Source organism: Amblyraja radiata, chromosome 24 (genome assembly GCF_010909765.2).
Source record: "Amblyraja radiata isolate CabotCenter1 chromosome 24, sAmbRad1.1.pri, whole genome shotgun sequence".
NCBI classification, from domain to species: domain Eukaryota; kingdom Metazoa; phylum Chordata; class Chondrichthyes; order Rajiformes; family Rajidae; genus Amblyraja; species Amblyraja radiata.
In genome coordinates, this window is record NC_045979.1 from 35,432,581 (window position 1) to 35,564,229 (window position 131,649).

The 131,649-nt window shown below is 48.3% G+C and overlaps 1 protein-coding gene across 2 annotated transcripts; it reads right to left on the reverse strand.

Moving 5' to 3' along the window:
* Nucleotides 1-20,529: 20,529 nt before the first annotated feature.
* Nucleotides 20,530-121,365, reverse strand: slc26a9 (solute carrier family 26 member 9). Of its 2 annotated transcripts, none has more exons than XM_033042918.1 (21): nt 121,256-121,365; nt 71,135-71,275; nt 70,118-70,257; nt 68,574-68,684; nt 64,728-64,903; nt 62,331-62,495; nt 61,447-61,599; nt 60,002-60,084; nt 56,927-57,074; nt 56,008-56,121; nt 53,839-53,916; nt 52,951-53,046; nt 50,486-50,592; nt 45,519-45,588; nt 38,791-38,883; nt 36,016-36,126; nt 34,706-34,978; nt 33,622-33,676; nt 27,576-27,709; nt 22,679-22,756; nt 20,530-20,717 (listed from the first exon to the last, which is right to left on the reverse strand). In XM_033042918.1, exons 2-21 carry the CDS (start codon nt 71,254-71,256, stop codon nt 20,664-20,666), a joined length of 2,361 nt encoding a protein of 786 aa, XP_032898809.1. In that variant the 5' UTR covers nt 71,257-71,275; nt 121,256-121,365; the 3' UTR covers nt 20,530-20,663. The 2 variants fall into 2 exon arrangements, with proteins under 2 accessions (XP_032898809.1, XP_032898808.1); XM_033042917.1 differs by lacking the exon at nt 121,256-121,365 and adding an exon at nt 95,590-95,993.
* Nucleotides 121,366-131,649: the final 10,284 nt, after the last annotated feature.

A 131,649-nucleotide genomic window follows, 5' to 3' on the forward strand; every position in this document is an offset into this window, starting at 1 on the left:
CGATGTTCATCGATCCGAGCGCTAAGAGTGGGTGTGAGCACTAGGTGGCGATGTTGGCCATACACAAGGAGGCCAGGTCCAGACTACCCCTGGTTCACCAGCCCTCTCTCGCACCCTCATCCTTCCTCATGGACGAGGCAGGAGGTTGGGTACAACACCATAGAGTAGAGAGGGCAAGCTTCATAGGTCACAGAAGCAGAATGAGGCCATTCGGCCCATTGATGGGCCGAATGGCCTCATTCTGCTCCTGTGACCTATGAAGGTTGCCGCCATTCAATCATGGCTGAACTATCCCTTCCCTCTCTCCACCCCATTCCCCTGCCTTCTCCCCACAACCCCCGACACCCGTGCTAATCAGGAACCTGTCAATCTCCGCTTTAAAAATAGCAAATGACTTGGCCTCCACAGTCGTCTGAGTTCCACAGATTCACCACCCTCTGACTAAAGAAATCTCCCCTCATCTCAATAGACAATAGACCATAGACAATAGGTGCAGGAGTAGGCCATTCGGCCCTTCGAGCCAGCACCGCCATTCAATGTGATCATGGCTGATCATCCCCAATCAGTACCCCCCGTTCCTGCCTTCTCCCCATATCCCCTGACTCCGCTATCTTTAAGAGCCCTATCGAGCTCTCTCTTGAAAGCATCCAGAGAACCTGCCTCCACCGTCCTCTGAGGCAGAGAATTCCACTTAGAACATTTAGAACGGAGAGGAGGAAACACTTTTTCTCACAGAGAGTGGTGAGTCTGTGGAATTCTCTGCCTCAGAGGGCGGTGGAGGCAGGTTCTAGAGAGAGCTAGATAGGGCTCTTAAAAATAGTGGAGTCAGGGGATATGGGGAGAAGGCAGGAATGGGGTACTGATTGGGAATGATCAGCCATGATCACATTGAATGGCGGTGCTGGCTCGAAGGGCCAAATGGCCTACTCCTGCACCTATTGTCTATTGTCTATTGTCTATCAGCCATGATTGAATGGCGGAGTTGACTTGATGGGCCGAATGGCCTAACTCTGCTCCTATCATTGATGAAGATCGCCCCCGGGCTTCCTGTGCTCCAAGGAATGTAGTTCGTGACTGATGGATCCTTGTGGATTGAGATCTGGTGCCAGCTAAAACCATCCTGTTATACCCATCCAGTGAAAGCCCGTCACAAACAGCCCCACACAGCTAAGTACATCTGGGCCAGAGCCAAGTACATCTGGGCCAGTATGTCTTGGCTTCCAGGGGAATTCCTTCATTTGCCAAACATGGACACGGCTGGTATGTGTTCTCCGCCCCCAACCATCTTGTGGATCGTTGCACTTTCAGCCTTGTTATCATCACATCTGTCCAACCGTGTATTGTAAGTCGAAGTTTTATCTATTCCCAGAAACTAAGCACAGGATTCCAGCAGCAGCCGCCAGCGATCTGATCCGCCCCTGATGCATCTCCCGAACAACTTCCCTCTGTTCCCCATCTTTCTGGGAATCGCGGATTCCTCATCTACGGTTAACCCCCAAGAATCATCAGAGTGGGGGTTGCGGGGGCCATCGTGAGGGAGGGGGAAGAAGAATGGTCAATGGAGGACCTGGCGTGTGGGGGGGGGGGGGGGGGCACCGTGAGGAGGGGGGGGGGGGTACACAGCGGGACCTGGCGGGGGGTACTTTTTAACTCTGTAAGTGCCCTTTCTTTCTTTCTTTCTTTTTAAATCTTTTTATTCGTTTTTTTTCAAAAACAAACACAAAACAACAACAAAAAGAAGAATGATAAACATAATAGTGATATTGATAACTAGGGATCAGGATTACATTTATATGGTATAACCTAAATATGTCTCCAGTGTCAAAATACACATTGAATATAGACCAATATATGTAAATATAGTTAAGATTAAATTAATATAGACTTAAGATATTTGTCTTCCATCACAGTGAGGAAGGAGGTGTCTGGTGAGCTCACTGTGGTGGAAGTTAAATTTGTGTTTATTGTGTTTGTTATTTTATTATGTGTATGACTGCAAGGCAACGAAATTTTGTTCAGACCGAAAGGTGCGAATGACAATAAAGTTTCCAAGATTCCAAGATATTTAAAAGAAAACTTATATATAAAAAAAAACAAAAAGATAAAAAGAAAAAAAAGAAAAAAAAGAGAAAAAAGGAAAAAACAAAACCCCTCTAAACTAGAAAAGTGCCCTTAATGAGCGAGTATTTGCATACCGTAGGTATACAAGCAAAGAATTTCACTGTGAATTGTCGTATGTGACCATAAAGTCTTCATTCATTCACTCACTCATTCATTCATTCACTCATTCATTCATTCATTCATTCACTCATTCACTCATTCATTCATTCATTCATTCATTCATTCATTCATTCATTCATTCATTCATTCATTCACTCATTCACTCACTCATTCATTCACTCACTCATTCATTCATTCACTCATTCATTCACTCATTCATTCACTCACTCATTCATTCACTCACTCATTCATTCACTCATTCATTCATTCATTATTCATTCACTCACTCACTTACTCATTCATTCATTCATTCACTCACTCATTCATTCACTCACTCATTCACTCACTCACTCACTCATTCATTCATTCATTAATTCATTCATTCATTCATTCATTCATTCACTCACTCACTCACTCACTCATTCATTCATTCATTCATTCACTCATTCATTCATTCACTCACTCACTCACTCACTCACTCACTCACTCACTCACTCACTCACTCACTCACTCACTCACTCACTCACTCACTCACTCACTCATTCACTCACTCACTCTGTGTATCGGCCTCTCAAAATTATATCTGTTGATTAATGCCACTAATTCACACTTGTATAATTTGATCATAATTCATATGTGATCCCATTATGCGTATGAAAGAACTGCCGATGCTGGAAAAATCGAAGGTGGACAAAAAATGCTGGAGAAACTCAGCGGGTGAGGCAGCATCTACGGAGAGAAGGAATAGGCGACGTTTCGGGTCGAGACCCTTCTTTAGTCCGAAGAATGGCCGAAACATCGCCCATTCCTTCTCTCCACAGGTGCTGCCTCACCCCGTGATGTCACTCCAGCGTTTTGAGTCTACCTATGATTTAAACCAGCATCTGCTGTTCTTTCGTACACATTTAGAACCAATGAAATGAAACTAAGGAAAAGATAGATCCACCATGATTGAAGGTTCATACGTTCATATGTTCTAGGAGCAGAATTAGGCCATTCGGCCCATCAAGTCTACTCTGCCATTCAATGAGGTCCCCCCCCCTCATTCTTCTAAACTCCTTTTAATCTGAGGCTAGGGCCTCTGGTCCTAGACTCTCACAAGGGGTCACAGTTTAAGGATAAGGGGGAAATCTTTTAGGACCGAGATGAGAAAATCATTTTTTACACAGAGAGTGGTGAATCTGTGGAATTCTCTGCCACAGAAGGTAGTTGAGGCCACAGTTCATTGGCTATATTTAAGAGGAAGTTAGATGTGTCCCTTGTGGCTAAAGGGATCAGGGGGTATGGAGAGAAGGCAGGTACAGGATACTGAGTTGGATGAACAGCCATGATCATATTGAATGGCGGTGCAGGCTCGAAGGGCCGAATGGCCTACTCCTGCATCTATTTTCTATGTTTCTATGTTTCTATGAGAGGAAACAAAACTAGTGGCCTGGTGGGTGGCATCTACTCAATGGGCCAAATGGCCTCATTCTGCTCCAATGTCTTGTGAACATGAACGTATGAACTTTGTGTTGAACAAAGTGTGTCGACAAGTTCTCAGTTGGTGGCGGATGTAAATGTTTGTGAGTGTTTCAGCATGTGTTAACAACGTGATACGCTTCATATGTTGATCTCGTTGAATGAAGTCTCACCGCGTCCAACAAAAACATTGTGAAAATGATCAATAAAAATCTACTAGCCGTTAACTTCTTCAGTCTTTTGGGGACAACAGCTCCAAGGTTAAAGCTGCACTTCAGCTTATTTCTTAATATAGATTTAGGGTGAGAGGGGAAAGATTTAACAGGTAAAATTATAATGTAAAATTATAATTGTAATGTAAGACTGTAGAAAATGCAATTTCATAGAAACATAGAAAATAGAGAATAGGTGCAGGCCATTCGGCCCTTCGAGCCTGCACCGCCATTCAATATGATCATGGCTGATCATCCAACTCAGTATCCTGTACCTGCCTTCTCTCCATACCCCCTGATCCCTTTAGCCACAAGGGCCACATCTAACTCCCTCTTAAATATAGCCAATGAACTGTGGCCTCAACTACCATCTGTGGCAGGGAATTCCAGAGATTCACTGTGTGAAAAAATGTTTTCTCATCTCGGTCCTAAAAGACTTCCCCCTTATCCTTAAACTGTGACCCCGTGTTCTGGACTTCCCCAACATCGGGAATAATCTTCCTGCATCTAGCCTGTCCAACCCCTTAAGAATTTTGTAAGTTTGTTCAAACCAAGCTGTTTGAATGACAATAAAAGACATTCTATTCTATTCTAATGCTATGTCACGATTGTAGATTATTGTCACGTGTACCGAGCTACAGTGAGAATCTTTTGTTGCATGCTAACCAGTCAGCGGAAAGACTATGTGTTTAAGAAGGAACTGCAGGAAGGGTTTCGGCCTGAAACGTTGCCTATTTCCTTCACTCCACAGATGCTGCTGCACCCGCTGAGTTTCTCCAGCATTTTTGTGTACCAGCAGATTACAATCGGGCCAGTGTACAGATACATGAAAAAGGGGATAATAACATATAGTGCAAGATAAAGCCATTAATGTCCGATCAATGATAGTCCGAGGGTCTCCAATGAGGTAGTTAGTTGTTTCGGGGCTGCTCTCTGGTTGTGGTGGGATGGTTCCTAATTCTATAAGACGTCAGTAAGACCACATTGGGAATATTGTGTTCAGTTTGGGTCACTCTGCTGTAGGAAGGCTGACATTCATCAGGATCAGTGCAGAGGAGGTTTACAAGGATGTTGCCAGGACTCGAGGGGCTGAACTATAGGGAGAGGTTGGGCAGGTTAGGACTTTATTCCTCCGAACACAGGAGGCTGAGGGGTGATGTTACTTGTGTATAAAATCATGAGAGGAATAGTCGTAGAGTGATACAGTGTGGAAACAGGCCCTTCGGCCCAACTTGCCCACACCGGCCAACATGTCCCAGCTACACATGTCCCACCTGCCTGCTTTTGGTCCTTATCCCTCCAAACCTGTCCCACCCATTAAACGTTGGGATAGTCCCAGCCTCAACCACCTCCTCTGGCACCTGACGGAAGAAGGGGAAGGGGCCGACCAAAACTCACATGGAAGCGAACATTCCAGAAGGATTCGGAAGCCCAGGACACAAGCCTATCGTGGGTGGAAGACGTTGCACATAACTGAACAGAATGGCCAACGCTTGCTGCCCAAAGCAGTCAACAGTGTGGGATGAAACATAGAAAATAGGTGCAGGAGTAGGCCATTCGGCCCTTCGAGCCTGCACCACCATTCAATATGATCATGGCTGATCATCCAACTCAGTATCCTGTACCTACCTTCTCTCCATACCCCCTGATCCCTTTAGCCACAAGGGCCACATCTAACTCCCTCTAAAATATAGCCAATGAACTGGCCTCAACTACCTTCTGTGGCAGAGAATTCCAGAGATTCACCACTCTTTGTGTGAAAATTTTTTTCCTCATCTCGGTCCTAAAAGACTTCCCCCTTATCCTTAAACTGTGACCCCTTGTTCTGGACTTCCCCAACATCGGGAACAATCTTCCTGCATCTAGCCTGTCCAACCCCTTAATAATGTTGTAAGTTTCTATAAGATCCCCCCCTCAATCTTCTAAATTTTAGCGAGTGCAAGCCGAGTCTATCCAGCCTTTCTTCATATGAAAGTCCTGCCATCCCAGGAATCAGTCTGGCAGTCTCGTGGATTCAATGCCACAACTTGACCAGGCTGTGTTGAGGCATTGGGCAACCGCAATGCGAGATAGTCGATGGAGATCAAGCAGAAGAATTTGGGCAAGACTTCAACTGGCTCCAGTCGGGTGAAGGGGTCTTTCCGTTGGATTCAGTGCCCGATTGAGTGTGCGGAGGTATGTGGGAATGGGATTGAGTTTATAGAAGGCGTGCCAACAGCTCAGCTTTCTCAGAAGTCTAGAGACTCGACATGCCACTGATGATGGTCGGGGCAAGTTCTTTACACTGAAGGTGGTTCCGTTTCGTTATTACATTCACACCAAGCCATTTGACCATTGACCTGCAAACCTGCACGTCTTTGGAGCGTGGGAGGAAACCGAAGGTTTAGAACGGAGACGAGGAAACACTTTTTCACACAGAGAGTGGTGAGTCTGTGGAATTCTCTGCCTCAGAGGGCGGTGGAGGCCCGGTTCTCTGGATGCTTTCAAGAGAGAGCTAGATAGGGCTCTTAAAGATAGCGGAGTCAGGGGATATGGGGAGAAGGCAGGAACGGGGTACTGATTGGGGATGATCAGCCATGATCACATTGAATGGCGGTGCTGGCTCGAAGGGCCGAATGGCCTACTCCTGCACCGATTGTCTATTGTCTATTGTCTCTGAGAAAACCCACGCAGGTCACGGGGAGAGCGTACAAACTCCGTACAGACAGCACCCGTGGTCGGGATCGAACCTGGGTCTCCGGTGCTGCGAGTGCTGTGAGGCAGCGACTCTATGCGCTGCGCCACTGTAGAAAGTATCTGGAGGAGGGAATTTCGGTTGCTGGTTTACACTGCGGATAGACAGGCAGCACCTCTGGATAGAAGGGACGGATGATGTTTCGGGTCAAGACCCTTCTTCACAATACTGACCGGTTGCCTGGCACGGCTGGCACAGGAGCGAAAAAGACTACAAAAAGTTGTGTCCACTGCCCAGTCCATCACCGGCTTTGACCTCCCCACCGTCGAAGGGATCTATCGTAGTCGCTGCCTCAAAAAGGCAGCCAGCATCATCAACGACCCACACCATCCTGGCCACACACTTATCTCACCACTGCCGTCAGGAAGAAGGTACAGGAGCCTGAAGACTAACGTCCAGGTTCAGGAACAGCCTCTTCCCCACAGCCATCAGGCTATTAAACATGACAACAAATAAGCTATGAGCTCTGAACTATTTCCCTCCTCCTTCTCTCTGTGGAGAGAACGTCCCTCATGCACCCCCCCCCCCCCCCCCCCCCCCCCCCTCCCCCCCCTCCAGTCATCGCCCTGTTGACTCCAACTGCGATTGACTGCGCAAAATTCTCCACATTCACTCTCTCAGCCTGAATGGAAACATTTATGCTGCTGGAGTAACACACGGGATAAATATCACCCTCCCACGCAATGAGGTGAATTTTTTGATTCGGGCCCGATTCCGAATTTGCTAAGGAATTTTTATTTTAAACTAAAAACACAGTTAAAGGCACCATGTACTCACAATGTAGACTATTGTGCCAAGACGCACTTCAATTGAGAACGGTCAGAGATGCAAATTAAATGTGCTATTTAGGTGGACACATTTAATTTATTTCCGGAAATTGACTTCCAGAACTATTCTGAATGACTCTTTGCATCATTAACTCGTGTTTTATCGGTTTCAGGATGTGGGAGTCGTTGCCAAGGGGCAGTTTTAATTGCACAGTCCTTCGTGCGGCTGCAGTGAATGGTCATTTTAAACTGTTGTGGCAGAATCATAGAGTCACACAAAGTGGAAGGAGGCCCTTCGGCCCACCTTGCCCGCACCGGCCAACATGTCCAATCTACTCTGAAGGTGGACACAAAATGCTGGAGTAACTCAGTGGGTCAGGCAGCATCTCCGGAGAAAAGGAATCGGTGACGTTTCGGATCGAGACAATTCTTCAGACCGCTCGCCTTCTTCAGACTACGAGGACCGGCAGGCTTAAGGGCCTGTCCCACTTGGGCGGAATTTGCGCGTCATTTACGTGACATCATTTACGCGTCATGACGCGCACGTGATGTGAGCAGGACTTTGTGATTCACGAAATCTTCGCGCGCCACTTACGTGACACTTTTGTGAATCCCAAAATCATGGGGCGCCGTGCGCAACCGCGCATCACTGCCTACGTCACCACGCGCCATGCACGCGTAATGCACGCCGTGTCCGCATCACGTGCGAGTCATGACGCTTAAATTGATGTTGCGTTAATGGCGCGCAAATGACGCCCAAGTGGGACAAATGACGCCCAAGGAGAGACCGGACAGGCTGGGACGTATTTCCCCCCAAGTTTAGGAAGCTGAGAGTTCACCTTGTGGAGGCATATACAGTAAAACTCAGTGGGCCAGGCAACATCTCTGGAGGAAAACGATTCGGTGACGATTCGGGTCGAGAACCTTCTTCAGTCCCAACTACACTCATCCCACCTGCCTGCTTTTGGCCCATGTCCATCTAAACCTGTCCTATCCACGCACCTGTCTAAATGATTCTTAAACGTTGCGATAGTCCCTGCCTCAACCACCTCCCCCGGCAGCTTGTTCCATATGGTCCTCATATAGTGGGTCTATTTATCTCTCTGGAGGGCAGCACGGTGTTACAGCAGTATAGTTGCTGCCTTACAGCGCCAGAGACCCGGGTTCGATCCTGACCACGGGCGCTGTCCGCACGAAGTCTACACTTCCCCTCCGTGACCGTGTGGGTTGTCCATGGGTGCTCCGGTTTCCCACCACACCCCAAAGACGTGCAGGTTTGTAAATTAATTGATTTCAATGTTTCAAAAATTAAATAAATTGTCCCTAAGATAGTGTTAGTGTATGGGGATCGCTGGTCGGCACGGACTCAGTGGGCTGAAGGGCCTGTTTATACATTGTATCTCTAAACTCAACTAAACTCAACTAAACGTCAATTGCAATTATTATTTTTTCCTAGAATCTTGCCCAGATTCCTTATGTCTTAACCTCTGTCAGTGAATATTTTCCATATGCATCAACAACTGAAAAACATGTGTGTTGCATTTCTGGAATGAGTTTGCTTGGAGCCATGGAACGTCAGACTGACCTTAACACAGTTACATCCTTGAGCCATCTTGTTTACCATCTTCTGTTACTTCCTATATAATTGGTAGCAGATTGCGACGTGTTTCGTCAGAGCAAGTAGAAATCAGGCACAAAGGACATGACAATAAGTGGTGGACACTGCCCAGTCCATAGAAACATAGAAAATAGGTGCAAGAGGAGGCCATTCGGCCCTTCGAGCCAGCACCGCCATTCATTGTGATCATGGCTGATCGTCCCCAATCAATAACCCGTGCCTGCCTTCTCCCCATATCCCTTGACTCCACTAGCCCCTAGAGCTCTATCTAACTCTCTCTTAAATCCATCCAGTGATTTGGCCTCCACTGCCCTCTGTGGCAGGGAATTCCACAAATTCACAACTCTCTGGGAGAAAAAGATTTTTCTCACCTCAGTCTTAAATGACCTCCCCTTTATTCTAAGACTGTTGCCCCTGGTTCTGGACTCGCCCAACATTGGGAACATTTTTCCTGCATCTAGCTTCTCCAGTCCTTTTATAATTTTATATGTTTCTATAAGATGCCCCCTCATCCTTCTAAACGCCAGTGAATACATGTCTAGTCTTTTCAATCTTTCCTCATATTACAGTCCCGCCATCCCAGGGATCCATCTCGTGAACCTCAATCCATCGCGGGTACTGACCTAATTTGAGGAAGGACATTCTTGCTATTGAGGGAGTGCAGCGTAGGTTTACAAGGTTAATTCCCGGGATGGCGGGACTGTCATATGCTGAGAGAATGGAGCAGCTGAGCTTGTACTCTCTGGAGTTTAGAAGGATGAGAGGGTCTCTCATTGAAACATATAAGATTATTAAGGGTTTGGACACGCTAGAGGCAGGAAACATGTTCCCGATGTTATGGGAGTACAGAACCAGGGGCCACAGTTTAAGAATAAGGAGTAAGCCATTTAGAACGGAGACGAGGAAACACTTTTTCTCACTGAGAGTGGTGAGTCTGTGGAATTCTCTGCCTCAGAGGGCGGTGGAGGCCAGTTCTCTGGATACTTTCAAGAGGGAGCTAGATAGGGCTCTTAAGGATAGCGGAGTCAGGGGATATGGGGAGAAGGCAGGAACAGGGTACTGATGGGGGATGATCAGCCATGATCACATTGAATGGCGGTGCTGGCTCGAAGGGCCAAATGGCCTACTCCTGCACCTATTGTCTATTGTTTATTGACTTCCTCAATGTCGAAGGGAACTACAGCAGTCGCTGCCTCAGAAAGGCAGCCAGCATCATCAGAGACCCTCACCACCCTGGCCACGCTCTCATTTCACCCCTGCCATCTGGAAGAAGGTACAGGAGCCTGGAGACTGTAACGTCCAGGTTCAGGAATTGCCACTGATGGCTGTGGAGGCCAAGTCAATGGGTATATTTATGGCAGAGATTGTCAGATTCTTGATTAGTACGGGTGTCAGGGGTTATGGGGAGGAGGCAGCAGAATGGGGTTGAGATGGAAAGATAGATCAGCCATGATTGAACAGCGGAATGGATTTGATGGCCCGAATGGCCTAATTCAGTTCCAATGACATTTGAACCCATCAGACTATTGGACATTATGAACTCCAAGCTGCCAATTGTTTGGGCTCCACGAGGGACTCTGGGCTTTGTTTTGATCTTGCACTACATTGGGCTTATTTTATTTATTGAATTTATTTCTGTTTGTTTATTTAATTAACTATTGAACACTGTGTATCCAAACCTGTTATGCTGCTGCTGCTGCTGCTGCAAGTAAGAATATCATTGCCCTGTTTTGGGACATATGACAATAAAACACTCTTGTTTCTTCGTTGGCGACACAAGCAGGGGCGTAAATCCCGGGGGGGACAGGTGGGACTCCATAGATGCTGCCTCACCCGCTGAGTCCCCCCCCCTCTCCCCACGGGTGGCCAGAGACGTCGGGTGTCAGACGGGCGCGGTGCCCCCAGGCTCACAGCCAGTGCAGAGAAGCAGTGCTAAACCCAGCTCAACTCTGCCTGTCCCGCCAGGTTAACCTACAGCCCTGCCTGGACTTGCGGGAAATATGGCCCAGGTTTACAGCCTGCGCGGAGAAGCAGCGCTGGTGTCCCGACAGTCCAGGCAGGGCTGTAGGTTAACCCGGCGGGACAGGCAGAGTTGAGCTGCATTTAGCGCTGGATTGAGCCTCCGAAGCCTCGCGCGTGGCCGCCAAGAAATTATGTCCCCCTGTCCCCCGGTCCCTTCCATATTTTGATAGCGATTTCCGTGCCTGGACACAAGGAACTGCAGATGCTGGAACCTTGAGTAAAACCAGAAAAAGTGCTGGAGGAACTCAGCGGGCCAGGCAGCGTCTGTGGAGGGAATTCAAGTCGTGATCCTCCTTCAGTTTTGCTCCTTTCAAAGGACTGGGATCATGGATTCAAGCTAAAGCCGTAAAATGCTGGAAATACTCAGTAGGTCAGTCAGCATCTGCGGGAAAATCCCCCCATGGGATTTTAGACCTCTGCAAATTGCCACTGGTATGTAGGGAGTGGATGGTGGAAGGTGGAACTGGTGAGAACGGGTGATCGATGGTCAGCATGGACTCGGTGGGCCGAAGGGCCCATTTTTAACTTTCAATCGATTAAAAATGACAATGATTTGTGTTTAAGGGTGATAAAAATGCTGGAGAAACTCAGCGGGTGAGGCAGCATCTATGGAGCGAAGGAAAAGGTGACGTTTCGGGTACCGAAACGTCACCTTTTCCTTTGCTCCATAGATGCTGCCTCACCCGCTGAGTTTCTCCAGCATTTTTAACTACCTTCGATTTTTCCAGCATCTGCAGTTCCTTCTTAAATGATTTGAGTTGAGTTTAGTTTAGAGACAGAGGGTGGAAAGAGGCCCTTCGGCCCACAGAGTCCGTGCCGACCAGCAGCGATCTCTGCACACTGACACTATCCTACACACGCTAAGGACAATTTGCAATTATACTGAGCCTATTAACCTACAGACCTGCACGTCTTTAGAGTGTGGGAGGAAACCGAAGATCTCGGAGAAAACCCACACAGGTCACGGGGAGAACGTGCAGACTCCGTACAGACAGCACCCGTAGTCAGGATCGAACTCGGGTCTCTGGCGCTGTGAGGCAGCAACTCTACCGCTGCGCCATAGTGTGGAGGGTCATATACAGTATACCTTCTAAACAAATATATAGATTTTACCCATTGGGAACTAGGACCTGAGGACATAACCCCCGAATAAAAGGATGTACCATTAGAAAGCAGAATTTCTTTAGTCAGAGGGTGGTGAATCTGTGGAATTCATTGCTACAGATGGCAGTGGAGGCCAAGTCAATGGGTACATTTAAGGCAGAGATAGATAGATTCTTGTTTAGTACGGGTGTCAGGGGTTATGGGGAGAAGGCAGGAGAATGGGGTTGAGAGGGAGAGATAGACCAGCCAAGATTGAATGGCGGAGTAGACTCGATGGGCCGAATGGCCTAATTCTGCTCCTAGAACTTAAGTTTCCAACCACTTTCATGAGGAAATCTCGCCCTCCATGGATCTCCCACCTTGACGCGTTCCTCCCTGGTTAACCACGTGGCCCTTGTAGGTAGCCACAGCAATAAACCCACGACATACCCAAGTCACCGCAGCCGAACTGCAGCCAAGTAGCTCGATAAATATTATGGCTACCAACTGTGAAGTAGGCGGGTTGGTCAGAGACTTGTGGAAACTGTGGGTTCTTTTTAGCATCTAGGTACAATGAAGGTCCTACCAAACTTGGAAAATGCATAGGAAGGAACTGCAGATGCTGGTTTAAACCGAAGATAGACACAAAATGCTGGAGTAACTCAGCGGGACAGGCAGTATCTGTGGAGAGAAGGAATGGGTGACGTTTCGGGTTTGAGTCCGAAGAAGGGTCTCGACCTGAAACGTCACCCATTCCTTCTCTCCAGACATGCTGCCTGTGTTACTCCAGCTTTTTGTGTCTATCTTTGGAAAGTGTATACTGTATATATCTCTGTAAATTCATAGCCTAATTCCTCTTTTTCCATTGACAAAAAACTTGGTAGCAGCTTGACATTTTCTCCCTCGATCAGGGTGAAACTGTCAGTAGTTTCAGCAAAAGAAGAGACAAAAGTGCTGGTGTAACTCAGCAGGCCACGCAGCATCTCTGGAGAAATGTCTAGGAAGGAACTGCAGATGCTGTTTTAAACCGAAGATAGTCACAAAAAGCCGGAGTAACTCAGCGTGGGTTTCGAAGAAGGGTCTCGACCAGAAATGTCACCCATTCCTTCTCTCCAGAGATGCTGCCTGTCCCGCTGAGTTACTCTTAAGGGGTTGGACAGGCTAGATGCAGGAAGATTGTTCCCGATGTTGGGGAAGTCCAGTTTAAGGATAAGGGGGAAGTCTTTTAGGACCGAGATGAGAAAAACTTTTTTCACACAGAGAGTGGTGAATCTGTGGAATTCTCTGCCACAGAAGGTAGTTGAGGCCAGTTCATTGGCTATATTTAAGAGGGAGTTAGATGTGGCCCTTGTGGCTAAAGGGATCAGGGGGTATGGAGAGAAGGCAGGTACAGGATACTGAGTTGGATGATCAGCCATGATCATATTGAATGGCGGTGCAGGGTCGAGGGGCCGAATGGCCTACTCCTGCACCTATTGTCTATGTTTCTATGCTTAGTAAAAATTGTAAATTGTCCCTAGTGTGTGTAGGATAGTGTGTAGGGTAGTATGGGGATTGCTAGTCTTGGTGGGCTGAAGGGCCTGGTTCTGCCCTGTAACTCTAAACTAAACTAAACTAATATGGATAGTAGACAAAAATACTGGAGAAACTCAGCAGGTGCGGCAGCATCTATGGAGCGAAGGAAATAGGCAACGTTTCGGGCCGAAACCCTTCTTCAGACTAATCCACTAATCCACTAATATGGATAGTACCAGGTTGCTCCTTATCTAATCCTACTATTCAGTTCTACACAAATAAATCACTGGAGAATAACACTGGCAAACATGCCTAACCTTCCGTGAAAGATATCAAGGCGGAAATGTGTATTTGATGAAGTTGTAAAACAAATTGTCACCGCGCCTGATTCCAGGAAGGTTCAGAAATATTTCTTGGCCAAAGTTACAGAGGGATTTTATATTTTGTTTTGTTTAGGTCGAGTTCCAGCTGTTATCAGTCTCGGTGAATGCTTGCACCTAAACCTGTGCCTGTATTTTAGATTTGACCGTGGGGTTTGTCCGTGCTGGGTGCGGTTGTGCGATCTCCACTGGCTGTGAAGGGAACGTGCGTGGTTTCAATCGCGTAGACTTGTTTGCAGATAACCAGCGGCTCCTCCAGTAAACCCTTCACTCAATCGCACTCGGACCAAAGGGAGCGCTCGGGAGGCACAACACCAAGAAGAAGCTGCTGATGGCCTTCTACCGGGTGACCATTGAGAGTCTACTGACTTGGGGCGACAGATGGCACAATGGGCTAAGTGTTCGGCTGGCGACCGGAAGGTAGCCGGTTCGAATCCCGCTTGGAGTGCATACTGTCGTTGTGTCCTTGGGCAAGACACTTCACCCACCTTTGCCTGTGTGTGAATGTGTGTGAGTGATTGGTGGTGGTCGGAGGGGCCGTAGGCGCAGATTGGCAGCCACGCTTCCGTCAGTCTGCCCCAGGGCAGCTGTGGCTACAGAAGTAGCTTACCACCACCGAGTGTGACTGAGGAGTGAATGAATAATGCGATGTAAAGCGCCTTGAGTATTAGAAAGGCGCTATATAAATCCCATCCATTATTATTATTATTAAATTGGATGTCAGTGTGGTATGCAGACTGCTCTGCTGCAGATAAGAAAGCGCTCCAGGCAGTGGTGAGAGAATCACTGGCTGCCCACTGCCCTCTCTGGAGGATATTGCCACCTCACGCTACCTCAGCAGAGCCACTAATATCATCAAAGGCTCCACACACCCTGGTCACCACCTTTTTGAACTGTTGCCCCCTGGCAGGTGTTACAGGTCAGCCTAAAGGTCACGCACCTCCAGACTCAGAGACAGTTTCTTCCCCAAAGCAATCTTCATACTCAACATGGAAAAACACTGAGTATTATTCATGCTGCACTCTTCCATGCTGCTAACTTTTACTATCACCATGTACACTTACTTATTTTAATACCTAGTTTTTAACATAGAAACATAGAAACATAGAAAATAGGTGCAGGAGTAGAGGCCATTCGGCCCTTCGAGCCTGCACCGCCATTCAATATGATCATGGCTGATCATCAAACTCAGTATCCTGTACCTGCCTTCTCTCCATACCCCCTGATCCCTTTAGCCACAAGGGCCACATCTAACTCCCTCTTAAATCTAGCCAATGAACTGGCCTCAACTACCTGTTCAAGAAGGAACTGCAGATGCTGGAAGATCGAAGGTACACAAAATTGCTGGAGAAACTCAGCGGGTGCAGCAGCATCTATGGAGCGAAGGAAATAGGCGACGTTTCGGGTCTGAAGAAGGGTTTCGGCCCAAAACGTCGCCTATTTCCTTCGCTCGATAGATGCTGCTGCACCCGCTGAGTTTCTCCAGCAATTTTGTGTACCTTTGGCCTCAACTACCTTCTGTGGCAGAGAATTCCACAGATTCACCACTCTCTGTGTGAAAAATATTTTTCTCATCTCAATCCTAAAAGATTTCCCCTTATCCTTAAACTGTGACCCCTTGTCCTGGACTTCCCCAACATCGGGAACAATCGTCCTGCATCTAGCCTGTCCAACCCCTTAAGAATTTTGTAAGTTTCAATAAGCTCCCCCCTCAATCTTCTAAATTCTAGCAAAAACATTGTTTTTAAATTGTGTCCTGTGTTTTTATGTTTATATATTATGCACCAATGGAGTGGCAACAACAATTTTGTTGTATGCAGTGCTTACAATGACAAATAAAGGCATTTAAGAAGGAACTGCAGATGCTGGAAAATCGAAGGTAGACAAAAAAGCTGGAGAAACTCAGCGGGTGCAGCAGCATCTATGGAGCGAAGGAAAAAGGCAACGTTTCGGGCCGAAACCCTTCTTCAGACAAATAAAGGCATTTCATTTCATTTCATTTCATTTCAAACCAAGGCGGAAATGGGGAGCAATGATCATGGTTTTCATTTTCATACTCTCATATTGCCTTGAGATGGAGAGGAAGGGTCGGGGTGCAATTTGGGTTGTCAAGTCTATTTGTGCGGACGGAAGTATTCGCAGTCATCTAAGTTCATATGCTCATAGTTTAGTTTAGAGATACAGCGTGGAAACAGGCCCTTCGGCCCACCGAGTCTGCACATTAACACTACAGATTTTATAATACTAGGCTGTATGGGGATGCTTTGCATTTTTAATAGTTAATTATTGGGTCTTTTTAAGTGTTTATTGCTTTCAGATGTTGTCCATATTGTATTTTATGTTGCGGCCCATTCGGCCCATCGAGCCAGCACCGCCATTCAATGTGATCATGGCTGATCATCCACAATCAGTATCCCATTCCTGCCTTCTCCCCATGTCCCTTGTCTCTGCTATCTTTAAGAGCTCTATCTAAATCTCTCTTGAAAGCAACCAGAGAATTGGCCTCCACTGCCTTCTGAGGCAGAGAATTCCACAGATTCACAACTCTCTGGGTTAAAAAGCTTTTTCTCATCTCCGTTCCAAATGGCCGACCCCTTATTCTTAAACTGTGACCCCTGGTTCTGGACTCCCCCAACATCGGGAACATGTTTCCTGCCTCCAGCGTGCCCAATCCCTTAATAATATTATATGTTTCAATACGATCCCCTCTCATCTTTCTAAATTCCAGCGTATACAAGCCCATTCGATCCATTCTTTCAACATACGTCTGTCCCGCAATCCTGGGGAATTAACCCTCAATGGCAAGAATGTCCTTCCTCAGATTTGGAGACCAAGACTGCACACAACACGCCAGGTGTGGTCTCACTAGGGCCCTGTACAACTGCAGAAGATATTGAGTTTATGAAGGAACTGCAGATGCTGGAAAATCGAAGGTAGACAAAAGTGCTGGAGAAACTCAGCGGGTGCAGCAGCATCTATGGAGCGAAGGAAATAGGCAACGTTTTTCGTTTAGAAAAACGTTGCCTATTTCCTTCACTCTATAGATGCTGCTGCACCCGCTGAGTTTCTCCAGCACTTTTGTCTACCTGCAGAAGATACTGATTCAGAAATGTGTAGTATAGACATCCCATATGGTAAAGTCTTAGAAACATGGAAAATAGGTGCAGGAGTAGGCCATTTGGACCTTCGAGCCTGCACCGCCATTCAATATGATCATGGCTGATCATCCAACTCAGTATCCCATCCCTGCCTTCTCTCCATACCCCCTGATCCCTTTAGCCACAAGGGCCACATCTAACTCCCTCTTAAATATAGCCAATGAACTACCTTCTGTGGCAGAGAATTCCACAGATTCACCACAAATGCCCCTTGTGAAAGATCGGGCATGTGCCACCTTCCAAATGCCACCTTACAGAATAATGACGCACGGGATCTTGGTAATATATTATATTTATTAATATTTCATGAGCATATAATAGTATTTATCAGTTAAATAACAGTCGCAAGTATTTTTTACATTGGAATGCAGCAAAACATTGATTTATTACTTTAAGTAATGATGTCCTTCATAATTATGGATATGAAATAGCCCTATTCATTTCATGCTTTGTCCGTTCAGCTAACTTTGAGACCGGATGGACGACAACAAACGAGAGAATGACTTTTCGAGGTTTGTCTCCAAAGTTAGCCCACGACAATGGTGCTTAATTGAGGATCTTCTGCATATCAGCCACATAAAAAGTTTAAGGAAGGCGCCCAATGCAATTACTTCACCACAACCAACCCCGGCCACACTGGATGGCCTTAGTCCCGAGTCACTTATAGGAGCAGAGGTGGGGGGGGGGGGGGGGGGGGGGGGGGGGGCGGGTTGGTATGAATAGGACACAGACACACAAAAAGCTGGGAGTAACTCAGCGGGACGGGCAGCGTCTCTGGAGAGAAGGAACGGGTGACGTTTCGGGTCGAGACCCTTCTTCAGACTGAATGCAGGAGACAGCTGGCAAAGACACGAGTTTTGTTTTGGATTCATTGTAAGATCTAACTTGGTAAAACAGGCCCTTCGGCCCACCGAGTCCATGCCGACCAGCGATCAGCTCTTCACACTACTCCTACGTTGACCAGCTTTTTCCATCTACTGAGCCAGTTAACCCACAAGCCCGCAGGGTCACGGTCACGGTCACGGAGGGGGCGCGCAAACTCCACACACAGACCCCACTCGAGGTTCAGGATCGCTTCTTGGTCTCTGGCGCTGTGAAGCAGCAGCACTACCCGCCGAGCCACTATTGGTGATTCCCCAACCATTCCCTGTTTTTTTTCCAAACAGCGGGAATGCCGTTATAGAGCCATGGAGGGTGGAAACAGGCCCTTCGGCTCAACCTGCCCCTGTCGACCAACATGCCCAATCTCCACTGAAGAAGGGTCTCAACCCGAAATGTCACCCATTCCTTCTCTCCAGAGATGCTGCCCGTCCCGCTGAGTTACTCCAGCACTTTGTGTCTGTCTTTGGTGTAAACCAGCATCTGCAGTTCCTTCCCGGAAATCATTTAAACTCCAGCATCTTTTAAATGCTCTTCCAAGTAACGTGGAGGATGCGTGCCCCTTATCTATGACCCATGAGGAAACCCAGACTACCCTGAGTTTAGTTTAGTTTAGAGATACAGCGCGGAAACAGGCCCTTCAGCCCAGTTCAGCTAGTCCTTGCCAACCAGCGATCCCCACACACACACTAGGGGACAATTTACAATTTTGCCAAGCCAATTAACCTACAAACATGTGAGTCTGTGGAGTGTGGGGGGGAAACCGGAGCACCCGGAGAAAACCCACGCAGTTCACGGGGAGAACGTACAAACTCCGTACAGACAGCACCCGTGGTCGGGATCGAACCCGGGTCCCTGGCGCTGTGAGGCGGCAACTCTACCGCTGCCTCCACCGTAGGTAACTAACTGATCTCCATTGGGATATTGTGTGTGAGCTGGCCTTCTAGGCTAAGCAAGGACGTACTTACACGGGTCCACCACTGATTTCCCTTGCTTTCCAGAGCCTTCCCGGATTGTCCGCGTTGGCGGACCAACGGAGGTCGCGGCCACCGATGGGGGTCCCAACGGTACCGGGACGTCCCGCCTCGGCAGCGGCGATCCCGGCCCGCAGAGTCGGCTCTGGCCGGGCAGGAGTTCCAGAGCACCCGCCGATCGGCCGCGGAAGTCCCGATGGGGTCGAGGTCGACCACCTCACCCGGCCTAGGGGACACATTTTGGGGGTGAGGGGGAGGTGGGTGGGGGGGGGGGTGGATTTCAAGTGCGCTCTCGTGACTTTTGTCCAGATGAAAGAAGGTGCCGGAAAATCGGTGGTGGGACCCGCACTTATTGGTATCCCAGTGGGAAGAACAACCCCCGAGGGCGTCGTAAGTCCGACCATTTGGACGTCCTGGCCAACGTTGGGGCCGACAGAATAGGAGCCTTGTTGGAATTGTGGCTGTGTGTGTGTGTGTGTGTGTGTGTGTGTGGTGACCAGGTACACAGCCTTAACTAACTAACTAACCCATTCACTCGATTCTTTTGTATAGGCTCAAGAAGGAACTGCAGATGCTGGAAAATCGAAGGTAGACAAAAGTGCTGGAGAAACTCAGCGGGTGCAGGCGGCAGCATCTATGGAGCGAAGGAAATATTCTTCGCTCCATAGATGCTGCTGCCTGCACCCGCTGAGTTTCTCCAGCACTTTTGTCCACCTTGTAAATGCTCCATGTCGCAAGTTCACCACCTCGGGCTGAAATAGTTCCCGAGTTTTGTCCGGGGACTCACCCTGCCGAAGCGTTAAGCATTTTCAAGAGGGAGCCTGTTCTACCCGTCTCCCAACCCCGGCCGAGACCCTTGAAGGTCCCTGGTCCTTGGAGGGAGGGGGGGTTTGTCATGGGGAAAGAGGGGGGGGTTGGTTGGTGGTCCACCTCGCAAACGATGCACTTGTCCTTCCCAATTAAGCACCGACCCCAGCGGCAGAGGCTTGCGGGTCCCTCGACGGAACCCAGAGGGGGTTGGAAGATCGCAACCTCCACTTGGTGTTTCCGCCCTGCTTCAACTAATGCAATCAACTCGACGCGCACAAACGGAAGATCAAATAGAACAAGTTGTCCAACAACTTTAGGCTGTGCACGCCACAGGCCACACGAAAGAAGAAGAAGAAGAAGTAGAAGAAGAATAACCCAGACAGTGGGAGCAAATCAAACTCCAGCCTGGGGGAAACAAACAACCGAGGAAAAAAAGAAGTGACACTTCCAGCGCCAGCATCTCTTGGGCGGAGATTTCGCTGATACCAGTCACTCAGCAGGGATATCTCTACCAAGTACAACAATATTATTTTTTTCACATGCGCCAAATTTAAAACGATTTGAAGACTCGCCGGCACCACTGTGCTTTTTTTTTTTTTTTTTTTGAAACATAAGAAATAGTTTACTACAACCAAAAAAGAGAGAGTCTTCAACTAACAACTGGTGCCCGCACATCACACCCTTTTTTTTTTTTTCCCATATCACTCAGTGTACCACGACTCAGTGCAACGCACTTGACAATACACATCCGAACAAGTTCTTTGATCCGAGAGCTCTCTGGCTTCGAGGGCAAATCACTTGCGTTTGTTCGCCACGCTCGCTGAGTTTGTTCACAGAATCGTGTGGTCCCCAGCGCTATTGTCAAACATTGTTCCAAACATGACCTGTGGGTGGGGGTGGGGGGGTTGGGGGGAAGCACAAATTATCTTAACAGCAAAAATACTCCTTCGTGACTGACTCCCCCTCTCTATTCAACCGCGACGCCAAGAATAATAGACAATAGACGCAGGAATAGTTTAAGAAGGAACCGCAGATGCTGGAACATTGAAGGTAGACAAAAGTGCTGGAGAAACTCAGCGGGTGCAGCAGCATCTATGGAGCGAAGGAAATTGGCAACGTTTCGGGCCGAAACCCGGAAGGGTTTCGGTCCGAAACGTTACCTATTTCCTATTCCCTTCGCCCTTGGTTTCGGCCCGAAACATCGCCCATTTCCTTCGCTCCATAGATGCTGCTGCACCCGCTGAGTTTCTCCAGCACTTTTGTCTAGGTGCAGGAGTAGGCCATTCGGCCCTTCTGATCATCCCCAATCAGTACCCCGTTCCTGCCTTCTCCCGATATACCCCTGACTCCGCTATTTTTAAGAGCCCTATCTAGCTCTCTCTTGAAAGTATCCAGAGAACCAGCCTCCACAGAATTCCACAGACTCATCACTCTCTGTGAGAAAAAGTGTTTCCTCCTCTCCGTTCTAAATGGCTTACTCCTTATTTTTAAACTGTGTGGCCCCTGGTTCTGGACTCCCCCCAACATCGGGAACATGTTTCCTGCCTCTAGCGTGTCCAAACCCTTAACAATCTAAACGCTGTGTTTCTATGGACAGGTAAAGACGCATGAAAAAGGGTCTCCAGCCGAAACGCCCCCCCATTCCTTCTCCCCAGAGATGCTGCCTGTCCCCACTGTGTTGCTTCAGCACTTTGTGTCTGCCGTCAGTTTAAACCAGCATCTGCAGTTCCTAACCTACACCTTGGTTTGCTCAATAGATGAACTGAGGTCCAGGCCGATTTCAATTTCAGAGCCCCCCCAAACCAAGATCAAACAGAAGCCCCTCAAGTTTAGTGGCCCCCAAGCAGACTGGCATGAGGTAGATGCCAAACGACATTTGTTGCCCCCCCCCCCACGTCTGATAGGGCCTGCACAAACCCCTTGATTTAGCCTTTGGAGTTATTTTGTACATGGTGCCAAAATATGGCCGTGACTCAGTGCAAATGTGGTCAATGCAAAAATAATGTCACCCTGCAGTGCACTCGTGGCAATGAAGCTCAATTGAACCTTTAGTTTAGTTTAGTTTAGAGGTACAACACAGTAACAGGCCCTGCGGCCCACTGGGTCCGCGCCGACCATCGATCCCCGCACACTAACACAACCCACCCTGGGGCAATTTTACATTTTTACACCAAGCCAATTAACCTACAAACCCGCACGTACGTCTTTGGGAGTGTGGGAGGAAACCGAAGATCTCGGAGGAAAATCCACGCCGGTCACGGGGGAGATCGTACAAACTCTGTACAGACAGCACCCGTAGTCGGGATCGAACCCGGGTCTCTGGCGCCTTGAAGCAGCTATTTTACCGCTGCCCCACCGTGCCGCTGCTAAGTGTAGATGGATGTAAAGGATAGCATGTACCTGGTGGGATGAAGGGTCTAGTGTAGATGGATGTAAAGGGTAGCATGTACCTGGTGGGATGAAGGGTCTAGTGTAGATGGATGTAAAGGATAGCATGTGCCTGGTGGTATGAAGGGTCTAGTGTAGATGGATGTAAAGGGTAGCATGTACCTGGTGGGATGAAGGGTCTAGTGTAGATGGATGTAAAGGATAGCATGTGCCTGGTGGGATGAAGGGTTTATTTCTGTGCTGGACAACTCTTTGCCTTTCCTTCAACTTTCCCATTATTTTCAGTCCATAACATTCACCAACATCAGGTCACCCCCTCAGGCTCCAGAGAAACCAATCCAAGTTTGTCTAACCTCTCCCGGCAGCCAAATACCCACTAATCCAGGCAGCATTCTCTAGCGGAGAAGGGAGGCTGGTGTCCAATGAATATTGAGGGGAAAGTGTCACCGTTTCGTACCTGTTCCAAATCCTGATTCACGTCGTTTTCATCGCTTGACACGTCATCATTCATGTAGATCGCTGATGCATCTGGGACCTGCAATGGTACACGTTTTTTACAGATTAAATTTACTGAAAGGTGAAATGAATGCACGGGCGGCAGAGTGGCGCAGGGGGTAGGCGCGCCTCCTCGCAGCGCCAGGGCCACCAGCTCAATGCGGACTCAGTTGCTGTCTGCGTGTGTGTGTGTGTGTGGAGTTTGCACGTTCTCCCTGCGACTGCGTGGGTTTTCCTCCGGGTGCGCCGGTTTCCTCCCACATCCCAAAGACGTGCGGATTCGTGCGTCGACCGGCCCTCTGCAAACTGCCCCTCGTGTGTGGGGAGCGGATGAGAAATTGTGGGACAACATAGAACGAGTGTGAACGGGCGATCGATGGTCGGCGTGGATTTGGTCGCCCCGCGCCGAACACTATTTGCCCAAACTTTTAACTTTTAGTTTAATTCAGAGATACAGCGCGGAAACAGGCCCTTCGGCCCACCGAGTCCATGCCGACCAGCGATCCCCGCACACTAATGCTGTCCCTCTCCACGCCTCATTAGTGCTGTATGCCTATGAGAGAGAAGCGAGTGTCACCAAACTTCTGAATTCTCTGGGGTGGAACCCTCTCCAAGACAGACAGACGTGAAGCTCACCGTTTGACCTGTTTTTACAAAATGTTAAATGGTCAGCTCGACATAGATTACAAGACCTACACCAAACCCAAACCAATTAGGAGCAGACGAGGGCATTCGATCCAATTTGTGATCCCAGCTACAAAGACAGATGTATACAGCAATTCGTTCTTCCCCCGCACAATTAAAGCATGGAATAATCTCCACCCAACTATAGTTACCCGACCAGATGCAACTACATTTAAAGTAGCTCTTTCTTCCCAATAACCTTTCTGTCTTAAGTCTCTCCCTCCACCACCTCCAGTTTAAATTCCATTTGGAATATTTTGGAGGACCAAGAAACCAAGAACCAAGAATGCCGGCCTTTATGCCAAGGCGTAGTTCTACGGAAAGTCCCGACGAAGTCCTGAAAAAGTTCTACGGAATTTGCCGACAATTCGGGGAAATATTGAGCAAAACTGCTGAAGCCGGCATCTAACTTACAAACGCCCTTGCGTCGGACTGTTAGGTCTATATTTGTTCTTGATTTCACCTTGACACAAAGGCTGGCAAACAGCACTGATAAGGGGCTGGAAATATCCTGAGCAGCAGCCCATAAGGACCGCGAAACCGAACACAAAGTAAACAACAAAGCACTTTGAAATCAGTCCACTGGAATTTAGAAGGATGAGAGGAGATCTTATAGAAACATATAAAATTCTTAAAGTGTTTAAGAAGGAACTGCAGATGCTGGAAAATCGAAGGTAGACAAAAATGCTGGAGAAACTCAGCGGGTGAGGCAGCATCTATGGAGCGAAAGAAATAGGCAACGTTTCGTCCCGAAACGCTGCCTATTTCCTTCGCTCCATAGATGCTGCCTCGCCCGCTGAGTTTCTCCAGCATTTTTGTCTACCTAAAATTCTTAAAGGATTGGACAGGCTAGATGCAGGAAAAATGTTCCTGACGTTGGAGGGAGTCCAGAACCAGGGGTCACACACAGTTTAAGAATAAGAAGTATAAGGTCATTTAGGACTGAGACGAGGAAAAACTTTTTCACCCAGAGAGTTGTGAATCTGTGGAATTCTCTGCCACAGAAGGCAGTGGAGGCCAATTCACTGGATGTTTTCAAGAGAGAGTTAGATTTAGCTCTTAGGGCTAACGGAATCAGGGGATATGGGGAGAAAGTGGGAACGGGAACTGATTCTGGATGATCAGCCAATAGACAATAGACAATAGACAATAGGTGCAGGAGTAGGCCATTCGGCCATTCAATGTGATCATGGCTGATCATCCCCAATCAGTACCCCGTTCCTGCCTTCTCCCCACATCCCCTGACTCCGCTATCTTTAAGAGCCCTATCTAGCTCTCTCTTGAAAGCATCCAGAGAACCTGCCTCCACCGTCCTCTGAGGCAGAGAATTCCACAGACTCACCGCTCTCTGTGAGAAAAAGTGTTTCCTCGTCTCCGTTCTAAATGGCTTACTCCTTATTCTTAAACTGTGGCCCCTGGTTCTGGACTCCCCCAACATCGGGAACATGTTTCCTGCCTCTAGCGTGTCCAAGCCCTTAACAATCTTATATGTTTCAACATATATGATCATATTGAAAGGCGGTGCTGGCTCGAAGGGCTGAATGGCCTAGTCCTGCTCCTATTGTCAATGTTTCTACGTTTCAAACACTGGGTGACATGGTGGCACAGCTGGTGGAGCCGTTACCTCGCAGCGCCAGAGCCAGGTTCGATCCTGACAGCCCCCAGCATATAAGGACGTACCTTTGGAAAGGAGATGAGAGGGAATTTCTTAAGAGGCCTCCACAGGCCTCCTCTGTGGCAATGAGTTAGGGAACATTTTTCCTGCATCTAGTCTGTTCAATCCCATAAGAATTTTACATGTTTCCATAAGATACCCTCTCATCCTTCTAAATTCCAGTGAATACAAGCCCAGTCGACCCATTGGCCATGTTTATTCTGCGCTGTTGTCCATGTATCTACACAACTGTACATTGCACACCTGTATCTACACACCTGTACATTGCACACCTGTATCTACACACCTGTACATTGCACACCTGTATCTACACACATGTACATTGCACACCTGTATCTACACACCTGTACATTGCACACCTGTATCTACACACCTGTACATTGCACACCTGTATCTACACACCTGTACATTGCACACCTGTATTTACACACCTGTACATTGCACACCTGTATCTACACACCTGTACATTGCACACCTGTATCTACACACATGTACATTGCACACCTGTATTTACACACCTGTACATTGCACACCTGTATCTACACACCTGTACATTGCACACCTGTATCTACACACCTGTACATTGCACACCTGTATTTACACACCTGTACATTGCACACCTGTATCTACACACCTGTACATTGCACACCTGTATCTACACACCTGTTCATTGCACACCTGTATCTACACACCTGTACATTGTTCACTTAATTTTAATTAATCATATAACTCCACTGATACAACAGACCTCCGTGTTCCTGTGTCGTGCTCCTGTGAGCCAAACTCTAAGCCCAGCAGCAGGAAAAATGTTCCCAATGTTGGGCGAGTCCAGAACCAGGGGCCACAGTCTTAGAATGAAGGGGAGGCTATTTAAGACTGAGGTGAGAAAAAACTTTTTCACCCAGAGAGTTGTGAATTTGTGGAATTCCCTGCCACAGAGGGCAGTGGAGGCCAAATCACTGGATGGATTTAAGAGAGAGTTAGATAGAGCTCTAGGGGCGAGTGGAGTCAAGGGATATGGGGAGAAGGCAGGCATGGGTTATTGATAGGGGACGATCAGCCGTGATCACAATGAATGGCGGTGCTGGCTCGAAGGGCCGAATGGCCTCCTCCTGCAACCTATTTTCTATGTTTCTGTGTTTCTAATTACTTACTTGCTTCTCATGTTCATAAGTGATAGGAGCAGAATTAGGCCGTTCGGCCCATCGAGTCTACTCCGCCATTCAATCATGGCCGATCTATCTTTCCCTCTCAACCCCATCATAACTGTTCTGCTTCAAATGTCAAGTTTAAAAAAAAAGTACTCAAAGTATTGCTTAAACAGTGAGAGAAACTATTGAGATTATCTATGTACAGATAAGCATTCACTAATGACTGGTGAGATTTAAGGCTGTAATCTAAAGAGGAACAGATCCTGAATTATGTTCTTGCTGTTTACAGTGGGCGGTGCGGTGGCGCAGCGGGTGGAGCTGCTGTCTCATCGCGCCAGAGACCCGGGTTCGACCCTGACCCTGGGAGCTGACTGTGTGTGTGGAGTTTGCACGTCCTCTCTGTGACCGCGTGGGTTTCCTCCGGGTGCTCCGGTTTCCTCCCACATCCCAAAGACGTGCGGGTTTGTAGGTTAATCGGCCCCTCTGCAAATTGCCCCCTGGTGCGTAGGGAGTGGATGAGAAAGCGGGGATAGCATGGAACTAGTGTGAAGGGGTGATCAATGGCAAGCGTGGACTCGACGGGCCGAAGGGCCTGTTTCCATGCTGTATCTCTAACCTAAACTAAAAAAAACAAAAGCTCCAGATGATTTGGATTATATTAGCTGTCACTCTATTCTGAATGAACATTGGGTTTGTTTGTCCTGGGACAATGACAAAGGTTTCTTTCATATTTTAAACAGCACATTATCAGGCAACTGAACCACCCCACCAACAACTAGCGAGCAGTCCTGAGCTACTATCGACCTCATTGGAGACCCTCAGACTATCTTCAATCGGACTTTGCTGGCTTTATCTTGCACCAGACGCTGTTCACATTATTGCCCTGTATCCTGTATAAGAGGGGTGGCACGGTGGCTCAGCGGGTAGAGTCGCTGCCCCACAGCACCAGAGACCCAGGTTCGATACTGACCACGGGTGCTGTCTGTACGGAGTTTGTACGTTCTCCCCGTGACCTGCATGGGGTTTACCCCGGATGCTCCAGTTTCCTCCCACATTCCAAAAACGTACATGTTTGTAGGCTAATTGCCTTTAGTGAATTTGTAAATTGTCCCTAGTGTGTGTAGGATAGTGTTAGTGTGCGGGGGTTCGATGGTCAGCGTGGGCCGAATGGCCTGTTTCCGCGCTGTATCTCTGAGCTAAACTAAACTGCACACTCTGTACAGCTCGATTGTAATCATGTATTGCCTTTCCGCTGACTGGAAAGTTTTTCACTGGGGACACTCGGGACACGTGGCAATACACTGAAGTCAAACTCGAACTCAAATAAAATGATTTAAAAAGTCGGTTACTTTTTCCTTGGGCGTATCCTGGCGGCTGGCCAACGCGTAGAGTACAGCATCATGCACGGACAAGAAGAGACAACTGCGTTCCAGGCCACTGTCGTCAAACATGCCGCCAGTCTCGATGTCCTCAAACACTTGATCTGTGAAACAAATATTTAGCGGCAGGATTAGAAGCAGCCTCTTCTCCCCTCTCTCATCGGGCAAGAGGTACAGAAGTGTGAAAACGCACACCTCCAGATTCAGGGACAGTTTCTTCCCGGCTGTTATCAGGCAACTGAACCATCTAGAGAACGGCCCTGAGCTACTATCTACCTCATAGGAGACTCTCGGACTATCTTTGATCGGACATTACTGGAGACCAGTTTTGAGTGAATTTTGAATCAGTCTGACGAAGGGTTTCGGCCTGAAACGTTACCTATTTCCTTCGCTCCATAGTTGCTGCTGCACCCGCTGAGTTTCTCCAGCATTTTTGTGTACCTTTGATTGAATTAAACTTGCAGTACGGAAACATGCCCTTAAACCCACTGTGTCGCAAGGAACTGCAGATGCTGGTATGTACTGGAGATAGGCACCAAGTGCTGGAGTAACTCAGCGGCTCAGGTAGCATCTCTGGAGAACATGGACAGGTGACGTTTCAGGGTCGGGTCCCTTCAGGCTGTTCTTCAGACCTGCAACATCACCCATCCTTTAATCTCCAGAGATGCTGCCTGTCCGACTGAGTTGCCGCAGGACTTTGTGCCTGATGCGCGAATCAGAGTTCAACCCTGACTACAGGTGCTGTCCATGTGGAGTTTGCACGTTCTCCCTGTGACCGCGTGGGTTTCCCCCGGGTGCTCCGGTTTCCTCCCACATCCCGGGGTTTGTAGGTTAATCGGCCCGTTGTAAATTGCCCCCTAATGTGCGGGGAGTGGGTGAGAAAGTGGGCTAACATAGAACTAGTGTGAACGGGTGATCGCTGGTCAGTGGTCAGTGGGCCGAAGGGCCTGTTTCCATGACGTATATCTAAACTAATCTACATAAAGGAAGGAGCAACGTCATGCATCATCAAAATCATCAGCAAACATTTGATATTTAAAAAAATGCTCCAATGTGCCAGAATAAACTGGAGCCCTTTAGATATCAATCAAAAAGGGGCAGCGGTAGAGTTGCTGCCTCACAGCGCCATAGATTGGCGTTCAATCCTGACTACGGGTGCTGTCTGTACGGAGTTTGCACGTTCTCCCCGTGACCTGCATGGGTTTTCTTCGACATCTTCGACTTCCTCCCACACTCCAAAGACGTGCATGTTCGTGGGTTAATTGCCTTGGTATAAGTGTAAAAAATGTCCCGAGTGTGCGCAGGATAGTACTAGTGTGCGGGGATCGCTGGTCGGCACGGACTCGATGGGCTGAAGGGCCTGTTTCCTCGCTGTATCTCTAAACTAAACTGAATTAAAATATTCTGCCCGGAATGTTTTCCTCTCTGTGTTGAGTTCAATAACAGTTTGGCAACATGTGAGTTTGCAACTTGCTGAGATGGACTTTGCCAACAGGCAAGTACGTAATGTTCCCGGCGTTCCTGAAGTGGTTCACTGTCAGGAATTTATTTTTGTCCAAACAATTAAAACCGTAATAGCATTACCAGAGTAGACACAAGGAACTGGAATCTTGTTGGAATCTGAACGCACAGTGCTGGAGTAACTCAGTGGCTCAGTGGTTCAGTTTAGTTTATTTGAGTTTAGAGACACAGCGTGTAAAACAGGCCCTTCGGCCCAACGAGTCTGCACAGACCAGCGATCCCCGCTGACTAACATTACGCTAAACACACTAGGGACAATTTTTTTTACATTTATGCCAAGCCAATTAACCTACAAACCTTTACGTGTGGGAGGAAACCGAAGATCTCAGAGAAAAACCCACGCGGGTCACGGAGAGAATGTACACCCGTAGTCAGGATCGAACCCTGGTCACTGGCGCCGTAATAGCCCTGTCCCACGGTACGAGTTCATTCCAAGAGCTCTCCCAAATAAAAAAAAAATCAAACTCGTGGTATGTACGGAGAATGAACTTAGCGGGTACGTCGGAGCTCGGGGACGTCTCTTAGCGCTAACGGCAGGTACTCGGGAAGACTCGCTAACGGCAGGTAAGCGCGGGAAGACTGGTGAAGATTTTTCAACATGTTGAAAAATGTCCACGAGAGCCCCGAGTACCGACGAGTGGCCATTACCGTAAATCTCCGAGTTCGAATCAGGGCAAACTCGGGAGAGCTCTTGGAATGAACTCGTACCGTGGGACAGGGGTTTAAGGCTGCAACTCTACCGCTGTGCCACCGTGCCGCACACAGTTGATTGACACTGCGAGCGTCAACTAAACTCCAGTCTATGAACTGTCTAGTTGGTACAAGGGACTTTGTGCTTGGTTTTGTTTTCGCACTACATTGAGCTTTTTAAAAAAACATTTTTTATATTAACTATTGAGTACCAGGTTTACAAACCCTACAACTGCTGTTCTGTAACTCAGCAGGTCAGGCAAGCATCTCTGGAGAGAAATGATGGGTCGGGACGTCTGAAGAAGGTCTTGACCTGAAAAGTCACATTCCTTTTTCCTTGGCTGATCATCAGTGCCCCGTTCCTGCCTCCTCCCCATATCCCTTGACTCCGCTATCTTTAAGAGCCCTATCTAACTCTCTCTTGAAAGCATCCAGAAAATTGGCCTCCACCGCCTTCTGAGGCCGAGAATTCCACAGTCACAAATCTCTGGGTGAAAAGGTTTTTCTTCATCTCCGTTCTAAATGGCCTGCCCCTTATTCATAAACTGTGGCCCCTGGTTTTGGACTCCCCCAACATCGGGAACATGTTTCCTGCCTCTAGCGTGTCCAAGCCCTTAACAATCTTATAGAAACATAGAAACATAGAAATTAGGTGCAGGAGTAGGCCATTCGGCCCTTCGAGCCTGCACCGCCATTCAATATGATCATGGCTGATCATCCAACTCAGTATCCCGTACCTGCCTTCTCTCCATACCCTCTGATCCCCTTAGCCACAAGGGCCACATCTAACTCCCTCTTAAATATAGCCAATGAACTGGCCTCGACTACCCTCTGTGGCAGGGAGTTCCAGAGATTCACCACTCTCTGTGTGAAAAAAGTTCTTCTCATCTCGGTTTTAAAGGATTTCCCCCTTATCCTTAAGCTGTGACCCCTTGTCCTGGACTTCCCCAACATCGGGAGCAATCTTCCTGCATCTAGCCTGTCCAACCCCTTAAGAATTTTAAGAACCCCTTAAGATTATATGTATCTTATAATCTTATAGGCAAGGCACAGATAATTCTGTTTACAAGCACGCAATCAATATCCTATTATCAGTATTTATTAACATTTATTAAGTTATATGAGATATAAACATGACAATAAAATCCTCCCATGCTTAAGCAACGGTCAAAGGTGCTCAATCAAAGTGCAGTTGCTATTTATTAGTGATATGCCTCTCATAAATAGTGGTGAGTGGTATTGTGTTATTTTTAGCACTTAAAACTGCACATTCATAGTGTCAAAGCATTAACCTTGATGAAGACTAATGTGCCATTACTCATTGGGCGTCAAAGGAACAAATGATGCCTGACACCCTTTTCTTTATTTATTTATGCCTGTTATGTTCTGTTGTGCTGAAGCAAAGCAGGAATTTCATCGTCCTATCTGGGACACATGACAATAAATTCTCTTGAATCTTGAATCACGCAAAGGGCAGTGGGTGGGTGTATGGGACGAGCTGCCAGAGGAGGTAGTTGAGGCTGGGACTATCGCAACGTTTAAGAAGCAACTAGACAGATACATGGACAAGACAGGTTTGGAGGGATATTTGCCAAACGTGGGCAGGTGGGACTAGTGTAGATGGGGCATGTTGGTCGGCATGGACAAGTTGGGCCGAAGCTTTAAGGTTTAAGGAAAAATGTATAGACAATAGACAATAGGTGCAGGAGTAGGCCATTCGGCCCTTCGAGCCAGCACCGTCATTCAATGTGATCACGGCTGATCATCCCCAATCAGTACCCCGTTCCTGCCTTCTCCCCATATCCCCTGACTCCGCTATTTTTAAGCGCCCTATCAAGCTCTCTCTTGAAAGCATCCAGAGAACCCACCTCCACCACCCTCTGAGGCAGAGAATTCCACAGACTCACCACTCTCTGTGAGAAAAAGTGTTTCCTCGTCTCTGTTCTAAATGGCTTACTCCTTATTCTTAAACTGTGGCCCCTGGTTCTGGACTCCCCCAACACCGGGAACATGTTTCCTGCCTCTAATGTGTCCAAGCCCTTAACAATCTTATATGTTTCAATGAGATAACCTCTCATCCTTCTAAACTCCAGAGTGTACAAGCCCAGCTGCTCCATTCTCTCAGCATAAGACAGATTTAATAGGAATCTGAGTGGTAACCTTTCTACCCAAAGGGTGGTGGGTGTATGGAACAAGCTGTCGGTGGAGGTAGTTGAGGCAGGTACTGTTGCTACCTTTAAGAGTCATTTGGACAGGTACATGGATAGGACAGGTTTGGAGGGATATGGGCCAAATGCAGGCAAATGGAACTAGTGTAGATGGGGCATGTTGGTCGATGTGGGCAAGTTGGACTGAAGGGCCTGTTTCCATCACTCTATGACTCTATGTCTGAATATTCTAATATCCATATGATTCTCTCTTCCTTCACTGAGGAATGGATTTATCAGAGGTGTTTAAGAATAAGGGGTAGGCCATTTAGAACGGAGATGAGTAAACACTTTTTCACACAGAGAATCGTGAGTCTGTGGAATTCTCTGCCTCAGAGGGCAGTGGAAGCCAGTTTTCTGGATATTTTCAAGAGCGAGCTAGATAGGGCTCTTAAAGATAGTGGTGTCAGGAGATATGGGGAGAAGGCAGGAACGGGGTACTGATTGGGGATGTTTAAGAAGGAACTGCAGATGCTGGAAAATCGAAGGTAGACAAAAATGCTGGAGAAACTCGGCTGGTGCAGCAGCATCTTTGGAGCGAAGGAAATAGGCGACGTTTCGGGCCGAAACCAAGGGCGAAGGAAATAGGAAATAGGTAACGTTTCGGGCCGAAACCCTTCCGGGTTTCGGCCCGAAACGTTGCCTATTTCCTTCGCTCCGTAGATGCTGCTGCACCCGCTGAGTTTCTCCAACATTTTTGTCTACCTACTGAATGGGGATGATCAGTCATGATCACATTGAATGGCGGTGCTGGCTCGAAGGGCCTCCTACACCTATTGTCTATTGTCTTTTGTTGCCTCATTTTGAGGGGTGTTACCTGAAATGTATCAGTGACGTTTTTGGGCCAGGGGCATCTCAAAGTGATAGGAGCAGAATGAGGCCATTCGGCCCATTCAAGTCTACTCCGCCATTCAATCATGGCTGATCTATCTCTCCCTCTCAACCCCATTCTCCTGCCTTCTCCCCATAGCCCCTGACACCCGTACTAGAATCTGTCTATCTCTGCCTTAAAAAAATTCATTGACTATATACATATAATCTAGAATTTAGAAGATTGAGGGGGGAATCTTATAGAAACGTACAAAATTCTTGGGGGGTTGGACAGGCTAGATGCAGGAAGATTGTTCCCGATGTTGGGGAAGTCCAGAACAAGGGGTCACAGTTTAAGGATAAAGTGGAAATCTTTTAGGACCGAGATGAGGAAAACATTTTTCACACAGAGAGAGGTGAATCTGTGGAATTATCTGCCGCAGAAGGTAGTTGAGGCCAGTTCATTGGCTATATTTAAGAGGGAGTTAGATATGGCCCTTGTGGCTAAAGGGATCAGGGGGTATGGAGAGAAGGCAGGTACAGGATACTGAGTTGGATGATCAGCCATGATCATATTGAATGGCGGTGCAGGCTCGAAGGGCCGAATGGCCTACTCCTGCACCTATTTTCTATGTTTCTATGTTTCTAATATATATATATATTATACCATACATATATTGTCTTTTCACTGGCTGGATAGCAAGCAACAAAAAAGCTTTTCACAGTGACAATAAACTAAACTAAACCAAACCAAATTTGAGCAGAGTGGATACATTAAAGATTCTCACCTCTTATACCAGCTAGGAAAATGGTCACGCCAATCTTCTTGTAGTTTGAACATATCTGTGCAAACAAAGACAGCAATCAGAAGAACAAATAATAAGATGAAAAGCAAATGAATACAATAACTTTAAATCCACCTAATCCAGGTAGAAGTCCACTGCACCTTTTTCCCCCCCTCCCACAAATATGTAATATGTGAATATGTGATTCTGTTTGTAATTTTTTGGCACAATCCGCAAGCATTTGCACGTCTCGTATGCGTTTGTGACGAATAAACTTGACTTGACTTGACTCGTGCACCCACTCCAAAGCCTTCATGTCCTTCCTGTAATGGAGAGACCAGAACTACACCCTCTCCCATCGGGCAAGAGGTACAGAAGTGGCGAAAACGCTCACCTCCAGATTCAGGGACAGTTTCGCCCCAGCTGTTATCAGGCAACTGAAGGGGATGAGGAAACGGAGATGAGGAAACACTTTTTTCTCACAGAGAGTTGTGAGTCTGTGGAGTTCTCTGCCTCAGAGGGCGATGGAGGCCGGTTCTCTGGATACTTTCAAGAGAGAGCTTGATAGGGCTCTTAAAGATAGCGGAGTCAGGGGATATGGGGAGAAGGCAGGAACGGGGTACTGATTGTGGATGATCAGCCATGATCACATTGAATGGCGGTGCTGGCTCGAATGGCTGAATGGCCTACTCCTGCACCTATTGTCTATTGTCATCCTATCATAACTAGAGAGCGGACTATTATCTACCTCATTGGAGGCCCTAAGGCTATCTTTGAGCGGACTTTACTAGACTTTGTCTTGCACCAAACGTTCTTCACGAAGATCTCGTTGAAAACCCACGCAGGTCACGGGGGGAAGCGTGCAAACTCCTTACAGACAGGCACCCGCGGTCGGGATCGAACCCGGGTATCGGGCGCCGTGAGGTGGCAACTCCACCCGCTGCGGCACACAATGACCAACGGAGTCGAGCAAACCACACGGTGATCTAAACCCCAGGGGTGAATGTTGAAGGTCAACGGAGGGGTGGGGGTGGGGGTGGGGGTGGGGGGTGGTGCGTCCATTTGAAGGACGGGGGCCGCCGCTCACCTTTCCCAGAACTTTGATTCCCATGAGGTCGACGAAACAGACTCCGCTCATGTCCAGGATGAGGGTGTGAATGTCGACGATGGGGTGGGCGAGTTTGATGGGGTCTTCGGGGTTGTCCGCCTCCAGCGTGGACTTGTCCATCCTCTCATGGAGCCCGTTGGGGGTGTTGACCGTGATGTAGGATATCCGCGGGGAGTCGTCCACTGAGTTATTGTTACAGTCCATGGACGACTCGGCCTCCACCTCCTTCACCAGCTCCTGCAGAGACACTTGCTGCAACAGAAGATGGGGCGGAGAATGAAACATAGAAACATAGAAACATAGAAATATAGAAACATAGAAAATAGGTGCAGGAGTAGGCCATTTGGCCTCTCCAGAGATGCCTGCTTGACCTGTTGAGTTACTCCAGCACTTTGTGTCTTTTTTTGGTAAACCAGCTTCTGCAATTCCAAGAAGGGTTTCGGCCCGAAACGTTACCTATTTCCTTCGCTCCATAGATGCTGTTGCACCCGCTGAGTTTCTCCAGCTTTTTTTTGCGTATCTGCAATTCCTTGTGTCTGCCAGAGGAAATAGTTGAGGCAGGGGAAATAGAAACATAGAAACATAGACAATAGGTGCAGGAGTAGGCCATTCGGCCCTTCGAGCCTGCACCGCCATTCAATATGATCATGGCTGATCATCCAACTCAGTAGCCTGTACTTGCCTTCTCTCCATACCCCCTGATCCCTTTAGCCACAAGGGCCACGTCTAACTCCATCTTAAATATAGCCAATGAACTGTGGCCTCAACTACCTTCTGTGGCAGAGAATTCCACGGATTCACCACTCTCTGTGTGAAATTTTGTTTTCTTCTCATCTCGGTCCTAAAAGACTTCCCCCTTATCCTCAAACTGTGACCCCTTGTCCTGGACTTCCCCAACATCGGGAACAATGACGAAATATGTAGGAAGGAGGTTGACAAAAGTGCTGGACAATTTTTTTTAACATTTATAACAAGCCAATTAACCTACAAACCTGAGGTAGACAAAAGTGCTGGAGAAACTCAGCGGGTGCAGCAGCATCTATGGAGCGAAGGAAATAGGCAACGTTTTTCGCTTCGAAAAACGTTGCCTATTTCCTTCGCTCCATAGATGCTGCTGCACCCGCTGAGTTTCTCCAGCACTTTTGTCTACCTTCGATTTTCCAGCATCTGCGGTTCCTTCTTGAACATGTGTAGGAAGGAACTGCAGATGCCGGTTTACACCGAAGATAGACACCAAATGCTGGAGTGTCAATCTCAACCAAGAACTGCCTAAGCGTTGTCAACCATACCTTGTTAACGAGGTTACTTGGTCTTCTTGCCTCCATTTCTTGTTCTTCTCGCTTTGCAGCTTTGAGGTACTTCTTCTTGGCTATTAGAACCTTCACCGGATCGATTCCCGACTGCGGGAAATAAAAGAGCAACTTAGCTGCGATCGTCACCGCGCCTTTCGAAAGATTGAACATCAGGACTCGGAGGCTTGAGTTAGAAACATAGAAACATAGAAAGTAGGTGCAGGAGTAGGCCATTCGGCCCTTCGAGCCTGCACCGCCATTCAATATGATCATGGCCGATCATCCAACTCAGTATCCCATCCCTGCCTTCTCTCCATACCCCCTGATCCCTTTAGCCACAAGGGCCACATCTAACCCTCTTAAATATAGCCAATGAACTGTGGCCTCAACTACCTCCTGTGGCAGAGAATTCCACAGATTCACCACTCTGTGTGAAAAATGATTTTCTCATCTCATCTCAACTGTGACCCCTTGTTCTGGACTTCCCCAACATCGGGAACAATCTTCCTGCATCTAGCCTGTCCAACCCCTTAAGAATTTTATAAATTTCTAACAGGTTGCAGGGAGTAGTAGGGAAAGGTTGGATCGGCTGGGATAGGAGCAGAATTAGGCCATTCGGCCCATCGAGACTACTACCTCATTCAATCATGGCTGATCTATCTCTCCCTCCTAACCCCATTCACCTGCTTTCTCCCCATCTCCCCATATGGAATACCCTGCCACAGAGGGCAGTGGAGGCCAAGTCACTGGATGGATTTAAGAGAGAGTTAGATAGAGCTCTAGAGGCGAGTGGAGTCAAGGAATATGGGGAGAAGGCAGGCACGGGTTATTGATTGTGGACGATCAGCCATGACCACAATGAATGGCGGTGCTGGCTCGAAGGGCCGAATGGCCTCCTCCTGCACCTGTTTTCTATGTTTCTATGTTTCTATCACCCCTGACACCCATACTAATCAAGAATCTATCTCTGCCTTAAAAGTATCCATTGACTTGGCCTCCACAGCCGTCTGTGGCAAAGAATTCCACAGATTCACCACCCTCTGACTAAAGAAATTCCTCCTCATCTCTGTTAATTCTGAGGCTGTGACCTCTGATCCCAGGTTAGACTCTCCCATTAGTGGAAACACCCTCTCCACATCCACTCTATCCAGGCCTTACACTATGCGGTAAGTTTCAACGAGGTCCCCCCCTCATTCTTCTAATTCCCCCCTGGATTATAAAACGGGAGGGCATAGGGTGAGAGACTTATGTGGGACATCAGGGGCGATCTTTCCACTCAGAGGGTAGTCCATATCTGGAATGAGCTGCCAGAATTAGCTATAGAAGTGGATACAGTAATAATAATGAATAATGGATGGGATTTATATAGCGCCTTTCTAATACTCAAGGCGCTTTACATCGCATTATTCATTCACTCCTCAGTCACACTCGGTGGTGGTAAGCTACTTCTGTAGCCACAGCTGCTCTGGGGCAGACTGACGGAAGCGTGGCTGCCAATCTGCGCCTACGGCCCCTCCGACCACCACCAATCACTCACACACATTCACACACAGGCAAAGGTAGGTGAAGTGTCTTGCCCAAGGACACAACGACAGTATGCACTCCAAGCGGGATTCGAACCGGCCACCTTCCGGTTGCCAGCCGAACACTTAGCCCATTGTGCCATCTGTCGTCCTGTAACAACTTTTGAAAGTCATTTGGGGAGGCACAGTGGTGCAGCGGGTAGAGCTGCTACCTCACAGCACCAGAGACCCGGGTTCAATCCTGACTAGGTGCTCTGTCTGTACGGAGTTTGCACGTTCTCCCCGTGACCACTTGGGTTCTCGTGAGATGCTCCAGTTTCCTCCCACATTCCAAAGACGTGCAGGTTTGACGGAGTCAGGGGATATGGGGAGAAGGCAGGAACGGGGTACTGATTGGGGATGATCAGCCATTATCACATTGAATGGCGGTGCTGGCTCGAAGGGCCAAATGGCCTACTCCTGCACCTATTGTCTATTGTCTATTGTTAATTGGCAGTAGACTAGTATGTGGGATACGAAAGTGGGATACCATAGATCGAGTGTGAGGATGGTCAGCGTGGACTCGGTGGGCCGAAGGGCCTGTTTCCATGCTGTTACTCCAAACTAAGATACATGGATTTGTTGGAAATACAGGGAATTACTACTAGCCCAATATGCCAACTTATCCAAATGTCTTTTAAAAATGGAAGTTAGACTTAAAAGAGGACCAGAGGGCTAGTTTTTCTCACGGAGGGTGGTGGGTGTATGGAACGAGCTGCCAGAGGAGGTGGCAGAAATGGCTACAGTTTAGTTTTAGTTTAGAGATACAGCGTGGTAAATCAGGCCCATCGGCCCACGGGGGAGTCCACACCCGACCAGCGACCCCCGCACACCATCCTACGCACACTTGGGACAATTTTACATTTATACCAAGGCAAATGACCTGCAAACCTGCACGTCTTTGGAGTGCGGGAGGAAACCAGAGCACCCGGAGAAAACCCACGCAGGTCACGGGGAGAACGTGCAAACTCCGTACAGACAGCACCCGCAGTCGGGATCGAACCCGGGTCTCTGGCGCCGTGAGGCAGCAACTCTACCAGTGCGCCACCGTGTCACAACCAATTGGATTAGGGCTTAGAGGAGTTCATAGGGTTTATTTATAGTGGGTGTATGGAACGAGCTGCCAGAGCAGGAAGCTGAGGCAGGGACTATCCCAACGTTGTGGTTTTAGTGCAAATTAATCTATGAGTTTGAATCGGAGATATTTTACCTTTTTGATCACTTTCGTTCGGAAAAACTCCACATTTGCAAAATACAGCGGGGAGCAGTAGGTGATGATTTTTATTCCACTGATTTCTTTCGCCTGGAAGAGAAGCACAATGATTTTTTTGTGTTCAGTTACTGATTAAGGATTTTGTTTCATGTTAAGCAGTCAAACAGTCCAGAGATCTGGTATTAGATGTCATTAATAGAACCTACACGGCAGCATAAAGGCATCTCTGGGCTAGAAACCCACTACTGAAAAGTTACCCGCCAGGAAGTGAGCGGGCAAGATCATCTCTGACCCCTCTCACCCCAGCCACAAACTCTTTGAACCACTTCCCTCTGGAAGGCGACTCCGGACTGTCAAAGCTGCCACAGCCAGACATAAAAACAGCTTTTTCCCCCACGACCAGTAGCTCTACTCAATAACCAAAAATCTGTAGCCTCCCTTTGCTCTGGTATTTTATTTAATTCACGTTTAATCAAGAATGTTTTATTATTAATGTTTAATGTTTTATGTGTCATTCCGACTGCCCCTGTCCCACTTAGGAAACCTGAACGGAAACCTCTGGAGACTTTGCGCCCCACCCAAGGTTTCTGTGCGGTTCCTGGAGGTTCCCGGAGGTTTTTGTCAGTCTCCCTACCTGCTTCCACTACCTGCAACCTCCGGCAACCACCTGCAACCTCCGGGAACCGCACGGAAACCTTGGGTGAGGCGCAAAGTCTCCAGAGGTTTCCGTTCAGGTTTCCTAAGTGGGACAGGGGCACAACTGTCACTGTATGTGGTTGTCACTTGCGGGCGGAGCACCAAGGCAAATTCCTTGTATGTGAATACTTGGCCAATAAACTTATTGATTCATTCATTCAAGTCACCACACTCTAAGTCTGACCTGGAACAGCTTCTTCCCCACAACCATCCGGCTATTAAACACTATAACCTTATAGAGGTGTATAAAATCATGAGAGGAATAGATTGGGTAGAGCCTCTTGCCCTGAGTAGGTGAATCGAGGACCAGAGGACATAGGTTTACGGTGAAGGGGAAAAGATTTAAAGGGAATCTGAGGGGTAACTTTTTCCACATAAAGGGTGGTGGGTGTATGGAACGAGCTGCCAGAGCAGGAAGCTGAGGCAGGGGCTATCCCAACGTTTAGAGGGGTACATGGATAGGACAGGTTTGGAGGGATATGGGCCAAACTCAGGGAGGTGGGACTAGTATAGATGGGCCTGTGTGGGCAAGTTGGGCCGAAGGGCCTGTTTTCATGCTGTATCACTCTATGATTCTATGACTAACGTCCTGATAGGCTCCAAACTATATAGACCTGGGGGCACTATTTTTGACTGCACTATTACTGTTTATTTATTTATCTGTTGGTTTTTATATATATGTATGTATATTGAATTGTTTTTTGAAGGCAGACAAATATCTGGAGGTCAGGCAGAATCTCTGGAGAAAAGGAATAGGTGATTTTTCGGGTTGAGACCCTCCTTGTTGTTTAGAGGTACAGTGCGGAAACAGGCCCTTCGGCTCACTCAGTCCGTGCTGACCAGCGATCCCCGCACACGAGCATCGTCCCACACATTAGGGACAATTTTAGCAATTAACCCACAAGAACCTGTACGCCTTTGGAGTGTGGGAGGAAACCGGAGCGCCCGGAGAAAACCCACGCGGGCCACAGGGTGAACGTACAGTCAGCACCCGCGGTCAGGATCAAACCCGGGGTCTCTGGCGGTGTGAGGCAGCAACTCTACCGCTGCGCCACTGAGCCGCGCCACTGAGCCGCGCCACTGAGCCGCGCCACTGAGCCGCGCCACTGAGCCGCGCCCAGCGTCTGGTTTGTTTTCCAGTCTTGCAGCTGAGGGCCAGGGGAAATTTCCATCGCCAGGCCACAGTGTCGGTGTGAACTTGCACCGAGTGTTCCACCCTGCACCGGCGTGATGGAAAATGCCGGAATGTGCAGAGGCGATCCTGTCAGGCTGAGATTTAGGGTGGAGAGACTTCACCCAGCTGGTGAACCTTCACCTTCTCTCCATAATTGCCGAAGGACCTGTTGTCCTGCATTTCCTAAATACCCTCGCCCCAGAGTTGGACAATTTGTGATTGTTACTAATCTTTTCTACGCCGGAATCTTTAAGGAGGGGGGAGGGGGGGAGGGAGGGGGGGGAAGATTTAATAGGAAGCTGAGGGGTCACTTTTTTACACAAAAAGGGTGGTGGGTGTGAGGGGCGCCACAGTGGCGCAGAGGTAGAGTCGCTGCCTCACAGCGCCAGAGACCCGGGTTCGATCCCGGCTACGGGCACTGTCTGTGCGGAGTTTGCATGTTCTCCCCGTGACTGCGCGTGTTTTCTCCGGGGTGCTCCGGTTTCCTCCCACACTCCAAAGTTTAAGAATAAGGAGTACCCCATTTAGAATGGAGACGAGGAAAAACTTTTTCACACCGAGAGTTGTGAGTCTGTGGAATTCTCTGCCTCAGAGGGCAGTGGAGGCCGGTTCTCTGGGTGCATTCAAGAGAGAGCTAGATAGGGCTCTTAAAAATAGCGGAGTCAGGGGATATGGGGAGAAGGCAGGAACGGGGTACTGATTGGGGATGATCAGCCATGATCACATTGAATGGCGGTGCTGGCTCGAGGGGCCGAATGGCCTACTCCTGCACCTATGGGCTATTGTCTATTGTATATTGTCTAAAGGTGTGCGGTTTTGTAGATTAATTGGCTTCTGTAAATTATAAATTGTCCCTAGTGTGTGTAGGATAGTGTTAGTGAATGAGGTGATCGCTGGTCGGTGCGGACTAGGTCGGCCCAAGGTCCTGTTTTTTCGCTGAGTCTCCAAAGTCTAAATTAAAGTCTAAAGCGTATGGAACGAGCTGCTGGAGGAGATAGTTGAGGAAGGTACGATCGTAATGTTTAAAGAACATTACAAGGATAGGATAGGTTTTGAGGGATTGTGTAGGAAGGAACTGCAGATGCTGCTTTATACTGGAGATAGACACAAAATACTGGATCAATCAACGAGCCAGGCAGCTTCAGAGATCTGAACCCTTTCTCAGACTCAATCCAAAACGTTACCTATACCTTTTCTCCAGTCATTCTGCCTGACTCACTGAGTTAGTCAAGCATTTTGTGTGTATCTTAGGTTTAGAGGGACATGGGCCAAGCAAAGGTAGGTGGGACTAGTATAGATGGGGCATGTTGGTCAGCATGGGCAAGTTGGGCCGAAGGGCCTGTTTCCCTGCTGTAGGACTCTATGACTCTATGAATTGTCTGCTGCTGATGTTCGTGAGCAAGTTCACGGTTCTGAACGGAGATGAGGAAAAACTTTTTCACACCGAGAGTTGTGAGTCTGTGGAATTCTCTGCCTCAGAGGGCGGTGGAAGCCGGTTCTCTGGATGCTTTCAATTCGAGAGCTAGATAGGGCTCTTAAAGGTAGCAGAGTCAGGGGATATGGGGAGAAGTTAGGAACGGGGTACTGATTGTGGATGATCAGCCATGATCACAGTGAATGGCGGTGCTGGCTGGAAGGGCCGAATGGCCTACTCCTGCACCTATTGTCTATTGTCTATTTACTCGGCCAAATGTGTGGGCATTCATATTTCATTTAAACAGTTAAAGCTGCAGCAGCAAGCAGGAGGTTGCCATGGATATTAGTTCCACCCATTAATATTTACAAGAGCTATTTTCGTGGTTGGGAACTCCGAGCCATCCAAGTGGGAGACATTACAATAAGACAAAACTAATGCCAGTAACAACTTAACACGGGCTAAAATCTTTGTTGAGTCATAGTTTTGGTGAAAGCTCCAACCAATGCATTCAAAACAAATAACATCTGTCCAGTCCAAAGAACTAGAGGACACGGGTTTAAACTGCGAGAGTAATGTTCTCCTGAAGTTTGAGCGCTGGGCTATAGTTTACTTTAAGAAGGAACTGCAGATGCTGGAAAATCGAAGGTAGACAAAAGTGCTGGAGAAACTCAGCGGGTGCAGCAGCATCTATGGAGCGAAGGAAATAGGCGACGTTTCGGGCCGAAAGCTAGGGCGAAGGAAATAGGAAATAGGTAACGTTTCGGGCCGAACCCCTTCGGGATTCGGCCAGAAACGTTGCCTATTTCCTTCGCTCCATAGATGCTGCTGCACCCGCGGAGTTTCTCCAGCACTTTTGTCTACCTATAGTTTAGTTTAGTTTAGTTTAGAGATACAGCACGGAAACAGGCCCTTCGGCCCACCGAGTCCGCACCGACCAGCGATCCCCGCACACTAACACTATCCTACACACACTAGGGGACAATTTACAATTTTACCAAGCCAATGAATTGTTTTTGGTAAAATTGTAAATTGTCTCTAGCGTGCATGCGTAGGATAGTACTAGTACACAGGGTAATCACTGGTACAAACCTGCACGTCTTTGGAGTGTGGGAGGAAACCGGAACACCCGGAGAAAACCCACGCAGGTCACGGGGAGAACGTGCAAACTCTGCACAGAGTAGTCAGGATCGAACCCAGGTCTCTGGCGCTGTGAGGCAGCAACTCTACCGCTGCGCCACCGTGCCACCTTACTAGGCACCTTACTAGAACCATAGAAACATAGAAAACACGGAATCAGGCCCTTCGGCCCACCGAGTCCATGCCGACCATCGATCGCCCGTTCACACTAGTTCCATGTAATAGAAACATAGAAACATAGAAAATAGGTGCAGGAGTAGGCCATTCGGCCCTTCGAGCCTGCACCGCCATTCAATATGATCATGGCTGATCATCCAACTCAGTATCCCATACCTGCCTTCTCTCCATACCCCCTGATCCCTTTAGCCACAAGGGCCACATCTAACTCCCTCTTAAATATAGCCAATGAACTGGCCTCAACTACCATCTATGGCAGGGAATTCCACAGGTTCACCACTCTCTGTGTAAAAAATGATTTTCTCATCTCGGTCCTAAAAGACTTCCCTCTTATCCTTCAACTGTGACCCCTTGTTCTGGACTTCCCCAACATCGGGAATAATCTTCCAGCATGTAGCCTGTCCAACCCTTTAAGAATTTTGTAAGTTTCGATAAGATCCCCCCTCAATCTTCTAAATTCTAGCGTGTACAAGCCGAGTCTATAGGGCAACTTATTTCACACAGAGGGTGGTGGGCGTATGGAACGAGCTGCCAGAGGTGGTAGTTGAGGCAGGAATCACCGCAACAACATTCAAAAGACAGAATGTAATAAAAAGGAACTGCAGGTGCTGGTTTATACCAAAGATAGACACAAAGTGCTGGAGTAACTCAACGGGTCAGGAAGCATCTCTGGAGGAAATGGCTAGATGATGTTTTCGATCGGGACCCTGCCTCAGTTTGAAGAAGGGTCCCGGCCCGAAAGGTCACCTATCCTTTTTATCCATGGAGGCTGCCTGACCCGCTGAGTTAATGCAACAATTTGTGTCTATCTTTAAAAGTCAGGATGTTAAAACAAGGAAATGCAGATGCTGGTTTACAAAAATAGAGACAGGCAGAAGGCCTGAAACGTCACCGATCCATGTTCTCCAGGGATGCTGCCTGACCAGCGCTCCAAGCCTGCCCAACCTCTCCCTGTAGCTCAGCCCCCTCGAGTCCTGGCAACATCCTCGTGAATCTTCCCTGCTACACTTCTCACTTTAAAGACATCCTTCCTGCAGCAGGGTGACCAAACCCCTCTCTGTCCTGGTCACGTGTTGGGGTCTCCATCTACATAAGGTCAACAACTGATGTAGAATCCGAATAATGAAAGGCCCCGGATAGAGTTGATGTGGAGAGGATGTTTCTGCTTGTGGGAGAGTCCAGGACCAGAGGGCACAGCCTCAGAATAAAAGGACCTACCATACGTTTAGAAAGGAGATGAGGAGAAATGCATTTAGTCAGAGGGTGGTGAATCTGTGGAATTCATTGACATGGGTGGTGGAGGCCAAGTCAATGGATATTTTTTTCAAAGTAGCTTTGTTGAACATCGTACTAGTTTCAAACATGTCTTGTTGAGTCTCATTGTCTGTGACTTGTTTTCTCCTAGCCCACAGCCAACAATGTCCTGTCTCCTTTATCGTCGTAACTTTTTCGCATTTCTTTCATTCATTTGTTCCATATCTCTCCACATCACCGTCTATATCTCTCGTCTCCCTCTCCCCCGACTCTCAGTCTGAAGAAGGGTCTCGACCCGAAACGCCACCTATTCCTTCTCTCCAGAGATGCTGCCTGACCCGCTGAGTTACTGTAACGTTTTGTGACTATCTTCAGTTTAAACCAGCATCTGCAGTTCCTTCGCACACACTCAGAGATGTGTTCAAGGTGGAGATTGACAGTATTTTGATTAGTACGGTTGTCAGGGGTTACGGGGAGAAGGCAGGAGAAAGGGGTTGAGAGGGAAAGATAGATCACCCATGATTGAATGGCGGAGTAGACTTGATGGGCCGAATGGCCTAATTCTGCTCCTTGAACTCATGAACTATGAACCTATAAACCATCTAGCCTCAATAACATAGAGATTACTAAAGGGCCTGTCTCACTTTCACGACCTAATTCACTACCTCTGCCGAGTTTGCCCTTGACTCATGCTCGCAGCATGGTCGTCACGAGGTCGTAGGTAGGTCGTAGGTAGGTCGGGATGCTAGTCATTGGTACTTGTGGCATCAAGTAGGTCGGGGCGTTTTTCTAGCCCGATGAAAAATGTCCACGAGTAAAAATGGTCGTGAATTAGGTAGTGAGAGTGGGACAGGCCCTTAACACACTCACCTTTTCGTAGATTTTGGGATTTCTATAAATGTCACTGGCTGCCACCTGTCCCACGAGATGACCATTCCGACTGCGGAGAACAAACACACAGGGAAACCGTTTAAGGAGAAGCACAATTCCGCCTAAATTCAGTTGTGTTCAGTTCTGGGCACCGTGTTATAGGAAAGATACTGTCAAGCTTGAACGGGTTCAGAAAAGATTTACGAGGATGTTGCCAGGACTAGAGGGTGCGAGCTATACGGAGAGGTTGAGTCGGCTGGGTCTCTATTCCATGGAACGCAGGAGGATGAGGGGAGGTGTACAAAATCACGAGAGGAATAGATCAGAAAGATGCACGGAGTCACTTGCCCAGAGAGGATTCCTCCCACACTCCAAAGACGTAGAGATTTGTAGGTTAATTGGCTTGGTGTAAAATGTAAAAACTGTCCCTAGTGTGTGCAGAGGATAGTGTCAATGTGTGGGGATCGCTGGTCGGCACGGACCCGGTGGGCCGAAGGGCCTGTTTCCGCGCTGTATCTCTAAACTAAAGACTGGAACAAGACTGCTGTGATTTGGCATTCTTGCCCTCCCTGTCACTGGATGCATCAGTATACACTCGTTGGAGGGAGTTTTGGTATCTTTGATAGAATTGGAGACAAGCCCAGATTCCATTCGGTTTGTATTCGTGTCTTCGTTAATGCTGGATTTAATTAGTGCTTGTAGACTGGGGAATTCTGTCGGGTGAAAGGGCATTGGAATCTCCCACAAGCTGGACATGTTTACACTCAACCCTGACTGACTTATTATAAAATCACATAGGATCATAAAAATGCTGGAATCAGACGCAGAAGTAAGCCGCTTGGTGCCTCGTTCGTGTCGACATTAGACTTTGGAGATATGTTGCAGAAACAGGCAGTTCGACACGCCAGGCCCATGCCAATCACTTTGTATACTAGCACCATCCTACACACACACCAGGGACATTTTTACAAATTACCAAAGCCAATTGACCTACAAACCCGCACGTCTTTGGAGCGTGGGAGGAAACAGGAGCACCCGGGGAAAACCCACGCAGGTCACGGGGAGAATGTACAAGATTCAAGATTCAAGATTCAAGAGAGTTTATTGTCATGTGTCCCTGATCGGACAATGAAATTCTTGCTTTGCTTCAGCACAACAGAACATAGTAGGCATTGACTACAGAACAGATCAGTGTGTCCATGTACCATTATATAAATATATACACACATGAATAAATAAACTGATAAAGTGCAAATAACAGATAATGGGCTATAATGGGCAAACCCCGTACAGACAGCACCCGAGGTCAGGATCGAACCCGGGTCTCGGGCACTGTGAGGCAGCAACTCTACCGCTGTGCCCCTGTGCCACCCATTCCATCTTTCATCATTTAGTGCAAATACAAATCATTTTATATTTATCTGCGCCACATTCCTGTGTCAATCCCATATATCTTATGGAACACAGAACATAGGAAAATACAGAGGAGATGCAAGGAACTGCAGATGCTGCAACCTCGAGGAGAACACAAAGTGCTGGAGGAACTCAGAGGGACAGGAAGCCTCGTTGGAGTGCATGGATACTGTAGGTGACGTCTCGGGTCGGGTCCCTTCTTCAAACTGATTGTTATCTCCTCCATACTGCAATCAGTCTGAAGAAGGGTCCTGACCTGAAACGTCACCTATCCATGTCCTCCACGGATGCTGCCTGGCCTGCTGAGTTACTCCAGCGCTTTGCGTTCTATAGAAAAAAGCAGCATAGGTACAGGTTCATTCGGCCCACAATGTCTGAGCCCAACATGATGCCAAACTGTGTAGGAAGGAACTGCAGATGCTGGTTTACACCAAAGATATCATTAAATTGAATTAAACCAAGTTACACTACTGTACTCTCATCTGCCTGCACACGATAACTATCCCTATAGTCCCTGCATATCCATGAGCCTTGATTCCATTAATATTAATATAGCTTCTTTACACAAGGGGAGGTGGGTGTACGGAATGAGCTGCCGGAGGAGGTAGTTGAGGCAGGTACAGTACAATCGCAACATTTATACAGGTACATGGATAGGACAGGTTTGGAGGGATATGGGCTAAACGCAGGCAGGTGGGACTAGTGTAGGTGGGACATGTTGGTCGGTGTGGGCAAGTTGGGCCGAAGGGCCTGTTTCCACATTGTATGACTCTAGCGCAGCGGTAGAGTTGCTGCCTCACAGCGCCAGAGACCCGGGGTCGATCCTGACTACGGGCGCTGTCTGCACGGAGTTTGCACGTTCTCCCCGCGACTGCGTGGGTTTTCTCCGTGATCTTCGTTTTCCTCCCACACTCCAAAGACGTGCAGGTTTGCAGGTTAATTGGCTCCGGTATAAATGTAAATTGTCCCTAGTGTGTGTAGGATAGTGTTAGTGTGCGGGGATCGCTGGTCAGTGGGCCGAAGGGTCTATTTTCACACTGTATCACTACACAAAACTAAACTAATATCCTCATCTTGAATATACACAGAATCTGACCTTCCATAACAGTCTTAAGTAGAGAATTCCACAGAATCACTGCCCTTTGGAGAATAAATAAGTTTAAATAACGATATTTTAATAATATTTTTTTATTTCTGTATTTTTCTAGATCATCAAAGATGTTATCCTCAGGAAGATTAAATAAATAAACACATGGGAGTTGTACTTTGGAACAAACTCACTTTTAAAACTATTTCCAAACAAATTGAATCTCTTTCGCACTTATTTTTAATGCTTTGATGTGGAGGGGAATAATGATACAAAAACAGCCCGCATATTTAATAGGAAAGGGGATTTTTTTCCTCGTGGGCTAAAATAGTTTTTACTGGATTAGTTTGTGAGGGGAAATTTATAGAAAATTTGCGAGAAATCTCTTTGGTCTTTTTGGCTTCTATTCCGCCTTGTTTGAAGTTAGATTGGCTTCGATTGCTTCAGCCACGGTTCACTCAGAGGGGACTGTTGTTGATTTTAGCCTTTTAAGGGACTTGACAGAGTACAAGATGGTGAGAGGCTCAGAATTAAAGAACGTTCCTTCAGGAAGGAGATGAGGAGGAATTTCTTTAGTCAGAGGGTGGTGAATCTGTGGAATTCATTGCCACAGACGGCTGTGGAGGCCAAGTCAGTGGATGTTTTTAAGGCAGAGATAGATAGATTCTTGATAAGTACAGGTGTCAGAGGTTATGGGGAGAAGGCAGGAGAATGGGGTTAGGAGGGAGAGATAGATCAACCATGATTGAATGGCGGAGCAGACTCGATGGGCTGAATGGCCTAATTCTGCCCCTCTGTCTCATCTGAAGTTCCCCGTGCCCGCGACAAACAAAATAATAGTGGAGATCGACAGATTCTTGATTAGTACGGGTGTCGGGGGTTATGGGGAGAAGGCATGAGAATGGGGTTGAAGGGGAGAGATGGATCAACCATGATTGAATGGCGGGATAGACTCGATGGGCCGAATGGCCTAATTCTGCTCCTCTGACTTGGGGGACTCATGAATTTATGAGACTATTACCCTGAGCTGCACTATCTTTGGTCACTAGGGCAATGAAGATAGGAGGCAAATGCATGCCGTTGGATGAAGGTATATTCCTTGATCATATTCTATAGGAACAGGTTTGAAGGGCCGAATGGCCTATTTCTTCCCCCTATTTCAAGAACTTTGAGCTAATTGGAGCTGATATGTACCTCCAGATTCAGGGACAGTTTCTTCCCAGCTGTTATCAAGCAACTGAACCATCCTATCACCAACTAGAGAGCGGTCCTGACCTCCCATCTACCTCACTGGAGACCCTCGGACTATCTTTAACTAGACTTTACCTTGCACTAAACGTTATTCCCTTTATTGTGTATCTGTACACTGTGGACGGCTCGATTGTAATCATGTACCGTCTTATCGCTGACTGGATAGCACGCGGCAAAAAAGATTTCCGCTGTACCTCGGTACACGTGACAAAAAAACAAACTAAACATGAAGACAGGCACAAAAGGCTGGAGTAACTCAGCGGGACAGGCAGCATTTCTGGAGAAAAGGAATAGGTGGCGTAGGAAGTAGGATCTCGACACGAAACGTCACCCTATTCTTTTTCTCCAGAGAAGCTGCCTGTCCCGCTGAGTTACTCCAGCACTTTGTGCCTGTCTTCGGTTTAAACCAGCATCTGCAGTTCCTCCCCACACATTTTGTAAACTAAAAGAAGGTAGACAAAAATGCTGTAGAAACTCAGCAGGTGAGGCATGAGGCAGCATCTATGGAGCGAAGGAATAGGTGACGTTTCGGGTCGAGACCCTTAAGATGAGGCGCAGGAACTGGTCAGGCAGGTGTTGGAAGGAACTGCAGAAGATAGACACAAAACCGAAGATAGACACAAAAAGCTGGAGGTTTTAGAAACATAGAAAATAGGTGCAGGAGTAGGCCATTCGGCCCCTCAAGCCTGCACCGCCATTCAATATGATCATGGCTGATCATCCAACTCAGTATCCCGTACCTACCTTCTCTCCATACCCCCTGATCCCTTTAGCCACAAAGGCCACATCTAACTCCCTCTTAAATATAGCCAATGAATTCTCCTCAACTACCTTCTGTGGCAGAGAATTCCAGAGATTCACCACTCTCTGTGTGAAAAATGTTTTTCTCAACTCGGTCCTAAAAGATTTCCCCCTTATCCTTAAACTGTGACCCCGTGTTCTGGACTGCCCCAACATCGGGAACAACTTTGGGGCAAGCTGGTAAAGGCCAGTGATTTTTTCACACAAAGGGTGGTGGGTGTACGGAACAAGCTGCCTGAGGAGGTGGTTGAGGCTGGGACGATCCCGTCGTTTAAGAAACAGGTACATGGCTAGGACAGGTTTGGAGGGATATGGATCAAGCGCAGGCAGGTGGGACTAGTGTAGCTGGGACACGTTGGCCAGTGTGGGCATGTTGGGCCGAAGGGCCCGTTTCCAGACTCTATCATGTACTCACAATTGTGTTTGAAAGACCACCACCAATGCAGAGAATCCCACTCCGACTGCCACTCCGTACGGCAATCCCAGCAGGAACGCTGACAGGAAGCTCACCACCCACACGCACTGTGGAGGGAAAATAAGCGATGTCAAAACTGCCGGCAACCAGGCAAACACTCACAACCCGATATCTGTCCAGCGCAAGATGTTTCTTGACACCAGTTACAAAATTACTGTATGAAATTATGAATCTGAACATCGGCAACCCATCAGATCCCTGCCGGCTGGAATTTAGTTTAGTTTAGAGATACAGCGTGGAAACAGGCCCTTTATAATGGAATGGAATGCTATTTATTGTCATTTAAACCCAGGTTTGAACGAAATTACATTTCCTACGGTTTTTTACATTACAAAAAAACCCAAGACACACACTTAACACAGTTTACATAAACATCCATCACACTGATGCCCCTGTCCCACTTAGGAAACCCGAACGGAAACCTCTGGAGACTTTGTGCCCCACCCAAGGTTTCCGTGCGGTTCCCGGAGGTTGCAGGTGGTTGCCGGAGGTTGCAGGTAGTGGAAGCAGGTAGGGAGACTGACAAAAACCTCCGGGAACCGCCCGGAAACCTTGGGTGGGGCGCAAAGTCTCCAGAGGTTTCCGTTCAGGTTTCCTAAGTGGGACAGGGGCATCATGAGTCTCCAACACCTCCTCACTGTGATGGAAGACAAAGTCTTTTATCTCTTCACTTTATTCTTCACCCACGGTCCAACTGCAGCTTCTAGGCGAACTGGGGCTCCGATGTTAGAGCCCCCGACGGACGATGGTAAGTCCCGTGGCCACTAACCCGCACGTAACCGTATAATACGCTATATGCTAGGTGTGGTCTCACTAGGGCCCTGTACAACAGCAGAAGATATTGATTTTAAGAAGGAACTGCAGATGCTGGAAAATCGAAGGAAGACAAAAGTGCTGGAGAAACTCAGCGGGTGCGGCAGCATCTATGGAGCGAAGGAAATAGGCAACGTTTTTCGTTCCGAAAAACGTTGCCTATTTCCTTCGCTCCATAGATGCTGCCGCACCCGCTGAGTTTCTCCAGCACTTTTGTCTACCACCCATGCACTAGTTCTGTCCGGCAGACTCGGGACAATTTACAATTTTTTTTTAACCGTGTTTACTATTAACCTACGACCCTGACGAAGGGTCTCGACCCGAAAAAGTCGCCCATTCCTTCTCTCCGGAGATGCCGCCTCACCCGCTGAGTTGCTCCAGCATTTTGTGTCTACCTTCGATTTAAACCAGCATGTGCAGTTCCTTCTTTGACACAACCTACAACCCCTTCATGGATAGAGATGTTGGAGGAAACCGGAGCACCCGGAGAAAACTCACGCCGGTCGCGGGGAGAACGTGCAAACTCCGTACAGACAGCACCCGTAGTCAGGATCGGACCTGGGTCTCTGGTGCTGTAAGTCCCACCTACACTAGTCCCGCCCGGCTTTAAGTTCTCCTGGTAATTCCACACTACAGTCCATAGATCAGGAGATAAATTCCAGAATTAAGAATTAATTGACAATGGATTAAGGCAACTGAATCATCCTACCACAACCAGAGAGCGGTCCTGAACTACTATCTACCTCATTGGTGACCCTCGGACTATCCTTAATCAGACGTTGCTGCCTTAACCTGTCCCACCCCTGTCCCACTTAGGAAACCTGAACGGAAACCTCTGAAGACTTTGCGCCCCACCCAAGGTTTCCGTGAGGTTCCCGGAGGTTTTTGTTAGTCTCCCTACCTGCTTCCACTACCTGCAACCTCCGGCAACCACCTGCAACCTCCGGGAACCGCACGGAAACCTTGGGCGGGGCGCAAAGTCTCCAGAAGTCTCCGTTCAGGTTTCCTAAGTGGGACAGGGGTCTGAAGAAGGGTCTCGACCCGAAACGTCGCCTATTTCCTTCTCTCCATAGATGTTGCCTCACCTGCTGAGTCTCTCCAGCATTTTTGTCTACCTTCGATTTTCCAGATTTTCCTTCTCAAACATTATTTTAATTTAGTTTAGTTTAAAGATCCAGCGCGGACACAGGCCCCTCCGGCCCACCGAGTCCGCACCGACCAGCGATCACCCCGCACGCTAACGCCATCCTACACACATTTACACATACACCGAAGCCAATTAACCTGCAAACCTGCACGTCTTTGGAGTGTGGGAGGTAACCGAAGATCTCGGAGAAAACCAAACGCGGTCACGGGGGGGGTGGGGGGGGGGGGGGGGGGGGGGGGGGAACGTGCGAACTCCACACAGGGAGGGCGGGGAATTGAGATATACAGTTCAGATTAGTTTAGAGGTTCCATGCGGAAACAGGCCCTTCGGCCCACCGATCCAGCAGCGTATGTGGACCCTGAGCCTTGGTGCTCTCATCTTCGTTCACTCCAGCGAGACCAGGAGACAACGCTGTTGCAACAATGAGGAAGGGAGCCACACTCACGCAGTCCAATTTGCTTTTTTTCCACAGGTAGAAGGGGTCTGTGACTTGCATCAGGGTGTTCTTCAGGTTGACTGCGATCAGTGCACCCAGCACGGACTAGACACCGACACAAAGTGAGAGTTAAACCACGTGCATCACCCCCCCCCCCCCTTCCCCCCCTCCCTCCCCCCCCCCCGCTGTGTACCCCCTAGACCTGCACCCATTCCTCCCCTTCCCCCTCCCCTTCCATCTACCCCCTCCCCCTATCTCATCTCATCACTATTTTATTTGTATGACTGTAAGGGAAAAATAATTTTGTTGACTCTTCATTGAGGACAATGACAATAAATTAAATCAAATCAAATCAAATCACTAACTAGAGAGCGGGCCTGACTAGGATTGCCAAGGGCGGTCCCGTACGTTAAGATTATTAAGGGTTTGGACACGCTAGAGGCAGGAAACATGTTCCCGATGTTGGGGGAGTCCAGAACCAGGGGCCACAGTTTAAGAATAAGGAGTAAGCCATTTGGAACGGAGACGAGGAAACACTCTTTCCCACAGAGAGTGGTGAGCCTGTGGAATTCTCTGCCTCGGAAGAAACTTAGGAAGGAACTGCAGATGCTGGATTACACCAAAGATAGACACAAGATGCTGGTGTTACTCAGCAGGTCAGGCAACATCTCCGGAGAGAAGGAATGGGTGACGTTTCCGGTAGAGGCCCTGAAGAATGACCCCGACATGAAACGTCACTCCGGAGATGCTGCCTGTCCCGCTGAGTTACTCCAGCATTTAGTGTTTATCTTCGGTGTAATCCAGCATTTGCAGCTCCTTCCTACACAGATGTGGAAGGCATGTTGGGTATGCAGGGTCATTCATCCCATAGTAAGGACTGATCCAAGATGTTCTTACCTTAGGAAGGGGTTCCAGGTACACGCCCAGCACCATAAACACCAGAAGCACCACGATCACCACAAAGAAACTCGCAAACTGGAAATGAGAAAGGAGAAAGAGTTGTCAGTCTGTGGAATCCTCTGCCTCAGAGGGCGGTGGAGGCCGGTTCTCTGGATACTTTCAAGAAAGAGCTAGATTGGGCTCTTCAAGATAGCGGAGTCAGGGGATATGGGGAGAATGGTCAAGAAGGAACTGCAGATGCTGGAAAATCGAAGGCAGATAAAATTGCTGGAGAAACTCAGCGGGTGCAGCAGCATCTATGGAGCGAAGGAAATAGGCAACGTTTCGGGCCGAAACCCTTCTTCAGACTGGTGGGGAGAAGGCAAGATTGGGGATGATCAGCCATAATCACATTGAATGGCGGTGCTGGCTCGAAGGGCCGAATGGCCTACTCCTGCACCTATTGTCTATTGTCACACATATATAAGTGAAGATTGGGCGGAGTGGTAGAGTCACTGCCTCACAGCGCCAGAGACCTTGGTTCAATCCTGACTACGGGTGCTGTCTGCATGGAGTTTGCACGTTCTCCCCGTGACCTGCGTGGGTTTCCTCCGGGTGCTCTGGTTTCAACCCACATTCCAAAGACGTGCAGGTTTGTAGGTTAATTGGCTTCTGTAAATTGCCCCCTAGTGTATAGGATAGTGTGGGGTGATGGCTGGTCGGTGTGGACTCGGTGGGCTGAAGGGCCTGTTTCAACTCTGTACCTCTAAACTAAACTAAAACAACGCTTGATTTTGTATACTCAATAAAAGTGACCGCCACACTGAAGTGATGCCGACCTAGTAAGGAACTGTTGAACCTGGAGAAACCTCCTTGTCGTTTTGGAAAGGATTTGTACCCAGAAAATTCAAAAAGTCCCTTGACTTTTGACTTTAGATTTTTTACGATCCAGCGCAGAAACAGGCCCTTCGGCCCACCGCCAATCACCAACCATTCCGTACTATCCCACACGCTGGGGAAAATTTATAGTTAGTTATAGAAGCCACCAACCTACAAACCAGTACGTTTGATAAAATTGGAGCATGGCTGGAAACCGGAGCACCCAGGTCACAGGGAGAACGTGCAAACTCCGTACAGACAGCACCCGTGGTCAGGGTCTGACAGCATCTTTGGAGAAATATGATGGAGAACATTTCGGGTCGGGACCTTTCTTGTTTTCCACAGATGCTGCCTGACCCACTGAGCTTCTCCAGCACTTTGTGTCTATCTTCAGATGGTTTGCACGGGTTCGGTGGGCCGAAGGGCCTGATTCCTGTACCCATGACTCCGTGACACAGCATTACTGGTTGTGTTGGGGTACTGTTGCTTCTGTGACCTTTTAGTCCACTTTAGTTTAGTTTAGTTTAGTTTAGTTTAGTTTAGTGATACAGCCTGGAAACAGGCCCTTCGGCCCATCGAGTCCATGCCAACCAGCGATCCCCGTACACTAACATGCCAGGGACAATTTGCAATTTTTAACGAAGCCAATTAGTCTCCAAGCCTGTCCGTATTTTGGGATGTGGGAGGAAACCGGAGCACCAGGAGAAAACCCACGCGGTCTGCTCATACAACCTCTGTACGTACAGCACCCGTAGCCGGGATTGAACCTGGGTCTCTGGCGCTGTAACGCAGCAACTCTACCGCTGTGCCATTGGGCCGCCCCCATATTGTCGATGGTTGGCATGGGTTTGGTGGGCCGAATGGCCTGATCCCGGCACCCGTGACTATGGCACAGCACTGCTGGCTATTTTGGGTTCAGTTGCTTCTGTGACACTAGTTTAGTTCAGTCTAGTTTAGTTTAGAGATACAGCGCGGAAACAGGCCCTTCGGCCCACCGAGTCTCCACCGACCAGCGATCCCCGCACACTAACTCTATTCTACACACATTTGGGACAATTTTTACATTTACCAAACCAATTTACCTACAAACCTGCACGTCTTTGGAGTGTGGGAGGAAACCGAAGATCTCGGAGTAAAACCCACGCAGGTCACGGGGAGAACGTACAAACTCCGTACAGACAGCGCCCGTAGCCGGGATCGAACCCGGGCCTCTGGCGCTGCAAGCGCTGTAAGGCAGCAACTCTACCGCTGCGCCACCGTGCTGCCCCTAGTGCCAACACGTGTTGGCAGAGGGAGTTGCCGATTTACCTGCGAGCTTCCACCGCCGCCCTCCACAGCCAGGGTAACCGACAGTGCACAGCAGATGACGTGGATGTTGAAAAAGGATCCAAAGAAGTTTCCGCAGCCCAGCGCCAGCATTTCCTGGAACAGAAAGGAAATGGGGAATCGTCACAGTCCTGGGCAAGAAGTGTGTGTGTGGGGGGGGGTCAAAATCCCAGAGGGTTCGGCAACTTATTGGGATAAGGGGTTCCTTTGGGAAAAGCGACGACTGTAGGCCATGCAGCAGCCTGGACCTCGCCTGAATCGGGCCCCCTACAGGAGGTGCATCGCCCTGGACCAGATGTTGCCTACAGTGGCATGGAACGATAGGGCAGCTGTTGAGAACGCCTACAACTGTGTTTGGTTCTAAATTAGATATAGTCCTGAGGGCAAACGGAATGAAGGGATGTGGGGAGAAAGCAGGATCGGGGGTACTGATTTAGGATTGTCAGCCATGAACATATTGAATGGTGGTGTTGGCTCGAAGGGACGAATGGCCTACTTACTCCGGCACCTATTTTCTATGTTTCTAACGTATCTACCATCTACCTCTCTGGAGACCCTCGGACTATCTTTAATCGGACTATACTGGACGTTATGCCTGTGTGCGTCTGTGTTTTTCTCCGGGTGCTCCGGTTGCCTCCCACACTCCAAAGACGTGCAGGTTTGCAGGTTAATTGGCTTGGTATGAATGTAAAATGTCACTAGTGTGTGTAGGGTAGTGCTAGTGTGCGGGGATCGCTGGTCGGCGCGGACTCGGTGGGCCGAAGGGCCTGTTTCCACTCCGTATCCCTCAGCTAAACTAAATGAAACGAAAGGAATTGAGACCTGTATTATCATAAGATAACAGGAGATAGCTAAACATAACTGATGAGGGCACTCCGCACACTGAGGGCAGGGCGTTTACCTGGCTGGCGTTTACATCATAGCCGTGTCGGGAGGCGATTGTTCTGCCAATCGCTAAGTTAATGACGTATCCTACAATGGCCAGCGAGATGGCGGGTCCGATCATTTCGCTCCAAAGGCCAACGTCTGGGGCTTGTGGAGAAGGCATCCTGCGGGAGAAACCAAACACGTTGGGTCGACAACTTCCTCACTCCCAAATAAGGGACAAAAGGTCAAATATACGGGACAAATTCCCGACGGCGGTTCGTTGACCGACTGGGCCGTGGCTGGGTGAATGATGAGTTGGCCCCGGGTGCTGGACTGCACACAAAGCCCAGCCGGCGGGGCCAGCTGAGGAGTTTTGGCCCGGGGGCCGCGCAATGTCGCGCGCAAAGTCCGGCGCCCCGTCCAACTCACGAACCGATGATCGGCCGTGAGAAGGAGGGGTGGTGGTGGTGGTGTCGGCGGTCAGCGAAGGTCCGAAGGTCGGACAGCTGGCCGGACTGCCGACCGACCGACGGGGCCACGGGCGAGGAGCTGCTGCTGCTGCTGCACTCCATGGGCTGCACTACGTCGGGACGGGTGAGGCGGGGTCTGGACGCGGCGCTCCGACCCGACAGTCCCCTCGACCCGAGTAGTAGCTGTCAAACACGGGACAAGGGCGGTCCTGTACGGGACAAACCAATTTAGCCCAATATACGGACAGTTGGCAACACTAACTCATGGTGCTGGAAGGATCATTCTTGCAAACCTCATCTGGACCCTCTCCAGAGCCAACACATCCATCCTCAGATATGGTGCCCAAAATTGCTCACAATATTCCAAATGCAGCCTGACCAGCGCCTTATAGAGCCTCAGCGTTACATGTGTTGGAAGGAACTGCAGATGCTGGGTTGTACCAAAGATAGGCACAAAACAATGGAGTTACTCAGTGGGTCGGGCAGCATCTCTGGAGAAAAAGGAATAGGTGACGTTTTGGATCGGAACCCTTCTTCAGACTGAAAGGTAGAGGTGGGGTGGAGGGATAGAGGGGGAGGGAACAAAGGTCAGAACAAATCAGAGTCGACAACTAGGAAGGGTGGAGCCCACAATGGCCCATTGTTGACCGGGGAAGATGTGCTAACGAGAGGGGTACAGGGATCCGAACTGGGGAGCTACTTGGACGGGTTGGGGGGGGAGAGGGGGGGAGGGAGGGAATACAGGAGTTACTTTAAATTGGAGAAATCTAATTCATGCAGTACCGCTGGGTTGTAAGCTGCCCAAGCGGAATGTGAGGTGATGCTCCTCCAATTGTCGTTGGGTCTCCGTACAGACAGCGCCTGCGGTCAGGATCGAACCCGGACCTCTGGCGCCGTGAGGCAGCAACTCTACCGCTGTGCCACCGTGCTACTATTCCCCCTGCCTCAACTATTTCCTCTGGCAGACACAAGGAATTGCAGAGGCTGGTTGACCAAAAAAAAGACACAAAGTGCTGGAGTAACTCAACAGGTCAAGCAGGTATCTCTGGAGATGATGGATGGGAGCCACCCTTGCACGGTGGAGGTCATGGACAGTCTTGAATAGCACGCGGGCTGTAAATTCTTTCGCAACCATGTGACAATAATAAGCTCCACTCGACTAAACCGCAGAAATTCTTCATTCTGAGAAAACGTTTAACGCCTCCGTGTTGTATCCAGATGTTAATGTGTCCGAGATTCTCCGAACAGGGTGGGATTGCGTTGTGAAGTTTTCCAAGTGCTGAACAACAGGTTTGTTTTTTTCCGACAAACTTCCCCGATGTTTTCTGCGAGCGTCTCCGTCGTGCAGACAAAGTCGCTCGGAGGTTTTGTATTTGTTCCAGGCTTTGATTGAAATCTGCTTCCAGCCAAGATGATCTTGTGAGAGAGATAATCCTACCCAGCCACGCAAGTGTTGCCACATCCAGTCTCACATTCCTGCATGTTTTTCCAACCTTCTTCCCCTCAGGGGGTCTCCAGAGCAGAGGACGTCTGGGTTTCCACTCCGCCAGACAAAACGGGGGGGACCACCGTGTTCGAGAACAGCTTCTCTCCTGCAACCATCACGCTCATGAACACCGCACAAGTAGAGCTGCCGCCTCGTGGCGCCAGAGACCCGGGTTCGATCCCGGCCCACGGATGCTGTCTGCAGAGCTGCCAAGTTTTGTCAGAGCATTTCAGTATTCTAGCAGCAGAAAATCAGTATTTTGCTGCGGAAATCGGTACCGTTACACGGTGCAACTTTTTCGGTGACCTGATACGTCAGTCAGTGATGCCGACAGTCGCCGAAAAAAAATCAGCCAAGTGGGACAGGCCGTTTAGGAAGTTCAGCACGACCCCAACAACTCTCACCAACTCCTACAGATGCGCCGTCGAAAACACTTTATCAGGATGCATCACGGCACGGTTTGGGAACAGCGCAACGCAGGTTATGGATGTAGCCCAGACCGTCACACAAACCAACCTCCCTTACATTGGCTCCACCCACACCTCACGCTGCCTCAGCAAGGCCAGCAGCATAAACCAAAGACCAGTCTCACCCCCGTCACTCCCATTTGTAGGTTAATTGGCTTGTGTAAATTGTAAATTGTACCCAGTGAGTAGGGTAATCGCTGGTCGGCAGGGACTCGGTGGGCCGAAGGGCCTGTTTTCACGCTAAACAAAATCTCTACACAAAACTAAACTAAACTAAAGTGAAACTTAGGGTAAAGTAAAGTCAACTATACTGAACTAAACTAAAATAAATGAAATTAAACTTAGAGGGGGAAGGGGTAAGGTACAGCGTGGATAGGGCGGGTTCGATGGGCTGAATGGCCTGCCACTGCTCCTATTTCTCTTGCTTATGCCCCTGTCCCACTTAGGAAACCTGAACGGAAACCTCTGGAGACTTTGCGCCCCACCCAAGGTTTCCGTGCGGTTCCCGGAGGTTGCAGGTGGTTGCCGGAGGTTGCAGGTAGTGGAAGCAGGCAGGGAGACTGACAAAAACCTCCGGGAACCGCACGGAAACCTTGGGTGGGGCGCAAAGTCTCCAGAGCTTTCCGTTCAGGTTTCCTAAGTGGGACAGGGGCATTAGGGTCATCAACATAAAGGCTCTCACTCACCCGAGAGGAATCACTCCAACAACATCAATACCATATTTTCTGGGCATGTGGAGGCCGCCAGATATTGCTGTGGTGACCACGACCTAAACACGAAACAAAACCATTAGCTCAAGGATCTGCAGGTGCTGGAATCTTGCGTAGAAGACAAAGCGCTGGAGTAACTCAGCGGGTCGGGCAACATCTGTGGAGGACAGGGATAGATGACGTTTTGGGTCAGGCCAACTTGAGAATTATCACCTAGCCGTGAGCTCCGTGGATGCTGCCTGAACCACTGAGTTTTAGTATTAGTCTTAGTTTGAGTTTTAGAGATACAGCGTGGAGACAGGCCCTTCGGCCCACCGTGTCCGTGCCGACCAGCGATCACCCCGCACACTAGCACTTTCCTACATTGTGGGGACAATTTGCTGAAGCCAATTAACCTGCAAGCCCGCACGTCTTTGGAATGTGGGAGGAAACGGGAGCACCCGGAGAAAACCCACACACGGTCACGGGGAGAACGTAGGAACTCCGCACAGACAGCGCCCGCAGTCAGGATCGAACCCGAGACTCTGTCGCGATAAGGCAGCAGCTCTACCGCTACCCCACCGTGCCGCCCCTAGGTTACTCCAGCTCTTCGCATCCTAAGTGGGTGGCACGTTGGCGCAGCAGTAGAGTTGCAGCACCAGAGACCCGGGTTCGATCCTGACTACGGATGTTGTCTTTATGGAGTTTGTACCTTCACCTGCGTGGGTTTTCTCCAGGTGCTCCGGTTTCTTCCCACACTCCAAAGGCGTGCCGGCTTGTATGTCAATTGGCTTGGTATAATTGTAAATTGTCCTTAATGTGTGTAGGAGATCGCTGGTCGGCGTGGACTCGATGGGCCGAAGGGCCTGTTTCCACGCTGTACCTCTAAACTAAACTAATCTAAGTGAATTTATTTAACCCTTCTCACCCAAAGCGGTGACACCTGTGAAGACTCACTGAGCCATTGAGGGGTTAACTTGCAGAAGTTTATTAAATTAGGAGTCAACAGTCAGTGTGTGGGAAGGAACTGCAGATGCTGGATTACACCGAAAATAGACACAAAAAGCTGGAGTAACTCAGCGGGACAGGCAGCATGTCTGGAGAGAAGGGACGTGTGACGTTTCAGTTCGAAACCCTTCTTCAGCCTGATGTCAGGGGGAGAGGGAGATACAGAGATAAGGAAGTGTAAGATGTGAAAATAGAACAAAGGGAATGGAGATCAGGGAAGATGTAGAATAGATCAGTGTTGGCTGGGAGAAGGTGACAACAAAGCAAACAGAGATAGAATGTAGTCGGAGACAGTAAGACTGGTGGGAGAACTGGGAAGGGGGAGGGATGGAGAGGGAGAGGGGAAAGCAAGAGATACTCGAAGTTGGAGAAGTCGATGTTCATACCGCTGGGGTGAGGTGTAGGAATGGACAGAGTCGGCAGCCGTGACTTACAATGACAATTTCCATCGGGATTGGGAAGGGCAGCTTGTGTTTGAATCTGACGTTGATTTCCTTCACGGCGAATAAGATCACACTACTGATCAGAGCGTAAATCAGTGAAGCCACATTGGTCTTGGGAAGGTTTTTGCAGATGTCAATGAAGGTCTGGATAAAACAAAAGATAGCAAGGTCAGTCGTGTTAACATCAGTTTAGTTTATTGTCACGTGTACAGTGAAAAGCTTCATTGATGCGTGCTAACCAGTCAGCAGAAAGACAGTACAGGATTACAATCGAGCCATTTACAGTGCACTGATACATGATAAGGGAATAATGTTTAGTGCAAGGTGAAGCCAGCAAAGCTCGATCAAGGATAGTCTGAGTGTCACCAATGAGGTAGATAGTAGTTCAGGACCTGCTCTCTGGTTGTGGTAGGATGGTTCAGTTGCCTGATAACAGCTGGGCAGAAACTGTCCCTGAATCTGGAGGTGTGCGTTTTGACACTTCCGAACCTTTTGCCCGATGGGAGAGGGAGTGGCCGGGGGTGAGACTGGTCCTTGATTACGCTGCTGGCCTTGCCGAGGCAGCGCGAGGTATAAATGGAGTCAATGGGAAGGTGAGGTTGGTTTGTGTGATGGTCTGGGCTGCGTCCACAATTATAGACAATAGACAATAGACAATACACAAGCCCTCTTGAAATAAATTGGTTGCAATTTCTTGCGGTCTTGGATGGAGCTGCTCTAATGCATCCCGATAAAATGCTTTTAGTGGCGCATCTGTAGAAGTTGGCGAGAGTTGTACAGGGGACATGCGGAACCTCCCTAAGCCTGGCATCCAAAATATGGCAGAGAGACAGAAACGTGTATCGTCCCGTCAGCTTCCCCCTTCACGTACTTACGTAGATTATCGCCAAGGGGCCACTGTAGGCCTGAATGGTCAGGCCAAAGATGTACTTGAGCACCGAGATGAAGATTTGCAAGCCAGCCGCTGTCATGAAGCCTCGGATGAACGACTCCGAGAGGTAAATGGAAATGAAACCAAACTGAACGAAACCCAGACATATCTGTTCATCAACGAGAAAGAAGCTGGTGGTGAGAAAGCTTGCAGCAACAGCACCTCAAATTTCACTTGGGCAGCATGCAACCCAGCGGTTTGAAGAAGGGTCTCGACCCGAAACATCACCCGTTCCTTCTCCCCAGAGATGCTGCAAGTCCCACTGAAATACTCCAGCATTTTGGTGTCTATGGATTCCTGGGATGTCAGGACTTTCATATGAAGAAAGACTGGATAGACTCGGCTTGTACTCGCTAGAATTTAGAAGATTGAGGGGGGATCTTATAGAAACTTACAAAATTCTTAAGGGGTTGGACAGGCTAGATGCAGGAAGATTGTTTCCGATGTTGGGGAAGTCCAGAACAAGGGGCCACACACAGTTTAAGGATAAGGGGGAAGTCTTTTAGAACCGAGATGAGAAAAACATTTTTGACACAGAGAGTGGTGAATCTGTGGAATTCTCTGCCACAGAAGGTAGTTGAGGCCACAGTTCATTGGCTATATTTAAGAGGGAGTTAGATGTGGCCCTTGTGGCTAAAGGGATCAGGGGGTATGGAGAGAAGGCAGGTACAGGATACTGAGTTGGATGATTAGCCATGATCATATTGAATGGCGGTGCAGGCTCGAAGGGCCGAATGGCCTCTACTCCTGCACCTATTGTCTATGTTTCTATGTTTCTATGAATATTGACTTCTCCAACTTCAGGAAACCCTTGATTACCCCTCTCTCCATCCCTCCCCCATCCCAGTTCTCCGACCAGTCCGGCTGCCATCCTGATTACATTTTATCTCCTCATACTTAATTGTCACTTTCCCCTCATCCAACAATGAGCAAAATCTACATTTTCCTTGCACTTTGTCCCCTTTGATCTCTCATTTTCACACCTCACCCTTCCACATCTCTGTGCCTCCCTCACCCCTGACTCTCAGTGTGAAGAAGGGTCTCGACCCAAAGCGTCACCCGTCCCTTCTCTCCAGAGATGCTGCCTCGGTGAAACAGCCAACATAACATTATATCCTTAGTTTTCATCTTTACTTTGGAGAAACAGGCCCTTCAGCCCATCGTGACCATTCCAACCAGTTCACTAGCAATATCCTACACACTAGGGACAATTTACAATTTTACTGAAGCCAATGAGCCTACAAAGCTGCACGTCGTTGGTGTGTGGGAGAAACCAGAGCACCCGGAGAAAACCCACATGGTCACGCGGAGAACGTACAAACTCCGTACAGACAGGTCCCGTAGTCAAGATCGTACCTACGCCTCTGGCACCATCTCTCCCTCCTAACCCCATTCACCTGCCTTCTCCCCATAACCACTGACACCCGTACTGATCAAGAATCTACCTTAAAAATATCCACTGACTTGGCCTCCACAGCCTTCTGTAGCAAATAATTCCACAGATTCACCACCCTCTGACAAAATAAATTCCTCCTCATCTCCTTCCTAAAAGAACGTCCTTTAATTTTGAGGCTGTGACCTCTAGTCCTAGACTCTCCCACTGGTGGAAACATCCTCTCCACATCCACTCTATCCAAGTCTTTCACTATTTGCTAAGTTTCAATGAGGTCCCCCCTCATTCTTCCAAACTCCAGCGAGTACAGGCCCAGTGCCGTCAAACGCTCATCATATGTTAATCCACTCATTCCTGGGATCATTCTTGTAAACCTCCTCTGGACCCTCTCCAGAGCCAGCACATCCTTCCTCAGATGTGGGGCCCACAATTGGTCACAATATTCCAAATGCGGCCTGACCAGCGCCTTATGGAACCTCGGCATTGCATTTGTAGGAAGGAACTGCAGATGCCGGTTTAAACTGAAGATAGACACAAAAAGCTGGAGTAACTCAGCGGGCCAGGCAGCATCTCTGGAGGGAAGGAATGGGTGAATCAGTCCGAAGAAAGGTCTCGACCCGAAACGTCGCCCATTCCTTCTCTCCAGAGATGCTGCCTGTCCCGCTGAGTTACTCCAGCATTTTGTGTCTATCATTGAGTATACAAGTTGCAAGGTCATGTTGCAGGAAGGAACCGCTGATGCTGGTTTAAACTGAAGATAGACAAAACAAGCTGGAGTAACTCAGCGGGACAGGCAGCATGTCTGGAGAGAAGGAATGGGTGACGTTTCGAGTCGAGACCCTCCTGCAGACTGGCCATCCCTGTTCTTGCATTAAATGCAGACAACAATAAATGTTGGCCCTCTTCCGTCCACCAGGGGTTGTGGGGGGGGGGGGGTGGATTCCGTACCTGTATTATCGCCGTTAAGCAAGCCAGGGTCCCTGAAACGTGCATGCGATAGGTGTGCATGGCGGGTATGTCCGTCACCGTTTCATTTAGCGTCTCGTTGAAGTGTTGGAAGTTCTCCATTGGGGCCAACGTTTGCACCACTTGCCCCACAATAATGCTCAGGACCGCAAATGTACCTGCGCGCAAAACACACCTTCAATCAATCAATCGATTAATGAATGAATGAATCAAGCAATCAGTTTCACTCATCACATACACATGCAAGTGCAGTGAAATGAATTTGCCAGCAGCGGTACAATAAAAAATAAGAACACACAATACACGATAAAATTAAACACAAACATCCTTCATCCACAGTTATTCACTGTGGTGGAAGGCACAAAGAACAGTCAAACCCCTGTCCCACGGTACGAGTTCATTCCAGGAGTTCTCCCGAGTTTGCCCTGATTCGAACTCGGAGATTTACGGTAATGGCCGCTCGTCGGTACTCGGGGCTCTCGTGGACATTTTTCATCACGTTGAAAAATCTTCACCAGTCTTCCCGTGCTTACCTGCCGTTAGCGAGTCTTCCCGAGTACCTGCCGTTAGCGCTAAGAGACGTCCCCGAGCTCCGACGTACCCGCTACGTTCATTCTCCGCGCTTACCACGAGTTTGATTTTTTTTTAAACTCGGGAGAGCTCTTGGAATCAACTCGTACCGTGGGACAGTGCTATCAGTCCTCCTCCATTGTTCACCCGTGGTCGGGGCCAGCAGCGACATGATTCCATTTTGCCGTTCATAATTGTCACAGAAGGTTTAGACAGGCACGTGGACTGTCTGAGTGTGAGTCGAAGAGTGTCGGGGAACAGATAGAACCCTGAGGGGTAACTTTCTTCGCACATGGTCATATTGAATGGCGGTGCTGTCTCGAAGGGCCGAATGGCCTACTCCTGCGCCTTATTAGATATGTTTCTATGTCAATGTTTCCAAAGGGTGGTGGAATAAGCTGCGGAGGAGGTAGTTGAGTTTGAGTTTAGTTTCTTGTCACATGTACCGAGGTACACGTTTTCATAGCAAAAGGATTTGAGTATATGAGCAGGGAGGTTCTACTGCAGTTGTACAGGGTCTTGGTGAGACCACACCTGGAGTATTGCGTACAGTTTTGGTCTCCTAATCTGAGAAAATACATTCTTGCCGTAGAGGGAGTACAGAGAAGTTTCGCCAGACTGATTCCTGGGATGTCAGGACTTTCATATGAAGAAAGACTGGATAGACTCGGCTTGTACTCGCTAGAATTTAGAAGATTGAGGGGGGATCTTATAGAAACTTACAAAATTCTTAAGGGGTTGGACAGGCTAGATGCAGGAAGATTGTTCCCGATATTGGGGAAGTCTAGAACAAGGGGTCACAGTTTAAGGATAAGGGGGAAATCTTTTAGGACCGAGGTGAGGAAAACATTTTTCACACAGAGAGTGGTGAATCTCTGGAATTCTCTGCCACAGAAGGTAGTTGAGGCCAGTTCATTGGCTATATTTAAGAGGGAGTTAGATGTGGCCCTTGTGGCTAAAGGGATCAGGGGGTATGGAGAGAAGGCAGGTACAGGATACTGAGTTGGATGATCAGCCATGATCATATTGAATGGCGGTGCAGGCTTGAAGGGCCGAATGGCCTACTCCTGCACCTATTTTCTATGTTTCTATGTTTCTATGAAAAGTGTTTGCTGCATGCTAACTAGTCAGTGGAAAGACAAGACATGATTACAATCGAGCCATATACAGTGTACTGATGCATGATAAGGGGAATAATGTGAATATCATAGCTAAAGTAAGAATTGTCGCTGTAGGAATAGAGAATCAAGAGTGTGGAGCACTTGTAATATACGATTGTAGATAGAAACATAGACAATAGGTTCAGGAGTAGGCCATTCGGCCCTTCGAGCCAGCACCGCCATTCAATGTGATCATGGCTGATCATCCCCAATCAGTACCCCGTCCCTGCCTTCTCCCCATATCCCCTGACCCCGCTATCTTTAAGAGCTCTATCTAACTCTCTCTTGAAAGCATCCAGAGAATTGGCCTCCACCGCCCTCTGAGGCAGAGAATCCCCCATATCCATTGATTCCATTATCACCCAGAGCTAAATCTAACTCTATCTGCTTGATAGATCTAAATCTATCGGCTTCTGTGGCTGGCACGCCTGGGCAGCAAGTGAGGCTGGGGCTATCGTAACGTTTAAGAAACTGTTAGGCAGGTACATGGATAGGATTGGAGGGATATGGGCCCTAGTGGGACTAGTGTAGCTGGGACATGTTGGCTGGCATGGGCAAGTTGGGCCAAAGGGCCTGTTTCCACGCTGTGTGACTATGACACTATTAAGTTTAGTTTATTGCTACATGTACTGAGGTGCAGTGTAAAGCTTTTGGTGCCTGCATTTCTTCTCATTTCATCTGAAACATTAGCTTGACGTTCCCTAAAGCTGCTGACCAGCTCTCTGTTCCGACCCGAAATGTCACCTACTCCTTTTCTCCAGAGATGCTGCCTGACCCACTGAGTTACCCCAGCATTTTGTGTCTATCTTCGAAGTCAATGGATATTTTCAAGGCAGAGATAGTTAGATCCTTGACTTGGAAGGGAGTTAGGGGATACGGGGAGAAGGCAGGAGAATGGGAAGATAGACACAAAATGTTGGAGTAACTCAGCGGGACGGGCAGCATCTCTGGCCAGAAGGAATGGGTGACGTTTCGGATCGAGACCCTTCTTCACACCCTACACCCTACACAACAGGATTGTCAGTATTTAGCGGTTGTGAGAGAAAGGTAGATCAGCTATCATTGAATGGGCCGAGTGGACTTGATGGACCGAATGACCTAAATCTGCTCCTACAACTTATGAACTTATGAACTTAAGCCAGCGTCTGCAGTTATCATAAGGAATAGGAGTAGAATTGGGCCATTCGGCCCATCAAGTTTACTCCGCCATTCGATCATGGCTGATCTATCTCCCCCTCCTAACCCCATTCTCCTGCCTTCTCCCCATAACCCCCGACACCCGTACTAATCTAATCAGTTCACTAATCAGTTCCTTCCTACACAGCTCTCTAACCTCGATATATCCTTTGTTTTCCAACACTTGGATGATTCAAGAAAGACTTCAATAGACAATAGACAATAGACAATAGACAATAGATGCAGGAGTAGGCCATTCGGCCCTTCAAGCCAGCACCGCCATTCAATGTGATCATGGCTGATCATCCCCAATCAGTACCCCGTTCCTGCCTTCTCCCCATATCCCTTGACTCCGCTATCTTTAAGAGCCCTGTCTAGCTCTCTCTTGAAAGCATCCAGAGACAGATGTGTACAGCAATTCGTTCTTCCCCCGCACAATTAAAGCATGGAATAATCTACACCCAACTATAGTTACCCAACCAGATGCAACTAAATTTAAAGTAGCTCTTTCTTCCCAATAACCCTTTCTGGCTTAAGCCCTCCCTTCACCACCTCCAGTTTAAATTCTATTTGGAATATTTTGGAGGACCAAGAACCAAGAAACCTGCCTCCACCGCCCTCTCAGGCAGAGAATTCCACGTCAAGACGTCAAGACAAGACAGGCCATCAAGGGCCCCTCTGTTTTCCTGCTCGACTGGGCGGTTGAGTAAACTGTCGGACAACGTCACAAAGAGTCCCATTGTCAACATGAAGGCAGACAGGAAGCACAAGCACAAGTTGAACAAAAAGCTCGCCTGAGTTATCACCAACACAAGCCACGGGGGATTGACGTTTTGGCTTTCGCGATCTCGCGTGGAAAACAAAAAATGTTTAAAAGCACGGCAGCGACAACAGCGGAGATAGGAAGGCGTGGCTGACCAACCTGGGACCATGTGGTGGATGCTTCCGAGGAAGAAGTAGACAATAAGGGGGAAAAAGGAGGAATACAGCCCATTGACAGGGGGAAGACTGGCTAGCAGAGCGAATGCCATACCTGTAAAACAAAGCACATTACAACAGATGAACATAGAATGGCACAGCACAAGAACCATTTATTTTAAATCAAAAAATGTATTCAATTATTAAAAAATAATATTTATACTACAATAAAACAAGCCAGAACCCACCACCATAATACAATACAAATATATATCCATAATAAACTACTAGACAACTATGCTACAATCCTAGGTACACAAAATTGCTGGGGAAACTCAGCGGGTGCAGCAGCATCTATGGAGCGAAGGAAATAGGCGACGTTTCGGGCCGAAACCCTTCTTCAGTGCTACAATCCTTATTGAGGATACATTCAACACCCTGTGTCACTGTGTCAATAGACAATAGACAATAGGTGCAGGAGTAGAGGCCATTCAGCCCTTTGAGTCAGCACCGCCATTCAATGTGATCATGGCTGATCATCCCCAATCAGTACCCCGTTCCTGCCTTCTCCCCATATCCCCTGACTCCGCTATCTTTAACAGCCCTATCTAGCTCTCTCTTGAACGCATCCAGAGAACCTGCCTCCACCGCCCTCTGAGGCAGAGAATTCCACAGACTCACAACTCTCTGTGTGAAAAAGTGTTTCCTCGTCTCCGTTCTAAATGGCCGACCCCTTATTCTTAAACTGTGGCCCCTGGTTCTGGACTCCCCCAACATCAGGAACATGTTTCCTGCCTCTAGCGTGTCCAAACCCTTAATAATCTTATATGTTTCAATAAGATCTCCTCTCATCCTTCTAAATCACTGAGTGTACAAGCCCAGCCGCTCAGCATATGACAGTCCCGCCATCCCGGGAATTATCCTTGTAAACCTACGCTGCAATCCCTCAATAGCAAGAATGTCCTTCCTCAAATTAGGGGACCAAAACTGCACACAATACTCCAGGTGTGGTCTCGCACTTGTTGTGCTGCTGCAAGAAAGAATTTAATTGTTCAGTTTTCGATACATTTGACAATTAAGCGCTCTTGACACTTGGCTAGCTTGTGTATGAAGGATGACAGACAAAAAAAGCTGGAGTAACTCAGCGGGACAGGCAGCATCTCTGGAGAGAAGGAATGGGTGATGTTTTGGGTCTTCGACTGGTTAGGGATAAGGGAAGCGAGAGAGATAGACGGTGATGTGGAGAGATAAAGAACAATGAATGAAAGATATGCAAAAACGGAGTCAAGGGAAATGGGGAGAAGGCAGGAACGGGGTACTGATTGTGGATGATCAGTCATGATCACATTGAATGGCGGTGTTGGCTCGAAGGGCCGAATGGCCGACTCCTGCACCCATTGTCTAATGTCTATTGTCTATTGTCTACTGTCTATTGGCTGGGGTGTAAGCTGCCCAAGCAACATATGTAGGTGCTGCTCCTCCAATTTGCGTTGGGCCTCACTCTGACAGTGGGGGACTGGTTTCACCTGGAGAGGGAAGGCTTCTTACCTTGAGGCACCTGTATCGTCCCTCCGCTGATACCCGCAATGACATCGAAAATAAACGCCTTCTTGAAATTGTACTTCGGAAGCCATGAGATTATTGGGAAGAGCTGGATGACGATGGATTTTAGCCGAGCGGTTGAACAGCTGGGAAAACATCAAGGAAAAGAACCACAGATTAATCTGCGTGGAAGTTCTTCCATCAAGGACATTTGCCTAGTGTTTAAGAAGGAACTGCAGATGCTGGAAAATCGAAGGTGGACAAAAGTGCTGGAGAAACTCAGCGGGTGCAGCAGCATCTATGGGGCTAAGGAAATAGGCAACGTTTCGGCCCGAAACCCTTCTGGAAATAGGCAACGTTTCGGGCCGAAACCCGGAAGGGTTTTGTCCTGAAACGTTGCCTATTTCCTTCGCTCCATAGATGTTGCTGCACCCGCTGAGTTTCTCCAGCACTTTTGCCTACCTAAACACATATGCCTATTTGTCTGCTCTTAATAGCTTTACAAAATTCAATTAACAGATGCTTGAAATATGAAACAAAAACACCAAATGTTGGAAGGTCATGTATTCCACTTATTTGTCTCGCACGTATATTTTTTCAGAATCCTGACTCCATGTGTAGAGTTGCTGCCTCACAGCGCCAGGGACCCGGGTTCGATCCCGGCTACGGGTGCTGTCTGTACGGAGTTTGTTCTTTCTCCCCGTGCCCTGCGTGGGTTTTCTCCGAGATCTGCGGTTTCCTCCCACACTCCGAAGACGTAATTGGCTTGGTATAAGTATAAAATTGCCCCTAGAGTGTGTAGGATAGTAGTGAGACAAAAATGCTGGAGAAACTCAGCGGGTGAGGCAGCATCTATGGAGCGAAGGAATAGGTGACGTTTTGGGTCGAGACCCTTCTTCAGACTGATGTGTAGGGTAGTGTTAAGGTGCGGGGATCGCTGGTCGGCGCGGACTGGCTGTTTCCGTGCTGTACCTCTGAACAAAACTAAACTAAAAAAAATACAGACATTTGTTTTTGGTTTACCTGAATAACTTCCGTGCTTTTTGTGAATGTGGATAACTCCTGATTTTTTTCTGATATTCCTCATCAAATTCGGGAATGGAGTAGGCAGTTCGGTCTACAATGTAACGTGGACGGATATGCATCTTGCTGGTATCTTATTCACTACGGAGAAATACAACATGTCAAGAGAGGAAATTCAACAACTCTTATCTCCAATGAGGCTTGACAGTCTCTGCAGTGTGGTAGTTGGCACATGTACTGCGGTACACTGAAATTCATCTTTGTATCACTGTACAGAAACACTTAGATACAACTTAGACACATCTTATGTTTAAGAAAGAACAGCAGATGCTGGAAAAATCGAAGGTGGACAAAAATGCTGGAGAAATTCAGCGGTTAAGGCAGCATCTATGGAGAGTAGGAATAGGTGACGTTTTCCGCGGAGCGAGACCCTTCTTCAGACTGATCAGATCAGTGTGAAGAAGGGTCTCGACCCGAAATGTCACCTATTCCTTCTCTCCATAGATGCTGCCTCACCCGCTGAGTTTCTCCAGCATTTTTGTCTACCTTAGATACATCTTAGATACGCATCTCAGATACAGTACAAGTACAGGTAGATGCACGGAGTCTCTTGCCCAGAGTAGGTGAATCGAGGACCAGAGGACATAGGTTCAAGGGGCAATTGCTGAGGGGCAATTTTTTCACACAATGGAACAAACTGCCAGAGGAGGTGGTTGAGGCTGGGACTATCCCAACATTTAAGAAGCAGTTAGACAGGTACATGGATAGGATATGTCTGGAGGGATATGGACCAAATGCTGGAAAGTGGGTCTAATGTAGCTGGGACATGTTAGCCAGTGTGGGCAGGTTGGGTCGAAGGGCCTGTTTCCACACTGTATCATTCTATGACTCTAATGGGGCTGTCCCACTGTACGAGCTAATTCAAGAGCTCTCCCGAGTTTAAAAAATAAATCAAACTCGTGGTAAGCATGTAGAATGTACGTAGCGGGTACATCGGAGCTCGGGGATGTCTCTTAGTGGCTCGTAACGCTAACGGCAGGTACTCAGGAAAGACGGTAAGCTCGTGAAGACTCGTGAAGATTTTTCAACATGTTGAAAAATGTCCACGAGAGCCCTGAGTACCTACGAGCGGCCATTACTGTAATTATCTGAGTTCGAATCAGGGGAAACTCAGGAGAACTCTTGAATTAGCTCGTACAGTGGGACAGCCCCATAAGTGTTTAGCAGTAGTAGACTGTGTCAGTTTGCCGATGCATCATAGAAGGCATCCCGCTAAGATGCATCTCAACTTGGTTTGTGGACAGCTCAGCCCAAGAACGCAAGAGATTTGCAGAGAGTTGTGGATGTAGCCCAGTCCATCACACGGACCACGCTCCCCACCGTCCACTCCAGCTACACTTCACACCTCGGGAAAGCAGCCGACAGAATCAAGGACCACCTTCCTCCTCTCCCCTCTCCCGCCCGGCAGAAGATACAAAGGTTTGAAAGCGTGCCATCAGATTCAACAGCAGCTTCTTTCCTGCTGTTGAACAGACCTTTCATATGCTAAGGATCTTCCAATCTACCACGTTGCTGCCATTGAACTTTTTTCAACCTGCACTTTCTCAGTAACTGTAACACTCTATTCTGCACTCTGTTTATTTTCTCTCGTGCACTGCCTGATACACCCACGTATAGGTTTGTTTGTACATTATTCACATTATACTCACATCACATATAAGATTGTTAAGGGTTTGGACACGCTAGAGGCAGGAAACATGTTCCCGATGTTGGGGGAGTCCAGAACCAGGGGCCACAGTTTAAGAATAAGGGGTAAGCCATTTAGAACGGAGACGAGGAAACATTTTTTCACACAGAGAGTGGTGAGTCTGTGGAATTCTCTGCCTCAGAGGGCGGTGGAGGCCGGTTCTCTGGATGCTTTCAAGAGAAAGCTAGATAGGGCTCTTAAAGATAGCGGGGTCAGGGGATATGGGGAGAAGGCAGGAACGTGGATGATCAGCCATGATCACATTGAATGGTGGTGCTGGCTCGAAGGGCCGAATGGCCTACTCCTGCACCTATTGTCTATTGTCTATTATTAAATGCTATTCACATTATATTCCTTTATCCTGCATCTGTACACTGTGGACGGCTCGATTGTAAAGTCTTTCCGCTGACTGGATAGCACGCAACAAAAAAGCTTTTCGCTGTACCTCGGTACACGTGACATTAAACAAAACTAAAAATGAAGACAGGCACAAAAGGCTGGAGTAACTCAGCGGGACAGGCAGCGTCTCAGGACAATAAACTAAACACAAACACAAACTCATGGACTGGAGGGCATGCAAAGCAAAAGTAGTACAAGTGACAAATTTAAACCAATACCATTTTGACAAAGTTCCTATGTTCTATTTTGTTTAGGTTTTAGAGATACAGCGCAGAAATAAGCCCATCGGCCCACCGAGTCGCGCCGACCAGCGATCTCCGCACACTCACACTACCCTACACACACCAGGGACAATTTACACATACGCCAAGCCAATTAACCTACAAACCTGCACGTCTTTGGAGTGTGGGTGGAAATCGGAGCACCCGGAGAAAACCCACGCGGGTCTTGGTTCTTGGTTTCTTGGTCCTCCAAAATATTCCCAATGGAATTTAAACTGGAGGTGGTGGAGGGAGGACTTAAGCCAGAAAGGGTTATTGGGAAGAAAGAGCTACCTTAAATGTAGTTGCATCTGGTTGGGTAACTATAGTTGGGTGGAGATTATTCCATGCTTTAATTGTGCGGGGGAAGAACGAATTGCTGTACACATCTGTCTTGGTAGCTGGGATCACAAATTGGATCGAATGCCCTCGTCTGCTCCTAATTGGTTTGGGTTTGGTGTAGGTCTTGTAATCTATGTCGAGCTGACCATTTAACATTTTGTAAAAACAGATCAAACGGTGAGCTTCACGTCTGTCTTGGAGAGGGTTCCACCCCGACCAGTGAATTCAGAAGTTTGGTAACACTCGCTTCTCTCTCATAGGTGTTAGTCACGGGGAGAACGTACAAACTCCATACAGGCAGCACCCGTGGTCGGGATCGAACCCGGGTCTCCGGCGCTGTGAGGCTGCAACTCTACCTCTGCGCCTCCATGCTGCCGTGAATGTGCTCCGTGCACTCAGGCCTCACCTCTCCTCAACCCATCTCTCCCATTCACCTGTATCCTCACCTCCAGCAGCCTCTGGGTGAAGCTGGGGGTCTCTTATACACACTGCATTGTACATGCTCAGTGCCAGCAACGTTATACTGTCTCCCTGACACATACTGTCACCATAGAGCACGGTGGCGCAGCGGTGGAGTTGCTGCCTCACCGCGCCACAGACCCGGGAAGGTGGGAGTCGGCTATGGGACCGGATCTGCCGGCTCAGGCCGGGACAGAGTTCCAGAGCCCCGGCCACAGGGGGACAGATTCCACCCGCCGATTGGCCGCTGGGTCAGTCTCCCTGCCCGCGGGTACAAGAACTGTTCCAGAGCCGCTGCCTGAAAAAAGCTCTGAGAATAGCTAAGGACAAACTGCACCCATTCCACACACACCTGGATTTCCTGCCATCAGGACAGAGATCCCGTAGCATCAAAGCCCGGACAACCAGACTGCTAAACAGCTTCCTGCCACAGGCTGTGGGGCTGCTAAACAGCTTCCTGCCACAGGCTGTGGGGCTGCTAAACACTCACTCCACCTGATTCTGCTGCTTTGCACTGACAATTAAAAACCTCTGGCACTGGCCACTCAAATCAGCTGCCCTGGACATTTTAAGAAATACTGTTTTTACTGTATTTTAATGTTGCTGCTTTTAATTTATTTGTACTGTTTCATCAGGGACAGGATTGTTTTTACTGTTATTATGTGTGAAATGTTTAAGTTTCATGTGCGATGCTCCGGTATTCCCTGGGGAACGTCTTCTCTGCCATAGAGGGAGTGCAGAGAAGGTTCACCAGACTGATTCCTGGGATGTCAGGACTGTCTTATGAAGAAAGACTGGATAGACTTGGTTTATACTCTCTAGAATTTAGGAGATTGAGAGGGGATCTTATAGAAACTTATAAAATTCTTAAGGGGTTGGACAGGCTAGATGCAGGAAGATTGCTCCCGATGTTGGGGAAGTCCAGGACAAGGGGTCACAGCTTAAGGATAAGGGGGAAATCCTTTAAAACCGAGATGAGAAGAACTTTTTTCACACAGAGAGTGGTGAATCTCTGGAACTCTCTGCCACAGAAGGTAGTCGAGGCCAGTTCATTGGCTATATTTAAGAGGGAGTTAGATGTGGCCCTTGTGGCTAAGGGGATCAGAGGGTATGGAGAGAAGGCAGGTACGGGATACTGAGTTGGATGATCAGCCATGATCATATTGAATGGCGGTGCAGGCTCGAAGGGCCGAATGGCCTACTCCTGCACCTAATTTCTATGTATCTATGTTTCTATGTTTCTCATTTTGCACTGTACAATTGTTGCTTTGTAAGATGACAATAAAGTTGATTGATTGATTGAAGTCCCGATGAGGCCGCGATCGGCCGCCACACCCAGCCTAGGGGCCACATTTTTGGGGGGGGGGACGTCCAGGGGGGGATTTCAAGTCCGGTCTCGGAAATGTATCCGGATTAAAGGAGGTGCCGGACCACCAGTTGGCGGAAAATCGTTGGTGGAACCTGTAACTCCTGTCCTATCAACCTCTGGCGTTCCTGAGAAAACAATCCAAGTCTGTCCGTGCCTGGTGAAAATTCATCAACCTTAGTTTTGGCAGCACGATGGCGCAGCGGTAGAGTTGCCGCCTCACAGCGCCGCAGGCCCGGCTTCGATCCCGACCACGGGTGCTGTCTGTACGGAGTTTGCACGTTCTCCCCGTGACCTGCGTGGGTTTTCTCCGGGATCTTTGGTTTCCCCCCCCCCACGCTCCAAAGACGTGCAGGTTTGCAGGTTAATTGGCTTGGTGTAAATGTAAAAAATGTCCCCAGTGTGTGTAGGATAGTGTTAATGTGCGGGGATCGCTGGTCGGCGCGGACTCGGTGGGCCGAAGGGCCTGTTTCTGTGCTGTATCTCTAAATTAAACTAAAAACAAAATTTAATTGAGTCTCAACTGCAATTGGGAGGTGCCGGCAGTTCCTAGTTCCCACCACACTCTGTGTGAAGAGGTGTTTCAAGGCCACCGATTTGCATGTCCATAATTTAAAGATAAGTTCACATGTCTGACATCCCTACCAGAGGAAATAACTTCTCTCACCCTACGTTGTATTTAGTGTTTAGTTTAGAAATACGGCACAGAAACTGGCCCTTCGGCCCACCCAGTCCATGCCGACCTTCGATCTGATGAAGGGTTTCGGCCCGAAACGTTGCCCATTTCCTTCGCTCCATAGATGCTGCTGCACCCGCTGAATTTCTCCAGCATTTTTGTCTACCTCCGACCATCAATCACCTGTTCACACCAGTTCATAAGTTCTAGGAACAGAATTCGGCCATTCGGCCCATCAAGTCCACTCCGCCATTCAGTCATGGCTAGTCTATCTCTCGCTCCTCACCCCATTCTCCTGCCTTCTCCCCGTAACCCCAGAGGCCCGTACCAATCAGTTCCATGTTATTGAACTTTCACAGCCGCTCCCTACACACTAGGGGGCAATTCACAGAGGGGCCGATTAGCCTTCAAACCCGCACGCCTTTGAGATGTGGGATGGACCCGGAGCACCCGGAGGAAACCCGCGCGGTCACGGGGAGAACGTGCAAACTCCACACGGACGGCACCCGTAGTCAGGATTAATCTGGCGCCGTGAGGCGGCAACTCTACCGATGCACCACCGTTCCGCCCTTGAAAAGTGTTGGAGCCATTCAGCACAGAAAGAGGCCCTTCAGCCCATCTTGCCCGCGCAGTCACTATTGTATATATTCCCTTCAGAAGGAACCACAAAATGTTTCCGGGCTGCAGAATAAGATCGTTATATCTGTACCTAATTAATGAACTAATCCTTTAATCTCTTAAACATTTCCTCTGGATCAACCAGGTAGAGTTGCTGCCTCACAGCGCCAGAGACCCGGGGTCCATCCTGACCACGGGCGCCTTCTGCGTGGAGGTTATACACATTCTCCCAGTGACCACGTGGGTTTTTCTCCGGGTCCCCTGGTTTCCTCCCACACTCCAAAGACGTGCGGGTTGAAAGGTTTCTGCTAATTGTAAATTGTCCCTCGTGTGTAGGATAGAGCTGGTGTACAGGGTGATGGCTGGTCGGCATGGGATCGGTGGGCCGAAGGGCCTGTTTGCCCGCTGCACATCTAAACTAAACTAAACTAAACTAAACCTTAATCTTCCCAGCACGAGTCTAGACCTAATTAATCTTAAACCATAATTATTATTTAAATAAATGTCGTGCAGCTTTCAAGACTGATAACCGCACGGAGCGGCATGTTTGTTCCCACCTGTAGCTGGTCACACACCTACCCTTTGTTTCTGAAGGTCACCTGTCCTTCACCAGACGCAATGGAATGAGCAACATTATCAATATTGGGCTTGAGTCACATGGAGCTCTGATAAACAGCTCCTGAACCCAGCTCTAAAACACAAAGTGCTGGAAGAACCCAGCAGGTCAGGCAGCATCTGCGGAGGGAAAGGACGCAAGACGTTTCGGGTTGGACTGAGCGAAGCATAGGGTGTAAGGTTCTGACTGTCCACCCTACCTATGCCGCTCATCGTTTTACATACGTCTATCAGATCTCCCCCCCCCCCCCCAGTCTCCGACCCTGCAGAGAGAGCAATCCAAGTTTGTCCAAGGTTTGTCCAAGTTCTGAAGAAGGGTCTCAACCCAAAACGTCACCCATCCTTTTCCCCGGAGATGCTGCCTGACCCGCTGAGTTCCTCCGGCACTTGGTGTCTATTGAAGTTTGGCCAACCTCTCTGTGTAGCTGATAGCCTCTAATCCAGGCATCATTCTGGCAAATGACCTCTGCACCCTCTCCAAAGCCACCACACCCTTTCTGTGCAAGGGCGACCAGAAATGAACACAAATGTGGCCGGACCAACGTTTAATACATCTTCAACAAGACTTTTAAAAGTTTGTTCAACTCCACCTCATAAATAATACACTCCTGGTAAACCTCGTCTCTAGTTTGAGAGACACAACCTGGAAACAGGCCCTTCGGCCCACCGAGTCTGTGTCGACCAGTGGTCACCCCAAACACTTTCCTACACACACTAGGGACAATTTTACGTAGACAAAATTGCTGGAGAAACTCAGCGGGTGAGGCAGCATCTACGGAGCGAAGGAATAGGCGACGTTTCGGGTCGAAACTCTTCTTCTGACTGAAGAAGGGTCTCGACTCGAAACGTCGCCTATTCCTTCGCTCCATAGACGCTGCCCCACCCGCTGAGTTTCTCCTGCATTTTTGTCTACCTTCGATTTGTCCAGCATCTGCAGTTCTTTCTTAAGCAGGGACAACACACTGATGATCTGTTCTGTAGTCAATGCCTACTATGTTCTGTTGTGCTGAAGTAAAGCAAGAATTTCATTGTCCTATCAGGGACACATGACAATAAACTCACTTGAATCTTGAATCTTGAATCTCTTGAGTTTTACAACTTACCAAAGTCAATTAACCTACAAACCCGCACGTCTTTGGAGTGTGGGAAGAGACCAGAGCACCCGGTGAAAACCCACGAGGTCACAAGGAGAACGTATAAAAAGTCAGTGGAGGCAGCGCCCGTAGTCGGGGACAAACCCGGGTCACTGGCGCTGTAAGGCAGCAACGCAACCGCTGCACCACCATGCTGCCCCGCCACCGTGTTCATCTACTGTCATCACTATCACCAGTATCACACGAACACGATCATCTCCTCCCAACTCATCACCAAACTCTAACACCTGTGCTTCTCTCCCTCCCTTTGTAACTGGACCCTTGACTTCCTCATCGACAGATCTCACTCACTGCGGATCAGGAAGGCAGCCAGCATCATCAGAGACCCCCACCACCCTGGCCACCCTCTCATTTCACTCCTACCACCGGGAAGAAGGCACAGGAGTCTGAACGCAGTGACCACCAGGTTCACGAACAGCTTCTCCACAACCGCGCCCGAGACCCGGGTTCAATCCTGACCTCAGGTGCTGTCAGTGTGGAGTTTGCATGTTCTCCCTGTGACCACGTGGGTTTCCTCCGGGTGCTCCGGTTTCCTCCCACAATTTCCGCTAGTTTGCAAGAAGTGGATGTGAAAGTGGGATAGCATAGAACTAGTGTGAGCGGGTGACCGATGGTCGGTGTGGACTCGATGGGCCGAAGGGCCTGTTTCCATGCTGTATCTGTCAAGCAATTCGATCAAAAAACCTTTTCCTGCCTCCAGTTCCCACTGCCCTGCTACTGGAGAAGGGTCTCGACCCGAAACGTCACCCATTCCTTCTCTCCAGAGACGCTGCCTGTCCCGCTGAGTTACTCCTTGTCTATCTATGGTATAATTAGCCAACATCTGCAGCTCATTCCTACCCAATCAAATAAACATCAGGCTCTTCCTGCGACAAAACACTAACTAAACTATGAACTATGAAAGATACCACTAAGGCTTCGTTTGGTTTAGTTTAATTTAGAGATACAGCGCGGAAACGGGTCGTTCGGCCCACCGGCTCCGCGCCGACCAGCGATCCCCGCACACTAACACTATCTCAACACACTAGGGACAATTTTAACATTTACACCAAGCCAATTAACCTACAAACCTGCACGTCTTTGGAGTGTGGGAGGAAACCGAAGATCTCGGAGAAAACCCACGCAGGTCACGGGGATAGCGTACAAACTCCGTACAGGCAGCACCCGTAGTCGTTGATCGAAGGTCTTTAGGCATTTTTGTATTAGTATTAATAATAATAATAATAATGGATGGGATTTATATAGTGCCTTTCTAATACTCAAGGCGCTTTACATTGCATTATTCATTCACTCCTCAGTCACACTCGGTGGTGGTAAGCTACTTCTGTAGCCACAGCTGCCCTGGGGCAGACTGACGGAAGCGTGGCTGCCAATCTGCGCCTACGGCCCCTCCGACCACCACCAATCACTCACACACATTGAGGTTATTAATGTATTGATTCTATATATTTATTTATTATATGTTACCTATGAGTACTGTGTTTACAGGCCTGTTGTGTTGCTGCAAGTAAGAAGCATTGTTTCATTGTCGGTACGTACGACATGTTCACAATGAATGGCGGTGCTGGCTCGAAGGGCCGAATGGCCTACTCCTGCACCTATTGTCTATTGTCTATTGACAGTCAAACACTTTTGATCCTTACATGTTGACAATGTTTCCTCCTTTCTGACCATCAACACAGGGGCATCTCAAGGCTGCGTGCTTAGTTCATAAGTTCATAAGTGATAGGAGCAGAATGAGGCCCTTCGGCCCATCAAGTCTACTCCGCCAATCAATCATGGCTGATCTATCTCTCCCTCCTAACCCCCTTCTCCTGCCTTCTCCCCATAACCTCTGACACCCGTACTGATCAGGGGTTTAAAGACTATATTATTACTGCACTCTATTTGATATTTATTTTTTTCTCTTGCCCCGTTATAGCTATATTTAAGAGGGAGTTAGATGTGGCCCTTGTGGCTAAGGGGATCAGAGGGTATGGAGAGAAGGCAGGTACAGGATACTGAGTTGGATGATCAGCCATGATCATATTGAATGGCGGTGCAGGCTCGAAGGGCCGAATGGCCTACTCCTGCACCTAATTTCTATGTTTCTATGTTTCTATGTTATATACAATGTTTACATATCCACATATTCTGTTGTGCTGCAGCAAGTAAGAATTTCATTGTCCCATCCAGGACATATGACAATAAAACACTCTTGACTCTTGATCCATCTCTCTCTGCCTTAAAACTATCCACTGACTTGGCCTCCACAGATGTCTGTGGCAATGAATTCCACAGATTCACCACCCTCTGACTAAAGGAATTCCTCCTCATCTCCTTCCTACACGTACATCCTCCTATTCTGAGGCTGTGCCCTCTGGTCCTAGACTCTCCCACTAGTGGAAACATCCTCTCCACATCCACTCTATCCAAGCCTTAGTCCTCTGCTCTGTTCTTTTTAAAACAATCACCCCATGCCCAAGCACTTCAACTCCCCCTCCCATTCCCAATCCGACCTCTCTGTCCTGGGTCTCCTCCATTGCCAGAGTGAGCAACAGCGGAAATTGGAGGAACAGCGCCTCATATTCTGTCTGGGGACCTTGCGTCCGTATGGCATTAACATTGAATTCTCCCAATTTTGCTAGCCCTTGCTGTCTCCTCCCCTTCCTTAACCCTCTAGCTGTCTCCTCCCACCCTCCCATCCGCCCGCCCTCGGGCTCCTCCTCCTCCTCCCCTTTTCCTTCTTTCTCCCCCCCCCCCCCACCCCCCATCAGTCTGAAGAAGGGTTTCGGCCCGAAACGTCGCCTATTTCCTTCGCTCCATAGATGCTGCTGCACCCGCTGAGTTTCCCCAGCAATTTTGTGTACCCCATGCCCAATGACTGATCCAATGCCACCTACACATTCACGGGTGGCACAGTGGCGCAGCGGTAGAGTTGCTGCCCTTCAGAGCCAGAGAAACGGGTTCGATCCTGACTGCGGGTTTAAGTTTAGTTTATTGTCACGTGTACCGAGGTACAGCAAAAAGCTTTTTTTGTGCGTGTGATCCAGTCAGTGGAAAAACGATACATGTTTACAGAGTACAAATACTGGATAAAAGGTATAGCGTTCAGTGCAAGATAAAGTCCAGCGAATTGCTATTAAAGATAGTCTGAGCGTCTCCAATTAGGCAGTGTGTCTCCAAAATAGTAAGTGTTTAAGAAGGAACTGCAGATGCTGGAAAATCGAAGGTAGACAAAAATGCTGGAGAAACTCAGCGGGTGCAGCAGCATCTATGGAGCGAAGGAAATAGGCAACGTTTCGGGACGAAACCCGGAAGGGTTTCGGCCCGAAACGTTGCCTATTTCCAGAAGGGTTTCGGCCCGAAACGTTGCCTATTTCCAGAAGGGTTTCGGCACGAAACGTTGCCTATTTCCAGAAGGGTTTCGGCCCGAAACGTTGCCTATTTCCTTCAGTCTGAAGAAGGGTTTCGGCCCGAAACGTTGCCTATCTCCTTCGCTCCATAGATGCTGCTGCACCCGCTGAGTTTCTCCAGCATTTCTGTGTACCCAGGCAGATAGTAAGTCAGGACTGCTCTCTAATTGAGTTAGGTACAGCTTAGGGCTGAAGGAATCAAGGGATATGGGGAGAAAGCAGGAACGGGGTACGGATCCTGGATGGTCAGCCATGATCATATTGAATGGCTCGAAGGGCCGAATGGCCTACTCCTGCACCTATTTCCCATTTCTATGTTTCTATGGTGATGGGATGGTTCAGTTGCCTGATACCTACATAGTTTGTACATTATCCCCGGGACCTGCGTGGGTTTTCTTCCGGGAGCTCCGGTTCCCTCCCACATTTCAAAGACGTGCAGGTCTGTGGGTTGATTGTCTTCTGTTAACTGCAAATTGGTCCTAGTGATACCGCCAGTGTACGGGGGATCGCTGTTCGGCGCACGCTCGGTAGGTCGAAGGGCCTGTTTCTGCGCTGTATCTCTAAACTAAACTAAACTAACTGTTTTTTTCTTTTAGACTTTAGAGATTCCAGCATTTGCATCAATAGGTGCATGGAAAGGTGCATGGATAGGAGCATGGATAGGTGCATGGATAGGTGCATGATATGTTCATGGAAACATGCATGGATAGGTGCATGGATAGGTGCATGGATAGGTGCATGGATTGGTGCATGGATAGGTGCATGACTAGGTGCATAGATAGGTGCATGGATAGGTGCATGGATAGGTGCATGGACAGGTGCATGAATAGGTGCATGGAAACATGCATGGATAGGTGCATGGATTGGTGCATGGATAGGTGCATGGATAGGTGCATGAATAGGTGCATGGATAGGTGCATGGATAGGTGCATGGATAGGTGCATGGATAGGTGCATGGATTGGTGCATGGATAGGTGCATGGATAGGTGCATGGATAGGTGCATGGATTGGTGCATGGATAGGTGCATGACTAGGTGCATGGATAGGTGCATGGATAGGTGCATGGATAGGTGCATGGATAGGTGCATGAATAGGTGCATGGAAACATGCATGGATAGGTGCATGGATTGGTGCATGGATAGGTGCATGGATAGGTGCATGAATAGGTGCATGGATAGGTGCATGGATAAGTGCATGGATAGGTGCATGGATAGGTGCATGGATAGGTGCATGGATAGGTGCATGGATAGGTGCATGGATAGGTGCATGGATAGGTGCATGGATAGGTGCATGGATAGGTGCATGGATAGGTGCATGAATAGGTGCATGGATAGGTGCATGGATAGGTGCATGGATAGGTGCATGAATAGGTGCATGGATAGGTGCATGGATAGGTGCATGGATAGGTGCATGGATAGGTGCATGGATAGGACACGTTTAGCGGGGTATGGGCCAAACGTGAGCGGGTGGGACTAGCTCAGATGGGATATCTTGGTCGGCATGGATGAGTTGGGCTGAAGGGCCTGTTTCCGTGCTGTAAGACTCTATGACTCTATCCACTTGTCACCACTTGTCTTGTAAAGCAAGCTGCTGAAACCTTTTGACTTAACCCCTTCCTCTCCTGGCTTTTAATGGAACCATTCCTCCATTCCTTATGGCAGTCGCTCCGATACACTTTCCTACCCTTCAAAGGAACCCTATCAATGACCTTTCTTTATCAAACTGAAACATGCGTTGAACAAAGTTCTGATAATGATAAGTTAAAGAACGCTTTCATAAGGCAAGCTAAACAACTGGCAGGCCATTTCTAAAGCCACTGAACCATACCGTACAGCATGATGAAAGGCCATTCAGCCCATCACGCCAATGCTAACCAGGAAGGCACTCATCTATATTAATCCTATCTTTCAATATTTGGCCATAGAGTCATAGAGTCATACAGCGTGGAAACAGGCCCAACTTGACCAACATGTCCCAGCTGCACTAGTACCACCTACCCGCGTATGGCCCATAATCCCTCCAAACCTGTCTTATCCATGGACCTGTCTAACTGTTTCTCAAAGAAGGGTCTCGACCCAAAACATCACCCATTCCTTCACTCCAGAGATGCTGCCTGTCCTGCTGAGTTTCTCCAGCATTTTAGAAACATAGAAACATAGAAAATAGGTGCAGGAGTAGGCCATTCGGCCCTTCAAGCCAACACCGCCATTCAATATGATGATGGCTGATCATCCAACTCAGTATCCTGTACCTGCCTTCTCTCCATGCCCCCTGATACCTTTAGCCACAAGGGCCACATCTAACTCCAATATAGCCAATGAACTGGCCTCAACTACCTTCTGTGGCAGAGAATTCCAGAGATTCACCACTCTCTAACCATAGACACATTTTGTGTCTATCTTCGGTTTAAACCAGCATCTGCAGTTCCGTCCTGCACTAACTGTTTCTTAAGTGTTGGGATAGTCCCTGCCTCGGCCCCATAGCAGAAGCGTCCACATCGCGGGTGGGGCTGGAAGCTGGAAGCATCCTGAGCTAATTCTGCCACTACCATCATCTACTGCGACAAGTGATGGCTCCCACTGATTGTCGCCGGGAAGCTGGCGTCCCTTTCAGGACAGGCGATGACAGCGATGTTAAACATTTGAAACATTTGGAAGAAGGTCAGGAGAGAATAAGTCCCTGCCTCAACTACCTCCTCTGGCAGCTGGTCCCATACACCCACGGCCATTGAGGTCAGTAGTCCCCTACGCCTTGGGGATTCTACTTCAACTCCCCCTCCCACTCCGTATCTGACCTCTCTGTCCTGGGTCTCCTCCATGGCCACAGCGAGCAACACCGGAAATTGGAGGAACAGCACCTCATATTCCGCTTTGGGAGCCTGCATCCTGGGGGCATGAACATTGAATTCTCCCAATTTTGTTAGCCCTTGCTGTCTCCTCCCATCCCCCAGCCTTCGGGCTCCTCCTCCTCCTTTTTCCTTTCTTCTCCCCGCCCCCCCACCCCCGATCAATCTGAAGAAGGGTTTCGGCCCGAAGCGTTGCCTATTTCCTTCGCTCCATAGATGCTGCTGCACCCGCTGAGTTTCTCCAGCATTTATGTCTACAGTAGAAGGGTCTCGACCCGAAACGTCGCCAATTCCTTCGCTCCATAGATGCTGCCTCACCCGCTGAGTTTCTCCAGCATTTTGTGCCTAACCTACAACCTGAATGATACAGTGTGGAAACAGGCCCTTCGGCCCAACTTGCCAACACCGGCCAACAGCTCCCAGCTACACTGGTCCCCACCAGCCCGCGTTTGGTCCACATCCCTCCAAACCTGTCCTATCCATGTACCTGTCTAACTGTTTCTTAATGTTGCCTCGACTACCCCCTCTGGCAGCTTGTAACCGGAGCACCCGGAGAAAACCCACGCGGTCCCTGGCGCTGTGAGGCAGCAACTCTACCGCTGCGCCTCCGTGCCACACATTTTTCATTCAAAAATGAAAATTATGAGATCAAAGTGGAAAACAACAACAGAAATAGTCAATAGACAATAGGTGCAGGAGTAGGCCATTCGGCCCTTCGTTACAGCACCGCCATTCAATGTGATCATGGCTGATCATCCCCAATCAGTACCACGCTCCTGCCCTCTCCCCATATCCCCTGACTCCGCTATTTTTAACAGCCCTTTAAGAGGGAGGGGAGAGAGAAAGGTAGAGGGAGAAGGGGAGAGGGAGAAGGGGAGAGGGAGAAGGGGAATACGCCTGGGTCCCACCGGGACTCAAGCCCGAGCAGGTGGGGAGAAGCAGTTACTCGAGGAAATAGAAACATAGAAAATAGGTGCAGGAGGAGGCCATTCGGCCCTTTGAGCCAGCACCGCCATTCATTGTGATCATGGCTGATCATCCCCTATCAATAACCTGTGCCTGTCTTATAGACAATAGACAATAGGTGCAGGAGTTGGCCATTTGGCCCTTTGAGCCAGCACCGCCATTCAATGTGATAATGGCTGATCATCCCCAATCAGTACCCCGTTCCTGCCTTCTCCCCATATCCCCTGACTCCGCTATTTTTAACAGCCCTATCTAGCTCTCTCTTGAAAGCATCCAGAGAACCGGCCTCCACCGCCCTCTGAGACAGAGAATGCCACAGACTCACAACTCTCTGTGAGAAAAAGTGTTTCTTCGTCTGCGTTCTAAATGGCTTAGACCTTATTCTTAAACCGTGGCCCCTGGTTCTGGACTCCCCCAACATCGGGAACATGTTTCCGGCCTCTAGCGTGTCCAAACCCTTAACAATCTTATCTGTCCCAGCTACACTAGTCCCACCAGCCCGCGTTTGGTCCTTATCCCTCCAAACCTGTCCTATCCATGTACCTGTCTAAATGTTTCTTAAATGTTGGGAAAGTCCCAGCCTCAACTACCTCCACTGGCAGCTCGTTCCTTACACCCACCACCCTCTGTGTGAAAAGGCTACCCCTCAGATTCCTATTAAATCTTTTCCCCCTTCACCTTAAACCTATGTCCTCTGGTTGTTGATTTACCTACGACGAAACATAGAAAATAGGTGCAAGGACTAGGCCATTCGGCCCTTCGAGCCAGCACCGCCATTCAATGTGATCATTGCTGATCATCCCAAATCAGTACCCCGTTCCTGCTTTCTCCCCATATCCCTTGATTCCGTTAGCCCAATGAGCTCGATCAAAATTCTCTCTTGAAAACATCCAGTGAATTGGCCTCCACTGCCTTCTGTGGCAGAGAATTCCTCAGCTTCACAACTCTCTGGGTGAAAATGTTTTTCTTCATCTCAGTACTAAATGGCTTACCCCTTATTCTTAAACTGTGACCCCTACTCCTGGACTCCCCCAACATGGGGAACATTTCTCCTGTGTGTAGCCTGTCCAATCCCTTACGACATCTCTCTATAAGATACCCTCTCATCCTTCTAAATTCCAGTGAATATACATGTTAGCCCAGTTGCAAGTGGCTCACTACACGTTTCTGTCAAAGGTTTGTGGATTCAAATCTCCCGTCTGAGTTAAACATACACACAAGAATACAGCTCCAGTGTTGCTGTTATTTTCAGATGTTTTTATAAGGCCAGTTTGTTGAAACTGTGAGACAACAGTTCTATTCATATAAAGACAATGGACTGCAGCGTACTTTATGAAATGCCAAGCTAAACGCATCTCAGAATGTGAGATGTGTCGGAAGGAACTGCAGTTGCTGGTTTACACCAAAGATTGATACTAAATTCTGGTGTAACTCAGCGGGTCAGGCAGCATCTCTGGAGAGAAGGACCCGTTCATAAGTGATTCAATTGTGGCCGATCTATCTCTCCCTCCTAACCCCATTCTCCTGCCTTCTCCCCATAACCCCCAGACGCCCGAACTAATCACATAGTACAGTGTTTAGGTGACGTTTCGGGTCGAGACCCTTCTTCAGACTGAGAGACAGGGGAGAGGGAAATGAGAGGTATGAAAGGGTACAAAGGACAAATGAATGAAAGGTGTGAAAAGAACAAATCAAAGCTAGCAACTGTGATCAAGGAAAACGTGGAGCCCACAATGGTCCATTGTTGGCTGTGGGGAAGATGATAACGAGTTGTACAGGCAGCGAAACTAGTACGACGACTAGGGTGGGGGAGGGGCGGAGAGAGAGGGGAAGCAAGGGTTACATGAAGTTAGAGAAGTCAATGTTCATACCGCTGGGATGTAAACTGCCCAAGCGTAATATGAGGCGCTGTTCCTCCAATTTGCGCTGGGCCTCACTCTGACAACGGAGGAGGCCCTGGACAGAAAGGTCAGTGTGGGAATGTGAGGGGGAGGTAAAGTGTTTGGCAACTGGGAGATCGCTTAGGCCAAGGCGGACTGAGCGAATCGATCGCCCAGTCTGTGCTTGGTCTCACCGATAAAGCAGAGTCCACATCTGGAACAGTGGATGAGGTTGGAGGAGGTGATCAGACATGTAATACAGAAGTGTGAAAACGCACACCTCCAGATTCAGGGACAGTTTCTTCCCAGCTATTTACAATATACATTAACGATTTGGATGAAGGGATTAAAAGTGACATCAAATAAATTTGCAGATAACACAAAGCTGGGTGGCAGTGTGGACTGTGAGGAGGATGCTATGAGGATGCAGGGTGACTTGGACAGGTTGGGTGAGTGGGCAGATGCATGGCAGATGCAGTTTAATGTGGATAAATGTGAGGTTATTCAATTTGGTGGCTAGGACAGGAAGGTTATTTTCTGAATGGTGTCAAGTTGGGAAAAGGGCAAGTACAACGAGATCTGGGTGTCCTTGTACATCAGTCACTGATAGTAAGCATGCAGGTACAGCAGGCAGTGAAGAAAGCTAATGGCATGTTGGCCTTCATAACGAGAGGAGTTGAGTATAGGAGCAAAAAGATCCTTCTGCAATTGTACAGTAACCCTGGTGAGACCACACCTGGAGTATTGTGTGCAGTTTTGGACTCCAAATTTGAGGACATTCTTGCTATTGAGGGAGTGCAGTGTAGGTTCACGAGGTTAATTCCCGGGATGGTGGGACTGTCATTTGTTGATAGAATGGAGCGGCTGGGCTTGTATACTCTGGAGCTCAGAAGAATGAGAGGGGATCTTATTGAAACATATAAGATTATTAAGGGATTGGACACGCTAGAGGCAGGAAACATGTTCTCAATGTTGGGCGAGTCCAGAACCAGGGTCCACGGTTTAAGAATAAGGGGTAGGCCATTTAGAAAGGAGATGAGGAAAACCTTTTTCACCCAGAGAGTTGTGAATCTGGAATTCTTTGCCTCAGAAAGCAGTGGAGGCCGATTCTCTGGATCTTTCAAGAGAGAGTTAGATAGAGCTCTTAAAGATAGCGGAGTCAAGGGATATGGGGAGAAGGCAGGAACGGGGTACTGATTGGGGATGATCAGACCATGACCACATTGAATGGCGGTGCTGGCTCGAAGGGCCGAATGGCCAACTCCTGCACCTATTGCCTATTGTCTATTGTTATTAGGCAACTGAACCATCCTATCACCAACGAGGGAGTGGTCCTGACCTCATTGTAGACTCTCGGACTATCTTTAATTCGACTTTACTGGACTTTATCTCTCACTAAAACATCATTCCCTTCACCCTGCATCTGTACACAGTGGACGGCTGGATTGTGATCTTGTACAGTCTTTCCTGGTTAGCAAACTGGTTGGTTAGCTTTCAGCAACAAAAGCGTTTCACTGTACCTCGTTACACGTGACAATAAACTAAACAAAACCGAACTAAAACGGAAAAAAGTGTTTCTTGCCCAGCAGTAGCGAGCGAGAGGGAAGACAGGAATTCTGGGACTCTGACCATTCCCTCTCCCCCATTACCGGGGCCTTTGATGTGTTACTCAGACTCCATCAAGACGATAGCAGGCAGCCTTGGAAGCCCCTTACTCAAACCTCACGCCAAAAACTTTGGCGTGATATTTGACTCTGCATTGAAGTTTGATAAACAAATTAAATTAAAATTAACTTTCTTTATTTATATAGCACATTTTTAGTCAACTTGCATTGACCCCAAAGTGCTTCACATAATTACATTCACACACACAGGCAAAGATGTGTCTTGCCCAAGGACACACACAGGCAAAGGTGGGTGAAGTGTCTTGTCCAAGGACACAACGACAGTATGCACTCCAAGCGGGATTCGAACCAGCTACCTTCCGGTTGCCAGCCGAACACTTAGCCCATTGTGCCATCTGTCGTCCCAGACCAAGTCTGTGGTAAAAGCGAGCTTCTTCCAGCTTCGCACGATAGCCAAAATCAAACCATTCCTCCAATTCGACGACCTTGAAAAGATCATCCACTCATTTATCTCCTCCCGCCTTGATTACTGCAACACTGGCATCAGCCAATCATCCCTGTCCCGCCGGCAATTGGCCCAAAACGCCGCAGCGAGACTCCTGACGGGCACCCGAAAAAGGGACCACATCACCCCGATCCTGGCCTCTCTCCACTGGCTCCCTGTGCGGTTCCGAATCCATTTCAAGATCCTCCTTTGTGTTTACAAAGCCCTTAACGGGCTTGCCCCCACCTACATCAAAAATCTGCTAACCCACCACACCACCTCCAGGTCCCTCAGATCGGCCGACTTGGGGTTACTGACCATCCTGCGGTCTAGGCATAAGCTCTGGGGCGACCGTGCTTTTGCGGTTGCAGCTCCTAGACTGCGGAACAGCAGCATCCCCTTTCCCATCAGAACTGCCCCCTCCATCGACTCCTTTAAGTCTAGACTTAAAACTTACTTCTACTCACAAGCGTTTCTTGACGTCCTCTGAGGGAGGGCTGTATGTATGTATTTATGTGTGTATTGTTAGATCTATGTACCACTGTATGTAGCATGTTAGTTCCTGCACTGATGTAAAGCACTTTGGTCAACTAGAGTTGTTTTTAAATGTGCTATAGAAATAAAATTGATTTGACTTGACTTATTCCGTGTACTGGAGTGATGTTCCATCCCGAGGTTCCTGATTTCACTCACTGCCGTCTGCTAGCGAGATGGTATCATCCAATGATCAACATAGATTGTTGGTAGACAAGAAATGCTGGAGAAACTCAGCGGGGGAGGCAGCATCTATGGAGCGAAGGAATAGGCGACGTTTCGGGTCTCGACCCTTCTGGAAACTCAGCGGGTGAGGCAGCATCTATGGAACGAAGGAATAGGCGACGTTTCGGGTCGAGACCCTTCTGGAAACTCAGCGGGTGAGGCAGCATCTATGGAGCGAAGGAATAGGCGACGTTTCGGGTCGAGACCCGGAAGGGTCTCGACCCGAAACGTCACCTATTCCTTCGCTCCATAGATGCTGCCTCACCCTTAAGGGTCTCGAACCGAAACATCACCTATTCCTTCGCTCCATAGATGCTGCCTCACCCTTAAGAGTCTCGACCCGAAACGTCACCTATTCCTTCGCTCCATAGATGCTGCCTCACCCGCTGAGTTTCCCCAGCATTTTTGTCAACCTTCGATTTTTCCAGCATCTGCAGTTCTTTCCTAAACGTAAATTGTTGGATTTTTTTCTCCTGCTGCTGCAACAAAAAAAAACGTAGACAGAAGGAGTAGAGGAATCTTGCTGCAAGTAACGGGCCCGTCCCACTTGGCGATTTTTTTCGGCAACTGCCGGCGACTGTCATGGTCGTAGCAGGTCGCCGAAAAAACCGGTGGCAACCTACGTCACCCTGGCGACAACCTACGACAGCACCTACGTCAGGAGAAGTCAAGCTACGCTCATTGGCGTCTAACCCACTGTCGCCGAAAATGTTTTCAACACGTTGAAAATTTAGCGGCGACCAGAAAGACGCTACCACTTTTTCGCGCGACTGAGGAGACGAGTCCGGGCGACCACCGGCGAACATTTGGCGACAAACTATTGTCTATTGTCTATTGGACGACAGATGGCACAATGGGCTAAGTGTTCGGCTGGCAACCGGAAGGTAGCCGGTTCGAATCCCGCTTGGAGTGCATACTGTCGTTGTGTCCTTGGGCAAGACACTTCACCCACTTTTGCCTGTGTGTGAATGTGTGTGAGTGATTGGTGGTGGTCGGAGGGGCCATAGGTGCAGATTGGCAGCCACGCTTCCGTCAGTCTGCCCCAGGGCAGCTGTGGCTACAGAAGTAGCTTACCACCACCGAGTGTGACTGAGGAGTGAATGAATAATGCGATGTAAAGCGCCTTGAGTATTAGAGAGGCACTATATAAATCCCATCCATTATTATTATTATTATTGTCTGTCTCAGAGAAAACCCACGCAGGTCACGGGGAGAACGTGCAAACTCCGTTACAGACAGCACCCGAGGTCGGGATCGAACCAGGGTCTCTGGCGCCGTGAGGCAGCGGCTTTACCCGCTGCGCCAATGTTGCGGCCCCTTCATAATCTTTCTTTTATTCTCATTTATTTACTGGCAATCCTTCCACAAATTTTCCCTTGAACAAGCCCAACAAAAGCCTCTTAACGTTGAAAAGACTAGTCCTGTATTCACTGGAGGTTAGAAGGATGAAGGGGGCATCTTATAGAAGCATATAAAATTATAAAAGGACTGGACAAGCTAGATGCAGGAAAAATGTTCCCAAAGTTGGGCGAGTCCAGAACCAGGGGCCACACACAGTCTTAGAATAAAGGGGAGGTCATTTAAGACTGAGGTGAGAAAAAACTTTTTCACCCAGAGAGTTGTGAATTTGTGGAATTCCCTGCCACAGAGGGCAGTGGAGGCAAAGTCACTGGATGGATTTAAGAGAGAGTTAGATAGAGCTCTAGGGGCTAGTGGAGTCAAGGGATACGGGGAGAAGGCAGGCACGGGTTATTGATCGGGGATGATCAGCCATGATCACAATGAATGGCGGTGCTGGCTCGAAGGGCCTAATGGCCTCCTCCTGCACCTATTTTCTATGTTTCTATGTTTCTATTATTCTATGTATTCTTTCACTTCAGCTGCGACCGCTGTTGACACGTTGGCAAGAATATTTTCTCATGGAGTGCAAGATAAATAGCGTTTTAAAAAATGATTAACTGACTGGGGTAAATGCAAACTTCGTCGACAAGGAGCAGAGGATAATGGCAACCAGTTCCCCGAAACTCAACAACCTTGAACTCAGCAAAGGCGAGACGTACAGTTTAAAATTTTAAAAGAAAGAACTGCAGATGCTGGAAAAATCGAAGGTAGACAAAAATGCTGGAGAAATTCAGCTGGGTGAGGCAGCATCGTAGATGCTGCCTCACCCGCTGAGTTTCTCCAGCATTTTTGTCTACCTACAGATTAAAATGTACATCAGCCTCAGTCACAAAATACTCCGGACTCTGAAACATAGCCCAAAGTGAAAACAGATTCCACCCTAAATCGAAAGGAAAAATATACGAGGGCAAAACACTTTTTCTCACAGAGAGTTGTGAGTCTGTTGAATTCTCTGCCTCAGAGGGCGGTGGAGGCAGGCTCTCTGGATGCTTTCAAGAGAGAGAGCTCTTAAAAATAGCGGAGTCAGGCGATATGGGGAGAAGGCAGGAACGGGGTACTGTTTGTGGATGATCAGCCATGATCACATTGAATGGCGGTGCTGGCTCGAAGGGCCGAATGGCCTACTCCTGCACCTATTATCTATTGTCTTTGTGGAGAAAGAATGGGAGCATAGTGCGCAGCGGGTAGAGTGGCTGCCTCACAGCACCAGGGACCCGGGTTCGGTCTTGCGTAACAGGTGCTGTCTGTACGGAGTTTGCACGTTCTCCCCGTGACCCGCGTGGGTTTTCTCCGAGTTCTCCGGTTTCCTCCCACACTCCGATTTGGCATCGGTGAATATTGTAAATTGTCCCAAGTGTGTGTAGGATAGAGTTAGTGTGCGGGGATCGCTGGTCGGTGCGGACTCGATGGGCCGAAGGGCCTGTTTCCCTGCTGTATCTCTTAACCACAGTGGGCAATGAGACCAATTGGAGACCACGTTCAAAGGGCTAACACAGTTAGGATGGGCTGAATAGCCTCTTTGGACATTATGATTCTATTTATTATATATCCAGTTAGAAAAGGTTAAAAAAACATCATTCAAAACATCTTCCTTAAATCGGCCCACCGAGTCCGTGCCGACCATCGATTGCCCGTTCACACTAGTTCCATGTTATCCCACCTTCCCATCCACTCCCTGCATACGAGAGGCCATTTACAGAGGGGCCGATTAACCTACAAGCCCACACGTCTTTGGGATGTGGGAGGAAACCGGAGCACCCGGAGGAAACCCACGCGGTCACGGGGAGAACATGCAAACTCCACACACAGGCAGCACCCGAGGTCAGGATCGAACCCGGGTCTCTGGCGTTGTGAGGCAGCAGCTCTACCCGCTGCGCCACCGTGCCGCACCTTACTGACCTGTCCTCCGACTCACATTTAATTAACTTGCTGTTCCAGTTAATACCTAACAGCGAAGGTCGGTGCGAATGAATGAGGAGATCTTTTAAGAATTATAAATTAAATGTGTGGGAAGGAACTGCAGATGCTGGTTTACACCCCCAAGACAGACACAAAAAGCTGGAGTAACTCAGCGGGACAGGCAGCGTCTCTGGAGAGAAGGAATGGGTGATGTTTCGGGTCGAGACCCATTCTTCGAACCAACGGGTGACGCTTTGGATCGAGACTCTTCTTCAGTCTGAAGAAGGGTCTCGACCCAAACCGTCACCAATTCCTCTTCTCCTGAGATGCTGCCGGTCCCGCTGAGTTACTCCAGAATTTTTGTATAAATTACAAGAACCAGGGGCCACACAGTTTAAGAATAAGGGGTAAGCCATTTAGAACGGAGACGAGGAAACACTTTTTCTCACAGAGAGTGGTGAGTCTGTGGAATTCTCTGCCTCGGAGGGCGGTGGAGGCCGGGTCTCTGGATGCTTTCAAGAGAGAGCTAGATAGGGCTCTTAAAGATAGCGGAGTCAGGGGATACGGGGAGAAGGCAGGAACGGGGTACTGATTGGGGATGACCAGCCATGATCACATTGAAAGGCGGTGCTGGCTCGAAGGGCCGAGTAGCCTACTCCTGCGCCTATTGTCTATTGTTTATAAATGGTCTCTTTTCGTTTTCTAAAGTTTCCTGCCGTGATGAAAAGTGAAGGGCTTTTGGCCATGTCTGGGACTCAGGAACTGTCTCTTCTGATATCGTCGAGTCCGCATGGATTGTTAATATTAACAGCAAAGTGTCGAGATTTGCAACGGAGGCAGAAGCTAGAACGGTTCCCCTTCCCTCCCTCTACCCGCACCTCCCCCACCCAATGCAGTCAGCCCCACACACTCTCTGCTGCATTGAAGGCGAATGCGCCCGTCTTTGGTGCAGAGGGAGGGAGAAAAAAATGCAACCAGGGCCCGTTAAACTGTGTCGCAAACGTTCTCAACATCCAACTGCAAGAAAGCCGCATGTCAGACGCATATAACATCTGCCCAAATGCAGCCTGAAGCATTGGAGCAGGCGGGGGGAGGGGGGGGGGGGGGGGGGGGGGGGGGGGGGGTGTGGGGTCAGAGTCTGAATATATGTACACAAGTTAAATGAAAGTCACCGGTCGATAATAGACACAAAATGCCGGAGTAACTCGGTGGGACGGGCAACGTCTCCGGATAGAAGGGACGGGTCGACGTTTCCTCAGTCCGACAGTCGGGGGGGGGAGAGAGGGGAAAACGAGAGGGATGTGGGACCGGCAAGGTGGGAAAGCGGGAGAACACAGGGAAAGTGTCGAGTGGATCAGCGCTGGCCAGGGGGAGCTGGCAACGAGGGGCGCAAAGTAAAATGCAATCAGGAGCGCAGTCGGAGGACTGGGATGGGGGAGGGATGGAGAGAGAGGGGGGGGGGATAACAGGGAGGTTTGTGCTACTGTCTCAGAAATCTACCGTTGCTTGTTCTCAATGTAAAGGCAGAAAAGCCCAGGGAAAGATACTGGGTTGAAGGAACGTACCTGATAACGTGTGGAACGAGGTGTTTAATGTTGACTGAAGCTCTCCCCTGGACTCCAGTCCTTCCTCAATGGGCTGCTGTCCGAAGTGCGGCTTGTGTACGATCCACCTACACTGGCCGGTTCCTTGTGAGCTCGCTATTTTATAAACACAGGTAGCATCCAGCCAGTGACGTTACGCCAGAATACCTAATTACCTGGAACACCTTTCCCCAGGTAAACTTGGCTCGGAGAGGCTTTCAACTTGCTGGGATGACTGTCGGGGAGGTAAGATTTCCGATTGCCAGTGGGTGAAAAAATCTATTATCAAGCCAGCGCTATCTTTGCAAATTCCACAATATTTACACACATGTTGAAACGTGACCAACTTCACAGGGGGAACTATGATACGAGAGGCAAGTGCAATCTCAGAGGCTAACCAGTTACTATTTGCAGTCAAAAAAACAGGTTTGTGAGCATTCCTGCTTTTAGTTTTATCCATATCCCACCCCTGACAAGCTGGTTTTCCAAGTGTTTAAGAAGGAACTGCAGATGCTGGAAAATCGAAGGTACACAAAAAATGCTGGAGAAACTCAGCGGGTGCAGCAGCATCTATGGAGCGAAGGAAATAGGCAACATTTTGGCCCGAAACCCTTCTGGAAATAGGCAACGTTTCGGGCCGAAACCCGTAAGGGTTTCGTCCCGAAACGTTGCCTATTTCCTTCGCTCCATAGATGCTGCTGCACCCGCTGAGTTTCTCCAGCATTTTTGTGTACCATCTGGTTTTCCAAAGCCTGTGCTGTGATCAGGGGAAATGGTTCCAAATACCTTACCTTAATGCACCTCCCTAAGTCGGATGAAACGTGTTGGAAGGAACTGCAGATGCTGGTTTAAACCGAAGATAGACACTAAAAGCTGGAGTAACTCAACGGGACAGGCGGCACCTCCAGAGAAAAGGTGGAAGTGTCGTTTCGGGTCGAGACCCTTCTTCGATCTGAAGAAGGGTCTCGTCCCGATACGTCACCTGTTCCTATACACCAGAGATGCTGTCTGACCCGCTGAGTTACTCCAGCTTTTTAGAGTCTATCTTCCAATTCAGAAGTGGTCTTGAGCAGAGCAGGTTGAGCAGGCTAGGACTTTATTGCTTGGAGCGCAGGAGGATGAGGGGTTTAGTTTAGAGATAAAACCCGGAGACAGGCCCTTCGGCCCACCGAGACCGTGCCGACCAGCGATCCCCGCACACAAACACTATCCCAAATACTATGGAATATTTACAATTCTTACCAAAGCCAATTGACCCACAGACTCGTACGTCTTTGGATTGTGGGAGGAAATTGGAGCACCCGGAGAAAAGCCACGCAGTGGCAGGGAGAACGTGCAAACTCCGCACAGTCAGCGACTCTACCGCTGCGCCACCTTGCCACCCCAAATCTTATAGAGGTGTACAAAATCGTGAGAGGAACAGTTCAGGTAGACGCACAGAGTCTCTTGCCCAGAGTAGGGGAATCGAGAACCAGAGGACATAGGTTTAAGGTGACGGGGGAAAGATTTAATAGGAACCTGAGGGGTAACTTTTTTACACAGAGGGTGGTGGGTGTAAGGAACGAGCTGCCAGTGGAGGTAGTTATTATTGCAACATTTCAGGGACATTTAGACATGGATAAGAGAGTTTTGGAGATATTTGGGGCCAGGTGGGACTAGTGTAGATGGGACATGTTGGCCGGTGTGGGCAAGTTGGGCCGATGGGCCTGTTTCCGTGCTGTAACACTCCATGACTCTTATCACGAGGCATTACATGACTCTCCTTTGCCCGAGCCTTCACTAAATGTCCCTGTGTAACACTGTTTGCGTTACAGCCGCATCAACGTCAAGTTAGAGGGACGGTGCACAACATCCACGCCCCAGAGTCGCAAGTTCAAATCCAGCTCTGGCAACTCTCCAACTTCAACTTAAGCAATAAAACTCAACTCAATAAAACCTGGATTTTAAAAATGTCAGTAGGGGTTGCACTAGTTGCGTTTAGTTTATTGTCACGTGTACCGAGGTACAGTAAAAAGCTTTTTTCTTGCACTCTATCCAGCCAGCTTAAAGACTTTGCGTGTAAAATACTCCAGAGTGTTTAAGAAGGAACTGCAGATGCTGGAAAATCGAAGGTAGACAAAAATGCTGGAGAAACTCAGCGGGTGCAGCAGCATCTATGGAGCGAAGGAAATAGGCAACGTTTCGGGACGAAACCCGGAAGGGTTTCGGCCCGAAACGTTGCCTATTTCAAGAAGGGTTTCGGCCCGAAACGTCGCCTATTTCCTTCGCTCCATAGATGCTGCCGCACCCGCTGAGTTTCTCCAGCATTTTTGTCTACCTTAGGTATTTTGTGACTGAGGCTAAAGCACATTTTAATCTGTGCGTCCCGCCTTTCCTGAGAACATCGGGCAGCTTACAACCCAGCGATATGAATGTAGTTCTCGTTTTTAGTTTTAGAGTCACAGGCCCTTCGAACCCACCGGCTCCGAGCCGACTAGCGATCCCCGCACATCAACACTATCCTACACCCACTAGGGCCAATTTATTACATTTACCAAGTCAAGTCAAGTCAAATTTATTTATATAGCACATTTAAAAAACAACTCTCATTGGCCAAAATGCTTTACATTTGTTATAAGAACAGCACAACAAAACAAACTACATACATTTATACATGTAGCCCTCACTCAGAGGACGTCAGGAAAGGCTTGGGAGTATAGATAAGTCTTTAGTCTTGACTTTTATCGATGGAGTCGATGGAGGGGGGCAGTTCTGATGGGAAAGGGGATGCTGTTCCACAGTCTACCAAGCCAATTAACCTACAAACCTGCACGTCTTTGGAGTGTGGGAGGAAACCGAAGACCTCGGAGAAAACCCACGCAGGTCACGGGGAGAACGTGCAAACTCCGTACAGGCAGCACCAGTAATCGGGATGGAACCCGGGTCTCCGGCGCCGCATTCGCTGCAAGGCAGCAACTCTACCGCTGCGCCTCCGTGACTGCCCTTTAACTTCAAGTGACCCGTACATCATCCCCTCTCTCTCCGTCTCTCCCCCACTCAAGTCATCGTCCTCGCTTCAATGTCATCCTGGTGAGTTTCACTGTCTGCAACTCATTTTCACCTAGTCAACAGCTAACGCTGAATCATTTCCTTGTTCGCCGTTACTTTTGTTTGCACATCTTTCGTTCATTTCTTCTACATCTCTCTCTACATCACCGTCTATACCTCTCGTCTCCCTCTCCCCTGACTCTCAGTCTGAGGAAGGGTCTGGACCCGAAACGTCACCTATTCCTTTTCTCCGGAGATGCCGCCTGTCCCGCCGGGTCACTCCAGCTTTTTGTGTCCAGCTGCAGTTCCTTCCCACACATACGGTCGGGAGAGGCAGAGCCAGGCTGCAGGTAGTGCTGCTACCTCACATCTCTGGTAACTCGGTTCCATACTGATGTCTGGAGCTGTCTGTGTGGAGTTTGCATGCGAGGGTTTCCTCCGGGTGCCCCGGTTTCCTCCCACATTCCCAAAGACTTGCGGGCAAAAATTTGATGGGAATGGGTGGGGGAACAGGTTATAATGGCTCAACTGTAACCATGTATTGTCTTTCCACACACAGCAGCTTTTCACTGTACCTCGGTACACTTGACAAATATAGAAACATAGAAACATAGAAGATAGGTGCAGGAGTAGGCCATTCGGCCCTTCGAGCCAGCACAGCCATTCAATATGATCATGGCTGATCATTCATAATTTGTACCCCGTTCCTGCCTTCTCCCCGTATCCCTTGATTCCGTTAGCCCTAAGAACTCTATCTAACTCTCTCTAAATTTTATATCCATCTAAACCTGTCCTATCCATGTACCTGTCTCATAGATTCATGTTCATAAATGATAGGAGCAGAATTAGGCCATTTGGCCCATCAAGTCTACTCCGCCATTTAATCAAGGCTGATCTCTGCATTTTATGGATTCTCTGGATGCTTTCAAGAGAGAGCTAGATAGGGCTCTTAAATATAGCGGAGTCAGGGGATATGGGGAGAAGGCAGGAACGGGGTACTGATTGTGGACGACCAGCACGCCCGAAGAGCCTGCACCTATTGTCTATTGTCTATTGTCTAACTCTCTCTTGAAAACATCCATTGAATTGGCCTCCGTTGACTTCTGTGGAGGAGAATTCCACTGATCCTTAATAAACTAAACTGAAATGAAGGAAGGGAAGTGTTGATGGGATTGATGGGAATGTTGATAGGATTACTCCAAGGGTGACGATGATGGGCTGAACGGCCTTCTCCTATGTGGTCAGGTAGTGCATAACAAGATAAATCTGTGATGAGAAACCTTGGCTTCTGTTGAGCATAAAAGGTGTAAATGTCGGATGGGGAGGTTGGCAGGGCAGGTGAGAATTTGACTCAGGGTCAGCGCGGGCCTGGAGGTGAAGTACCTTAAGTCCCGCTTCAATGGAATGATCTGCACAACCCCCCGTGATCCAGTGTTGAGTGAGCGCCGTCTCATTTAAGGAGCTGGACGACAGATTGGGGCGAAATGCGCTTATCTCCCGTCGGCAGTTCCGGAGACGAGCGTTGTGCCTTCCTGACGGGGGTCAAGAGGTCAGGGCCAGGGCCACTGTTTGACCAGATACCATGTGCATGATACGAAGGGCGCTCATTTTAGAAAGGAGGCGCGGAGGAACTTCTTTAGTCAGAGGGTAGTTAATCTGTGGAACTATCCACTGTGGAGGCCAAGTCGGTGGATCTCTTTAAGGCAGAGATAGACAAATTCTTTATTAGAACGGGTGTCAAGGGTTATGGGGAGAAGGGAGGAAAATTGGTTTAGCAGGCAGAGATCAGCCATGATTGAATGGCGGAGTGGACTCGATGGGCCGAATGGCCTAATTCTGGTCCTATAACTTGTGAATGTGTGAACGTCCCTCTCCCCCGACTCTCAGTCAGAAGAAGGGTCTCGATTGGAAACGTCGCCCATTCATTTTCTCCGCAGATGCTGCCCTATCCCGCTGAGTTACTCCAGCATTTTTGTGTCGATCTTGGGTTTAAACCAGCATCTGCAGTTCCTTCCTACACGTTCCATATGCTGCCCCTAGCACGGACACGGGGAGCGGAGTTCAGCCCCACTTCACCCCCATCGAGACCGGCCCGTTAGCTTTCTGTGGCACTGATTCAGACAATAGACAATAGGTGCAGGAGTAGGGCATTCGGCCCTTCGAGCCAGCACCGCCTTTCAATGTGATCATGGCTGATCATCCCCAATCAGTACCCCGTTCCTGCCTTCTCCCCATATCCTCTGACTCCGCTATCTTTAAGAGCCCTATCTAGCTCTCTCTTGAAAGCATCCAGAGAACCGGCCTCCACCGCCCTCTGGGGCAGAGAGTTCCACAGACTCACCACTCTCTGTGAGAAAAAATGTTTCCTCGTCTCCGTTCTAAATGGCTTACCCCTTATTCTTAAACTGTGTGGCCCCTGGTTCTGGACTCCCCCAACATCGGGAACACATTTCCTGCCTCTAGCGTGTCCAAGCCCTTAACAATCTTATATGTTTCAATGAGATGCCCTCTCATCCTTCTAAACTCCAGAGTGTACAAGATTTATACGATACTATACGATAGAACGTTACTTATCTCAGGAGGGAAATTGATCTGCCAACAGTCATAAACATTAAAGTGATGAGTGGAAAGGATTGGGGGATGTGCAAAGATTGGGGTGGGGGGGGGGGGGGGGGGGGGGTGGGGAGGGGAGTCAGTCTCAGGCTACCCCACGACAGAAGGGGGAGGAGTTGTACAGTTCGATAGCCACAGGGAAGGAGGATCTCCTGTGGCGTTCTGTGCTGCATCTTGGTGGTACCAGTCTGTTGCTGAAGGTGCTCCTCAGGTTGACCAGTGTGTCACGGAGGGGGTTTAAGCTGTATTGCCCAGGATGCTCTGCAGTCTGAGGAGCATCCTCCCCTCCAAGACCTTTTTGGTTCATTTAAGTTGAGAGATACAGCATGGAAACAGACCCTTCGGCCCATCGAGCTGGCTCAACGGGTGTGTGTGTGTGTGTTTGAGGGAAGGATTGTGACTTGAATGACCTAAAATGTAATCAATTCAAAAAACAGTAGAGTTGCTGCCTCACAGCACTTGGAGCGCCAGAGACCCGGGTTCGATCCTGACTACGGGCCATGTCTAGACGGAGCTTGCACGTTCTCCCCGTGACCTGCGTGGGTTTCCTCCTGGTGCTGCGGTTTCCTCCCACACTCCAAAGACGTGGAGGTTTGTAGGCCAGTTGACTTCTGTAAATGGTTCCTAATGTGTAGGATAGTACTAGTGTATGGGCTATCGCGGGTCGGCGCGGACTTGATGGGCCGAAGGGCACGTTTCCTCGCTGTCTTTCAAAAAGAAAACTGCACCCACTACTCCAAAAGTAACAATAGTCTAACCAAGGTTCCTTACACCTGCAACGTTACCTCCCAGCCTTTACACTCAAAGACCTGACTAATGAAATATGTCGTATACACCTTCTTCACCTTATAAAGTGTGCGTTCTAATGTTTCCTTGACCGAAGTTAACATATTATTTTAAATCCTCTGGCCAGAGAGGAAGTCACTGGATGTTTTCAAAAGAGAGTTAGATAGAGCTCTTAGAGATAGCGGAATCAAGGGATATGGGGAGAAGGCAGGAACGGGGTACTGATTGTGGATGATCAGCCATGATCACAATGAATGGCGGTGCTAGCTCGAAGGGCCAAATGGTCTCCTCCGGCTCCTATTGTCTACGTATCTATGTACGAGACATTTCAAGGGTCTCGTACATAGATATGTAGACAATTGTCTCAACACGAGCGGTCACATGTCAAAGATAGACCCAAGCGCGCTGGAATAACACAACGAGACAGGCGGCATCTCTGGAGAGAAGGGATTGGTGACGTATCAGGTCGAGACCTGAAATGTCGCCCATTCCTTCTCTCCAGAGATGCTGCCTTGCCCCGCTGAGCATTTTGTGTCCATCTTCGGTGCAAAAAAAGGTCGACAGGTGACTTCGAAAGCAGGTGCTCTCGTACCGAGAAACTAGGCGTGGACACCTCCACTTCCTGCTGCTGCGGCTACGAGCTCCAGCAGGCGAGAACAGGCCAGGCAGAGAGGCAGGGAGGGCAAGGGAGCGGAGAGCGAGGTGTGGGCTGATGCCAACCTCGATCCGCCCCATTAAACCGCTGTCTGTCCTCTCCCACAGCCGGACGCAAGACATCTTCTTGGGCCATCTTCCAAATAAGAATGGGAAAATTATCCTTGGCGTCCTGCCAAAGCATTCGTCCCTGAATCAACATCACAAAAAGAAATGTGGACAAAAATGCTGGAGAAACTCAGCGGGTGAGGCAGCATCTATGGAGCGAAGGAATAGGCGACGTTTCGGGTCGAGACCCGGAAGGGTCTCGACCCGAAACGTCACCTATTCCTTCGCTCCATAGATGCTGCCTCACCCTTAAGGGTCTCGACCTGAAACGTCACCTATTCCTTCGCTCCATAGATGCTGCCTCACCCTTAAGGGTCTCGACCCGAAACGTCACCTATTCCTTCGCTCCATAGATTCTGCCTCACCCTTAAGGGTCTCGACCCGAAACGTCACCTATTCCTTCGCTCCATAGATGCTGCCTCACCCTTAAGGGTCTCGACCCGAAACGTCACCTATTCCTTCGCTCCATAGATGCTGCCTCACCCTTAAGGGTCTCGACCCGAAACGTCACCTATTCCTTCGCTCCATAGATGCTGCCTCACCCGCTGAGTTTCTCCAGCATTTTTGTCTACCTTCGATTTTTCCAGCATCTGCAGTTCTTTCTTACACATCACAAGAACAAGATCATCTTGGAACTGAGTGTGGGCAATGTTGTCTAAGTTGGAATTAATACACTTCAATAGTCCCTCTTTGGTTATTTCCAGTTTACAGTCCAGTCTATTGTCACGTGTGCTGAGGTACAGTGAACAGCGTTAGTGGCGTGATATCCAGTCAACGGAAAGACAATACATGATTCCAATCGAGCCATTTACTGTGCATAGATACATGACGTCATAGAGTCAGAGTGATACAGCGTGGAAACAGGCCCTTCGGCCCAACTTACCCACACCGGCCAACATGTCCCAGCTACACTAGTCCCACCTGCCTGCCGTTTGGCCCATATCCCTCCAAACCTGTCCTATCCATGTACCTGTGTAACAGTTTCTTAAATGTTGGGATAGTCCCAGCCTCAACAATTTCCCCTGGCAGCTCGTTCCATACACCCGCCACCCTTTGTGGGAAAAAGTTACCCCTCAGATTCCCATTAAATCTTTTCCCCTTCGCCTTAAACCCCATGATAAAGGAATAATATTTAGTGCAAGGTAAAGCCAGCAAAGTCCGATCAAGGATAGTCTGAGGGTCACCAGTGAAACATAGAAACATAGACAATAGGTGCAGGAGTAGGCCATTTGGCCCTTCGAGCCTGCACCGCCATTCAATATGATCATGGCTGATCATCCAACTCAGTATCCTGTACCTGCCTTCTCTCCATACCCCCTGATCCCTTTAGCCACAAGGGCCACATCTAACTCCCTCTTAAATCTAGCCAATGAACTGGCCTCAACTACCTTCTGTGCCAGAGAATTCCACAGATTCACCACTCTCTGTGTAAGCGTTTTCTGCCCCTTAGTGTTTCGCATCTCTACCCATATAGATTCCACATCCTCCAAGCTAATGCCCTTCCTTTCTATTGCGTTAATCTCCTCTCTAGCCAGCAATGCTACCCCACCTCCTTTTCCTTTCTGTCTATCCCTCCTGAATATTGAATACCCCTGGATGTTCAGCTCCCAGCCTTGGTCACCCTGGTAGATAGTAGTTCGGGGCTGTTCTCCTGAACTGCAAGCTACCTTGTTGATGAAAGGATCTGGTACAACCTAAAGGACCTGCCCCACTTCGGCGTCATTTGCGCGTCATCAGGCAGCGCGCTAAGATTTTGTGAATCCCAAAATCACACCACACCACACCACGCCTCACGTGCGCGCGTAAATGATGTCGCGTAAACGAGGCGCAAATGACGCTCAAGTGGGACAGACCCTTAAGTCTTCAGAAAGTTAATAGAGTCACGAGTCAAGAATCCATGAGGAATATTTAAAATTCAGTTTAGTTTATTGCAACGTGTACCGAGGTACCGTGAAAGGTTTTGGTTGCGTGTGTTTCCAGCACTTGAGGGCCTGAGCTATAGAGAGAGGTCGGGGCAGGCTAGGACTTTAATTCTTGGAGCGTGGTGATCTTATAGAGGTGTATAAGATCATGAATGGAATGCAAGATAGGTCGAATGCACAAAGTGTTTTACCCCCAGAGTTGGGGAATCTAGAACCAGAGACCCGAATCCAGAACCACAGGTTTAAAGTTAGAGGGAAAACATTTTTATAGGAACCTGAGGGGGAAGATTTTCACACAGAGGGTGGTGGGTGTATAGAAGGAGCTGCCAGAGGAGGTAGTGGAGGCAGGTACTATCACATTTATATATGTTTGAAAGACATTTGGACAGATACATAGATAGGAAAGGTTTGTTAGAGGGATATGGGCCAAACTTAGGCAGATGGGGCATGTTGGTCGGCATGGCCAAGATGGGCCGAAGGGACTGCTTCCACGCTGTATGACTCTAAAAATCCCAGATGTTTTCTAGAGAGAGTTAGATTTAACTCTTCGGGTGAAGGGAATCAAGGGATATGGGGAGAAAGCAGGAACGGAGTACTGATTGGGGACGATCAGCCATGATCATATTGAATGGTGGTGCTGGCTCGAAGGGCCGAATGGCCTTCTCCTGCACCTATTGTCTATGTTTCTATAAATACAAGCCTGTCTCTTTACTTTGGTTCAGTGGAAGTCCAGTTAGATAGACGCCAGCTGTGTATTGGTGGTGTAATGGTTAAGGCGCAGGGTTGGTAACCAATGGTTTCCTAACAATCCAAAGACCTGAGTTCAAATCCCACTGGAGCAGCTGTGGAATTTAAAACCAGTTAAAACTAAAATACATGATGTGGATTGCCATTTAAATATACATTTGGATTTGTAACTGTTCTCTTCATAGAATTGGGTTGTACCAAATCCCTTTCATAGCCGAAAATGGCCTATTGAAATTCATTAACAAATTTAAGTGACACAACATGGAAATAGGCCCTTCGGCCCGCCGAATCCTTGCCAACCATCGATTACACGTTCACACTAGTTCAATAACATCCCATTTTCAAATCCACTCTCTAACTAATAGACAATAGACAATAGGTGCAGGAGTAGGCCATTTGGCCCTTCGAACCAGCACCGCCATTCAATGTGATCATGGCTGATCATCCCCAACCAGTACCCCGTTCCTGCCTTCTCCCCATATCCCCTGACTCCGCTATCTTTAAGATATCTAGCTCTCTCTTGAAAGCATCCAGAGAACCGGCCTCCACCGCCCTCTGAGGCAGAGAATTCCACAGACTCACCACTCTCTGTGAGAAAAAGTGTTTCCTCGTCTCTGTTCTAAATGGCTTACTCCTTATTCTTAAACTGTGTGTGTGGCCCCTGGTTCTGGACTCCCCCAACATCGGGAACATGTTTCCTGCCTCTAGCCCTTAACAATCTCATACAATCTAAACCAATTAATTATTAATTTAGATATTAGATATTAGATGTTTAGTTATTTAGATATTCAATATTAGGATATTAGATATTTGCATATTAGATATTAGATATTTTGACATTTAGTTGTTCGTTATTTAGGTATTCGATTTTAGAAATAAGGCAACAGGCCCTTCGGCCCATCGAGCCCATGCTGACCATTGATCATCCCTTCACACTAGTTCTATGTTATCCAATTTCTTCAGCCACTCTCTATACACTCGGGGGCAATATCCAGAGGGCCAGTTAACCTACAAACTCGCACGCCTTCGGGATGAGGGTGGAAACCGGAGCACCCGGAGGAAAACCCACGCGGTCACAGGGAGAACGTGCAAACGTCACATCATCTATTCCGTTTCTCCAGAGATGCTGCCTGACCCGCTGAGATACCCCAGCGTTCAAGAAGGAACTGCAGCTGCTGGAAAATCGAAGGTACACAAAAAAGCTGGAGAAACTCAGCGGGTGCAGCAGCATCTATGGAGCGAAGGAAATAGGCAACGTTTCGGGCCGAAAACCCTTCTTCAGTCTAGCCTCAGTTACAAAGTACTTAAGGTAGACAAAATTGCTGGAGAAACTCAGCGGGTGCGGCAGCATCTATGGAGCGAAGGAAATAGGCAACGTTTCGGGACGAAACCCTTCCGGGTTTCGGCCCGAAACGTTGTCTATTTCCAGAAGGGTTTCGGGCCAAAATGTTGCCTATTTCCTTCGCTCCATAGATGCTGCTGCACCCGCTGAGTTTCTCCAGCATTTTTGTCTACCTTAAGTATTTTTGTAACTGAGGCTAGACTGAAGAAGGGTTTTCGGCCCGAAACGTTGCCTGTTTTCTTCGCTCCATAGATGCTGCTGCACCCGCTGAGATACTCCAGCGTTTTTGTTCAGCTTACTGTCACGTGTCCCAAATATCGCTATTGTACCTGCCTCAACTACTTCCTCCGGCAGACTAAAACGCCGGAGAAGCTCAGCGGGCGAGGCAGCATCCATGGAGCGAAGGAACAGGTGATATGGGCCAAACACAGGCACGTGGGACATGTCTCCAGGGGGAAGGAATAGGTGACGTTTCGGCTCGAGAAATATAGTAATCGGTCATTGTCTTTACGCTGACTGGAAGGCACGCAACAAAAGCTGACAATAAACAAAACTTACGAAACAAAAGTTGAGAGTTTTGCAAAAATCTAGGAAAAGTGAACGCTGATCAGATAAGATGCCCTTGCTAGAGTATGTTGCATGACATCTGCAGGCAGATCTGTCGAGCTCGATTCTAAAGTGTGTATATCAAAACAACATTTTGAAATTTTCACCTACCCTCTAGCATTGTATTCACAGCCCGATTCTGTTGACACATTTATACTGGGCATTGAAGAAAACAATCAAATCCTTGAAAGATAACACGCTACCCGATCTGTGCTTGTTGCTGTCTTACTTCAAAGCAAAGTGTTCAGTTGGGAAACAATTATGCAGCTCTCAGCTGGTTGTAAAACACACCAGCAGGAAGGCTGGCTTTAGAAGCTCTCCTTCCCCCACCGCTCAGCGGTCAAACAAAACATCGAACCATAGAATCGTGGGAAATTTGCGGCTGGGGGAGGAGGCCCTTCTGCCCGTTCGGGCCATGCTAGCCCCCCCCCCCCAAAGAACAAACCCCGTTTCGCGCCCCCTCTCGTGCCCTCGTGCCCGGGGGCTTTTTTAAGTTTCGCGAGTTCACAGGTTCTAGGAGCAGAATTAGGCCGTTCGGCCCATCAAGTCTACACCCCACCGCGTGTGTGAGAAGAAGAAATGGAGGAAGACTGGCCAAATTTTTGTGCCTTCCACCACAGTGATGAATGCTGTGGTGGATGTTTGTGTTACAGTTTTATTGTGTGTTCTTTATTATTGTACTGCTGCTGACAACCCAAATTTCCACCAACCCTGGTTGTGTGGCAAATAAATTATATCTATCTATCTATCTATCTATCTACCCGTTCCTTCGGCCCAGCCTGTCCCACGGAGTTACTCCAGCTTTCTGCGTCTATCTTAAGCCTACTCCTCCATTCAATCGTGGCTGATCTATCTCTCCCTCTCAACCCCATTCTCCTGCCTTCTCCCCATAACCCCTGACACCCGTAGTAATCAAGAATCAATCTATCTCTGCCTTAAAAATATCCATTGATTTGGCCTCCACAGCCGTCTGTGGCAAAGAATTCCACGGTTGATGGAGTTTAATACATAGAAGTGTGAGGTTTTGCATTTTTGAAAGTCCAAAGGGCAGGACAATAGACAATAGACTATAGACAATAGGCAATAGGTGCAGGAGGAGGCCATTCAGCCCTTCGAGTCAGCACCGTCATTCAATGTGATCATGGCTGATCATCCCCAATCAGTACCCCGCTCCTGCCTTCTCCCCATATCCCCTGACTCCGCTATTTTTAAGAGCCCTGTCTAGCTCTCTCTTGAAAGCATCCAGAGAACCCGCCTCCACCGCCCTCTGAGGCAGAGAATTCCACACTCACCACTCTCTGTGAGAAAAAGTGTTTCCTCATCTCCGTTCTAAATGGCTTACTCCTTATTCTTAAACTGTCTGTGGCCCCTGGTTCTGGACTCCCCCAACATCGGGAACACGTTTCCTGCCTCTAGCGTGTCCAAACCCTTAACAATCTTATATGTTTCAATGAGATAACCTCTCATCCTTCTAAACTCCAGAGTGTACAAGCCCAGCCGCTCCATTCTCTCAGGACCTACACAGTGATTGGCAGGTGAGTGTAGTGGAGCAGAGGGATCTAAGAGTGCAGGTACATGGTTCCTAGAAGGCGGCGTCACAGGTAGATGGGGTGGTCAAGATGGCTTGTGGCACATTGGCCTTCAATGGTCAGAGTATTGAGTATAGAAGTTAGGAGGCCACGTTACAGTCATACAGGACATTATTGAGGCCTCATTTGGATTATTGCGTTCAGTTTTGGTCACACTGTTAAAGGGAAGACGTCAAGCTGGAAAGGGTACAGAGAAGATTTGCACAGATGTTGCCAGGACTCGTGGGCCTGAGGTATAGGGTGAGGTTGAGTTGGCTAGATCACTATTCCTTGGAGAGCAGGTGGATGAGGGGTGATCTTATAGAGGTGTATAAAATCATGAGAGCATTAGATCGGGTAAATGCCCAGAGTAAGGGAATCAAGAACCAGGGGACATAGGTTTAAGGTGAGGGGTGGGGTGGGGGGGGGGAAGATTTACTAGGAACCTGACGGGCAACATTTTTACACAAAGGGTGGTGGAGGTTTATGGAACGAGCTGCCAGAGGAGGTGGTTGAGGCAGGGACAATTGCAATGCTTTAGACACATTTAGACTGGTACATGGATAGGACAGGTTTGGGGAGATATGGACCACACGTAGGCAGGTGCGACTAGTGTAGATGGGGGAAGGTGGTCAGTATGGGCAAGTTGGGCTGAAGGGCCTGTTTCCACGCTGTATGACTCTATGACTGTGTAACTCAGCAGTTAACCTCCATACTAAACGAAATAACTCCCTTGTGTTCATGCCACCAGGTCATGGGCCATTAACTGTACCAGATCAAAAACAACAACCTCTTCCATTGATGTGGCGCCTTACATAGGTCAACTTGCCTCTAGACACCTTATAGGGAATATTTATTAAACATTGTGGACACAAGAGACTGCAGATGCTGGTTTACAAAAATAGACACAAAGTGCTGGAGTAACTCAGCGGGTCAGGAAGCATCTCTGGAGAACATGGATGAGTGATGTTGCGGGTCGGGACCCTTCTTCAGACTGATTGACGATTCAGGTCAGTATAGTTCATGCTGCTTTTCTCTGTATCTCTCGCTTTTTGTCTTTCATCTTTTAGACTAAAATCTAAAGTAATGTTTAAACCTTTGGCCTTCGTCCAAGCATCTGCTAACCTCACCCCCTCCCCCCCACCGCCCCCCCCCTCCCCCCCCACCCCCCCCCCCCCCTCCCCCCCCCCTCCCCCCGCGCCCCCCATCTCCTGTATCCACCTATCACTACTACAAAGGGAAGTAAGCTAGAAGAGAGAGGGTGGGCAGAATAAAGCCTACTGAGTGATAGGTGGATACAGGAGTGTAGTTGATCAGCCGATGCTTGGACAAAGGCCAAAGGTTTAGACTTTTCTTTGGATTTTAGTCTAAAAGATGAAAGACAAAAAGCGAGAGATAAGGAGATAAGGAGAGGGCGCATACACTTTACTGACCGAAACGTCACCTATCCATGTTCTCCACAGATGCTGCCTGACCCACTGAGTTACTCCAGCACTCTGTGAAACGTCACCTATCCATGTTCTCCACAGATGCTGCCTGACCCACTGAGTTACTCCAGCACTCTGTGAAACGTCACCTATCCACGTTCTCCACAGATGCTGCCTGACCCGCTGAGTTACTCTAGCACTCTGTGAAACGTCACCTATCCATGTTCTCCACAGATGCTGCCTGACCCACTGAGTTACTCCGGCACTCTGCAACAACTAAAACCTGATGGATGACCCATATCAACGTTAATTGACCACGCTTGAGAGGTTGTTTGGCAATATTCAAGACATTGGAATAGCTTTTGTCATTGTGTTTGTTGTGAATATATCAGCTATGTACAGCAAACACCTCCAGTTATTTTCAAAGCTGTTTTTTTTTTGGTGAGCAGCTCCTGGAGGAGATGAACAAGTTGTTACTGTCGATCAGTAACATGGTGACCTGAACTGCATGCAATACCCCAAATGCTGTCGATAAATCCCCATAAAGCTGCAGCATGACTTCCTGACCTTTGTATTCCATGCCCAGACCAATGAAGGCAAGCGTACCATACAGCCTCTTTAGATAGACTCAACAAGCAGCACCTCTGGAGAGAAGGAAGGGGTGACGTTTTGGGTCGAGTCCCTTCTTCGGAGCTTCGGAACGGTGGACAGGAACATCGGGAGCTCGCAGGTCCCTTGTGGGAGACCGCTTTTCGGGAACTCCCGCAACGGCAACTTCTCCCGCTGGAATCGCGGGGTTTAAAGGACTCGGAGCGGGGCCTAACATCGCCCCGCACGGCTTAAACGGCCGCGGGACTTACCATCGCCCGCCGGGGGCTTTAACATCGGAGCCCCAGTTCACCTCGCATTGCAGTTGGACTGCTGGACCGCGGGAGAAGAACAAAGGGAAGAGATAAGACTTTGCCTTCCATCACAGTGAGGAGGTGTTGGAGATCCACTGTGATGGATGTTTGTGTAAATTGTGTTAAGTGTGGGTCTTGGTTTTTTTTTGCAATGTAGGACTGTAGAATATGCAATTTCGTTCAAACCAAGTTGTTTGAATGACAATAAAAGGTATTCTATTCTATTCTATTCTATTCTCCAGACTCTGAAGAAGACCAGCATGAAGGAGGGTTTCAACCCGAAACGTCACCCATTCCTTCTCTCCAGTGATGCTGCCTGTCCCGCTGAGTTACTCCAGCACTTTGTGTCTATCTTTGGTTTAAACCAACGTCTGCAGTTCCTTCCGACACATACAATTTCTTTACATGGATTGATAATATTCATACAATAAGATGGGTATCGACCTGAAACGGTGCCTATTTCTTTTCTCCATAGATGCTGCCTCACCTGCTGAGTTCCTCCAGCATTTTGTCCACCTTCATACAATGATCAGACCTCCAAGTGAAATGATAAGATAGCAGTCCTATCGCGTCGGGACAAGCGGCTTTTAAGGTCAAGATAAGATCTCACATATTTTGTTCGTATGTTCATAAGTGATAGGAGAAGAATTAGGCCATTCGGCCCATCAAGTCTATTCCGCCATTCAATCATAGAAACATAGAAACATAGAAAATAGGTGCAGGAGTAGGCCATTCGGCCCTTCGAGCCTGCACCGCCATTCAATATGATCATGGCTGATCATCCAACTCAGTATTCTGTACCTGCCTTCTCTCCATACCACCTGATCCCTTTAGCCACAAGGGCCACATCTAACTCCCTCTTAAATATAGCCAATGAACTGACCCCAACTACTTTCTGTGGCAGAGAATTCCACAGATTCACCACTCTCTGTGTGAACATTTTTCCTCATCTCGGTCCTAAAAGACTTCCCCCTTATCCTTAAACTGTGACCCCTTGTTCCGGACTTCCCCAACATCGGGAACAATCTTCCTGCATCTAGCCCGTCCAACCCCTTAGGAATTTTGTAAGTTTCTATAAGATCCCCCCTCAATCTTCTAAATTCTAGCGAGTACAAGCCGAGTCTATCCAGTCTTTCTTCATATGAAAGTCATGCCAGATCGATCATGGCTGATCTATCTCTCCCTCCTAACCCCATTCTCCTGCCTTCTCCTCATAACCCCTGACACCCGCACTAATCAAGAATCTATCTCCTCCTTAAAAGTGTCCATTGTCTTGGGCTCCACAGCCGTCTGTGGCAAAGAATTCCACAGATTCACCACCCTCTGACTGAAGAAATTCCTCTTCATCTCCTTCCTAAAGGAACATCTTTTAATTCTGAGGGTACGACCTCTGGTCCTAGACTGCCCCACTAGTGGAAACATCCTCTCCACATCCACTCCATCCAGGCCTGTCACTATCCGGTAAGTTTCAATGAGGTCCCCGCCCACTCTCACCCTTCAAAACTCCAGTGCCAGAGTTGTGTACAGTCTTGGTGAAGTCGACTTTTACACAATTTTGTACTTATCTATGCATGGCGTGGAAGAATTTCACAGAATTAGGTGCTGGTGGCAAGAAAGTACCACCATTGTCATCGTGAACTGATGAGAGGAAAATGAGAACAAATGGGAAATGAATGATGGAAAGTTGCCATGGTTACATATTTGCCTCCAGGGTTGGTTTAAGAGCATTGTTGTAACCATATTTTAAATATGGAACTTGCACAATTTTGAATGCATTTGCGAATCTACTGGGGCCAGTGGAAATCCCAGAATCCTACACTTCTGCTTAACGAATGTCTACAAAAAGGTTTTAATCAAATCTTAGCTATATTCTAAAAATAGACACAGTGTGCTGGAGTAACTCAGCGGGTCAGGCAGCATCTCTGGAGAACATGGATAGGTGACGTTTCACAGAGTGCTGGAGTAACTCAGCGGGTCAGGCAGCATCTATGGAGCTAAGGAAATAGGCAACGTTTTGGGCCGAAACCCACAAGGGTTTCGGCCCGAAACGTTGCCTATTTCCAGAAGGATTTTGGCCTGAAACGTTGCCTATTTCCTTAACTCCATAGATGCTGCTGCACCATAACTCAGTGGGTCAGGCAGCATCTGTGGAGAACATGGATAGGTGACGTTTCACAGAGTGCTGGAGTAACTCAGCGGGTCAGGCAGCATCTGTGGAGAACATGGATAGGTGACGTTTCACAGAGTGCTGGAGTAACTCAGCGGGTCGGGCAGCATCTGTGGAGAACATGGATAGGTGACGTTTCACAGAGTGCTGGAGTAACTCAGCGGGTCAGGCAGCATCTCTGGAGAACATGGAAAAGTAATAGACAATAGACAATAGGTGCAGGAGTAGGCCATTCGGCCCTTCGAGCCAGCACTGCCATCCACTGAGATCACGGCTGATCATCCCCAATCAATGCCCCGTTCCTGCCTTCTCCCCATATCCCCTGACTCCGCTATCTTTAGCAGCTCTATCGAGCTCTCTCTTGAAAGCATCCAAAGAATTGGCCTCCACTGCCTTCTGAGGCAGAGAATTCCACAGATTCACAACTCTCCGGGTGGAAAGGTTTTTCCTCATCTCTATCCTCATCAATGTTTTCCTCATCAATGTTTTGAGTCGTGACCCTTGTTCAAACGCGTTGTGTTTGTGTGTGGGGGGGGGGGGGGGCGGGGGGGGGGCGGGGGGGGGGGGGGGGGGCGGGGGTGCGAGAGAGGGGAGGGGAAATATGCAGCATGGTTTTGGGAACAGCTTCATCCAAGATTCATGGACGTAGCCCAGACCATCACACAAACCAACCTCCCTTCCATTGACTCCATCTACACTTCACGCTGCCTCTGTGTCTCACCCCAGTCACTCCCTCTTCTCCCCTCTCCCATCGGGCAAGTGTGAAAACGCACACCTCCAGATTCAGAGACAGTTTCTTCCCAGCTGCTACCAGGCAACTGAACCATCCTATCGCCAACTAGAGAGTGGTCCTGACCTCCCATCTACCTCATTAGAAGTCAATTTGTAATTGGACTTTGCTGGACTTTATCTTGCACTTAAACGTTATTCCCTTTATCCCATTTAGAACGGAGACGAGGAAACACTTTTTCACACAGAGAGTGGTGAGTCTGTGGAATTCTCTGCCTCAGAGGGCGGTGGAGGCCGGTTCTCTGGATACTTTCAAGAGAGAGCTAGATAGGGCTCTTAAAGATAGCGGAGTCAGGGGATATGGGGAGAAGGCAGGAACGGGGTACTGATTGGGGATGATCAGCCATTGCTGGCTCGAAGGGCCGAATGGCCTACTCCTGCACGTATTGTCTATTGTCTATTGTCTATAGTATCTGTACACTATGGAAGGCTGGGTTGTAATCATGTCCAGTCATTTAGCAGACTGGATAGCACGCATCAAAAAAGCTTTTTACTGTACCTCAGTGCACGTGACAATAATACACTAAACTAAACTAAAAAATACTAAAGCTGGAAGAAAAGATGATTTATTACTATTGCTTATTTAGCTTGTATGATAGAAAATAAATTCTGCAGACTGAAAAAGGGCTCCAACACAAAACGTCACCTATCCATGTTCTCCAGAGATGCTGCGTGACCCACTGAGTTACTCCAGCACTTTGTGTCTTTTTTGTTGTTGTAAGCCAGCATCTGCAGTTCCTTGTATCCACTTACCCATAAGCTGATGGGCGAGATTGCATACTGCATTGGGCAAATCTCTCTATCCTGTTGTCAATATGAAACCTCCGTGCAATAGGCTTAGCGGTTTTTAATGTGTTCATTGTGAACATGGTCTTGTTGCAAGTAAAGCTACCTTGTAAGTTTAGACGTGCATTGGCACTCTCACTCATGGAGGCCACAATGCCTTCGTTTAAGGCAAAGGCAGACACAAAATGCTGGAGTAACTCAGCGGGACAGGCAGCATCTCCGGAGAAAAGGAATTTTGGGTGACGTGTCGGGTCGAGACCCTTCTTCAGACGAGTAAGCAATCTGATTGTTGTGGTGGAGCGCAGCCTTTGAAACTGGGATTTGGGAAGTCGAAATGAAGGGTATAGTGTACTTTAAAGTAGACTAAAGTCTACTATGGAAACATAGAAACATAGAAGCATAGAAAATAGGTGCAGGAGTAGGCCATTCGGCCCTTCGAGCCTGCAAGGCCATTCAATATGATCATGGCTGATCATCCAAATCAATATCCCATCCCTGCCTTCTCTCCATACCCCCTGATCCCTTTAACCACAAGGGCCACATCTAACTCCCTCTTAAATCCAGCCAATGAACTGGCCTCAACTACCTTCTGTGGCAGAGAATTCCACAGATTCACCACTCTCTGTGTAAAACAGGCCCTTCGGCCCACCGAGCCCGTGCTGACCTTCGATCACCTGTTCACACTAGTTCTATGTCCCCTACAACAGGGGCAATTTACAGAGGGCCGATTAGCCAAGAGTCAAGTCAAGAGAGTTTATTGTCATGTGTCCCAGATAGGACAATGAAATTCTTGCTTGCTGCAGCACAACAGAGTATTGTAGGCATAAATACAGAACAGATCAGTGTGTCTATATAGCATAGATCACATACATACACATAGATAAACAGATAAAGTTCAATAGGCTGTTACAGTTCAGAGTTTGTTTGATGGTGAGTTTAATAGCCTGATGGCTGTGGGGAAGTAGCTGTTCCTGAACCTGGATGTACCAGATTTCAGGCTCCTGTACCCTCTACCTGATGGCAACGGAGAGATGAGTGCGTGGCCAGGATGGTGTGGGTCCTTGATGATGCTGCCAGCCTTTTTGAGGCAGCGACTGCGATAAATCCCCTCGTTGGTAGGGAGGTCAGAGCCGATGATGGACTGGGCAGCGTTTACACCTTTTTGCAGCCTTTTCCGCTCCTGGACGCTCAAGTTGCCAAACCAAGCCACGATGCAACCAGTCAGCATGCTCTCTACTGTGCACCTGTAGAAGTTCGAGAGAGTCCTCTTTGACATACCGACTCTCCGTAATCTTCTCAGGAAGTAGAGGCGCTGATGTGCTTTCTTTATAATTGCATCAGTGTGCTGGGACCAGGAGAGATCTTCGGAAATGTGCGCGCCCAGGAATTTGAAGTTCTTGACCCTTTCCACCATTGATATAACCGGGATTGTGGGTCCCCATCCTACCCCTTCCAAAGCCCACAATCAGTTCCTTGGTTTTGCTGGTGTTGAGAGCCAGGTTATTGTGCTGGCATCATTTGGTCAATCTCACTTCTATACTCTGACTCGCCAACTGACAATCCCGCACGTCTTCGGGATGTGGGAGGAAACCGGAGCACCCTGGAGGAAAACGAAGGGGGAAGGTACAATCTCCGCACGGACTGCGCCCGTAGTCAGGATCGAACCCGGGTATCTGATGCTGTGAGGCAGCGACTCTACTCTGATGTCCAGGTGCAGAGACTAATGCACTACATTTACAGTTGGACTAACTTCACTTAAGACTGCTTCATGGAGGGATGAAGGTAGGATAAATGATTTGATCCCTTGTGTGGAACCCCTCTCTTCAATAAGAACCAACTAACCCAGAACATTTAAAACAGCGATAGTGTATTTTAATCTATTTGACCAGTTGAAAAGACATTGTGAATCAAAAAGTATTCATTTTCCCTTCTTAGTTCATAGAAACATAGAAAATAGGTGCAGGAGTAGGCCATTCGGCCCTTCGAGCCTGCACCGCCATTCAAAATGATCATGGCTGATCATCCAACTCAGTATCCCATCCCTGCCTTCTCTCCATACCCCCTGATCCCTTTAGCCACAAGGGCCACATCTAACTCCCTCTTAAATATAGCCAATGAACTGGCCTCAACTATCTTCTGTGTCAGAGAATTCCACAGATTCACCACTCTCTGTGTAGAAAATGATTTTCTCGTCTTTCTCATCTCATTTTCTCATCTCATCAAAAATAAAAGGCGGGTTTAGCCGAACGTGAGGAAATATTGTGCGACTGAACAAGTATAGATGTTCTCATGTGTTTAAGAAGGAACTGCAGATGCTGGAAAATCGAAGGTGGACAAAAATGCTGGAGAAACTCAAAAGGTTTCGGCCCGAAACGTTGCCTATTTCCTTCGCTCCTTAGATGCTGCTGCACCCGCTGAGTTTCTCCAGCATTTTTGTCTACCTATAGATGTTCCCATTCCTTTTTTGATCACTTTTTAGAAACATAGAAACATAGAAACATAGAAAATAGGTGCAGGAGTAGACCATTCGGCCCTTCGAGCCTGTACCGCCATTCAATATGATCATGGCTTTTTGGTGTTTGTTGTTCCTGACGTGGCCTCCTGTACATCGGCGAGACCAAGCGTAGACTCGGCGACCGTTTCGTCGAACTCTTGCGCTCGCTCCGCCAAGGCCTGCTGGATCTCCCAGCTGCCGACCATTTTAACCTCCCCCCCCTTCCCATTCCCACTCCGACCTTTCTGTCCTGGGCCTCCACCCTTGCCCGAGTGAAGCCACACACACAAACTTGAGGAACAGAACCTCATAGAGTGATACAGCGTGGAAACAGGCCCTTCGGCCCAAAATTGCCCACTCAGGCCAGCATGTCCCAGCCACACACTAGTCCCACCTGCCTGTGCTTGGTCCATATCCCTCCAAACCTGTCCTATCCATGTACCCGTCTAACTGTTTCGTAAACGTTGGGATAGTCTCAGCCTCAACTACCTCCTCTGGCAGCTCGTTCCATACACCCACCAATGTTACCCCCTCAGGTTACTATTAAAAGCCCTGTCCCACGGTACGAGTTCATTCCAAGAGCTCTCCCGAGTTTGCCATGATTCGAGTTCGGAGATTTACGGTAATGGCCGCTCGTCGGTACTCGGGGCTCTCGTGGACATTTTTCAACATGTTGAAAAATCTTCACGAGTCTTCCCATGCTTACCTGCCGTTAGCGAGTCTTCCCGAGTACCTGCCGTTAGCGTTACGAGCCGCTAAGAGACGTCCCCGAGCTTCGACGTACCCGCTACGTTCATTCTCCGTGCTTCCCACGAGTTTGATTTTTTTTAAACTCGGGAGAGCTCTTGGAATGAACTCGTACCGTGGGACAGGGCTTTAAATCTTTCCCCTCCTCACCTAAAAACCTATGTCCTCTGGTTCACGGCTCCCCTACTCTGGGCAAGAGACTCTGTGCGTTTACCCAATCTGTTCCTCTCAAGATTCTGTACACCTCTATAAGATCATATTCTGCTTCGAGAGCTTACAACACAATGGTAAGAAGAATGATTGCTTCAATTTTAAGTAACACATTCCCGCTACCCTTCTTTCTTTCATGTTGCCCCCGCCAACCCAGTTCGCACCTATTTCCACCACTAACCTGCCCCTCCATCCCCTCCCCATCCCATTCCCACCCGCATCCTCTCCTCCAGCCTCACATCTCACCCCTCCTCTCCTCTACCCATCTCACACCCCTTGTGTTTCTTTTTTATCTCTAACCTTTGTCACTTACTCCACCCATCTGCCGAATAAAACCCACCCCCATCACCTGCAGGAAGGAACATAGAAGCATAGAAACATAGAAAATAGGTGCAGGAGTAGGCCATTCGGCCCTTCGAGCCTGCACCGCCGTTCAATATGATCATGGCTGATCATCCAACTCAGTATCCTGTACCTGCCTTCTCTCCATACCCCCTGATCCCTTTAGCCACAAGGGCCACATCTAACTCCCTCTTAAATATAGCCAATGAACTGTGGCCTCAACTACCGTCTGTGGCAGAGAATTCCACACATTCACCACTGTCTGTGTGAATTATTTTTTCTCATCTCGGTCCTAAAAGACTTCCCCCTTATCCTCAAACCCCTTGTCTGCAAGGAACTGCAGATGCTGGTTTAAACCGAAGATAAGACACAAAATGCCAGAGTAACTCAGCGGGACGGGCAGCATCTCTGGAGAGAAGGAACGGGTGATGTTTCGGGTCGAGACCCTTCTTCACCCATTGCTTCTCTCCAGAGATGCTGCCTGGCCCGCTGAGTTCCTCCAGCACTTTGTGTTTTGCATACCACTTTCCAAAAGCTCTCTCACTAAGAGGTGTCTAAGAATAATGTATTTTCATTATTATGGGGGGGGGGGGGGAGCTAGAGGAGAGGAGGGGGCAGGACAAAGTCTGGGAAGTGCTAGTTTGAAACTGCAGATCTAAATCACCCCCACCCCCCCACTCACCTCTATCCTCCTATCACTTGCCAGGATTTGTCCTGCTCCCCACCCCTCTCTAAGCTTTCTCCCTCCCCCCCTCCCCTCCCCCCACCCCCTCCCCACCACTATCAGTCTGAGGTACGGTCCAGACCCAAAACATCACCTATCCATGTTCTCCAGAGGTGCTGCCTGACCCGCTGAGTTACTCCAGCACCTTTCTTTTTGGTGAACCAACGCCTGCAGTTCCCTGTTTCTACGTATTAACTTGATTGTAAGTTGAAACCTTTCCCTCCTGAGACACAAATAAGCCATGCTCTCTGAAAGCACGCAGTCCATATCAGACGATTGCCGGCTTCACAATGATATAAGTTCAGAAGTTCACAAGGGATAGGAGCAGAATAAGGGCCACTCGGCCCCTCAAGTCTACTCCACCGCCATTTAATCGTGACTGATCTATCTCTCCCTCCCAAACCCCGTTCTCCTGCCTTCTGCCCATAAACCCCCACCGACACCCACACTAATCAACAATCTATCCATCTCTGCCGGTCTAACCCATGATATAATAACATACAGTTAACTGTTTCACACGATGGAATGGAAAACATCGCAACATTAAAAATCAAAGCTTATAAGCATTACGATGCTGGCAATACACAACCAGGAGAAGCCATGCATATTTTATCATTCTTACAGCTCTTACATGAAAAATCCAACACTGAAACGCATTGTTGCTGCTGTGGGTCACAGACTTTAGAAACAGTATTCTTGTTTATAGCAAATAGCTTCGACCATATCTATAACAATTGACTTAAAATGTAATGGATATGCCCCAACTCTGGATTAAATCTCATCACTTTAAACAACAAAAAAAAGACTCAAGGAACTAACTTACCTTAAAACATTAACAAGATCTATTGGACTATGTTTCTCAGCCCAGGTGTTACGAACCTGTGTGCAATACCTCGGTATAATGGACTACACAGACTGCTGATCATTGCTTAAATAGTGAAATGAGTCATCAGGTACATCGTCAGATTCTTGCCCAGGCACTCGCTAGAAAATGATTTGCTTGTTTTATTTAAGCGACGGTCTGTATCGGGTGAAAGTGGAACGGGCAAAGCCGTTTTCTGACCTGTGACTCGTACAAGTAAACAATGCATCTATAAAATCCTTTCAAATGAGCTCAGTAAAATTTAGTTTTAATATTATTTTGTGAGAGCCGTCTATTTTTTGTGATAATGAAGAATGCCGATTGCATCTTTGCCCGACGATTTGTTAAACTCTGATTTCAGGAGTTTAGTTTAGTTTAGTTTAGAGATACGGGGAGGAAGTGGGCCCTTCGGTCCCGCTGAGCCTTGGCCGACTGGCGATCGACCCCCCCCGTACACGAGCACTATCCTACACACACCGGGGACTATTCGCCATCGTTTCTGAAGACAAGTAACTTGTAAACCTGGGCGTGTGGGAGGAAACCGGAGTACAAGGGTCACGGGGAGAACGTACAAACTCCGTACAAACAGCGCCCGAGGACAGGATCGACCTGGCGCTGTGAGGCAGCAACTCACAGTTCGGTGCAATGTAACAATGCTAAATGTAGCGATGAGGAATTCTTGCGGTCTTGGTTGAAGCTGTTCCCAAAACCATGCTGCAGGTCTTTTCTTGGATGTTACCAATATATTGTTATCATTCTTTAAGCATTCATGCAAGTGTGGCCTACTGACAGGCTAATTGCTATTGCGAGTAGGATTTGACTTACCAGCTTGGTTAGACTGCATCGCGGGACAGCTGAAACCTAACCAACTTGTTGTGGTGTCGGAGTCATGAATAGGGAGACAGGTGGAGTGAAGTAGATTTTATTCCCTCATGGCCGTTGGCGAGTCAGAAGGATATTTAGTCACAATACAATTGCTTCACAGTAGCACGTGCCAGCTTTATAAAATTCCACGTCGAAAAGATGTGGGAATAAGGTGACAGCCATGTTGTGTACAATCTCATTAGGTCTTAAGGGATAGGAGCAGAATTAGGCCATTCGGCCCATCGTCTACTCCGCCATTCAATCATCTCTCCCTCCTAGCCCCATTCTCCTGCCTTCTCCCCACAACCCCTGACACCCGCACTAATCAAGAATCTACCTATCCATTGACTTGGCCTCCACGGTCTTCTGTGGCGAAGAATTCCGCAGATTCACCACCCTCTGACTAAAGATATTTCTCCTCGTCTTTTTCACACAGAGAGTCGTGAGTCTGTGGAATTCTCTGCCTCAGAGGGCTGTGGAGGCCGGTTCTCTGGATGCTTTCAAGAGAGAGTATTATGCCCCTGTCCCACTTAGGAAACCTGAACGGAAACCTCTGGAGACTTTGCGCCCCACCCAAGGTTTCCGTGCGGTTCCCGGAGGTTTTTTGTCAGTCTCCCTAATGGTCGAAAGAGGTTTCCGCTTCTTCTATGTTCCGGCGATCATTTCAAAAATTTCAAAACCGGCCGCGACTAAAAATAGGTTGCCGTTTTAAAAATCGGTAATTTTTTAGTCGAAGCCGGTTGCGATGCTAGTTGAAGGTGGTTGCTGGAGGTTGCAGGTGGTTGCCGGAGGTTGCAGGTAGTGGAAGGTAAGACAAACTAAACTAAGATGCTATCTGACCTGCTGAGTTACGTAGACTTGTAGGGCGGCACTGTGGCGCAGCGGTAGAGTTGCTGCCTCACAGCGCCAGAGACCCGGGTTTGATCCTGACTACGGGCGCTGTCTGTTCGGAGTTTGCACGTTCACCCTGTGACCATTGGGTGCTCCCGTTCCCTCTCAAATTCCAAAGACGTGCAGGTTTGTGGGTTAATTGGCTTCTGTAAATTGTCGCTCGTGTGTTGGATAGAACTAAGTATACGAGGTGATCGCAGGTCGGCACGGACTTGGTGGGCCGAAGGGACTGTTTCCGTGCTGTATCTCTAAACTAAACTACAGCTCAGCACTTTGTCTTTTCCTCAAACTTCAGGAGAACTTGAAAATGGGATTATCTTAGATAGGAGGCTAGGGAGGCATGAACGAGTTGGGCCGAAGGGCCTGTTTCCGTGTTGTTGTCACTAGGACTTCATTGTGGCGTTCTAGATGTATTAGTCTATTAAGATTAATGTGTCCTTGCATGACAGGTGTCATAAAATTCTGCTGGGTTTGGACATAATTGAACTTTGAACAAGATATAAGAAAAAGTCATACAACATGTCCCTTCATTAATCAGCGAAAGAGATGCAATCAGCTGTTTAATTTTGGCATTCGGACTTGATTAGCTTCAGTTCAAGAACCGGAGGGCATACTGTAGGTGCAAGAGCTGAAAGCTGTCACTGAAGTTCAGAAGTAATCGGGGAGTAACAAATGTCATGAAACACTATAGACAATAGACAATAGGTGCAGGAGTAGACCATTCGGCCCTTCAAGCCAGCACCGCCATTCAATGTGATCATGGCTGATCATCCACAATCAGTACCCCGTTCCTGCCTTCTCCCCATATCCCCTGACTCTGCTATCTTCAAGAGCCCTATCTAGCTCTCTCTTGAAAGTATCGAGAACTACATAGATACATAGATACATAGAAAATAGGTGCAGGAGTAGGCCATTCGGCCCTTCGAGCCTGCACCGCCATTCAATATGATCATGGCTGATCATCCAACTCAGTATCCCGTACCTGCCTTCTCTCCATACCCCCTGATCCCTTTAGCCACAACTGGCCTCCACCGCAGAGAATTCCACAGACTCACAACTCTCTGCGTGAAAAAGTGTTTCCTCATCTCCGTTCTAAATGGCTTACCCCTTATTCTTAAACTGTGTGGCCCCTTGTTCTGGACTCCCCCAACATTCGGGAACATGTTTCCTGCCTTTGGCGTGTCCAAACCCTTAATAATCTTATATGTTTCAATAAGATCGCCTCACATTCTTCTAAGTTCCAGAGTGTACAAGCCCAGCCGCTCCATTCTCTCAGCATACGACAGTCCCGCCATCTCACATTCACATCCCACCAGATGCCATCACCAGGTTTAAGAAGCAATTGGACAGGTACATGGATAGGACAGGTTTAGAGGGACATGGGCTAAACGAGGGCAGGTGTGACCAGTGTAGGTTGGGCATGTTTGTCGGCATGGGCAAGTTAGGTCGAAGGGCCTGTTTCCATGCTCTGTGACTCTGTGATCAAGAGCCCAAGAGTAAAAGTGCTTAAATTGTCAATAATAGAATAATAATAATATATATAATAATATAATACCAATAATGGAACAATGAAATTCATATTTGCAGCAGCATAACTAAAGACCTTAGACTTTACTACTTTAGAGACACTAGGCCAACCTAGGCCTTACAGCCCACTGAGTCCGCGTCGACCAGCAATCACCCCGTACACTAGCATTATCTTACACACAAAGGCCAATTTACAATTTTGTTTTAACAAAGCCATTTAACCTACAAACCTGAATTTCTTTGGAGTGTGGGAGGAAACCGGAGCACCCGGCGAAAACCCACATGGTCACAGGGAGAACGTACTGAGGATCTGAGGAAGGACATTATTGCCATAGAGGGAGTGCAGAGAAGGTTCACCAGACTGATTCCTGGGATGTCAGGACTGTCTTATGAAGAAAGACTGGATAGACTTGGTTTATACTCTCTAGAATTTAGGAGATTGAGAGGGGGTCTTATAGAAACGTACAAAATTCTTAAGGGGTTGGACAGGCTGGATGCAGGAAGATTGCTCCCGATGTTGGGGAAGTCCAGGACAAGGGGTCACAGCTTAAGGATAAGGGGGAAATCCTTTAAAACCGAGATGAGAAGAACTTTTTTCACACAGAGAGTGGTGAATCTCTGGAACTCTCTGCCACAGAGGGTAGTCGAGGCCAGTTCATTGGCTATATTTAAGAGGGAGTTAGATGTGGCCCTTGTGGCTAAGGGGATCAGAGGGTATGGAGAGAAGGCAGGTACAGGATACTGAGTTGGATGATCAGCCATGATCATATTGAATGGCGGTGCAGGCTCGAAGGGCCGAATGGCCTACTCCTGCACCTAATTTCTATGTACAAACGCCGTGCAGACAGCACCTGTAGTCAGGATCCCAAATTTGGGTCCCTGTTTACAGGCCTGAAATGGGGGGGGGCACAGTGGCGCAGCGGTAGAGTCGCTGCCTTTCAGCGCCAGAGACCCGGGTTCGATCCTGACTACTGGTGCTGTCTGTACAGAGTTTGTACGTTCTCCCCATGACCTGTGTGGGTTTTCTCCGGGTGCTCCCATTTCCTCCCACTCTCCAAAGCCGTAGAGGTTTGTAGGTTAAAAGGCCTCTGTAATTTGTCCCTAGTGTCTGGGGCAGAACTAGTGTATGGGTGATCGCTGGTCGGGGCGGACAGGGTGGGCCGAAGGGCATGCTGTATCTCCAACCTCATCTAAACAGAACCTGGAGGTCACAGTTTTCAGGCTCCAGCACCTTCTACCCGATGACAGGGGTGGAAGGAGAGCGTGGCCAGGGTGGTGAGGGTCTCTGACGATGCTGGCTGCCTTTTTGAGACAGCGACTGCTCTAGATCGTGGCTTGGTTCGGAAATTTGAGCACCCTGGAGAGGAAAAGACTACAAAAAGTAGTAAACACTGCCCAGTCCATCATCGGCTCTGACCTTCCTTCCATCGAGGGGATTTATCGCAGTCGCTGCCTCAAAAAGGCTGGCAGTATCATCAAAGACCCACACCATCCTGGCCACACACTCATCTCCCTGCTACCTTCAGGTAGAAGGTACAGGAGCCTGAAGACTGCAACAACCAGGTTCAGGAATAGCTACTTCCCCTCAGCCATCAGGCTATTAAACCTGGCTCGGACAAAACTCTGATTATTAGCAACCACTTTCTGTTATTTGCACTACCAGTTTATTTATTCATGTGTGTATATATTTATATCATGGTATATGGACACATTTATCTGTTTTGTAGTAAATGCCTACTATTTTCTGTGTGCTTAAGCAAAGCAAGAATTTCATTGTCCTATACAGGGACACATGACAATAAACTCACTTGAACTTGAACTTGAACTAGATCATTTCAATGGTGGGGAGGTCAGTCCACATCTCTCTGCAGCCTCCTTCACACTTGGACAAGCAAGTCACAGGACATCACAACAAGTTTGGGCGTGTGAGAGACTTTCTCATAGACATCCCCCCAGCCACTTGTGCAAACATGACGATCGCTATCTTACGTCGCTGATGGCGAGACTGGAACCTTGCATGACCTGTTCCCTTCAACACCCGTTACCCAAGTGACGTAAAAAGACATCACTGGGCCCTCTTCTGCAGAACAAACAGACACGAAAATTCCATCCGCCTCTGTAGTCAAAAGCAGCTCAGAAAGTCTGAAGAAGGGTCTCGACCCGTAACGTTGCCTATTTCCTTCGCTCCACAGATGCTGCCTCACCCGCTGAGTTTCTCCAGCAATTTCTGTCGACTTCAGAAAGTCAGTCGTTAGTTAAACAAACATTGTACCGGAAAAATAGACACAAAGTGCTGGAGTAACTCAGCGGGTCAGGCAGCATCTCTGGAGGAAGACACAACAAGCTGGACAATAGACAATCGACAATCCGAGCCAGCACCGCCATTCACTGTGATCATGGCCGATCATCCACAACCAGTTCCTGCCTTCTCCCCATATCCTCGACTCCGCTATCTTTCAGAGCTCCATCTAACTCTCTCTTGAAAGCATCCAGAGAATCAGCCTCCACTGCCCTCTGAGGCAGAGAATTCCACAGATTCATAACTCTCTGGGTAAAAAAGTTTTTCCTCATCTCCGTTCAAAATGGCCTTATTCTTAAACTGTGGAGTAACTCAGCAGGACAGGCAGCATCTGTGGAGAGAAGGAATGGGTGACGTTTCGGGTCGAGACCCTTCTTACACATCTCTAGAGAACATGGACCCATCTTCAGACCCGAAACGTCACCTATCCACGCTCTCCAGAGATGCTGCCTGACCTGCAGAATTACTCCAGCACTTTTTCTGTGGACCAGCACCTGCAGTTCCATGTGTCTAAACATTGTATTGTACTGGTTTACATTCACTTTAGAGAACCTAATTTGGACAGAATTGGATTGTTTTATCTGGAGCGTCAGAGGCTGAGAGGAGATGTGGCAGAAGTTGATGAAAGTACGAGAGGCATCGACAACAAATGCTGGAGTAACTCAGCGGGTCAGGCAGCATCTGGGAGTTGTTGGGAGAGACAAAGAAAGGGTAGACAGTCAGAACCTTCTCCCATGTTGAAAATGTCAAGGAATAGTTCAAGTTCAAGAGAGTTTATTGTCATGTGTCCCTGATAGGACAATGAAATTCTTGCTTTGCTTCAGCACACAGAACATAGTAGGCATTGACTACAGAACAGATCAGTGTGTCCATATACCATTATAGTAGGCTTATTAGTAGGTTTAGTAGGTTGACTAGTAGGTTTAGTTTAGTTTAGTTTAGTTTAGTTTAGTTTATTGTCACGTGTGCTGAGGTACAGTGAAAAGCTTTTGTTGCGCGCTAACCAGTCAGCGGAAAGACAATACATGATTACAATCGAGCCGTCCACAGTGTACAGATACATGATAAGGGAATAATGTTTAGAGTAAGATCAAGCCTGCAAAGTCCGTTCAAAGATAGTCCCAGGGCCTCCAATGAGATAGATAGTAGTTCAGCACCACTCTCTAGTTGTGGTAGGATGGTTCAGTTGCCTGATAACAGCTGGGAAGAAACTGTCCCTGAATCTGGAGGTGTGCGTTTTCACACTTCTGTACCTCTCGCCCATTGGGAGAGGGGAGAAGCATTATAAGGTGAGAAGCACAAAGTGTAAAGGAGACGAGTTTTTTCTTACACGGTGAATGGTGGCTGAAGGTCGACCACAAGGTGACCTTAAATCACCGACTGAGACTATTTTTAAGTCACAAGAAGTAACTCGCCCGAAATAATTAAAATGTTCTTTGTAAACACTGAACCGTGACAAAATAAATCAAGATTAAATTTGCTTTTTGCAGTAAGATTGTGTCTGAGAATCGTGTCTGAGTGTTTGGGATAGCACGGTGGCGCAGCGGTAGAGTTGCTACCTTGTAGCGCCAGAGACCCGGGTTCGATCCTGACTACGGGTGCTGTCTGTGCAGAGTTTACCTGTTCTCCCCGTGACCGCGTGGGTTTTCTCTAGGTGCTCCGGTTTCCTCCCACACTGCAAGGACGTGCAGGTTCGTAGGTTATTTGGTATCGATAAAAAAAAATCGTAATTTGGCCCTAGTGTGTGTAGGATAGTGCTAGCATGCGGGGCGATCGCTGGCCGGCGAGGACTCGGTGGGCCGAAGGGCCTGTTACTGCACAGTAGCCAAACACAGGCTGCTGGGACTAGTGTAGATGGGGCATGTAGGTTGGCATGGGCAAGTTGGGCCGAAGGGCCTGTTTCCAACCTATATGACTATGACTCTATGAATTCGCAAGTTGACAGCAGGGACGAGATGGGCCGAAGGGCCAGTTTCCATCTCGCCTTACTCTAGTAACCTCTGTGAATTTGATAACTTGTGACCCAGATAAGTGAACCATTTAAGAACATTACTAGTGTTATTTATAATTTTAGATCAGACTTTTCTCAGGACTGGCTGCAGCAAGGCTCTTGATTTCTTTGGGCTTGTGACAAATTGGTTGCGACTTCCGCAAGTCATTGAGAAACTGGAGATCCTAGTCCCCTGCTTTAAATGTCAAAACCTTGTCAACTTGTTCAAGAAGGAACTGCAGATGCTGGAAAATTGAAGGTACACAAAAATGCTGGAGAAACTCAGCGGGTGCAGCAGCATCTATGGAGCGAAGGAAATAGGCAACGTTTCGGGCCGAAACCCTTCTTCAGGCTTGTCAACTTGATGTGTTTCCCAATTGTGCCAATGTATTCGAACTTCCAGACACCTAAAATCCATTGGAGACACAAAAGACTGCAGATGGTGGAATCCTGAGACAAATCGCAAAGTGCTGGAGGAACTCAGCAGGTCAGGCGGCACCTGTGGAGGGAATGGGAAGGTAGATGTTTTGGGTTGAGACTCTGCGCCAGGATACTGAATCCACAAACTGTTTCTTTTGCCCTAAATCTCCAGGGAGGCATGTTTTTTGGTTTTTTTACACAGAGGGTGGTGGGTGCCTGGAACGCGCTGCCAGGGGTGATGGTGGAGGCAGATAATAGTGGTGTTTAAGAGGGTTTTAGGCACATGGAAATGCAAGGAATGGAGGGATATCGACCCTCGGAAGAAGGGTCTCGACCTGGAACGTCACCCATTCCATCTCTCCAGAGATGCTGCCTGTCCCGCTGAGTTACTCCACAGTTTAAGAATAAGGCCATTTTGAACGGAGATGAGGAAAAACTTTTTCTCCCAGAGAGTTGTGAATCTGTGGAATTCTCTGTCTCAGAAGGCAGTGGAGGCTGATTCTCTGGATGCTTTCAAGAGAGAGTTAGATGGAGCTCTTAAAGATAGCGGAGTCAGGGGATATGGGGAGAAGGTAGGAACGGGGTACTGGTTGTGGATGATCGACCATGATCTCCAAATCTGAGGAAGGACATTTTTGCCATAGAAGGAGTGCAGAGAAGGTTCACCAGACTGATTCCTGGGATGTCAGGACTGTCTTATGAAGAAAGACTGGATAGACTTGGTTTATACTCTCTAGAATTTAGGAGATTGAGAGGGGATCTTATAGAAACTTACAAAATTCATAAGGGGTTGGACAGGCTAGATGCAGGAAGGTTGTTCCCGATGTTGGGGAAGTCCAGAACAAGGGGTCACAGTTTAAGAATAAAGGGGAAATCTTTTAGGACTGAGATGAGAAAAACATTTTTCATGCAGAGAGTGGTGAATCTCTGGAATTCTCTGCCACAGAGGGTAGTTGAGGCCACAGTTCATTGGCTATATTTAAGAGGGTGTTAGATGTGGCCCTTGTGGCTAAAGGGATCAGGGGGTATGGAGAGAAGGCAAGCACAGGATATTGAGTTGGATGATCACCCATGATCATATTGAATGGCGGTGCAGGCTCGAAGGGCCGAATGGCCTACTCCAGCACCTATTTTCTATGTTTCTATGTACAGAGAAAAGCTCTTTGTTGCATGCTATCCAGTCAGCGGGAAGACTGTACATGATTACAATCGAGCCGTCCACGGTGTACAGATACAGGATAAAGGGAATAATGTTTAGTGCAAGATAAAGTCCAACGACGTTTGATTAAAGATAGTCCGAGGGTCTCCAATGAGGTAGATGGTAGCTCAGGACCGCTCTCTAGTTGGTGAAAGGACGGCTCAGTTGCCTGATAACAGCCGGGAAGAAACTGTCCCTGAATCTGGAGGTGTGCGTTCGTTTTCACACTTCTGTACCTCTTGCCCGATGGGAGATGGGAGAAGAGGGAGTGACCGGGGTGAGACTGGTCCTTGATGATGCTGCTGGCCTTGCCGAGGCAGCGTGAGGTGTAGATGGAGTCAATGTCCTTCACCCAAAAGACTAGGTGGCTTAACACAAATCTTCTAATATTGTGAAACAACTGCTACAGCATTCTATTCGAATGCAGTTCATTCTAATATGCAGGAAGGAACTGCAGATGCTGGTTTACGTTGAAGATAGACACAGAATGCCGGAGTAACTCAGGCAATATCTCTGGAGAGAAGGTATGATCATATTGAATGGCGGTGCAGGCTCGAAGGGCCGAATGGCCTACTCCTGCACCTAATTTCTATGTTTCTATGTTTTCTATGTATGGGAGATGTGTTGGGTCGAGAACCTTCTTCAGGCTGAGAGTCAGGGGAGAGGGAGACACAGAGATAAGGAAGGGTAAGGTGTGAAAACGGGACATTAAAAGAGCAAAGAGCATGTAGATTAGATCATTGTTAGCTAGGAGAAGGTGACAGATTGAAGAAGGGTCTCGACCTGAAACACCACCCATTCCTTCTCTCCAGAAATGCTGCCTGTCCCGCTGAGTTACTCCAGCATTTTGTGTCTATCTTCGGTTTGAACCAGCATCTGCAGTTCCCTACTGCACATTGTGGGTGATAGGGTTATTAGGCCAGGAGGGAGAACAAGGAGGGAAGAGACAAAGACTTTAAGACTTTTGCCTCCATCACAGTGAGGAGGTGCCTGGTGAACTCATTTGTTAAATTTGTGTTTATTGTGTGTGTTTTGGTATTTTATTATATGTATGACTGCAGGCAACATAATTTCGTTCAGGCCGAAAGGTCTGAATGACAATAAAGGCTACTTTGACTTTGATTTGAGGATGTGATATCTGGATCGCACCAGCACCTGCAATGTTTTCCTACGTACAGATGATAGCTGGGGACAACTTCAGTCTTCAGTTAATTCACTGTTTGAATTCCATTCATTTTTGTAAGCGAGTCTGTGCCCAATGTCGAACAATGCGCGATGTCGACAGAACAAATATCGGGGTCACAGAGTGATGTTGATGGTCAAAATATTGTACAAGGGAAGAATGCCGCTTGTCGTCCCTGTCAACAGGAGATGTAAACACTGACGTTTTTCAAACAGATCGCTTTGTGATGGCGAAACTTGGTTGCACTGAAAAGATGAATTGGAACGTGCGTGTCCCTAGAATAATCTCTGTGGTTCCACTTGTTACGATATCATTAAAGATTAACTTAGCTGCCCGAGCAACGGACGTGTTTGTTGTCAGAAGATAATCCAAGTGGAATAATGGCCTTACCTCATGCTGACAGTGCATTGTACAATACAACTGCGGTTACCTTTGCATTGGGCGGCCTGGTTTCACTCAGCTGCCAGTAGGAGAACAGATCTGATCAAGAGGTTCAACTACATATTTGATTTGATTTTCTATTGTCAAATTTGATCGGGCGCTGCCCAAATTGCTTCACGTTCCCTCTGAATCACTCCATTGGCACTTCCTGGCGGGAATCCCCTCGTGACCTTGTCCGGAGGCAACGAGGTTATGGGGCGAAGGCAGGAGAATGGGGTTGACAGGAAAAGATAGATCGGCCATGATTGAACGGCGGAGTGGACTTGATGGGCCGAATTCTGCACCTGTCACTTAGTTATGTTTAGTTTAGAGATACAGCTCGAAAACAGGCCCTTCGTGTCACTGAGTCCGCACCGACCAGCGATGCCTGACGCACACTAACACTATCCTACACACACTGGGGACT

Excerpts from the sequence above, each read along its gene's own strand:
- slc26a9 (XM_033042918.1), bottom strand. The coding sequence starts at position 71,256 with ATGCATATCCGTCCACGTTACATTGTAGACCGAACTGCCTACTCCATT. Across the intron at positions 61,600-62,330 it reads GCCCCTTGGCGATAATCTAC|ACCTTCATTGACATCTGCAA; the intron begins GTAAGTACGTGA and ends TGTTTTATCCAG. Across the intron at positions 27,710-33,621 it reads TTTCCTAGCTGGTATAAGAG|ATCAAGTGTTTGAGGACATC; the intron begins GTGAGAATCTTT and ends TTTGTTTCACAG.